Source organism: Limanda limanda, chromosome 9 (assembly GCF_963576545.1).
Source record: "Limanda limanda chromosome 9, fLimLim1.1, whole genome shotgun sequence".
Classification (NCBI taxonomy): Eukaryota; Metazoa; Chordata; class Actinopteri; order Pleuronectiformes; family Pleuronectidae; genus Limanda; species Limanda limanda.
In genome coordinates this window covers 13,856,770-13,958,270 of record NC_083644.1, presented here as the reverse complement: position 1 = coordinate 13,958,270, position 101,501 = coordinate 13,856,770, and the positions used below count along the sequence as shown (strand labels likewise).

Sequence of the window (101,501 nt, the reverse complement as noted above, 5' to 3'; positions counted from 1 at the left end):
CCATCGCAGCGGCTAAGCTAACGCAGCAGTGCAGGGTCATTCTGTTTCCTTCCAGCCCCTCCACGGGGTCTCACTCTGGGGGGCTTTTTATATCTATTTGTGCAGAAAGAGAAACGTCCTCATTCTCCACATGTTTAAGACCTTCCATGCTGTCACGTTTCCACGTCGGAGTTTTGACTGTGTAGCATTGACTGGCTCGTTTCCCCGGCTGCTCCTTCCACCTGCTTTATACAAGTGGCTAACCTGGTGTTAGCTTCAGGGTGCTAGCATTTATTACACAGCAATAGCACACGTTTCCACGCTGTGTCATGTTAAATCACCAGCGCGACAAGTTTTCCTCGAAACCAGTAATAGCTAATACACCCCAAATGCCAGATTTAAGAAATCCATTTAGCGCTAATCCCAAAACACCCAGTATCTGAAGGGGGGGGGGGATGGCCTTCAGTCCTCCCTGTGATCTGGAAGATACCATATTGACTGATTTTCATTGACTGGGTCCTCACAGTAGCATAGCTCTTTAGCAATCAGGGGTAGCTTTGCAAAAGAAAAACCTGCTCTGTATGCACATTGCAAGTCTGCTGCTGGTGTTTAGCTTTCGCCGTCTGGTGGATTGCATGATGGGATGTGGTGTTTGAAGAGTCATGTGATATATTCCTGTCTGTTCTTCAGTCCAACGTGCCCCTCTCACACCACAGCACCCTGTAGATGACCCATACTGACAGATTACATAATAATATCAACAGCGTAACCTCTGACATTCTGCCCCTGGTGATGAGGATGATGTATAGTCCTTTTATTATCATGTATCTTGGATTTTTAAAAATGTATAGGTTGTCAAATAATTTGTGATTTACACATCGTTTGATGCCTTACATTCTGCAAATGAGAAAGAAATAGGTTAAGATGTTTTAAGTGCTGTGCCATCCTGTCTCTGGCATTGGAATACATTGTCTTTAGGAAATAATAACAACCTTGACATGACTCCTAGTGACACAAACTTCTTATCTGTCCCCCCCGCCATGTGGTTTAACACTAAAATGTTTCTATTGTACTTTAAGCTTTTCAGTTAGACCAATAACCTTCTCTGTGTACAGGTCCATGTTACAACTAAGAAATTAGACACTGTGACCCTCTATCCAGAACACCAAATATTATATTATATTATATATAGTACAACACAAAAAAATATATTCTGTATGAGGATATAAATGATAAAGGATATGATTGAAAAGAGTTGACAGATGTGTCCATTGTACATGTGCTTGTATGTGTTGCACCTTGTTATGTCATATTATACAAAGTGTGATTCGTGAATATAGGCAATACATATACAATTTGATTGATTGATTGACAACACGCCTATGTGTACATTGACAGAATATATGGTCAGGCAAGGTTGTTGTGAATGTACATTTACATTTATACAACAGTGCTGAATTTTGCCTTGGCCCATTTTGCCTGCATCCCTGTAGATTTCTCTCTGATGTAAAGTTAGGATGAACGTTGGGCTGTTTGTTGGTGTATTTCAGTTCACTGTGGGCTGACAGCTCCCACACTTGTTCCTCCTCGTATCTGGAGAAAAAGGCATGAAGCCGGTGTTGGGTCACTGCTTCTAGCTAATTTTAGTTTCTCTGGCAATTCTGGACCAACTAGTTTCCTGTGAGAGCAGCTAAGATTTTTCCTGGAAGGACAATGCAGTGGTCGTGGCCAAATAGATAATGAAAAGTGGAAGCGTTTAAAAAAAGAAGAAGAAGGGAACTTGCAAGTTCACAGTAGCTTTTACAGATGGTCTTTTGTTCCTTATAAATGTGAGAAAACATGCAGGGAAAATGGTGTTTACTATTTGTATGACAGAAGCTCCATTTCCAGCAAAACATTCTTCTGTTTACATTTATTTTCAAGTTGAGGATGTGTAACAGTTCAACGTGTCTCCATTGTTAGCCAGGGTCTCTGCCCTTTAGAATGGTCATAGGGTCATACGTACCCCGAGGTCCCGGCCCTGCTATAATGACAAGATCGGGGGCACAGCACATGTACTGTAGAGAAAAGAGCTTGTGTCTGCAAACCCTGCTCTTCAACAAAAAGCTAAGTGGTGTTTCCCAGAGTGTCTCTATTGATTCAGTATTTGACGACTGCCTTTAAGATGTAGTTTCATGTAGGGCAGTGAGGACATAAAACAAACCCCTCGGGGGACGAACTGCTGCTCGTTGAAGGGACTTGTGTAATAGGTGTGACACCACTGAACCTGCTGCTTTGGTTCCTTTGGCTCACACTCATTGTAGTGCTGTTTACAGTGCTGTCTTTGCAGCTTTGCCTCTGATACAAAAGAGGATAGAGTATTTCTGAAGCACAATCATCTAATGACAGTGGTGATATTATGTGCGTAAAGATACATTTCTCTATGGCCTTTTTAAATTGAGCCACTTTTTAGTGAATGTGTGACAAAACAAATACACATTTCTGAAAGAGAACCACAAACACACATGTTACCAACTTGCACAGTGATGTGAGGGGAAGACTGAGCATAACAATGACCTGAAAGACAGACGTGTATTTGTTTTGCATTTAAGCCAGTGACAGAGAGTGCGTTAGATGAGCAGCATGTAGAGCTGACTCTCTGTAATAAAGCCTTTCTGTGTTGTGTTGTGTTGTGTTGTGTGTGTGTGTGTGTGTGTGTGTGTGTGTGTGTGTGTGTGTGTGTGTGTGTGTATAACATGCACGATGAGCTCAGCATCTATGGGAGCTCTGCCCATTCAGCTGTGCTCTTTTGTCTCTGGCGCACTCTGCTGGAGAAAAGGTGTCATTGCTCCGTTTCAGGATTAATGACATATACTGAGAGGAAGGGATTTGGTTAAGATTGTGTAGTTAATACTTTACTGAAGGATTAGATGTGATTATGTTTTCTTGTCTTTGCAGTGAAATGTAATCGTATATAAGTAAAAAAGAACTAAATGTTTTGAGGATGTTCTAATATTGATACTTAACATGATACAAACTGAATCAATCTATCCAAGGAAAGCATCTTAATGAAGCTTCAGCAAAGTGTAGTATTTTATATAAGACAGTGCAGTATGGTTTTGATTAGTGCTGAAACATTTCTCTTTCATTATAAAGGAATACCTTTACTAAGATTGGAAATATAGGAGAGGTTTTACAACGTAACATTTTTTTCTTGTCGTTTACCCAATTCCAGTGTTGAAGCGGGGTGTTTCTTAATCCATTAATAGAAATACAAATTTACAAAAAGGCAAACATGTCCTATTTACACATAAGCAGATGCCAATTTTAATTTAGTATGTCAAAAATAGAAAATATTATAAAGACAATGAGGATTGAACACAGACGATTAAATCAAACTAAATTAAATACAAATAAAAATAAATGTAAATCTCACATTTTTCCTCCTTAAAGAGGTAATGAAGTCTTTTTTTAAAATCAACAAACGTAAGATATGAATATGGTGATTGAGCTGAATTCTCTTGTCCGACAGTAAAATGTGGCCCTCTTGTGGTTGATAACCACCACTGCCACTAAGACAAATGATGAAAACACAGGAAAGTCTCTTGTTACTGGGTCATCCGTCAGTGTGTAACCAAAGGACCTCATCTCATGTTGATCTGTTGCCAGGCAAATGAAAAGCTGAGACGTTTTACTATTTACTTTATTAAACTGGGACAAATAATTAAGAGGTTATTTATTTGACTTTCATGGAATTGTTTTCACTTAAATACCTTACTTTACTTATTCTTTTATCTTTATCAACTCAACTTAGGGTTATATTATTTTCTTTTGATCATGTTTTCGCTTTTCCACTGGATTTGGTGTTTCCTCACTTGAAATTCATAAGATTGATTATTTCCTTTCCCAGTACCTGTTGAAATTGAGATTGATTGGTTGATTGATTGATAAAAGTATTGTTCCTTAAATGAATGTGATATTGTGCAGAACAAGTACATTTAACATCACCATCTAGTAAAGTTAATCATGTGCCCTCAACTTGTGTGTGTTTCTAGACGTTTAGTTGCATCATATGCGTCTTTCTGATCTGACCTCCTTGCTCAGAGGGTTTACATGACACGGAGGTCCGGTGAACTTACTGAGACAGTGTTCTCTGTTCCTCCTGTACAGCGACAGGAGGTGGGGGCAGGTTGTCAACAGCACAGCTTGCCTCTTTTTATCCCTTGGTCTCTTTGTTGTTGCTCTCCCCCTCTCTGTTGATCTCACGCCAGTCTCTGTCCTCACCAGGATCAATGTGCACAGACAGTAAAGACGACTGAGCCACCAAGAAACGAGATGGGATTGTTTCCCTGATCTGATTTGTTATTGGATATTAATCAAATCAACCTGGTTGCTTTTTAAGTCAGATTGTGTGCATATATTTTAATGTGTGTACATGTGTCATCTGACTCGTGTGTGGACAGAAAACATTGGTAGAGGAACAGGGCTTTTCACCACTAGAGGCTGCTGTTGATCTCTTTATGAAATACAAGAAGCACCATGTAACGGCACACTGTAGCCTTACTAGTTTATGTTACTTATGATTTATTGACATGGTCTTTATGTGTCAATATATCCCACTGACCAATTTCCTGAATCTGTTCAGCTTGACTTTTTGATGATTTACTGATGTTTTACCTATTTCCAAGCGATATCATAAGGAATCAAGCACGATTAACTCCCTTGAGTTTTAAAGACGTAACTATGACCATTAACCAGCAAGTTGGAAACTTAGAAAGCACAATATTTGTAAATAGGAAGTATTAAAACACACAAAGCAGTGGCCCCCAGTCATTTTGGCATGTGGCCCCCTGAAAAGGAGAAAAAGAGGCATTTTACAGGATGGATATGTTTATGGGTTTGGCCAGGTCAACCAAAGAGGGTTATATTTTCTCCCGTATTTTATTTAAGTGATATGACTTGAAGAGTTTTTACTATCCCATAATTCACAAGAAAAAAAGATTAGTGCTACTCTGATAAATATACTGTTCCTTCTGTGATTGGAAGAGGGAGGACAGCTTCTGACCCCTCAGTCCATTTGTAAGGATCATTGTGACTAAACATTTAGCACCATTTGATTTGTGGGGCTCATATAAGCGGCTGGAATCGCTCCAAGTGAGGTGGGGGAAACAATTTATGGTTTGCTAGAGTCTATCGCTGGATGGAGTCACACGTATTCACACCTGTGGTTGCTTAGAAGTCCTCGATCTACGTCAAGGCTGCTAGTTCTTTGAGAATGGGAGGAATGTAGAAACAAGAACCCACAGCGACAAAAAGAGGAACACATGAATCTAACAGAAAAAGACGGCAGGGCTTCAAATGGTCCCTTCTTGCTGTGAGGTAGCGCTTCTAGCCACTGAGTCACTGTGCTGTTCCAGCCAACACACATTGGATGTGAGAGTACATCTCAGCATTGGTTGATTACCTCCAAAAATGGTTTGATGACACACACACACACACACACAAGCAGACTGCAGCCAAACAATGACAGACTTTGGCTGGGGACTGGTGTTAATTTCGCACATTGTTCGTAGCCTGAAGCATCCTTTTAACAAACCACTGTAAAGATGCCATCTGTTTGAATGAAGTGACCTCCCAGCCATACAATGAAACCCAGCTGGCATAAGTATTAGACACAATGAGATGCTGCAAACTCTTTTTACTTGACAGCCACATTAATATTTCACAGTGGTTCCACGGAATACCAATTAGTCCAGCGGACATCCCACAGCTTTAGATTATTTCATCCGTACGGCTCTGCGGTGTCAGAGCTGCACGGATTCCTCCCTGAACTGCTATGATTAATGTCAGATTGACTGATGTAGACTGTGATAGGCCCGTGTGCTTTGAATCAAACGCATGTCCAACACACTCAGGTCCAGCTAATCCACACGTGTGCACCGCAGACTCCCTCTGAGCAGTCAGCCCATACTGCTGCTGTTCGGCAGCTGTAAAAGGTCTTTTTTCTTCTCCTCCACAGGCATTCCTATCTTTCCCTCGGTCCACCCCTCCCTCCCTTTCTCCTCTCGGGGTCTGTAAATAAGCTGGGGCCGTGTGGACCCTTGAGACTCCCTCCCCCTCCCGCTCTTCCCCCATCACCCCCTTCAAACTCCAGTGCCTGCTCAGATTCTGCTACTCTCGACGCTGCTGAGGGGCACTGGGGAGATGCTCAGATGATCCACAGGGCCGTCCCGGAACGCATCGTCCACACAGCCTAGAAGACTAACTGGAGCGAGTGGGAGAGAGAGCCCTTGGAGGGTGCAGTGAGTTCCCCTGCGCAGCCCGCCCACCGAGCCTGGCAGAAAGCTTGGCTTGCGCCTTCGCTCCTCCAGCCCCTGAGATGCCCTCCCCTCCCAATGATAGAGGTGAGTAAGAGAAGTCCAACTCTCAACTCTCCATGACCGACAGGGTTATTCTGAATGCATATTGTACAATGTGGAGCACACATAAGCCCGGACACCCGTCCATACCTCTACCTACCTGCCTTTTCATCTGTTCTATTCTCTCATGCTTAGAGCCACATACGCATACATGTATGAATAAAAGTACTCTTACACAACTCAACTAAAACCCCAGCAGATATTGGAGAATTATATTTGAAAACTCCAGTGACTTGTACCCCCCCCCCTGTAAGGAGCACAAGCTGTCTCTGTATCTAGTTTTGTTGTCTGCTGTCTCTTCCTCCAGAGGATCAAGGAGCGTCCCCCATGAAGAGGCCATCTGTGGGCTCCTACCAGAGCAGCGGCAGGAAGGCACACATGAAGAAGAAAAAAGGCCGGATCAACGCCAATGTTGCTGGCACCAAATATGAGATCGGTACGGTAACCCTGCCTCCTGTGATGTTAAAATGATTTTGAAATCGCAGTTATAACAGCAATACATAAACATGTTGAGTAAAGATTATTAGACTGGATTAAAGAAAGGTTTGAGAAGGCGCTCACTAAGACATGTACACTACAGAAACGTCAGTGTACAGAGTTGAAATACCTTTTGATCTCAGAGTTCATCTTGAATGAGAAACCACTGAAGGATGAAAGAGGCTTTCTGCGAGATGGCTGATGAAACCCTTTCATCGTTGTACATTATCCAAGTAAAGATGTTTTTTGTTTTGAAAACAAAACAAGTAGCCTGAAAAGGTTGAGAAGTGGTGTGAGTGGCTGTGGTTTCAGTTGCAGCATTAATCCTAGAAAGGCACTCCGCCAAGGCCCAGAGGTTCCTGTAAATTCAATCAAGCCCCACCAAATTGCACACACTCATATGTATTAGTCCCCTAAATATGCCTGAATCTTTTCATCAAGATACATGAATTATTCCCTCGTAAATCTGTGAAAATGTCAATAAAACTTCCACCAAGTTTCTTGTAAATCCTAAAAGTAGTTTTGGCACAAACCTGCTGACAAACAAATGCAGAGAGAGGTTATAAATTCAGTTTTTTTCAAGATACTACACTTAACATGTTAATATTAACAAACACACATTTAATATTAGTTGATTGATACGCTATTTAAATCAGACAGCTCGGCCACGGCCACACGTACATAAATCTCTATTGAGGTAATTTAACTTGGCGGTGATTTTTTTTCCTTTTTCTTTTTTTGAGATAGACCAAAAGAGCGCTGTAAGCAGTCCTCGCCTGCTCTGTATATTGTGTGGCAGCACAGCTCTCAGGGGTGAAGTACAACCCATGAAACTAAGGAGTCAGCAGCAGCACGTGGAAGTTAGGGGCGGGCGGGATTCTGCAGGAAGATGGGAGTCTAGCTGTGAGTCAGTTCGCTAGCTGTGACGAGACCCTCTCAGTGGTCATTCTGCGGGTAGTGCACAGCTATTTCGGAGGGAAATTAACACTAAGGGCCAGATGGATGGCTCATTTTTGCTGTTGCTTTTAATGCACCTGTCTTTTTTTGTTTTAGGATTTATAGTATCTCAGGTAAAGGTTAAAGGTCAGGGGAAATGGTGTTGGAAATTTGCTTCCCACCCACTGAGAAGGGACCGTAATCTCAGGGCCTAAAGATTTATATGTGTAGTTACATATTTAAGAAAGGATTGATTACAGGTTTGTACTGAAAGCCCCTGCCGGGAACTGTAGGCACAGGCCTGCTGTGATGTAAACTCATCCTGTTCCAGTTAGAAAAACACTGTTAGCCTCGACTAACTCAACCTGTACAGATGGATGAAGTCACATGGAAACCGTCCTTTTCCCATTCAAATGCCATCATGCAACATTAGGCGAGCCTTCTCCAGGTTTGTGAAGGCTTTCAAGAAAATTAATTAATACCGTTTCGTTAGGGCATATGAATTTTTCATTACTCACTGAATAATAAATAGTTGTTGGATTAATGTCAAAATGGGCTTGCCACCTATCTCTAATACTGTGGGGTTTCCTCTGGGATTTAAATGCATTATGGACAATTCATTTATCTTTTTTGAAGAGAGACATTACGATTGGCTGCTCTGCTACCATCCCATGAATGGTAAATACTGCTGTTAGCTTTTTGATCTATAATCTCCAGGACCCATTTCGCTCTTAATGTATGCAAAAACAGAATTGAAGCAAAGCAAACTGTTGGAGTGAAACACTGATCTATAGAGTAGACATATTTGATTTGTGGGTCTAAATATCATTTCCTCATTTGTGCTTCAATATCACTCGGTTGTCAACATGAAAGGAGCTCAGAGAATTTCCCTAAAGAAAGAATCTATAGTTTATCTAAATTTCTGTGTTGTTCATTCAATTAATAGAAAATAAAGTGTAATGAGTGTTTTTCCCCTCAGTTCGCATTGTCATCAATGAGATGGACTTCATCAAGACCCGGGATGAAGACGAGACGGCCAACCTCATCTGGAGTGACTCGGCCGTGCAGCACGAGAAAATCGCTGAGCTCAGGAATTATCAGGTACGCTGCGTGGCTGCCATGTCAACTCAGCACACCATGGTAACCCAGAGGCTTGAGAGGAGAGTTTATGACCCAAAGGGTGGCAGATTCAATTTCTTCACAGAATGGGGAAATGTCTGGATTTGAACTGTTACAGCGTGCTCCAATAAAACTGCTCAGTGGCAAACAGCCAAGGATTATGTTACTGATCAGCTCCCTCCTGTGAGCTCCCAGTGGAAATTGGAAAAAGTGGGAATTATAGATTTTGAGGAGCACGTCTGAAAAAGATCATATGTGGTCATCTGACTTAGAAAGCAAAATAACATGCCTCATAGTGCATCTGTAATAGATAAGGTGATGTATTCCCTAAGAGAAAAGGTGAAAAGGTGAAGAAAAACAAAACCCTTCTTTTCCTATTTTGGTTAAACATGAATTTCTTCAGATTCCTTGAGAACAAAGCATTCCTACACTGCATTCAATTGAACAAACCAAAACCACTCTGATGCAAAGCCTCATGCTTCAGTAAAGTATAAACAAGTCTGATCTGTAACAAAAGGTTTATTCTCACTTACAGTCAAAAAAGATTTAAACAGAAAACACCTTCAATTTATCCCTGTTGTCATTTTATTTAATGTACATGCCAACAAATAACATGTGAGGACAACAAAGCTTCACAAACAAATATTGCTGGTTAAACTCAGCAGTGAAGAATTGTCACATGCCTTCAAATAAATTGTTAAGAATAAAGAGAAACAGGAGTTTTATTGACACTTGTATGTGAACACATTTAAAAGTGATTGCACTTAAGCCGTTTATGCAACACCATGTAGAGGAACCTGAGGTCATTGCACTACAAACCCTTTAACCCTAAGCTGTATAAACACATGGGCACATCATATTATGTTTTATTTATGAATAAATCTATTTATAAAGATAGGAGGAGCGATAACGGTGAGTTGCAGTTACTTCATCAAGTAAAGCCAGTGTTATTATGTAGAAAAATCATGAATCTCAAAGGACTTTAAAAAAAATTAAATGAAAAGAAACATATAATCAACTAAATACAATGCAAAATACAATGTTGCATGTTTTCTTAAGGAGTACTTTAAAGTGATGTATCCCTTAAGACTAGGGAGGGTAATTTACATTATCCTTACTCAGTTAGTCTCGAGAAATGATCATATGTGCACACAGTTTATGTAAATTGAGAAGTTTTCATGAAAACCATGGGTCAGGTTTTTCAACATGATAAACCCGATCGTTTTCACCTTACCTGGGGCATATTGGGTGCCTTACCAACTTATATCTTTTACCTGTCCCAAGTGGAAGTAAAATAATAGAAAAATATAAGGAAAAAGTAATGAGTGCGGTTGAAAAGGAAATGGTTTATATAGGCATTTGGTGCAGATGAAATTGGGCAAAGCAAAGACCATTCAATTGAAATAGTAAACGTCAGAATAAAATAGAACAGGGGGAAAAAAACGTGAAGATGGACAGACTATGAATCTGTCCATCTGCTTTCCCTTAGACCCCGGGAGGTAAGAGGGTGAATAGCAAATAGGAGAGAGGGGCGGACAGAGTGAGCGGCAGAGGTAACAACAGAGCCTACACTGAGACAGATGGAAGACTGACAGTTAGACTGACAAGTTGTGAGCAGCAGGGGGTGGTGGGCCTGGTTTCAAATGTCACCAGTGATGTTGATAAGACAGGCCTAAACAACAAGGGTTGCTCTGAGTTGTGTGTGCTATTCCGAGAGTGATCCTACCTCTGTTTGACCTCCCTGTCCTGCTGCTTGATCTTGACTGCTCCCCCCTCTCTCCTTCCAGGGTTCGCCATCCGTTTTAACGAGTGCTTATTTGATTAGAGGGGGTACTAATGATCGATAAAATTTCAGAATGGTCAGAAAGATTATATCTTGTTAGGAAAGATAGGGGCAGCAAGAGTTCAGCTGAGCGGATTGAATATTACAAATACTGCAACAGCCTAACATGTTGCGGTGTGGCTAATGTTTCACACAGAGCTGGTGATTTGCTCTCGATTGTTTTCACTCGTTCCCTCGTGCTGCTGTGCTGTTTCATGAGATAATGTCTCAGATGAAAAGTAGGAGTCCCTCAACAATTGGTTTTGATTTCCCTGCACAAGCCATGTCGTCTCACAGCATTGGCATAATTGTGCAATTCTTACGAATCCCTAATTACGTCTGTCTCGTTTGGATAATAATCACAGATTCCTTTTACACTCTCCGTTCTTTCTCCCCCCCCACCCCCTCTCTCCCCTCGTTCTCTCTCTCCCTCTGCTAATTTTTCCCTTTTTAGTGATGTACTGTGAGAGTTTGCTGTCAAGTTTCAGTTCACACGAGCCTAATTAACGCCCCTGTTCAGGCTCATTTGGTCAAAGAATACAGAAAATCCAGAGTTTTTTCCTTTCCCCCCCGCCCCCCCCCTTTCGACGCACTCAAAGCAATTCATTCAACTGTCACTGCAGGAGCTTGTGATGCAGAACCAATTACCTCGGCCCCTCGGAGTTGAGATTGATCTTCTTTTTTTTTCTCTCGCCTCTTTCCTCCCCAACCTTTAAAGTATAAAAAAAACATGGTAAACTAAATAAGGGTTGAGAAAGGTCTCAGCGTCACCTTTTTGTTTTGAGTCCGTAATTGGGCATAAATGTCAGGACATTGTAAGCTCACTTCAGGTTGCTGCCTTTAATGTGCTCATTTTTATGAAGGGGCGGGGGTGGAATTAAGTGGCGTAATGGCCCTAACAGCATTATTATGTCTGCCTGTCCCTCTGCAGAGAATTAACCATTTCCCTGGCATGGGCGAAATCTGCCGGAAAGACTGCCTGGCAAGAAACATGTCCAAGTAAGTTTTCTGTCTCTCTTAACATGGAACATTAGATTTCTTTGGTTCAGTTGATGATGTGCAGAAGCAGGAGTATTTCAAAGCTCAGTGTTTAGCCAGCTCGCCTCCCAAGACATTACAGCTGGGGACTTGTAGCATTCCCCATTGACCAGCTGAAGCCAATAAAGAAGAAGACACTTATGTTAAAGAAGAGAATGTAGTTAGATGTCATTTAAACAAGAAAATGAAAATTATAATTTTAAAACATGTACATCTAAAAATATTTCTTGGTTATCCCACAGTCCAAATACATGCAGATTAGTGTAATTAAAGAGACTGTAGGTCTTTTCTACATCCATAATATTATGGATGTATTCATTTTTTGAAAATGCATCAACTCTGCTACTGACACTGGTGTTCAATCTACTCCGGAGTTTTAGATCCGCTAAAAGGAAAAAGTTTGGAAACGCTACTGGCCCAGACAAACCTAGACACACACATGTGGCCTTCGCTGATTCGTCAGGTTCCTATCACATGACCCCCTTCCAGAAGAAAACAACCGGTGGCAAAATATGTGTGAATAGAGATTGTTTTAGTTTTAAAAATGCTATAAATTTAGTAGTCGACCCTGTGACACGCTGGTGACCTGTCCAGGGTGTACCCCCCCCTCTCGCCCAATGTCAGCTGGGATTGGCTCCCACCTCCTCCTGTGACCCTCAACAGGGTAAATGGTGTACAGTAGATAATGGATGGAGGGATGAATGGAACGTCTTAAAATTAGGAAAGTAGATCATAATCATTTGAACAAAGAACCAAAATTTGCTTCCTCCCCGTCTCTCCAGAATGATCAAGATCCAGCCTCAAGAATACAGCTTCATACCCAAAACCTGGATCTTCCCAGCTGAGTACACTCAGTTCCAGAACTACGTCAAAGAGCTGCGCAGGAAACGCAAACAGAAGACCTTCATCGTCAAACCTGCCAACGGAGCCATGGGTCACGGGTAGGTCAGAGGGCGCCAAGTGCCCCAGAGCAATCTCATCACACCGATAGTATGACTCGAGAGCGAGAGAGTGACTGACGGAGGGGATAGAAAGCACGAGAGTGAGTCAAAGGAGGATGTTAGTGGTAGAACAAATAAAGGACAAGCACAACAAAACAAGACATTAAGAGGTTCTTGACCCTGACATGGACGTCTGTGGAAACATAATGCTGAGAGTGTAGGTGAATCTCATTGTTGGCCTCATTGTCCTTGATGGTCACAATCTCCATAAACAGAAGTTAGCACTGCTAGTGGAGGGAGAAAAACACATGCACACACACACACACACACACACACACACACACACACACACACACACACACACACACACACACACTTATGCATGATCCTTTCCAGCTACCGTAGTTCCTTCCCTGAAGGTCTCTGCATGTGATTATTGGATTCCTTTATGAGGCATCATCAGCTGTGGGTCCTGAATTCATATTTCAAAATTTAGAGTACCTCAGGACAGGATGTCACATTTCTGTCACATTTCTCAATCCTGACAGCTGGATTTGTGGAGTATTCAGATAATAATAAGAAGAACCCTTTGAGATAGTTTGGTCATCTAGTAAATAGGCTCCCTGACTTTTGGAGATGTTTCTGGTTCCAGTTACTGGGAGAAGACCTCAGATACAAGGCATTAAGGGTTACTTCTCCTTCCCACAAGGAGTTTATGTGAATTGAGAGCTCGCAGGTAAAATAGAATTTGGTATTCTCTGACCAGAATATGATATTTAAAAAATTATGCAAAAATGATTCAAAGAAGTGGTCAAGTGTAACTGATTTTTACTAAGAATTCTATTTCATTTTTCTGTTTCACACGACTTACATATAAAGTAAAAACAGGCAAAACTTTGAATGTTATGATCTTGCAAAAATACAGGGTTCTCTGAAATGTTAAAAAAAAGTTTTCTTTGCACAGTGGCTCTTGATCACTTTAGAGTTTGGTGAAACTCTTTAGATCGCAAAACATTGATTTAATATTCTTTTTGACTTATTTTTCTTTGAAAATGTGAACCCTGATGTGCACGTTCTGAAGAACTACTTTGGAGTGTATTCATCACTGGCACCAATAGGTGGGGATATTGAAGTACAAATGGCTCATTGTGCTTCACCTTTCCCTCTCATTCTCTTTGAATTTGTCCTTTCTGGTATAATGTGAGCATTACTTATAACTCCATGCAGCACTAAGCCCTTATTTATTAAAGAATAAAAGGCTGCAAAGGCTGAATTATTGCAATACATTAAGAATATGAAAGATGATGAGTTTAGCTGAACCACTCAATGGTGGGCAGCTCACATGATTAGATTTTTCTAAATTTTTTTTGCATGGTGTGACGCGGCAGGAAATTAAGTTATATCTACCCCCTGTAATTTATTTTTCTGTCGGCCAAACCAAATGAAGTTATTGTTGGTGTTTGAAGCGCTGCATGTTATAAGGGAAACTAAATAAAAGCGCGTGTGGGGCTTAAAAAGGCGAGATTCCCTCCGGTGCCAAATTAAATAGGCAGGGGAGAGTGGGCCGTGATTATCTGACACCCCGGCTCATCAATCATGTCGTCTTCTCCACAGCAACTCCTCCACGACTAACTAACACTGTTAACCCTGTCCTCATCATTCAGCGTGCTGTCTGCCAGTTAGGAGGGCCCCTCACATCATCGGTCAGGCTCCCATCAAGTTCTCCCTGTTCTTTTGTGTTCAAGAGCCGTGATAAGCAGGCGCTCTTCTTTAATACAGCTGTCTTTTAGCTGGTGGGTGAAAGTGGTGATTGATAAACCCAACACAACAACATCATTACACCAAGGCAGGTCTAAAAGATGGGAAGGTTTTGTCAGACCTCTGAAAAGAAGAGTTGCTGTAACAAGACTTTATTTCATCGACGATTATACCTGATCCAATCTAGATTCACACGCTCTGTTTTTTGGAAGATATCGCCTCTTTAACTGAGTTAACTGAGCAGGTGAATTCTTCCGTTACATAACAACAACACAGTCTGCGCTGTTCCCAGGATGCCATATGTTCTGGCTGTGATTACAGAAGCCACAGGAACAGAACAATGTTTGCTCTCTGGTGGCTTTGGGCCACAAAAATCTCAATACCTCAAAATGTACTTTTTTGAACAATGAGGTCTTTGCATCTTGGCCAAAATATTGTGTCCTGTGGTCTGCATGTGTACAGTGGAGCCTTCCAGGTTGTGCAGGAAACCAATTTAGCCCAAGTAGATCTTATTTGTGAGTGTCTGTGATATAGGTCAGCACCAGGACTTATACATAGTGGGAGATTGTTTAAGAACGACCCCTCACCCTCTCTGCACACACACAGTAACACACACAGTAGACACACATATGGATAGACACACACAGTTTAACACACAAAGTTTTGAAGATATTGCCCCTCACCCTCTGTTGCACAGCCACATGGATGCACACAAACTAACACAACTCAAACACAGTCCAGTACTGGTCTGCATACTTTAAGGCCTGAGTGTGAGTGACAGGAGACCAAAGCAAATGAATTAGAGTGGAGGTTAGAACGAAGCAAAGTGTCTGCTCCTATTAACCTGCACACGGCTAAAGGACCCTGCTCCAGCATTCGATGCACTGTGCAATTTAGACCGAGCGAAAAAAATAAATAAAATCCCAATGTTCTCCAGATGCTCGCAGAGAAATTGCCTCGGACAAACCAGCATTTGTTTTGTACCTGTCTGTTTTACGTACGTTTTATTTTTCAGCCGTTTTATTTAGAAGGCCAGAGGAACAAAATGTTTGGAACGCTCGATGCCCCACAGAGCCAAGCAGCTTGTCCTGCTCATGCTAGACCTCAGGCACGCTGAGCGCACTGATTTACATGTTTTCCGTGAACGCTCGGCAGCAGTGGTGGTCACATAAAAACCATCAGGGCACCCTGGCTCTGACCCTTTTTCTACCAAGGGCTAAATGTAATTAATGTAAATGTAAAAATGATTCCATGCAGTGTGTACACGTCTTCTCCTCAGATTGCATCTATTACTCCTGTAGATTATTACGCTTTATATTCATGATTTTAAAACAGGAGCAGGGGAAATTTAATCTGTGATGTGAAGATTGAACGTATCACCAGTGTAGCCAAATGCGACATCCCAGAAATACAGCTCGTCTTTTCTAGAGCTTTTCCAGATGACTGTGAAATTAAATATTGTGTTGAAACCCATACAACCTGTATACTGTTTGGCCCATTATTTTTTTGCCTCAGCATATATAAATAAAAGACAGTGCCAATGTCATCAGTCATGCTCATGGACCCCGCTATGCTCCCATCTATCATTTTTTAATTATCTTTTTTGTCTTTGCCATGCCATATTTTATTATGCTGCTGACGACACCCCAATTTCCCCCCCGAGGATTAATAAAGTTTCTGTCTATCCAGGATCTCGCTTATCCGTAACTGTGAGAAGTTGCCAGCCCAGGAACACTTTATCGTTCAGGAGTACCTGGACAAGCCCTTCCTGATGGAGGGTTACAAGTTTGACCTGCGCATCTACATCCTCGTCACGTCCTGCGACCCGCTTCGCATTTTCCTCTACAACGACGGCCTGGTTCGCATGGGCACAGAGAAGTACCATGCACCCAGTGAGGCCAACCTGGTGAGTCACAATCAGTGATACTGATCATAATAATGATAGTTATAATGGGCTTAAAGCTGCATTCACAGTCTTTGAAGCACTCATGGTTGTAGACATATACCTTTTTACTAATTACAATACATGCTTCTTTATCCACGTGGCATCTGTAAACCAGAGTGATGCAGGGGTCAAAGTTTTTTGGTGGTTATGTTTTCACCCCGACCTGTTTTACCCGATAACGTAAAACTCCTGGTTGGATTACTCCAAAATTTGGTAGAAGGATGTGAGGTAGGTCAGGGAAGAACTTTTATTTTGGTGTGAATCCAGTTAACACAATTCATGGACCTCGATGAAAAAAATCCTGGCATATTAAGAGGGCTGATAGCTCCGGGTGTTAGCAATTTGGTGAAGCTTGATTTAATTAAGGAGACTTTTGGGCCTTGGCCAAGGTATGCACTCTACTGAGGGCTATTCTAGTTATTATCTGCACCCACCCAAACCACTTGGAGAACCAACCTGCACCATCTGACCACCAAAATGATGCAACATTGTTATTGTTGGACTCCTGTTAATGAATAAGTTATGGTAGTAACATATAAACAAAAGCTATGGGTACCACTTTGGAAAATAATTCATAAGAGAACCACAGATTAGTATTGCAAGCATTACAGTATCTGTAAGTTATTAGTCAAAACCCTTGAAGCACAATTGTTCATGGATTTAAATTAGGGAGTACAATCAGTACCTAGTGTGCGCCCAATCAGGTGAGTCAGACATTGAGTAAAGAAGTAGATTCACAGAGAAATGTATTTGTCATACACTGCCATGAACTGGAGCCATGCTGCTCAACATAATTAAATTAGGCACACGAACAACACAGCGTGATTGCTTTATGAAAACAAAAAACATACTCACGTGATACACACACACACACACACACACACACACACACACACACACACACACACACACACACACACACACACACACACACACACACACACACACACAGGATACTGTATTTACACATGGCCCAGTATAATTGTCCACATGCAGATATCTCTAATATCAATCAACTTTTATTTGCCTTGAGGTTCTGCATCTGCCGAAGCACAGCCTGTTGCTGATAATGGGACTCACACACACTAACACACTCACACACCACACACACATGCACGAACACAAACACACACACAAACACACACAGGGATAATGAAGACATAGACATGTTGGACTGGATTGTCTTATTCAGTATGTGACACATGATGGAGTGATTCATGCCATGGAGATGGATGTTCAATCCCAGAGAGAGTGGCTCCCAGACAGCCATCAGCGGCTGGAGTGGCCTGCAGTCACAGTGTTATTACCTTGTAGGCTAAGGGCAAGGATGCATTGTCTTCAGCTGTGAGTGATAGTGTTTAAAGAGAGGGATACACCAGGGTTTTATACGATGGATGGTTATTATCAACCACTCAATAACACATGTTAGCACATGCTCAGCATCCAGAATCAGGCCAATTTCTCTCAGCTCCAAGTGGCTTTGCAAGAAATATCTCCTGAAGCTGTTGTACTTGCTTTCAAATTAAATACAACTAGAAATTGGTCAGAGACAGTTGCCATCATCTAGATACATATGTCCAGTGACTTGCATGCACAGTTGTATCCCAGTCATTAGCAGGTTTTTTGTGTTTATGAACAACGTGAACGACATATACCAATTTCAGTATCTATTCAGGATACTTGTATAAATCATGTATACACAGATATGAATAACCAGATTTCCATGTTCCATGTAAACTGAATCCTGAATATGATCAAAACCCCTCATAACCAAGATACAGGTGCACATGTAGACGTGGTTAATGATTTAAGACCCTCTTTACTCCATTGTGTCTCCACAGAGCCAGCTCTACATGCATCTGACCAACTACTCCGTCAACAAACACAATGAGAACTTTGAGCGGGACGAGACAGTGGACAAAGGAAGCAAGAGATCCATTAGCTGGTTCACTGAGTTCCTCCGCATCAACGGCTATGATGTGGCCAAGTTCTGGGGAGACGTCTCTGTACGTGGGTAGTCTACCCAAACAGACACAAACACAGATACACTACACTGTTGTATTCAGATGAATTGTGGCGGATGTGGACTTCTACACCACCAACGACGATAACAAAACACACCACAAATGCAAACAAGACGTGCATACATCCGTCGGTGTAATCTGTGTGTACACGCTTGTATACACACGCTGTTCTTACGGGCCGACACAAGTTGCACACAGCAGACGAATGGACACAGCACACAAGTGAAGCAGCAAATGGTTGATATGAGATGTTATGACAGTAATTCAGTGAGCGTCAGAGCTGTGTTTAACTCCAGGAAGAGCTCAGTGAAAACATCATTCCAGGAGGGTGAGCTCATCTCATCCAAACACCTTCACTTTGTTCATTTTCTTTCATCAGCCCTTCCTCTGTGTGTGTCCTTTGCTGCTTGCTATTCTTCTTGACCTTGACTCCTTGTCCCTCTGTCTGAAGTTGTTTCGGTGGTTGCAGTGGGTTTTTCTGTCCGCTCTCATGCTACCTTCATTCATCAGCCTCAGAAGTAAATCTCATTGGTTATCAACCTCTCCACAGGGTGATCTTTCATTTCCTCTCTTCATCAGCTTTTACTTTTCTTTGTGTTCATGTTGAGTGAAGTGGCTCTTGAAGGCTACTGTGGCCACTGGCCAGTGTGCGTTATTGTTGCTGTAACATTTCTTCTTCTTTTGCATCTTGTGTGATCTCTCTGTGTGCTTCATTTTATCAAGGCACTAAAGTTTCTTTTCATCTATTCCACTTTAGTTTTTTTCACCTTCCCATCTTCCGCTCTCATCTTTGTTTCGAGTGGAACACCAAAGCATCACCTTCTGACTCAGCCACACCGTTGTCCTCTCCTTTTGGTTTCTCACCACTTTTCTTCCTTCTATGCTTTTCTTCACCCCTTTGGTGTTAGTGCTGTCTGTTCGCAGTCACATGCTGTGCTTTTTTCAACTCTGTATTTAAGCTCCCTGTGCGCTGTCCTCTCCTCATCTCCCTCTTGGTTCTGTACGTTTTATTTCTGTACAGACCGAGCAGGCTGCCCTCACTCTTTTCACCAATGGTCACGGTCAGAGAGTCAGCGAGTTTGTTTTCCAGATGATTGTCTGTGGGGGTTAAGGATATCATGTATATATGTGTTTTTTTTTTCATGTGGCATCCGTGGCATCTCTTTCATATTGAGGTAATATTGATGTGCAGGATGAGGAAGAGTTTGACCAGCAGAGCCACAAGCTTTTTTACGTGGGTATTATATCCTGAGCAGAGTCTGACTACAAACTGGCCACTTATGGGTTTTATATAAACACACACATACTCTATTTCACTCCAGTGTGAAGACATGCCTAATCCTATTTACAATCATAATAAAAAAAAGTTTTCTTTGACAATTGGAAAGAGAACAGTTTTAGTAAGTTCCACAAAAAAATACACTTGGTCCACTTAGATGGGGTTAAAGTGATGATACTATAAAATATGAGCACTCCAGTTTGATTTGTCAAGTCTGGTGATATTTGGTGGGTACTATGTAACAAAGGTTACTTTTTTTAGGCCTCTTGAAAAACAATATTTAGTTGTCCGACAATGTCCTTCAGTGAGCAGAGAATGACAACATTTGAGGAAAGACAATTATGTGTTACATCTCTTCACCTGTCTCAACTTTGGTAAACTTCACTTTATCCTTCATGGAGTTCAAAAATCTTTTTCATAAAATCAGTTGAACCAAAAAAACATAGTTGGTAGAAGACCTCATTAACCACGGGCACATCCTAATTATCTAGGTCTTCTTCGGTATCTTCTGGTATCTCCAGTGCACTCATGTATCCAGAGAGGACACTCTATTAAAACATGTGTAAAAAATGAATAATGTATGCACAGAAAACAGCTAAAATAATACACAAGCATATGCTAATGAGATAAAAACATATTTTAAAACAATACAAGGTCAAAGCTAACAAAACACAAGCTTACGTCTAAAAACTTGCACAGTACTAGGCAGTGGCCTGTACTCAGTGCTCAGGATAAGGAGTGGGGGGGGGGGGGTGGATATACAACGCACACACTAGCCAATGCTGGGACTTGAGGCATAAATGGTGGTAGTGGGAGCAGGTGTTTGTGCTGGGCAGCCTGTGGGTCAGACGGTTGGATGGTTAGATGGATGGAGGTGTGTGAGCGACAGAGAGATAGAAAAGGAAGCGGGGGTGCAGCTTATCAGGCTAGGGCCAGACCACCGTGCCCCTCTCCTGCACCCAGCAGTCAGACTGGTAGTGGCAAACTGCAGGCCAGCAGCACTGCGTGGGGCCTGACTGGTGAGGGGGAGCTTTGTACTGTGTGTGTGTGCGCGTGTGTGTGTGTGTCACTAGAGAGAGCATGTTTACCCCACATACACAGTGGGAGTAGACAGGCAGGTAGCAGCCAGCAAGCATACGTGCAAGCACACACATGCACGCAGGTTGAGTTCTGCACAGATGAACCACCACCAGCAGCATGTGGCTGAAATTGTTGTGTGTATGTTTGTGTGTGTGTGTTTGTGGCTCAGTGCCGGTAACACTGTGTTTCTCCTCAGTTTCTTTATACAAGGGAGAATTAAACATTAAAGATAGATGGGAGCTTTACCTCTGTGGATCATGTCTGTAGCTTACAAGTCTAATATGTATCGTGGTTGCTCCATTGATTTTAATACTACATCTAAAGGTTTGAATATTTGTCTGCAGACCTCATAACTGCATACATTTCAGTTTTACCTTTAATCAGCTTCAAAATTGATGCTTTTTAAGGTAAATACATACAAAAATGGGATATTTATGATCTATTTGTCGGCCTGGCTTTGGTGACACTCACTCTCTTTGTGTGTTTATGTGTGTGTCCTGCCAGGAGCTGGTGGTTAAGACATTAATAGTGTCTGAACCCCACGTGCTGCACGCCTACCGCATGTGTCGCCCCGGCCAGCCACCAGGGAGCGACAGCGTCTGCTTTGAGGTCCTCGGCTTTGACATCATCCTGGACCGCAAACTCAAACCCTGGCTACTGGAGGTACGAGCACAAGCCTGCATGAATGTGTGTGTTGCGTGAAACGGTGGAAATGTTTTTCTCTTTCTTCTCCTGAAATTTAAATTGCATTTTTTTTTTCATATAAATTACTTTTGGGTATTAATTTCATTTATTTATTCAGAATTTTAATTTTTTTTATTTAATTGTCATTCTTTTTATGTATTACACCAATTCCAACTTAATGTTTTTAATTTTTAACACACAATGAAAAATAATTAAAATAGAGTACTAGTTTTATTCCTGTGATCATTTTATTCATGGGTCTGTATGACGGTGTTAGTCAGTCTGGAGAATAGAGCTGAAGTCTGTGGAATCTCACCCGTAAAGTGACAGCAGCGTCTAAACTGAAGTAATGTGGCATCAGCAGGAGGGAGGGAGTCATTGCCACACACTGACAGAAAGCATAAACACACACACACACTGACTTTGCTTACACACTGTTATCCCTGTTGCAGAGGAACACACACACGTACAAACACCCACACGGTCTCGAGTATGTATTTCTGCACCTCTGAACACGACCAGAGACACATTCCCATGTTAAATGAAAGGAAGGTACACAACCACAAACATGCATGCGTGTACATTCACACACTCAAACACCCACACACATACTTATGGAAATCCATGCATAGGCAGCAGCAGCAGATAAACCAAGACAAACACTCCTCCTCCTCATACAGACACATGCGCACTCTCACACATGCAAACACACATATACGTTCTTGGTATGAAAATATAGGTCAGGATGGAAGGTTGACTAACAAGACTCCCGCCCCTCATTCTTTTAGTGTCAGTCTCCCGAGTGTCAGTCATCCAGGGGGGGGGATTCGAGTTCCAAGTCCACTCCAGGTTTTCTGTCGCACCGCTGTGATGTCAGCCAGTCAGTTAAAGTGTGACCTAAATCTTTTAACCCAAAGTGGCTGTACACCCCCCCACAACCCCTCCGCCCCCTTCCCACAAATTGACTCAAGGATGGGAAATGCCTCCGGGATAATTGTTTGTTTTTCTGCCATCATGCCAACCCAAAATAAATCTTGCGATTTCCAAAAGTCTGTGATTTGACGGAGAGAAAAAAAGAAAGAAAGGAGTGACACGTGATAGTCTGTTGTTGTTTTCAGAAGAGTCACCATGGAATTAGGGTGATATAATTACTCTATTTGACTCCTTTTGTGTGGTTGAACAGTTGAAAGGATGTACAAGAGAGAGCAGAAGTGGTGTTCCTTTTGACTGCCGGTGCACTGTGCCAGTGTGTGTGCATTGTGTGTGTGTGTGTGTGTGTGTGTGTGTGTGTGTGTGTGTGTGTGTGTTTGTGTGTGTAAATGTGTATGAGACATGGCAAACAGCCGTGAATGCAGTTGTTCCACTTCACTGGTAATGATCCCCCCTGTGCTACTAGCAGCTCTCTATAACTCTCATCAATTAACATCCTACACACAGACGCACACACACACACACACACACACACACACACACACACACACACACACACACACACACACAGATCCCTGGTTCTCTTTCACGCAACATTTACAGCAGCAATCATTTATTTCCAAAATTCGACTGATTAGTCAGGGGATAGTTACAAGCAGAGAGACCCCTTCTCCAAACCCCGTTGTCAAGCCTGAAAATGACTTTATTACCACTTTTTAGCCCGACAACGTTCATTCCTATTCCGCCGGCATGCATCATGCAGGGCAGCCCGTGGCCTGGTTGCCACAAACGGCCCCCCATAGCAAGCCCTCCGGTCCAGATTTAATATTTCAGCAGATCCCGTTTCAACATTCTGTGGTAAATTGAATCTATTTCAACCCATTTCACCATTTTTTATTTCTGTCACCCACCCCCCCCCCCCCAAACCCTGAGTTTCCAAACAGTAAAGAATTGTGTCAGGAATTGAAACGCAGTCTTGGTTTTTACAGGTTTGTTTTGAATCTTGCGGACACCTCTCAGGTTTCCTTATTGGTGTCACTGTGAATTACGTGCGCCACGCCTCGTTGAGGCTTTAGCCAGACGGCTGTTCCGACAATGTCTTCCTCTTTCACTCTTTAAAACGTCAAAGCTGGTTGTCGGACATGCAAACTCGCAGCCAGGAAATGAAAGTTCAACCTGTGTAAACTCAAAGCCAGTTGGGTACCTGAAAGCTAGATGGTATCATATGTAAGAAACTGTCACTTGACATTAGTCCTGCCCTTTGTGTTTTTGTTTTTGCCTGTTGTTTTTCTGAGCGTGTGTGTGCAGCAGGCTGGGGAAGGAAAGGGAATATGATTGTCGGTCACGTCCTCCATTACACTTCCATAAAATAGCCACTATTTGTTACATTTTTTTATTTGGGATGAGGTATTCGAAATAGTTCAACTGAAAACTTCCGTGATTAGAGGACACGTTTGCGTCTGTGCAAGACACAATACAGTGGCTCTTTGTGAGCAAAGGAGCGCAAAAGGCGACACATCATTGAAAATAAACTGATAACAGATACAGATACTCAAGAGGAACAACCCACAGACAAGCCCGCACCTGCTTAATAGCTTGTTGCAGGGTTGGAAACAGAGAAGGCGAGAGAGGTACTTCTCAAACCAAGGCCAGACTTTAAACAGGCGCTTTGTGCTCCGAGCGGGTGAAGAAAGAGGAGAAGAGAAGAGGAGGGAGACAGGCCTTTGTGTTGATCCTTATCTTAATTCTGCAGGGTTTTCAACACAAGTTTTACCCCCTATTGACATTCAAAACATACAGTAGGCGCACACACACACACACACACACACACACACTCAAATGGCTCAAATGGCTCAAATGGCGTAACCGGAGACATTACTTTCATTAAACCGGCCCAGACAGCATCTGTGTCTTGTATAGGAAAGGCGTTACATTCAGCCGTGATCTTCACAGACACACACTCAAGTGCACACACATACACAAGTACACATTCATACAAACACACGCACACACAGTTTTCTTGTACTTCCAGACTGTGGTTTGAATTGTCAGTGCTAAGGATTTTTGCTTTGAGGGCTACATTGAGTGTTTTCTTTGTCTTTAAAAAAAACAAAATGAAACAGATGCAAAAGAAAAATCCAAAGGAAAATGTGATTTGTGCAGAAATGCACATATATTCCTTTTAGTTAAGGAACTGCCTCGTGACATTCTCATCAATTATGGCAAAATGTGGTGCTGTCTTAAAATTGTGGTGCTGGGGGTCAAAGAGAACAGCAGGCGTCTCCAAATCCAGTGTGAGTAGAGGAGTGTATTTACTCAATGGTGAAATATACAGTAGTAATGGGACAACATTAATACCCAAGCACCACCCTCCTCTGTGAGGTTTATCCACGGTCCGTGTGCTGTAAGCCAGCATGAACAATAACATCAAATGGATGGAGGAGAACTGAAAAAACGTTTGGTGTGTGATGGGCGATGACAAGAAAAACATATTTATAGCAAAAAGGTTTTCTTTAAAAGTTCCAGCCTTTACATCTAAAATCGAACAAATAGAACTGTTTTTCATGATGGAAAAGGATCAAGGATCCGGGCCCAGACTGATTATAATCTCTGACTCAATTCGTTTAAATTCCTTTATCTTTTCTTTTTTTTTACATTTGTTTCCTTACATGCAGCAGAAAAACGCCAACACACAAGTTATTGTAGCGAGCACAAATAATTAGAAACCTGCCTGGTCTGTGCAAAGTGCTTTCTGTAGTGCTGGACCCTGAGCAGCTCAGAGGCGGGTCGGTCGGCTCCTCTGTGCCACAGTTAGTGTGTGAGAGTCTGCAAATGAGTCTGAGCCTGAATCTTGATTTGATCTATGCTTATTTAGTGTGTGTGTGGCGCTGTATGTGTAACTTGCACTATTAACACACACATGCTCTATGATACCGTTCCTATGTTGTATGCATGTGTGTGTCTGTGTGTACTCATTTATGTTACCACTTTATAACCTTTTCATGCTAACACTGACCTTGTCAGGACCAGTGGACCTCATGGGGAATATTTCTGGTTCTAATGAGGCTAATTGTCATTTCTGAGGTCTTGGTTAAGGGTAAGATGGGAATTGTGGTTAGGTTAAGGATAGGCTTAGTCATGAGTTAGTCATGGTTAAGGTTAGGAATACAGTTCTGTCAATGAAAGGCCCTATAAAGGCTAATTGCGAAAAACTGTGTGTGTGTGTGTTTGGTGTGTGTGTGTGTGTGGGTGACCATTCCTACATGCCTACCATCAAACCCCAGCCCACAGCCCATGTTTTTATTCAGTCAAAGAAGGAGCGAGGAATAAAAGCAAGGGATGAAAACCACTTTTCAGAAAGATGCAGAAATCCCCCTGCCTCCTTCAGGACAGGTTGTGCAGAGTGATTGGCAGCTAATGAGGCGGGCATGGTTCGGTCAGCTGTGGCACAGGTTTGTTTGTGTCTCAGTGTGTGTGTGTGTTGGTGTTTGTGTGTGAATGGGCATTCCGACAACAGAGCTGCAGATGGACCGCTCCCCCCAAGGGCAGTGATTCTCCAGCCCTCCCCTCCCTCCTCTCACCCTTTCCTGCAACTTTCCTCTCTTCCAGCACTCTGTCCCCAATTGTTTCAAGATGAGTTTGGTTTGCCTGTCCATCCTTCAGAGCCAACATAATCCAGACTTCCTTTTCTTTTCAGTTCAAGCGTGTGCGTGCGTGTGTGTGTGTGTCTGCGCACATGTGTTTGTGTATGTGTGTTAGTGGGGAGTAATCTGCACTGGCAAGAGTAAACAGATGCCACGATACACACACATACGCAAAGAAACAAAACCAGGGATGTTTTTTTTCTTCCTCTCCCACATCCCCTGCATAGACAAACACACAGTGCAAATGAATTACAAATTCAGAAAGTACTGTTAATTTCCTGTGTGGAATAAATACCGGCTTGCCGTTATGTAACCTTTCTATTGAAATTCTATTTCATCTGTGCACAGTGAGATGAACATGTTAAGTCCTTAAAGCTAAATTTAAAGCATACCTGTTTTCCCTGGGAGTTTTTTGGAAGCTAGAGGTTACACTGCCTTTCAGATATTTCCTCAGGAAATCTGAGGAGAAGTGTTTTCTAACCTCAGCCGAGTCGAACATTATTGTGTATTCTGGGTGATTAAGGGGGAACTTACTTGCTACCTGTGCTCTCCAAATAATTTTCATCCCCTCATGATGGAATCTTCTTGGGTGACAAATGATAGGAGAAAACATACAGTTTGATTTACTCAATTATCTTCCAGAGTCTCTCTTGCCCTCTTCCACCTTTCATTCTCTTTTTTTTGCCTTTGATTAATCCTTTGTACTTAGTGGGATTCGTTCTTATTTAAATGTCTGTGGATCAGATCGTCCTTTAGCCCTGAGAGGGAGTTTTTTTTACTTTCCAAACCCTAGGTGGCAGTAGTTACCTGCAAGCCACTTTGGCTTATAAGAGGTTTATTAAAGAATAATTAGAATGATGTATGAGACTGTCTATCTCCATCCACATCCATTTTCCCGTAACATGACTATTTCATGGAATAAGTATCAAATTAGGAGTGCACAGGCCTCATATGTGGGCCAGTTGAAAACACACCCCAACATTTAGTCATTTATCATCAGGCAGGCATGGCAGACTGTGTGTGTGTGTGTGTGTGTGTGTGTGTGTGTGTGTGTGTGTGTGTGCACGCGTATGATTGAAAGGAATGATACATATTATATGTTTATGAGTGACATATGGAACTCCAGTGTGTAAGAGAAGATCATAAATATTCTTTCATATTTAGAACCGACCGTAGGTATATTTTATTCATTTATCTTGAATTTGTTTAAATACCACGGAGGGAATTACACTTAACGTTTTTGTGCACCTAAAATGCACCTTTTGCTTTTGTGGCTGTGTCTCATTATATCTTTGTGAGTCCTCGAAGAAAGAAAAAAAAGGAAACACAACACTCCCTGCACCCTGCCGGCCATTCAGTCAGGCAGGTCAGGTTGACTGGTGGCTGAGCTAAGCGCTGCCTTGCTCACTCCCAGGACCTCCACCAGGAGCTCAGCATGCCCAGCTAGAGTTTCCCCGTGTCCGACTGGACCACTAAAAACGCCACAAAAAGAACAAAACAGTGATTGATAAGACGGTTGAAACAAGAGAGCGACTTAACCGGGTGGCCAGCTGTCTGTCTTTCTCTCGCTCATGCTCTCCCTCGCTCCCTCTCCCTCTCCCATTCCGCCATTGTGCGGCAACAAACACTCCATTCTGACAGCGGTTGAACTGTGCCGATACCCTCGAGTGTGCAGGGCGGAATGGGAGGCTTGTCAAAGCAGTGGTTGTTTACACTCTGCCAGAAATAATAAGAAGGGGTCGTTTTTCTGAACCGATTAATCACAAGCTGCCCTTACGCTTGTTTGACGACTATTCCAGACACAGAATAGATGTCGATGGGGGGAAGCAATTTGTTGCGGAAAGAAACCAGCTGATTGGTCTTGATCCATCGCTGTTGCTATGTTATCAGAGTTGGTGTGACACCAACAGAGGCCACAGGCGCAAGCTGTTTGATGCCCACAACACTCTCAACCAATCATTGCAAGGAGATTTTCTTCACTGGGTTCATTCTTAATAGAAATGATAACAATGGATTGTTAGACGGAGTCGAAACAGAGTAACTGTCATTTCATGGTATCAAGTGACCCTGAGGAGAATTTCCCACTTGGAAAGAATAAATACATGGATAAATAGATTAAGTAATGAAAACAATAATAACTAGAACGGCACTCAGAAGAGCACATACCTCAGCCCTGTCCTCTTCGATTCTAACAGGCCTTACAGCCAGGGCTACATGACATTATCTCAGCTACACATCTGTGATAGAGGTTGTTAGTCCTTTGTGTTACAAGGCAATGGTTGAAAGAAGCCTATCCCAGCATGAAACAACATTTAAATCCAGATTTGTATTTGTATTCACACCAAATTGCAATCAATTTCTCAGATTTATAAAAGAATGATCTTTGAATTATGAAAATCTGGCAAAAAATGCCATATCTCACAATGTTTAAAATATGAATTATTGGATCAACCGATTTGTCTGGATCTCCACCAAAGTGTAAAGGGTTCTCTCTTGGCCCATGTTCCATCCTTCCACCAAGTTTAGAAAGCAATGTAAAATGTGCTCGTTAAACTTCTGGCCCTTTGTTCTTTTGGAGCTTCAGTAAAGATCAGCAAAAAGACAATCCTGACCAAATGTATGTATGATATCGCCCCATCACAAGCTGTATTTTACAAACAAAGGCAAGTTACTTATTCATTTCAGTCACACACGTCCAGGTGCAGACAATAAAAATGCATCATGTCTTGTACAGTATGTGAATGGTTTACAGTTCACCCTCTGATCTTTATAAGTTTAATGAGATGATGAGATGAGGATCAACTTATCCTGTGAAAAATTACACACTGATATGTTCTGTTCCTTTATGTTCAATCTGCTGTGTGAGCGACTGTGATTTGAGCTACATTAATGAGATGCTGATGCTGAACTGAAGCAAAGCACGAGTAAAAAGGAGTTTCTAATCTTTTCATCTGACGCTTTTATTGAATGCGTCTTGGCGCAACCAAGGGCTCCTTTAAGACCATGCCAGAGTCACTTAAGGAAATCAGAGCGGGGGATTTGGGAGCCTGCAGGGGTTCATTAGGACCATACTGGTCCAACTTCCTGCCAGGGAGTACACGGAGAACACAGACAACTCAGAAAGAGAAATGAATAAGAGAGGTAACAACCGAAGAATGACGGCCAGTAAGCGGAGGAGTGGGATGAGTGACCAGACAGAAAATGGGGTGAGAGACAGCAAGAAACAGAGTGGGAAGAGAAAGTAACCAGGAGGAGAGCTGAGGAAAGAGACGAAAGACTGAGGGAGAGCAGAGAGAGAGAGAGAGAGAGAGAGAGTGAGCAGCTTGACACCACAAATCAAAATAAGAAATGAAAACAAGTAATGAGACATCCTTCGCAAGGATCCCTGCCAGTCTGGCTGTTACCTATAGGCTGCAGCACTCTGAAGCCACACTCTCTTCATTGTGGCTGTCATATCAAGGAGTGCTCTAATTGAAAACAGACCTCTTTGCTCCTTCCTTTTGAAGTGTTTTTTATTCTTAGGTAGGGCACTGTTGGCCGAAGTGGAGCTCTGTCCTTCCCAGCACACAGAGGGACGTATTGTAGACTTCATTCTATTGAGTCAGAGACTTGGATAGGCTCTCTGTTCCTTTTTTCCCTCTTTGCGCTGGAAGACATTCATCACCTACCTCGTCCTTCTGATAAGTGGTTGCTGTGTAGAAAAAACGCACATGTGGGTGCAGGCACACACGCTCACAAAGGCACATCCGTAGATCTCATGCTGGTGTGGGTTGAGCAGCTCGGTATTTGTTGAGCTATCGCCTGAACTCGTAGAAAAAGGCTGCACAACAGGCCCAGAGAAAGTTATACTGATAGGACATTATCTACTGTACAGAGCTGCAGCTCAGGGTTAGTTTTCACAAGGTTGCTGCTTTTTTCACCTATGCCCTTCCTCGGATGGATACATGCATTTTTTTTAACTACTGCCTACTGTATAATCCAAATGAGCATTAGTTCATTATTAACTGTTCTTTATTATGGCTACCTGCCCCCCTGCTGACAACACAGTCAATGATCTGGTTCTCTTGGTTCCTGGGATCCTGGTTTTCATGTAAATATTATCATACAGCTCAAAACTCCCTCACTGTAGTTTGCACCTTAGTGTCAGGATCGGTTGTGTCTGGTTCAGAAGAAGAACGGCAGAGAAAGAGGGAAGGAGCTTCTAAGAGCTACCTCCCCCGCAAGAGAAGTTTCGGAAAAAAGGAGCTTTCGGATTTTGTCGCTCAATTTCATCCCCAAAAAATCTTTCGGTGATCCGATGTCACACACCAATCAGTTTTCTCGTTGGTCTCTCTCGGTATTCGGTATCCTCGTTCCTCATTGGCAGCTCCTACGATGCACACTCAAACCTCTGATTGGCTAAGTCCTGCTCTACTATCAAATTCACAATTTGTAATTGGTTGTGTGCTGCATTGATGCTCTCAACTGTATCCAACCGCTTTTTTTTCAGAAGGAAGATACGAACAAAACGAATGATGTTTCTGACACAAATACTCACTCTGACTGCAGATTAAGGCAACTGAGAGGAAGGAATTTGCAGCTACACTTCCAAAACTGTTACTGCAGCAGTGGTTTTCATCAATAAGTCAGTTTCTTTTTGGCATGTGGCTTTAGTCTGAGTTCACCAACAAATTAATGTAGAAACGTGTGAAATTAAATAAAGCCAACATTTGAATATGGTGACCTTCTGACCCCAAGAAAGCAAACTGCAATTACACTTCCTACAGATGGAGATATATAGGGTCATATTAAATTGCAAAAAAATGTGGCAGTTGTTAGTTCTGTCACGAAAATAATTTGAAAATGTGAGGATAAAACATTCAACAGTCTGACTAAAGCTGCTTTCAGACAGGATCACACATTTTCCTGGAGAGGCTGCATGTGAGAATGCACATTTTTCAGAACTTTGTGTGCCAGCCCACCTAGTAAAATGTCTGAGCGAGCTCCTGTAACAATAGAGTTGGAAAAAAAATCTAAAAACACACAGCGAGTGAGTGGGCTAGTAGATGATGTCTCTATCACGCAGTGGAGATGAAACTAGAAAAATTAAAATATCTCACACGTCAACTTGTATCAAAAATAAACATTACGAATGAGTTAGTATTTTCTTCTCATCTGAATTTTACTGGAATTAATGTCTGAAAACCACTTAAGTTAACAACTGCTTTTCAGGCCAATATAAATTTCTAAGCAAAAATCTCTTTGGTTATCTTAACCTTGATGCCCTTGTTCACCATTTTCATTAAATTCTTCTTCAGAGTACTTACAACAATAACTGCACGCGTTCAGATCATTTAAAATGAACATGCACAGCATCTCGGTGAAACAATCTGTTACCCAGTTCTTTGTTATGGCCCCAATGAGGTTTTCTGACCATTGCCTGAACCTTGCTCATGGGTTAGATTCAGTATAATGATTCAAAGAACTCGTTTCAAGTCAATGTACTCCTTCTTCCTTCATTCAGGATCCTCACATGTACTAACTTATGCTTACACAAATAACACACCATTATGAAAGCCATTACTATTAAAGCTAATACTAATCAAATGATTTTAAAACAAGCCACTGATACTGTTGTTCCACATAAAAAACGCTGGTTTGAGCGTTTGAACTATGTTAGGAGGAGACATGACTTGTCTCGACAATCAAGGTTTATCAACCCAAGCCAGCGTTTCGTTCGGCATCTGTTGCGTAGTCATTTTAAATTAACCCCATGGGAGGAGACCATTCCAATCACAGTTGCCGGTTCATTCTCCCTCCCGCTGCACTCCTCTCTCTTTTTCTGCTTCTTTTGTTGTCTCACATAATCTCTTTCTCACCTTGGGAGACAGACGGGGGGGAAAACGTAACAAAGAGTCAAGGGGAAGAATTGATTTATTGTGTCAGGTATAATAACTGACATCTGAATACCTCGCACTGGTGCTGGAAAGGGTTCAGTTAAGAAAAGGTAACCTGTTCTTGAATCTTTCCCCAGGGTGACACCGGCTTTTGTACCTCAAATCACAGGTTGCTTATTCTGTTCCTGATCGTATATGACGGCTCGGAGCTGAGTGGTGGTAATTTCCTGATGCGCACAAAGAGATTATCACTGGCACCGGCAGAGACGGGTGTTGCATTGTGTAGCTGTGGCGGGCAAACGTAGGTTACAGAGTCATGGACCGCTTGCTGTGGCTGGGTCGCTTCTCTGGTGACAGTGACCTACACAAGCTGTTCTTGTGTGCACATTCATACTCACATCATGGACTCCTCTTCACGCACATGCATTCACACATCAGTGTCAGACAGGATTTATGTCCAGGCAAAGGCTAACAGCTCCAAAACGTCCCTCAACGGGGAGAGAAAAAGCCTTTCCATCTTTCCAGCACCATCTCTCCCTTCTTGTGTGAACAGATCACTCTTTTACGAAGATGCCCTCGATTCACTCCTGTATTTGCATAGCATTTCTGTCTGCTGAGTTGAAAAAAAAAAGAACCATAAAGATGAAGTTGAACCCCTCCAAGAATATTCTTTGAATCTCTCTCTCCTCTCTGACAGATCAATCGAGCGCCGAGCTTCGGGACCGATCAGAAGATTGATTACGACGTGAAGAAAGGGGTTCTGCTCAATGCGCTCAAACTCCTCAACATTAGGTACTGTTCTCCGGGGTCTCACACACACTCACACACAGACAGACACACACACACACGGAGACGCAGACAGACACACACACACACACGTAGACGCAGACAGACACATGAATCGTATTAAGTTTCAAGCAGGCAACGCTCGCATCAAACTTTCTTTTATAAGGCTCTTGCTTTACTTGGAAACCTAAAACTTTATTAGGACTATATATTTTGTACACCACAGTTCAGTCTGTATCTTGTTTTAGTTTTAGATTGATGACACAATTTTGACATTAGCTTGAAACTAACAGGAGGTTTGAGCTTTAGACCACCTCCCCCCCAAAAACAAAACACGTCTGTCTGTCTGTACAACTGTCTGTCGGTGTGCAGTAGTGGATATGAAGACATATAATGGCCAAGGCAAAAAGCTGTGGCTCTACAGTGTGCTTTGTTCACCCTTCACTGAGATGCGCTGCGTGTGTGTGTGTGTGTGTGTGTGTGTGTGTGTGTGTGTGTTCTCTTTACGTCTGCTACCTTATGCTATCTGTGATTTTGAGTCAGCATTGTTTACACTGATCTGTATATTTGTATAAGCTTCCTGTGTTGGTCTTTTACTTTGCATTGTGGGCGATTTGTTTGTCTGTTTAGGTTACGCACACTGTCATTCTCGCCGTATATATCGTGTTCCTTGTCCATGTAGTGTGTGTTTGTGTGTGTTTTCGCTGGAATGCTTTTCTGTCCCCTGGCTACAGTGAGTCCGTCCGCTGATTGATCATCGTGCACCAGACCTCTGGATATCTGCTCTCTCTTTCTCGTTTTCTCTCCCTGTGCTTGTCCTCCTCTTACTGCTCTAAATATAGTCTCAACTCTTCTAGTCGCACACATACACCCCCCCCCCCCCCCCACAAACACTAATGGATCAATTACATGCAGCCCCATACGTCTAGCTTGGCCAAATGTGGTGCGTGGTGCAGCCATCCCACATAAAAACCTGCTCCATCCTCCTGCCCGGCTTCAGTCGGCACTAACAAATCTCTTATCAAAATGATTTGTTTGGTGGCTGATGTTTGCCGTGTTCCCACAGATTAAAAGGGGAGATTTGATTATTCCATGACAAATAAATCGTAGGAGGCCTTGAAAGGCGGCGGGGAGCTTTTTCCCACTGGACAAACTGCGTATGTTCACGCTGGAGTGAATGAAGGCTTTGTTCTACCTCACTCACTTCTTCCTTATATAGTAATGACTTTGCTTTCCAAACGGGAGGGGCAGGCAGTATGCAGAGGGAGGGGCCGCTCTCAACTCAGTTTGCAGTGCCGACTGTATCAACATGGGATCAATTCAGACCCGGCCGGGCATGGACATTGATAAACCTCAGACCCCCAACGGCACTCAATATCCAATTTAAAGGGCCAGCGATTGACTAAAATGAATTGGCCTTTCTCCAGACTGCAGTGGCCCACTTGTTCAGGATTAGCTGTCTGGTCCTGTTCATCCTGGGCTTGTAGGTTTTGTTTGTGCCCCTGCCCCTGCTCCATCTTTATCTTTGTACTGTTACATGTTATTTGCAGGGTTTTCTTTGTTCCACCACATTGTGATGATCTAAAGGCAAATTCAGGTCAGTCTATTTGTTAGGGACGAGACCTGCACACTGGCGAGCTTCTTCATACTGTAGTTTTGCAGAATTCTTAAAAATATTTTTCTGTGGCTAACGTTTGTTCTTTACTGAGCAGGGTTTAGTGCTTCGAGATCCTGCCAGACGTTCTGCATGCAGAATAATCTGACAGAAACAGAGCAGAAGATGTGAAGTTTTATTTTGGAAAAAGGGAAAAGTTGAAGAAGATCTGATGTAATAGTTTTTTGCTGTGATCCCAGACTGTGTGTCTTTTAACTATGCATTGTGTTGACTCTGCTTACTCTTTGTTTGTCAAGGGCCAGTGATAAGAAGCGTAACCTGGCCCAGCAAAAGGCAGAAGCTCAGAGACGGCTCTACGGACACGGCTCCATGAAGAAGCTCTCAGCTGCTTCTTCAGACTGGGAGAAACAACGTCACACACTTGAGAGAAGGAGAGAAGAACTGGTAATACACAAAGGAAATAATTGGTTTAAAAGTGATAATTCACTTCGGAAGTTAGTGAGCAGGATTCTGCTTCATGTGTATACTGTTACAGTTCATATATTCTCTCTGCTGGCTGCTGACCAACTGCAGTGGAGCATCTGTCATCTTAAGCACCACTGCAAGGTGTTTTAGTTATCATAATATTTCTAATAAAGCACATTAGAGAATGTTGCAGCCTGCTTTTAACACTTGACCAGCTGAAAATACCTACTCATTTGTACAGTTTCATGTGGAGAGCAATGCATGCTGATTTATTTCTCTGAGCTACCGGTAGCCAGTTCAGGTTACTCTCTTTTGTGCTGGTCCAAATCACTGAGCAATAATCTAACTGTGATAAAACTAAGAATTGCTCTAATCAGGTGTTTGAATAGCTAGACATTCTTTTTTTAGTTTTATAGAAGCCATGCCTCTGGTCATTTCCACCACCAATGTGACTCCTTCAAGGTATTTTACCATCAACAGTTACCCCTCATCACAACCCATTTTGTCCGTTACTTGTTCAATAGCTGTATGCCTTATAGCTGAGTTTTCCAATTTGAGACCTTTTTGTCTTTTCAACATTAAGAAGCGAATTTATTACCTGTTCTTTTATTAACGTTTATTCCTCATTTGAAATCCTGCTAAGTCTTCCAGGTGTGTGCGTGCTGATGCATACATTGTGGAATCATCCGCATCAGTCAGGCATAATTCAGAATAAGAGGTAAATCATCTTTAAATATGTAGAATAATAGCGTTCTAACAGGTCTCCCTGAAGCACTCCACAACCCACTGCTCTTAACCTCAGATTAACTTCGATTTAAATGTAGCACAAATTTAGCCATTATTGGCTCATCTACAGGATACATACACTTTTCTTAACTTAAATTATTAAGAAATAGCCACAAAAATAAAAATCTGCTACATTTTTCATACTGCTACAGACTTCAAAAACCACCCTGGTGACTGAAACAGTGGCTGTGCAGTCATGGTCCTCGACCCTGATTCATGAGATGCTGTTTCAGTAAAACTCCAACTACATGAGCACAAAAGATTGACTTCAGCGATTCAGGGGCAGGTGATCATCAGAGATGTGTTTAGAGATATTATACGAGACATTGATTTAACATATCAATCACTGTACCAAAAAACATCTAAGAGTTTAAAGTATTTCCTCAGAAGTGAAACAAGATGAGCTAGAGTGAGAAGAAAAGCCAGAGCAGAAAGTCGGTACTTCTCACTCCTACGTCAAAAGAGTCAGAGTCTATTTAAGACAAACATACCATTTAATTATTTTCTTTTTGAAATGAAGGACTTGGGGAGCTTTTCTCATCTGTATGGGGAAAAGTTGCAGCTACGAGTGCTTTACGTCTCCACCCTCTTTGATTAGCCTTTTGATCAGCCACAGAGGTAATCAGTGGGAATAAGGAAAGATGGCGCAGAGGCTGCATTTGAAAAAGGGCACTAGCTCATGTTCGAGTGCTGTTCTGGATGAAGTGCGAGACTCGGTTCAGGTCTATCGAATGACACTGAAGTGGCAGTGGTGGAGTTCTCCCCTCCTTTCTGCTTTCAGAGAAACTAGCCGGCTGAGCTCCATGATTATTCTTTTTTTTCTATGTATAACTGTAATAGCGTAGATCGCAAAATGCCTTTAAATGATAAGTCACACTGATGGGGTGTGGCTGCTTTTTCCTATCTTTCTCTCCTCTCACAGTGTTGCTTTTTTTGGCTGTATTCATGCGGATAAGGTAGGAGTGGCAGGGAACTTCACCTGAATGATTTTCCTTCCTATTTCTAGAAAGAGCGACTGGCACAGGTCCGCAAGCAGATCTCCAGGGAGGAGCATGAAAAGCAACATCTGGGGAACTACAGGTAAGGAGGCTGTGAGCCGAGGAGAGGAGGCTGTCCCTCCAGCAGCTCCACTCGCTGTGTGCGTGCCAGCGTCGCTTACATTTACGGGGGTCATCTGCGGAGTGCCAGGCTCTCGGGAGAATAAGTACTATTTCTGCAGACAACAAACAAAAGAAAACTGTGTTTTCAGGGCAGAATAATTAAGACGGAGAGAATATGTAAAATAGAGACAGAAAATTAGGGGTAGTGTGTAATGTCAAGGCTCAAATAGTTACTCCACGATGCAAGGTTACCTCTGCAGCATTTTAGAAATTCAAATTAGCATGTATACCTTGTTTGACAGCTTTTTTCCATCTCCTCTTTTCGCCCCACACCTCTTTTGTTTTCTCCTGAAACTCCAGCTTAAATTTAGGGCGACGTCGAATGTGTCAATGTTTAATCGTCACCTCACAGACAGAGCAGATCTACCTTAAAACATGACTCAGCAATATCGAGTCCTGGTTTGACGCTTGTTCTTTGTAAATTGTTAATGTTCCTTCTGTCCGTCAGTTTATTCTACCGCCTCTGTCTCTTCAACCAACACGCCCGCACGCAACCATACACACACACACACACACACACACACACACACACACACACACACACACACACACACAAACGCACACGTACACACATATTTCTAGGTCTTGACTTTCCTAGTCTTTTTCAAGCCCTTACAGATACACGAAAAACACACAATTACACAGACAGACGTTGTTGAAGTCTCCACATATCTAAGTGACTTCTTGACTCATCACTTGACTGCGTGGCTGAAGTCAGAATACTGATCCCAGGCTGCATGAAGTGCTGTCACCTCCTTCCTCTCTTCCGACAGGCAGCCAGACAGCCAATCAGACAGGCTGAGATCTGTCTGGAGCACCCCCTAATAAAGACCCCTTAGCATTCAGATGATGTTCCAGCGCCGCACTGGAGTCTGATTAACACACCGCTTCTCATTAGATGAGTTCAGGTAATGAACTAAGTTACATCAGATGAAACTTGCATCAGGTGCAGACAGACACGACCCCGTGGCAGCAGAGGGGAACCCTGCTGGTTTGATGCCACCATTGCTGCTCATTTTAACACCTTTTGGTCTGTTGGGATCAGGAGGCTTGAGAGACATTCGTTGAGCAAAATGAGGAAACTCTCGTGAATGGAATATGAATTTGAGTTTTGCCTCTTGACAAATAGGAAACATGTGGCAGAAAATACGCCTCAGCATGAACATTTTATTTGAGGTTGAGGGTCGCCCTCAATAAAATGTCCATATGTTCCGATAAGGCTGGTTCCAGAAAGAGGGATTAGTTAACACCCACTATTAAAGTGTTGATCTACTAGTTTTCAGTCAAGTGATTCATGCTGCACTTTGAGGACTAACTAGCGCTGTCTCTTTTCAAAATGTATCATTTCAATTCTGTTCATGCAGACGTTTTTAAGAGAGTACGTCAAGGAAAGAATGTGGTCAATGTAACTTAAAGGGGGACACAAAAACACCAGAGGTTATTCCCGCCTTTTAATTGCATCAAATCTGCTTTACCTGTGGCTTTACTCGTCTCTGTTATAACTTTTTGGGCAAATAAAGGAAAAACACACTTATGGTGAAGGCAGCATCTCCCATGATCCTACGCTGCTTCACAATGCCAACAGAATGTGTAGTGTATGTTCAAATGGCAGATGGGGTGTAGTTTAGGGGAAATTGGGCAATGTTAAACTCTACTTAGGATTGTAGGTGTCAACTATAGGCGTTTTATTTTTGTCTGTGTGTGTTTTTGCATCAGTGGCCTTTTTTGCTTCCTGTTAGTTCAAAACCTCTCCAAATATGTCAGAGTTGAAGCCATACCATTTCCCTGCTTTTACACTGACCAATGCTAAATTTGCTTATAACACTGTTGTTTTAATTTGAAGGCCGAAGCAATGATTTTAGGGGGCGTCTGGAGATGTATTATGAGGATAACCAGGTGGAGGTTTATACATTTCCCTAATCCCCTCGGACCTAAGATAAACACTGAGCACTGTGAGTTTAGTCTTGAGGCCACAAAACTATGTGGAAAGTGTGAACTTGAGGCACATTAGCAAAGACGGCGACAAACGGGAAGGTAAGTGCACGTCTCAGGGAGGATGTAATGTTCGAAAAAGCATGCATTAGTGCATTACTTTTGTACAGTTTTCTTAACTCAAGGTCTCTGTTAACAGCTACTTTTTTTCTGTGTTTTTTTTCTTTGCTCCCTCGTACTTTATTCTCCTCCCTTGGTCCCACCACTTAACTTTTCTCATGCGTCGGCGACAGCCACAGCCGGAGGCATTAGGTTCCTGGGTTGTCTGTCTGTCTGTCCGACACCTGGAGCTTTTCTTCAACTTTGTTAGAAATGTTCACTTTGAACCAAGACTTGGACGTATTTGGTCAAAAGTCAAAGTCAATGTGACTACAACACAAGACACGCACACTTTTGGCCATAACTAAAGAGTTTAATGCCAATTATGACAAAATTTAATATAAATGTCTGGTAGGATAAAATGATAAAGTGGTGACATTTCATAACCAAAAGGTCATAATGTTATGCAAACACTTCTCTGGCCAATATTCAAGTCCATAACTCAGGAACAGAACTTGAGAATGTGACCATATTTCCTGTAACTTGACTGGTTGGCGGCGGCACACAACCACAGGGCAGTAATTCTGCTTGTCTCTGCATCACTTCACACCTTCAGCTGAAATACTTATAATTCTCTCCGTCTGTGTTTCCCCTCCTGCTCGCTCCATCATTCTCACCTGCTGTGTTTTGACCTCTCTCCTTCCCCCCCTCCTTCCAGACCTCCTCCATCTTTCCTCAAACTCTGTCTCTTTCCATCTTTGCATTCACACTCATTCTTGCTCATTTTCTTCATCTCTTCCCTTGCCAACCTTCTCTCCCCCTTTTCTTATCCTCCCTTTTTTGTCTTTATCTGTCACTGCTCTCTGCCTCCCGATTCCGTCACCACTCCTCCTCTCATCTCGTATCCTCGCTGAACCCCAATCGCCCTCTTTCTATCTCTCCACTCTATCACTTCCACTCCTTTTTTCTATTTTGTCGTCTCTTGCCTTTCACTTTCCCTCCTCACATTTCCCTCATCTCCTTCCTCCCTGTATTGATGACCCTCATTCTTTGCCTTTTTCTTTTTCTCTCTTTCTCTACTCCTCCCTCACTCTCTTTGCTTTTCTTTTTGTGTCTCTGTGGCCTACAGACGTATTTACCCCCCAGACGACAAGCTGCTGTTGGAGAAGTATGAAGGCCTGCTCTCGGCCGCCTTTCAGACCTTCCTCGCTGGGCGAGCTGCCTCACTTCAAAAAGAAATGAATAATCCTCTGAAACGAATGAAGGCACGTACGTCAGTGGCAGACTGTCACACACACACACACACACACACGTGCACACTCAGACATCATAGAAGCCTGCAGAGACTCCCATACAAACACACACAATAAATATAAAGACACTTGTGGACAAGCACATGCCAAAGAGGGATGGATGTGGCATGTGCAAATAATACTGAAAGTTTGCGCAGTCCTTGTATTTGTTAGAACTTGTGACAGAATGTTCTCCTCTGTGTTGCGTTCTCACTGTCATTCACTCACTTTCTCCTCAGATACTTGTTGTGCCCCTTGTGTACATGAGCTTCTAAAAGCAAACCAGATCCCACACAGTTTCACTTTTGTTTCAGTGCAGCTCTTCAGCTTTTTGCTGCCCACACATTAGAATTTCTCTGCTTCAGGACAGGTAAATTATTTATTTATTGACACAGATTCAGGATACAGGTTTGAACAAATACAATGGAGTGTGTGAATGAGCACACACGTGAACTCATGAATGTTTGTTGCAATGCATTGAGCGATGTGTTTCCACAAAAGTAGAAATACAGTTATGATGAGGATGTTGAGAGGGGGGAAGAAATATCACAAGTCAAAAGATAATGTGGTTTTCGATACAGATAGTATTTTTGAGATGTTTGGTTCTTTTTTTAAAACATTTGAAGTTTTGCAACAAACTTAAATTACAAATGCACAACAAACAAGAGAAATAGGGAAACTTCTGTTTTCCAGTCTGGTGATGTGTTCAGAGAAAGTATTTGAAACAAACAGACACAGAGGAAGGCGTTGCTAGATTATTCAAACGTATCAAGGAAAGAAGTAATGATGCATTTGAAAGAATACATACAAAGAAACTAGAACATCAAGCCACACCAAATATTACACTCTCATATGCTCCCTAAAAATGTCTGATTTATATCATCAAAATACACAAATTATTTCTTGAGAAATTCACCAGAAATGTTAAAAAAATTGGACAAAAACAAAACCAGCTCCAAAAGTGAATGGGTTCTTCTGTCATAACTTCACCTTTCTATCAAGTTTTGTTTTGCAAAATCCTGCTAAAAGACAAATAGCAAAAAAACATCAATGGAAATATGAGGATGTCACTCAGTAGAGTGTTTACCTCCGCCAAGGACCAACTGTTGCTTGTCTGATTTTCATCAAGATTCATGAATTATTCTCTGAGAAATCAACAAAAATGTGACAAAACACCCATCTCACAATGTAAATGTTATAGAAAGTAAAAAAGTCCCGTATCCATACAAAAAAGGTATTGTTTTTTTCCTGAACAGTATCCCATCCTAACAATAAACTTATTCGATCAATAATTTTGCACAATCTTGCTTAGAAACCAAAAAAAAAAAGACAAAAACGTTTTGGCACTAATGTTTAATTTTGAATAAGAATGTTTAGACATTAATATAACTACACATATTCATATTAAAGCACTAGGGAGAGAAGTTATACAACTGGTGCAGGTTGTGTGGCATTGAACCTAACTCAACAGCCTCTCTGTTTCATAAAGTTGTGTCCTTTCATAAGTAGACTTTCTGCAGAGGTGTCAATCAAAGATCAGTGGGTGGATAAAGCAGGCTGAGGTGGGTTTAATTTATTCAAAACACAGAGATGTGGATCTCGTTCAAAGTAGGAAGGGAGAGAGATAATGGGGACAAAGGCGGCTGTAGAGTTTGTTATCTAACGACACCATCATGAGTGACAACTGGACCGTACGTTTATTTAGGGACATTAATGGAGCGTGAGATCTTAATCTCATGATAAAGAAGGATGCTGCTGAATTTGAATGTGCCATTGTGATATTCATCAAACCACAAATAATGCATTTTATGCAAATTATTTTTCTAACCGTTCTTGAACACTACTGATGGATTTTCAAGCCAATCTGTTGTCAGGGGCTTGATTTGTGTTACGATTCTCGAAGGACCTCATAAGCGTTTCTTTGTGCTCCTCAGCCTTGGTTCTGTTTAGTTGCTCCCATTGTTGCCGACAACACGCAGATGGATGGTTGAAACACACAATCCAGCTCATTTATACTCTGCATGATTTGCAGCGTGCGGTATTTGAATAGTGGAATTCATTTGAAGGCTGTTGTTGCCTCTTCAATGTGTTCAAGCTGCCTGCAGTAGAACCAGTAATGTTTTTACTCACAAAAATACTAAACACAGCTTCCTTTGTCTCGTCAGGCGATAAGTTAATGTTGGACGAGCTAACCACCAGTTATATTGTGTGTTTCTGGCAGGTTGCTGCATGAAAGTATAAACTTATCAAGATGTGTCTACTTGTAGCCATGTTGCTTGCAAACCAGGGGGCTTATTAGTTAGACAGTGCATAGGACCCATACTTAAAGTGTAAGTGCACACAAAAAATTGCCTGCAGCACAAAATAATCAGATTTTTAAAAGCCTGTACCCACACACCTTAAGGCAATGTTCCATTTATAAATCATAATCTCAGCCTCATATCCCGCCCACATTCAACCATAATTTATCAATGAAAAGCTCCTCATATAAACGTTGATGCATATATGAGCCTGTTGATCAGTGGTTTATAAATGTTGAATCATAAAACAGTCGAGAGGGAGACCGAGAAAAAGGATTTTCTTTTTTGACACATGAATCAAGGTTTCTGATTGTACAGGAGCTGTCACTGGTTTTATTTTCAGACTTTGCTAATTTACACTCTCCATATGTGCAGGAGGTGAAGGTGTGTCGGGCAAACTGTCAGGGAAAGGCAGAGGGTGTGTGTGTGTGTGTGTGTGTGTGTGTGTGTGCGTCTGTGCGTGTGTGTGTGTGCGTCAGCCACCTTGTGTCACCCAGTGCGCTCCGTGCTCCTGACAGCACAGCCGTGTTCACTGCAGCAATTTTACCAATGAAAAACTATGAAACTAAAATTGTACTTGTTGATTTATGCACAGTATTACAGGATATTTTGAAAACTATTCACATTATGTTCCAGAGGTTATTAATGCTGTTTGATGTTACTTTTGATTTCAAAAACTGATCATGATAATTTAATCAGTTCTACATGAGTTGAGGTGAAAAGTTCTCAACATTTTTTACATTTATATCAGGCAAAGGTAGAAGACAGAGTTTCCCGAATCCTGCCATCTGACACATCCTGGAATCCTCCTTCCATTTCCACACCTGTGGTGCTCTCCACAACTCCGCACAAGTGTCAGCACACGACCCTCTCCTCTGCGCTCAGGAGGGGGAAATGTGCTGGTGAGACAGTGCTGATGAAATATTGAGGGGAATCAGATTTGAGATTGGATTTGGTTTATGTCTTAGCCTACAATTGAAAGGTGCTTATGGAGGAGTTATGGCCCACCTAAACATAACGATGATCTTATAATAAACCAAAGCCTCTGGTTTTGTGCATCCGTCACCGTTATTTGGCTCATAACCCTGGTGGGAACCATAATGGATCATCTGACGGCCCTGTTGCTGCTTGGTTAGTCTTTCTTGTTGCAAAGGGGCCAGAGTTTATTTTCCAGCACACCATCAACATATCTGTTAAGCCTGACAGACATTGTACCCACAGGACTCATGTTCGCTGCCTTTGTGGACTTCTCAGGGCCATGAATTGAAAAATGTCATGGATTGTCACACTGTCAAAGAAAATAAAATGTATTTTGTAATCCTAGCAATAACATGCTGACGCACGTTGCCAGGGAGCACACAGAGCAGGCTTCCTGGCTTCAGCTGCTGTTCAACAGACGACACAGCTACAGGTGACACTGGAGTCTGCAGGGCCTGCACCCCCCCCTTCTCCTCATTTACATTAGAGTCAGGCTGACAGGTGTGCATCACACTGTCACCTCTGTTGTGGGCTATCTCTGTTTTCCTGCTTACTTATTTGATGCAGGGGCATTGCAGTGAAAGCACAGCAGGCATGCAGACATTGGCGTGGAGCTTCTGAGCAACGACAATTTCTTTCTTTGATCACCTCGGCACAGGAGCCTGGTAGAATGATCAGAAACGAGAAACGAGGCCCTATGTCTGCCAAAACCTTTGTTATGTTTGAGTTTGGTTGAAAACAATAATGCCAATCATGTATCTTGAAATGCTTTTGATTTGATTTCCACCCATTTCTCAATTTTTCCAAGGTGTTTTTGAGCAGTGTGAACCTCCCAGTCAGTGCAATTCAAATCAAAGTGCTTCCCATGTACATTAAGCAGACGAGTATTATGAATCAGTAAGGCTCCACAGTTTTTGCCATTTATAAATTGTCACATAAAACACAAGAGGAATATTCTGGTTAAAAAAATAATCAATAATATTAAATTGTATTTTTTCATTCTTACAAATCAAAAAATCCCCTCCCTTGCTGGACCAGGAGTCTCAGAGTTAACTTCAGGTGACTGAAAGTAAAGTAAGACATGAGGAGGAAACCCACTTTGCTACTGATGATGTTGTACAACAGGCATAATTAAAAATGAAGTAAAATTGATGCAAAGATCCCGAAACCAGGACAAGTCATCCATCAAGTGCAGAGTCGAGCTGTGGACTTCAGTTAAACTTTCACTGGTGAAAAGAGTGACCACATCAGCAGTTTAGAACTTCAGTTTTGCAGATGTGGACCATCTACAGGCAAATAAAAGAAAAGCGTCTGCAGGTGAACCCGTCCTGACCACATGGAATAAGCATAAAAAGGTTTTATAGCTAATGTTCATGTAAGATATTCTATTATAAATTGGAACATTCTGATGGACGGTGTCATTTCCTATCCACTTCCCACTAAGGCTATGGTTCTTGCTTTGAAGAAAGAAACAAGGAGATCCTGACCAGATTTTATTTGTCTAAAGGAATAAGCACGGCAGACAGTAATAAATTCCTAACCAGGGAAAGTGGAAAATGTCCTTTTGACTACATTACCTCAGAAATGCAAAAGACAGCATCATCTGTCAAACGGCCAAGAAAAGTGGAGTCACAGTGTGTCATGGTAGGAGCTGCCAACATTTTTTTTAAAAAGACGACAGAAGAGTTTGGGACATTGGATGCCAACAAATGACATGTTGTGACAATATACTTTCTGAGACCCGAGATCATCTGCAACAGAAGGAAGCAGTAAAAGGCAGCTTCATATCAAACAAACTGTTTCATTTGTATAGCAATGATTTAAAAAACATAATTTGAACAAGTAACTTATTTTTGACAGCCAGTGATTGCTAAATAAGAGCTTGCTAAAGTCTTTCTGCTGCATCATATGATCTACATAGAGTTTGGCTTGGGTCAACACTCTGTCTGAACCCAACTGAGCCCAAGAGAAAAGTTAACCGAACTCGACAGGCATCCTGCTTTGTAAGAAGAAATCAAGTCCGGCCGATGGCACCAAATCCAACCTGAACCAAAATGTATTTTTTGTTAGAACCAGACCTGAGTGGATGAGTCCCATTCTTAATGAATGACAGGAAACAATTAAATAGTTTTTCTTCTTCTCTTTTGGTCTTGTTTTGATCATTTTGATAAAGTAAAAACTTCCACTAGTGGTAAAAAAAGACTTACAGATTAGGCAATATGTCACTGTACACATATAGCAGGTGCACAAATGTTTCAGCACACACACATACCAACAAAGAGAGCCAGGAGCACACTGACCTGTTCATAGACCCTCCCCAAAAAGCAGCTGATGGCTAATCTGAGAGAAAACAACCACTTTTCCTCTGTATTTTGAGAGGCAAGTGGGAGCTTTTGTGTCCCAGCCGTGAAGCAACATTAATCACCTTTGCCTGCATTTCAGCCTCAGCCAAATGGCCAAGGCCCCAGCACATTGGCGATGACCGCCTTTTCCAAATTCAGCCTCTCTGAGCGCTGCCAAAGAGCAATGCATGTCCAGCCAGGGCCTTTTTTTTCTAACCCCTTGATAAGGCACAGCGGCCTGTGAAGTTGAACTTTTTCCTCCCTCCTCTTTCTTTGAAATGACTGAAGGTCTTTGGGTCATTCTCACATCTCATTTTGACTTTAAAGTCATTATTTTTAAAGATATTTTTGCCGTTATTAATAGGAAAGCATGAAATGGGGATAGAATTGAGGACATGCAGCTAAGGGCCGGGTTGGAACCGAATGTGCGCCTGCTGCAGGACGACATCAAAATATTAGAATTATTGTTTCCCCCCCCTGTCCGTTTCTTTGTTGGTTAGTTTGTTTGTAAGCAACTGAACAGCTTTCCACAAAATGAGTGGAAACAGTGGACATGTGTCCCAAGACAGAACCCGTTTAATTCTGGTGTGGATCCATATCCGAGGCAGATACAGGAATTTTTATTCACTTTCATTTACTTTGCAAGAGTGTGTTTTAAAACATTTCCATTGGTTTTTGAGAATAATTCATGGATCTTGATGAAAAATTCAGGTATATTTAGGGTAATGATATGTATGAGTGTGTGCAATTTTGTGCAGATCAATATAAAATCAGGATCCCGAGAATTCAAATGTGGTTTCACAAGGGAACTGTTGATTCTTGGCAGATATATGAACTCCGACTGCCAAGTATACTTTATATGTTGTAAACTGTATATTACTTATGTAACTAAAAACAGCAACTTTTGCACTTTGTTCTCATACACCTTGTTTTTTCTGTTTTTTGGCCGACAGGAGGAGGACATCTTGGATCTGCTGGAACAATGTGAACTGGATGACGAGAAGCTGATGGGCAAATCTTCCAGGCAGCGAGGACCTAAGGTACGTGAGAGAGTGAGAGGTAGGGACACAACTTAAGTGTGAGGAAGGGGAGTAGGGACCGTGCGTCTCATGGGACCTGAGCAAAAGTGCAGAGAGTGTTAGTGGGGAGGCAGGTACGTAGAGGCCTGGAGCTGACGTCCACAGAATGCACATAACGTCTGATTCAGAAAAAATATAAGCAGAGGGTTTTATAGGCGGGAAAAGAAAAGAATTCGAAAGAGGCCCAAAGAAAAGACCCAAGTCCCCTAGGGGACAGCTGTCAGGCTGTCTCTCTCTCCATGTGCTATCTTTCTTTCTGTCTGTCCCCCTCTCTTTCTCTCCCTCTCTCTCTCTGTCACATACACCAATACGCCCCCTCCATTTCCCACGACAGCACATTACTCCCTCCATCACCTTGCTCCACTCCCCTACCTTCACCTCTCCATCCACTTCTCTCCCCCCCCTAACACATCTACATCCATCCCTCACTCCAGGGTTAAATTGGCTGGAACACTCAAACAGTGTGTTAGGGACTCGACAGGGCAGTTCGACGCCGCATTAGAGAGGCCTTAGCTGCAATGAGGACTTGTTCAGACACAATCACTGTTGTCCAAATTAATTTGGGCCCCGTCACTTTCGATGATGCCGAGTGTACAGCGAGACACTTAGAGCAGAGTGGAGAAAAGAAAAGAGTTGTGACGGATGGATTCACTCCTCGGGGTACCGCGCTCACAAGCCATCTGGTGAAGCTGAACCCTCGAGTGCACGGAAGCTAGAAGAGAGGATCGAGGCGAAGGGATTTTGAGGGAAGGAAGGAGAGCGCCAGTTTGTTATCACTGAGGATGGAGAGAGAGAGGAAGTGAAATGGCGAAGGTGCCAAAGAGTGCAAGTTGGAAAGTCCCTGCAGGTTTTCTTTCTCTCTTTTACTCTTTATGCTTCACACCTCCTCACGTTTGATCCCTGTGGCAGTTCCCTCTTCCCACAACTTTCACCTTAGTTCACCCTTTACCTCGACTTTACCTAGTTACTCCTCTTGCCACGTCTCGGCAGACTCACACATGTTTCTCTCTCATCTCGTCTGTTCAGTGTTTAACCTCCTCTCTTTGTCTTCCTCTCCTCTGTTTATCCAGAGTCGGTTCCTGCCTGGTATTTTCAGCCCTTTCTTTTCAGCCCTTTTCTCTCCCTCTCTCTCTGTTCATTTCCGTTCCCTCTCCATGTATTCAATGCGTGCCCTCTGTTTCTCCCCACTCCCATTCTCAGTCTCACCTCCTCCTCTTTATTTCTCTCCCCATCAATCTCATGTTCCCATCTCCCCCCTTTATTCTCCTCTCTTGTATTTAATCTCTCTCTGTCTCCATCCCTCTCCATCATTCACCCACGCAGCTTTCCGGCGGTGACTGTGTAAGCCCTCTGATCACTTCCTGTCCATTAATTTGGGTGGCCTGACAGCGCTGCCCAAGCTAACCATTGAATAACAGATGTATAAATGTTTTATTAATGCTCTCAGCTTGTTCCCATCCAGGATGTGAAATAGACTGTCGACTTAATACTCATCAAACCCAAAATATGTTTTTATGATTAACTTAAATGAAACTTTAAAAAAAATTCATAACTTAAAAGCTTTTAAATATGTTAGTGTTTATTTAATTATATTTCCATTGCACTTAAAATATTTTGTTCCTTTTATAATAACAAACGTGTTGGCAGTATGCCTAGTTTGTAATGTCTCCACGTGTTCTTTCTCAACATAAATAAGAGCCCACTTTAATAAAACAACACAAAAAAACAACGTGGGACTGAGTCTATAAACTCCCATTTAAGAATTTATCACAGTACTCTCAGCTTGGCTGTGGAAAAGATTATGGAAATGGATGATATCTTTCATTCATATCTGTTGTACTGGTTATGGATTTTATTCTTCATTAATTATGGTCTTTGAAAGTCTTAAATGCAACTTGTTGAAACCAGCAGAAACTGGATTAAAGACAAACTGCAACCACAGATTCACAATTGAAACATCATACTGTACTTTCACCTACAATACGTGAGTATTTTCACGTCGTTCTAATTACTAGAAATGCAGTAGCAGGAAAGAAGGAACAACACTGAAGTCATCACATGTTCCAGCTGCCCTTGTAATTCTTTCATTTATACACACTGTCAGATATGTAAAACATTTGGTATTAAAGAGAAAATAAACATATGCTTTACTTTGAATTTAACCTTTACATATCCAATCAGGTCAAATTTGTTCAAGGTACGAAGGAGCTCGTGTTCCTATTTATAGTGACAGCCGGGGTTTATGAAGGAGCGCTGGTGTAACTGTGTCTCTGTGCATAATGAGCCTGCAAACAAACACATACATGTGGGGCCGTGGGCTTGGCCGTGTCACCGCCAGGTCTCCCAGTGACAGATGGTAGGAAGCTGAAGGTGAGGCGAGGCTGAGGGAGGTTGACAACGGCTCAACATCTTCATGCTCAAATGTGTGTGTGTGTGTGTGTGTTGATTGTAAGGAGGTAATTTTCTCAAAATTATGTCATTTTTAATGGTTTAGGGTACGAAAGAGAGCGTTAGAGGAAGGTCCCATGAGGATAAATATAGGAAGGGTGTGTGTGTGTGATGGTGCAGAAAAACCATGCGTATTATTGTGTCCGTTTCATCTGCATTAATTTACACAAAAGCATCTTTGTTCACCAATTCTGTTTTTATTTATACAATATATATGCATTTGCCATATTTCTCCTCACCAGCCCTTGACCGCTATGCCAGAATGCAGCCAGACACCGAGACGTCAACGACCCGACTACCTGGCTGACTTCACCAGCGGCGGCAGCAGCGATGAAAACTCCTGCTCCTCCTCGGATGAAGAGGAGGAGGAGAGGAGGAAAGCAGGAGGAGGAGGAAGAGGTGGAGAGAAGAAGGAGAAGAAAGTTTCCTACGACCTTGGGGGGAACAAGGAGAAGAACTTGGCTGAGCGCTCAGGTAAAGCGACAGGAGGCATAAATGTGAATGTCTTTATCTGGAAGCCAGAGTTTGATGAGTTCGACAGGGACCTGGTTTCCTGTGATCTCTCTTTCTTGTTTGTTTTTGTTTTTTGTGCTCGCTTGTTCTCTCCTCATTTGTATCGCTTTCTCCCTCCTGCCCTATCTGTTGATTTCTTTCTTTTTTAGCCAAAGCTTTTCATCTGATCACAGCAGTTACCTAAAACCGACTTCAAACAGGTTTCTGCATTAGGAGCATTTATTGACTAAGATGGAGAATAAAGCCGAGAAAGGAGAGAGACGTACATGTATGTAATGATGCAATAAGGAACTTTGAATTGATCCAGTGATGGTGCAAGCAGAGGACATCCACATCCAGCCTGGAGCTTTTCACATTACACCATGTGAAATATATATTCATAGTTGAGCTGAACACATTTATATAGTGTAAATGTGCACATTCGCACACACAATGCTGAGGGTTTTGCTTTGATCAGTGGCTGCGGTGCATGCGCCCCCAGCACACACTCTGCAGAAGCAGGGCAGGGTTTCATGGTACGAGCCAGCAGAGGCTACATTACAGATGTTCATCAGCCCAGCTGATTGATGTGTGAAAATGGGACCAGATCCTTGGATTTTAATTAAAGTGCAAGCAGAGTCATCATAGCCTGTGACTCATGGGACGTGGCTCTTTGTTGCCAAGAATCTTCCCATCTTCAACAGCTGTAGACCCAAACACTCACAGCATGTTTGAAAAGCACTTGAGTATAGCAAAAAGCATCTTGTATAAGTGAACAGCTTCGGTAAATGGAAGGTGAAGGAAGAGGCAGAGATAAAGAGAAGAGTGAACTTGATTGGAAGAAAAGATCCTGTTTGTTGTTTACCTTGAGAACACCTTGTGTTAAATGTTTTATAGCAATGTGTTTTCAAATATTACCACAAACTCTCATAAGTCGCACACATCAACACACTCTCTGCTCTCTGATGTGAAACAGAGGACATCGCACACAGTCATCTTGTGTTCTGACCTTGGGAAGGAAAAAGAAATCTCTTCAGCAATCGGTTTCACTCCTCAATAGGGAGGAGTCTCGAATTAGCTAATTCTCTTTGTCACAAAATAAGAAAATAATCTGTGAAAGAGCCCAACTTTTGGATTAAGTATCAATGAGTGTGTGTGTATGTATCAGTATGTGTGTGTGTGTGCGCCGAGCCACACAGCAATACTCTGCCAAGCCATAATTCATACCAAGCCACCAAAGGGCTGCTAGGACTAAGCCCCATAATGCTCTCATTTGGCAATGGCCAAATCTCGAAAGGTTCAGCAGCCACACACGCACACACACACACACACATTGTATAATCACTTGTGTGCACAGTTAATGTCAGACAGACATACCGCACAAATAAAAAACACATGCTAATACACTGGCTGGTAGACAAGCTGGAGGAGTTTCAAAGGTGTGGAGAGTGTCAGTGTGAGTTTTGTAGCTTCATTTTCTGTTTGCCTATGTTTGACTTGTGTGGGTGTGTGTGTGCATGTGTGTATATCAAAAGTATTTATATTTCTATATATATATATGTGTGTGTGTGTGTGTGTGTGTGTGTGTGTGTGTGTGTGTGTGTGTTCCAGAGACAGACAGAGAGAGAGCTGCTCTTTAATCCATTCTGAAACCAGACAGGATCACTTTTTAGTTTCTGGTTTTGCCTACATATGCTGCGGTCGTTAATAACACGCACACACACACATACACACACACACACACACACACACACAAACACACACACACACACACACACACACACACACACACACACACACACACACACACACATACACACACACACACACACACACACACACACACACACACACACACACACACACACACACACACACACTGAGCTACTGGGCCAGTGTGCTGGAGTGCGGCTACAGGAGTTTTTAATGCCACACTTCATCTCCAAAGCCACCCGGCAATGGATGGAAAGCAGAGAGGAGAGCTTGACATTGAATGGGGGAGGCGGGGAGGGGGGGGGGCTGGGACAGGATCAGGGGTAAAAAAAAAAAATCAAAGTGTCACAGTGAGTCAGTGTTCCTCCCCCTCAACCCCCACCCCTCCATCTCTCTGTTTTCTTACAGGTCGCATGCACTGGAAACCTCCCGTCAAGCCGCTGAAAACCAGCCCCGCCCCCTCCGCATCTCCGACCCTCTCCGGTCCAATCAGGCGCTCCATCTCCTGTCCGCGCTCCATCGCCTCCCTCTCGTCACCCAGTGAGGTGCGAGGGCTGTCTACCAAGCCATCGCCCACAGTCCCCGTGGCCACGCCCCTCGTCAGGCCGACCTCCGCCACGCTGCGCTCTCAATCGCTGAGCCGCAGCGGCTCCACCCACCGCGTGCCTCACAGCAACAGCCTGGGAACCATCCACTCCAACATAGTAAGATCAATAAAACCCCCCCACACACAAGGGGTCGTGTTCACCTCTTTACTCTTCACAATGAGTGAGACGAGTGTCAGTCACGAAATTCATTCTCACACTGTCAAGCTGTCATTTTCCTCAATGAGAAAATCCTCTGTTGCTTTACTCCTAAAATAGGAAAATTCAAGAATTACTTTCAAATTCTGTTTCACCAAACACTGACTTGCAACTTAACCAGTTCTGTCACCACCACTTTTCCCCCTTTAGCTGCTCCTCTCCTCCTCTGACATTTACTGTCTCCTGTCCCACAAAGAATCTCTTAAGTATCTGCATGATACTGTAAAGAGCCTCTGCAGCCCATGACAATAATCCTCTATTCTGTCGCCATCTGTTGCTTTCCGCCTGCCTCCTCCATTCCCTGTCCTTCATTACGAGTGCTCTGGCAACCTTTGAATACACTTGGACAAAATAAAATGAGACAGGATACTTTTTTTTAACACTGATTAAAATAAACAAGTGGAAAACTTCACACTGGGAAAAGGCCATAGCGTGCACTGGGTGTTCGTTCGCTTCTCTCCTGACATGCATGTATATATTTCTCTATTTTATTCTCTGGTTTCTCGCATTCTTGAGTTCCCCATGGGAATCACACATGGGGGAATAACTACATGCTTGAACAGGATTTATGCAGCATGTTGTATGTTGTGGATGCTGCACTGAGCTAACGGTGTACATAAATAATGATCTGTTACTATAACAAATGATACTGAAACAGCATCATACATTACTGAGCTCTCAGGGCATAACAAACAGAAGATTAAATGTCTTGGAATAAGAAATATTAATGACTAATATATAAAAATACAGTATTCGATTGAGATTTATAAAATGTGCGCTGACATGAAAAAGTAGTTAATAAAATAACAGCAATTGCAGCCATTTAAATGGTGAAATTTATTCAACGTATCAAAAGTTAAATCAAATCAAATGAATTCCTTTTCCATGTGTGTTAGTAGCAGGTTCTATTTGAACCTGGTGTAGACGTGAGATGACGTGAATCATTCAGTTTAATAATGGATGTTTCTTGTATTGGTAAAGTGTCCTTGGGAGTCTTGAAAGGTGCTTATAAATAAATGTATCATGGTGTGTATCTGTACACAGAATGGTTTTCTTGAGCTTTGTGCTCGACTTGTTTGTGTTTTTAGAGCGATCCGCTAATAAACCTGAGGAGTAAAGAGCAGGAGGCGGAGCTGGTGCGTCAGACCCTGGCCGCGCTCACCGCCATGAGGATCAGGTTCCCCGGCAAAACCGAGGAAGAGGCCGAGGCTGTGCTGGATGAGGTGGGTGCATGGTTTATCCAGTGGGTGTTTTTAATGTGTATTGAAATGATTCAGATTCTGAGGCAGAAACAAATAGTCACCAAATATTGTTAGAAAAAGACTGAAATAAACACAGTTAAGAAAGTAGGAATGAACATGGAGTACAGGTGGAGCAGAAATCCTGTACTATTCCCAGAGCCCCCCTCTGTGGCCAGGTGCAGACACTCTGCAGTCTAACTAAGAGTGACCTCCTCTCCTCCCTCCACAATAGCCCATCCTCATTGGCCTGGCTCCCATTGTCTTTCAAATGACCCCCGTGACAACCTGTCGCTCAGTTTGCTGCCCCGACTCATTCCCCACTGCTCCTTAGTTTTAATCACTGTCTCCTCTATTTTTGGTCGGATCACCGTGCCCTCTCGTTTGCTCTGTGCACATTCGTTTGCATCTGTATGTTTGTGTTATTGTGTTACTGATCTCCATTTTAGTTCTAGTGATGAGCCATAGCTAATGACTCACAATTATGCACTACTGCAGAAACAACAGTTTTTAATATGCATTTTCCAAATGACTTGAATAAATAAAACAATCATATTCGGGAAAATGCTTGAAAAACCAAAGAAAAAGACAATCCTTTACAAAAAAACTCCACAAAGAGGCCGAGGCACCTTGAATTCACTCCAGAAGCAGAAGTTAGACGAAAGCATCAGACTGTCCCGTCTCCACTGACTCTGACCTCTGCTGCTTCCTCTGCTGTCCTCACCACCAGCTGTCTGTTCAGCACCATTGCTCTCACAGTGCTGAAGGGACAGCAGCCACACAGTGTTTCTTCACCAGGTCAACTGATACCACCAACATCTCCAATTCACAAAATCAGATTTTAGTCAGCAACATGTGAAGGAGACAGAAAGAGGTGTACCAGAGTATTTTTATGTCACATTCGTGCAAAGGTCAACAATCCAAAAGTGTAGACAACAGAATGACTGGTGACCAGTGGTGTACTGGTGCCTAGAGAAGTGGGTACACTCTTATTTGTTTGTCAGCCCATCCAAAAAAGGATAAAAGCTGTGTGTCAGATGCAGACTTGTATCAATACTGGCCCACAGACGTCAGGGTGATGGCAACTACATGATTTTGAGTCAACCTAGTTGTCTATGGGCCTGTCGTTTCTTTTGTAAACTCTCATATTGAAGAGTTGATTAGCAACAGACAGTTTAGGTCAGAGTGTGCCACCATTATAAAATGTAATTATTTTTGTCAGGGGTCAGTTTGGAAATATTACTATATAAATAACTTCACCGCATGTTTTACCTACGTATAGCCTGCACTACACTACTGGCTGGGACTCTGTATTGAAGCTCAGTGAAGGCACCATCCTACAACTATTCAAGACAAACATAACATTCCTAATGATGATCTAATAAAGAAAAAATACATCTTAATAGATAAGTAGTGGTTACAAGTAAGGTTAGCTTAGGGCAAGTCAACCATGTAATTAACACATGCCCATGCAATTTTTTCCCAAGAACAATGAAAAGAAAATGTGTGTGTACGTGTGACATGTGTGTATCGGGGGGGAGACAATTACCACCACACCTGTGCTGTTAACAATCCCTAATGAGAGCGCTGTGAAAATGCAGACAAACGACTGCACCTGTATCGTTCACTCTTCGCCTCGGGAGACAAGGAGCGTTGACTTTATTTTTTTATTTTATGATTTAAAGTTTGAGGTCTAATTGGGCTAATGATGTGTTTGCATCGGAGAAATTGCCTCCGTTATCTTTCACTCAAACCCGTGTTTTTTTGTGGTATTTGGAACCACGAAAGGTGAAAAGTATCGAGTGTGTTTTTTTTGTGTTTTAATTGAGGGTAATTTGTGTACGTACGAAACAAATGTGACAAATGAGCTCGCTGCCTACCAGACAAGGTTCATGAGGATCTTATTTAGAGAAGAAGCTGAACAAGTAAAATATAGAAAATACAGCCGCAAGCAGCAGCTCCTGGTTCAAGCTTCCTCAACAAGAGGAAGCACAAATTAAAGCTGCACGTCACAATGAGTGGGGGTCTATGAGAGATAATAGACACCAAATATTCTCAAATTAGTTTTTCTTGATCTACAAATACAAAACAAGATTTACCAATCAGTAAAATTTGCGCGTCATTTTGTGGTTTCACATAAATATCCATCAATTTGAACACAAATAGACAAATGTTCATATTTATCCAGAAATCCATCATGTGTTTATGCGCTGATGGAAAATTCCCACTTCCGAGCTTTTGATGAAATCATGTTTAGTTTCAAAGTGAGAATAAATAAAAAATATATGATCCATTAAATGTGTGTAAATGGTTTAAGAATATGGTTTGAATAAGCTATGGAGTTATGTTATTATTAATTAACCCCATGTCTTGTGAAGCTTATTGGTCAATATCTAAAAATACATTAGGTAATATTCACTCAACAAGCTTTTGCTAAACTGTGTCCGATGATGGCCTAGGACATTTGGTAAAAATTTGACCTACACTTCAGGAGATGTGAAAAACCTGAAATGTTAGACTTTTAAATACTGTTAGTAGAGCAAATACAGCTGGACTTTGATAATTTATTACAAAGCCACAGATTGGTCGCCAAGGTTTTGCAAATTCAGCTTTTTTGAGCAAAATAATAATAATAATAATGATATTAATCAACTGATAAAAAAAATAACGCATCTTCGAGGCTTAAACCACAATAAGTAACTTTCTGGAAACCGTAGCTCTGTATCTGTTAATCCTTGGGGATTTTTTATCATTTTTTATGTGTGTGTCTGTTTGTGTGTGTGAATACACATAAAGTTTACACTGGAGATTCCCCCTGGGAGCACTGTTTGCAGGGGATCTAGAATGCTACATGTGAGGTTTATACCAGTGGGAGATGTAGACTAAGTCAACAGAACAACAGTAACAGTGGCTGTACGTACACGGTGGTGCTGGCACTAGGAGCAGGTGCATGGGGGATATCCAGCGCAGCTTTTGAACATAACAACCCATGCCCCAAGGATTTATCCCACACCGGTAGAACATAGGGTTCCTCTGAGGAACAATAAGATCGTAAATCAGTTGTGTCGCAATTCACCAATAACACAGAGAAGCCTATTTTGGACAACATGTAATTTTTCAGCCAGTTTTCTAAGTTTGAAAATGAACTTGAGGCACTTTTCCATAAAAAGCACCAACTAAGAGCTGATTGACATGGAAAATACCCCAAAAAGCACATTATTTAAACCATTCATGAGAAATTAAGAATTGATGCTTTAAATTATCTGCCTGGATCATGCAGACCCTCATTCAAGGGTGTTTGAAATTTCAAGAGAGTTTTGAGTTCGTGTAAGATAAAAGTCTACACTAGTTTTGTAAAACTGGCAGGAAATTGGTGTGATGCCAAAAGTTCAAGCTACTCTCCCTGCACACTGAAGACAGAATAACAAGCAGTTTAGTGTTGTGCTGCAGTAAACACTCATGAGCCAGATGCCAAATATCACACAATACCAAACCTTTTCTTCAAAAGAGAAGTCATGCCATGTATAAACATGGGACATTTCCACAGTATGTATGAGACACAAAGATCCAGCACATTGAGTGGTATAATTAAAAACATGTCACATTGTTCTATGCAGTGACTGAACTGTAGATCATTGTAAGAGTGGTGTGGTAACCTTGGGTATTTAACAAAAGATTCAATGAAGTCACAGAAGACTAGTTTTCTGTTGTTATTATCACTAGGAGTTTCTATATTTTTTCACATTGTAATTCAACTTATTAAAGAATGGCAGTCTGTAATAAGGAAAGTCTTCTTTTTGCATGTTTATGCAACTGTTTTTCACCCTGTCTATTCCTCACTTAGATCCTTGACAACTGGAAATACCATAAACCAAAGGTTGCCTCCTATTGGCTGGTGAAGCTGGACTCGACCAAACAACGGAAGGTGAGTTTTTATGCTGGTGTCAGACCTGAAGATATCTGGGTCAATTAACTTGTCCCATTAGAGAACTGGACAGTCGATTGGCTCCACATCCTTAGTAGCTACCAGATTTTGTAAGAGTATGTTTGCAAAGTTTGAATTACTTTCAGGGCAACCCACTGCATTTCAAGCCTGTTTAATATTTGACTAAATATATTTTGACTAAAAGCCACTTTTCAAAGTGATGAAAACCCTAAACGCTGAAACACAACAAGAGACAGTTTAACATAGAACAGAAATAAAGGAGAGGACCTCTGAGACAGAAGAGTTGTTGCAGTTTATTGGTTTGTGAGATCGCTGTAGGGGAAGCACTGGTTGAGATGTGGCCTCGTACAACAGAGGCTCACATTTAAACTGTGCTGATAGAAAAGAGTTACAGGATTCTGGCGGCTATCTGTGTAAATTGCACTGCACATGGAAACACAATTTCCTGGAATTTTATAAGCAACATTTGAACCAATTACAGGTCTAGAGGAAAGTTGAGGGATATACAGCAAAATGCCAAGAGTTTATTTCCATGTGCTAAATTGTGAGCGTGTGTCAGGTGACTGGTCTCATTAATAATACTTACTTAATCTCTATAAACAGATTCTACATGAGAATATGCAGAATCTTGGGGTCCAGAAACCGTCTTGTTTCTAGTATGACCAATTACATCAGTCACCTTTAAAGAAGGCTTTGGTTTCCCATAGGTCACAACACATTGACCAAGAAGCATTGCCTATTGGGCTTTTTATTGCATATGAATGCAGATAGCAGCCAAAATGTCATTTGGACCTATTGAACTGTGTGGATCATGTGGACTTGTTGGACTGTGACAGTGAACAATCAGTCGGAGATGAGACTATTGGCCTGGATATTCACTCTCTAAACCAGACGACCACAAATATTGGCTGTTGCCCCCAGAGGCTAATTCGTCATCGATAGATTCTTACTGAACTTAATTGTAATTAATAACAGCGGAGTTCTCCATCATTATCATCATGTATCTTCATTTCTGAATACATTTACTCTTAAAATCTTAAAAATGGGCTACAATTATCATTTGACATCTGTTTAAATAACCTCCTCTGGTCGTTAATGCTGCTACATGATCGAATCCATCCCCCTGTGTAAAGTGGACAATTTAAAAGCAGCTATGTCCCCACTCTTGTTTATTCCTTTCAAAGTCTTTAAACAACTTTTAAAAGTAGAACTGAAATCCCCAAAATCAATTAATAGAGGGGGAAGAAGACATGTACGGAGATCATTACCCTGGCAGACAGTGAGATGTAGAGAGACCAAAGAGGTTGTAAACAAAACAGAAGAGGGGACAAGACGTGAAATGGCATCCAGTAGGTGTGTCAGTAATGATGCCATGTCTCAGCCGCTGATTTCGGCACAACAGTGCGTCGCTGTGTTGTGGGCTGTGGCGGTGCGAGCTGATGTTTTATTTGGAGTGGAGCAGCCTAATGAGCAGCAGGCAGAGGTCAGGAATGTAGCGCCCACCGCTCTGCCATCTGATTACCATACCAAAACATATCTGTGTGTGTGTGTGAGTGAGTGTGTGTGTGTGTGTGTGTGTGTGTGTGTGTGTTTGCTCATCTATCAGTTGGAGTGTGTAAGCGTGTCTCGCTCGCCTCATATTGCTGTAGGGAAATCTTGCCTCTTCGCATCGCAAAACACACATGCACGCTCGCACAGAGTTAGACGGGCACGTCAGTAATGAGGAGCGAGGAATCAAAGTCAAAAGAGCCACAGCGCTGCACTCTGAGCGGGGTGAAAAGGGAAGGAAAAAGGGTGGAAGAGAAGGCAGTGAAGTGGGGAGGGACGGAAAGAGGGAAGATGGAAGGATGGCGCAGGTGTTCTCAGAGTGCCCAGGAACTTCTGACACCTTCTCTGCGAGACTGACGTTAGTGCAGCAATTAGTCCTCTCCCATGCTCTCTCCTGCCTGCCCCAGTACTTTCTGTCCTGCCTCTACCAAGCCTCTCTCTCTCTCTCTCTCTCTCTCTCTCTCTCTCTCTCTCTCTCTCTCTCTCTCTCTCTCTCTCTCTCTCTCTCTCTCTCTCTCTCACTCTCTCTCAACACACACTCTGGCTGTATGCACACTTTAACACGGACGCAGAGATCAACCTGCTCAAAATCTAAATATATACGTGTGTAGAGTCTGATTAAAGTAGTTTTCAGTATGTGTTAATGTGCTTTGCGTGCTGCCTGTATTTATACATACATGCCAGCTTGCCCTCAGTTATTGAGTGAATCCATTATCTTCTGATTGCTAATTTTAAGGTAAGATAGAAAGATCAGTATTTTTTGCCAACAGTTGCCAACAGATGCATATCAATTAAAAAAGCTGTCTAGCAGCACTAATCTCCCTCATTATCACATGCTTGATTTACACCTCTTCTTCTTCTGTCACTCAGGTGTTGGACATCGTTCGCACCAACGTACGCTCGGCACTGCAGCGGATCTGGAGAGAACCAGATGTGGAGAGCCTCCACCTCTATCGGCTCTTTAACCGAGTCTTCAACCGGCTGCTCTGGAGTCACGGGCAGGGCCTGTGGAACTGCTTCTCCAACACCGGGTAGGACAGTTTGTGTAGCTAACCTGCCCACTGTCATCTGCACACGCCTGCACACTGTATGTGAGCTGGGAGTGAATGTGTTGTGTAATTTTCAAACTTGGTCTTTGTCAGAATATTTACATTTGATCTTCGAAGTTAAGATGTAAGTAGGACATACATGCATCCTGTTGTCATTACCTGTGGGCTGAGTCTACCTACTTTTCATTGGTTGGTTTGTAGACTGATGCATCTGACGTTGCTGTGTTGTCATGTCAGCGGTTAGTAGTCTTTGTGTTTGAATGGAGAACATGAATGAACCAGTACATTTCATTAATTTCATTGCCATTGTAATATCATTATGGTATCACTACCAGCATCACCTGGTTCAGACCATGGTCCCCAGCACCTTTCACTCCTGTTCTTTTGGGTGGGGATTCAAACTAAACCGAAAAATCCAAATGTCCGCGGCAAACAAGGTAGATGTGGAAACGCCTTTTTGATGGTTCTATGTACATAACATAGGACCATCAAATCCAGGAAATTTGCAAAAACATACAATCAGCAAAAAGACCCTAAAAAATTGAAAGATTGTAAAATGTAAGACTTGAATTTTAAGCCAGATTTTAACTGCAATTATAAAAAAGAAACAAATTGTCCTCAGTATTACTATGAACTTCCCTGAGCGAGCATCAGTTGCTGAAAAACCAATACTTCAGAATCAAAACAAGTGATGACACTGACTGCAGGGTAATTACCACTGCATCCATTCAATAATGCCACTCTTCAATCTCCATAACCACAAGTAGACACACACACACACACTCGGTGCAATCTCCCCATGTCCTTAAGCCCAGTGTTCCTCTCTCTGTCAGCGTCAGTGACAGCGGGGACGTTCTCCAAGGTTTTATTTAGTTTGACTGAGGAAGCGACGGCAGCTGAATGACAGAGAGTGAGTGACAGAGCGACCAGACCCCGCTGCTCTCTCCTGAAAGCATGAATGAGACGCGATGCTCTGCAGAGACAGGGTGCAAATTAAGGTCACAAATCGGGGCTGTTAATCAGGGCTTCTTCACAGGTGAGAGCAAAGAGACGAGCGGGGGGGTGAGGCAGCAGGAAGAAGCTGAAAGGAGACCTCTGAGTTCTTTTACTTCAGTTTGTTTTCCGATGCTTTAAAGTTTTCATGCGGTTTCTTTAGTTATTTATTTTTTTCATGCTTTCTTTTTGGTGGCTTCCTAAAAGATGAGTAGCTGCAGTGACAGCCCACTTGATCATGTCCCTAGAGAAAGCCCAAAACAGACACACACACACACACGACTGGACTGTTTCCCATCAGTGCTTCATATGGGATTTCTTAACCACAAGAAGTATATTTTGTTTCTCTCAAAGCCAGACACATACACACACACATGGCGTTAGATGCATCTAGATTGTTTCCACACATTTATTCCCTTAAAGACTTAAGCACGCCTCAAAAAAAACCTCCACACATACATACAGGCCTGACATGCAGACAGCTGCTGTGCTGGCGGCTTTATCGTCTGTGATAAAGGTCTGACCTTCTCACGTCTCCTCCTCTCCATATTCTTTACAGTTCTGCTGCTCGCCGGCCGTGTTTCCCCCGACACAGAGGGCTCAGAGTGTGTAACTGAAGTCGCTGCCCAACGCTCTCCATTCTCCTCCTCCCTTCTTTCTTGGCAGGGGTAATTGAGGGAGGGCGAGGGAAGGGAGTGAGTCAGTGATAGAGATGGAGGGGATCATAACCGGAAGGAGAAAGAAAGGGATAGGGACACTGTGGCAGAGGGAAAGTGGAGAGGAGAGGGATTGAAAATGAGACATTAATGAAAAAAAAAAAAAAAGGAAAGAAAAGACACGGTTGAAGGGTAAAGGCCCAGGAGGATTAGCTTAGCCTAGCCTCAGCTAACCCCGGCTCGATGCACCCCATGCAGCTTTTGTCTGATCGCAGTCTGCCCTGGATGATCGAGCCGGCTCACTAACCTATGGTTCCGCCCCCCCCCCTTACAGCAGGCCACGGCCCCAGCATGGGGGAGCCCAGCAGGGGGCCACGGTGTCGTGCAGCGACGGCAAAGCAGAGCACCTCGAAAAATCACGCTCCAAATCCGACCGCGGCTGCCCCCCCACCCTGCTCCTCTCTGGCTCTTGTTTGATATTTTATCTAAGGGACTTAACAACAATCAAACAGCCAAGCAGCTATTGTGGGCGATGAACTCAACAGGCTTTGAAAGCGACTTAGAGGAGGAGAATGGAAACACACACACAGTTCCGAACCCTTTCAGAGGAAGCACCCTCTGCCTTCGCAGAAGTGAAAGGGGGGTAGACATCAAACGTACCCCCCAGGGTTGCGTGTCTCAGTTGTTGAAGCTCACTCACAGTCGGGGGTATGTCCGGGAATGTAAAGGGGGTTAACTGTACGTGGATTTGTTTCATCCTTCCTTCCTGTATGTCTGTGTGGGAGAGCGTGTGCATCCCAGTGTACAGTGCTTCACATCTTCAGTGAGAGGCCACACACATTAAGCTGTCCGCAACTTTGTGGGCGTACATAATGCACAACTGCTGACTTAATTTGACTCTTGTGTGTGCGCATGTGTGTTCTTCCTGCTCTCCAGCTCATCGTGGGAGACCATCTTCAGTAAGAGCAGCGAGGTGGTGTCACCGCAGGAGCTGCAGTGCTGCCGCCGGCTGGTCCAGCTGTGCCGGGACTGCCTCCTGGTCGTCTTCAAGTTTGTCTCCGAGTCCCGCGGCTCTTTGACCGGACTCAGCCCCGAGTGGGATGACACCAGGTGAGAAGGGCACCCGACCCTCTGAGGTCCTCCCACTGACTTCTTTATTTGCAAAAGATTCTTGTAGCATTCCTGCTGCAATAGATAGCACATCATACAGGAGGGTGGCTGGATAAGAGTCGAGGAAAGGACGGGAGTCAAGAGTCAGAAGGTTTGAGGTTCTAAGCTGCTCAGTCAGTGTCCTTGAGCAAGATGTGGAGCTCTTGTTCTGCAAAGAGAATCAATGTTAATGCCTGAAAAGCAGACTTAAAGTTCGATAAAGAAAATTAGATAGTAAGAGGAGTAGATTTTGAGCTGAAGAAGTCTTTTGACCCCCAAGTAAAAGCTTTGTTGACAGTGAATTACAGATTAAAGAAGTGCACCATGTATGTGGTAAAAATAGTATCAAAACACTAAGAAAATGAAGTAGAAAATACTGAAAAGGAGAAGAAAATAAAGTCAACTGGGACACACTGATCCTAAATCAAGATCAGAAGGAGAAACACTTGATGAGCATTGAGAGATGCTCCAATACCATCTTTTACTTCCTGATATCAATACCAGTAAGTATTGGGTTACAATCCAGTCCGGTGCATTTAAAAAAACTATTATTTTCTGCCTTATTAGAGACAATTCTGATCGGTATTGGAACATCTCTAGTATTTTTACATCCACCTCTGATGTTCAGCTCCAGATAGAACCTGATAAAAGCGTCTCTTCAAGCAGCATTAACCTCAATTGTTTTCAACTCTGTTAAAACTCCCTTTAGAAAGCATTGAAAAAACCCCAGATTTAATTGACGCACTTCCACATACAGACGCGAAAACTTTGATTTGAATTTTCAACAGCGATCATCATTAAAGGTCACTCTCCTCCACGTAGACGCCCTCATCACACAACCTCGATAAAAACGAACAAACGAAATCAGCCTCTTTCTATTTTTAAGGCTCTTCCCTGTGGGAGGCTCGGAGTGAGTGAACTTTTAAAGCACATATATGCTTTGGGTAGGCAGAGAGAGAGAGGGCGGAGGATGAGGAGAGGGAGAGAGGGAGTGTACTGTTAACAGGAAATAATGGCCCACAGATTAGTGTTCAGGTTAGCCCGGGGCCCCGCGAGGCCTGCTTAATTCAATTAGAGCCCAGATGAGCCTGTGCAGCAAATGACCTTACGCACGCGCTGGAGAGAGAGAGAGAGAGAGAGAGCTCCTTTTTTCCTGGGGCCTCGCTTTACATGATTCATAACTCTCACGCATATTTTAACAGGCTATCACTTTGCACCTACAGGATAAAAAACCTCAGCTGTTGTGACTGATCTGACCGTGTTACTCTGCATTATGTTTTCTTCTGCCACTTTGTTCTGAGGATAGATCCAAGCATAAACAAAATATCAAAGCTAGAAGAGTAGATTGAATAAGTCGAGCATGCACAAAATGATATTCACTGTTTCTGCAGTAGGTGTCCTTGAGAGTCCATTAAAGCATGCATTGGTCTGTCTCTCCTTATTTCTTCTGTGTCTATATATGTCTGTGTAAAAAAGCTTGGCATTTGCTGCCGGACCAGCCTCTACCCATGGCTCCACCCCTGCTGCTGTCGCTGCCGCTTCTTCTTCCTCCTCTTCCTCCGTCTCTTCGCCCCTCAACGCAGGTCTCAGCTTGGTTTAGTTCTGCTAAGCCCCCCCCCCCCCTCCCCATCTTCCAGCACCTTCCCTTATCCACCGCTTTCAGCTGCTGCTCCTCCACCTCACAGCTGTAACAAAGGCCTGGTCCCACCTGCCCAGCGATGGTTGCTTACAAACAGTCTAGCATGACCTCCTCTCCTTTCCCCCACTAGCATTCCAATAAGTACTATTTGGCTTGAGAACATATATATGTATATATTAGGGCTGGGCAAGTTAACTCGTTTTAATCGAGTTAACTCAAGTGATGAGTTAACTCGATTAATTATTTTATCTCGCATTAACTCAGGTTTGATTATTTATTGTTTTATTGTGAAAGTCAGGCTTTTATTTTGTGAAAGTCTGTTGCTGACTGCTGCAGAACAGGAAAAAAGAAAATAATTGGCGGATAAACAATCGAGTTAACTCATCACTTGAGTTAACTCGATTAAAACGAGTTAACTTGCCCAGCCCTAATATATATATACTTCAAATTATAGTAATTATTTGTCGCCCAAATCTATAAAAGGTGCATCTGAAAGGAAAGAGACAGGAGACGGAAGCATGTTGAGACTGTTTGGATCACTGTTTGTCGGCACTGCAACCATCCGGCCAGCTTGCTGCACATCACCACCGCTGCCACACGCTAATCTGCACCTTTCACCCGCTGCTTCTATCCAGAGAATCTCACCCCCGGCTGCATTTTCACGACGAATGTCCTCGCTCGAAACGTTAGCGTCTCACCTGCACGGCGTCACCAGTGCCACGATCGACCCAAACACGGCTCTCTTCTTGTCCCGAGAAGAGAGAAAGTGGCTCGGCTTGCATCGTGTCGTTTGCAGCTTCACAACACAAAGCCGATCCCATCGCTCCATCAGGCATGCACGGAGCAGTCGCGACCCGCCGCCACTCCAGATAGCTCAGAAGCAATTAGGATTATTTTTCTCATCGATGCATAAGCTTAATGTAAGAGAGCCAAGTGTGCAAGTGCGACTGTGTGTGCGTGCTTGCATGTGACTGTTACACAACGATCATTCGTCTCTCCTCAGTGACTCAAACTTGACCCACCTCAAACTATTTTTTCCGGAGCTGTGTTCAAACGTCAAACTCGCATGTCCAATTAAAGTCCACTTTTGTTTTCCAGTTGTCCAAAGTGGTTGTGAAAGAGATCCTGACTCTTTCAAAGTAAAAGATGGAATACAAACAAATTCCTTATTCCTTAAAAAAGAAAGTCTTCCCTCCTCTAGGGGAATTGTTCTAACAGCACTGGAACCTCTGTGACATCATAACACATCTTGACCGAGTTAAATGAAAGTCAGAGAAATATCAGGAATTGACCGACCACCATGCCTGACACCAGGGTTTGCGCTGGGACTCCGATATCGATGAACATTTTCTTATAGGCTATTAGTACTTTTGCAGAAAATAAGGAGATTTAGGATTTTTTTAATCAAATTTCCCCATTTCCATTAAGCTTCTGCAATTCAATACAAGATAATGCACCAAAAAATGCTTGGATGGAAGCCAGTTTTTTTCCCCTCCACTGTGGTCTGACTAAACCATATCTCACATTGAAATCATAGATCATATATTCAGGTAAATGTCTCTTGTCTCTCCTGCATGAACGCACATACAAACCACACACACACACACACACTCACACTCACTCACACAGCTCTTGTCAGCCCCTTGCACACATCAAAGTGGGTCTGTTAGCGAAGGTCTTCGGGGGTCTCCCATTGTTGACCACACCTGCCCGCTCTCGTTGGAGCCTCCTTCCTGTGTGAAGTGGCCTGATCAGGTGTGTCAACAGCCTCGTGGGTCCCGGCCAGGTCCTTCAGTCTGTGTGGGCAGATGAGAGGAAGAAGCCAAATCGCTCCGCTAATGACTTTCCTGTTAAGCCTCGAATTACTGTCACTACCCAAATACAATTTCCCCACGATGACAAAAGTTTCAGATTTTATTAACTTTCATCTGGTTGAAAAGTGTGACGGTAATTAGGGTTAATTGGGGTGTTGAGCCGAATGTGGGCTGCAGATAACCTCCAAGCCTCCTTGTACCTCTTGGCCTGTGATTGCCTCAGCTACCATGTCTCCTCTCCATCCTCAGTCATGGTGTTTCATCCCGTCTGCCCTCGTCTTAATTCGCTGTGGCAGTTTGCATCTCAGCGGAGGACTTAGCGGTGGCGTGCGAGGCCTGTCAGTGCTTCGGTCGTGGCGTTGCATGTACAGACCGAGAGCAGTGGTGTATCACTTCTGTCTTCCTGTCAACTGACGGATTTTGAGCAAAGCACAGAGTGCATGAACAAGCCCCCCCCCCCAGTGGCTTCCAAGCATGCACCTTTTTGCCAAGACACTTCTTTATGATCAAAAGGAGGACGAACCTGGAAGATGCAGAATGAGGCTCCAATTAAATATAGCCTGCAGAGTAAGCGGCCGCATGGACATGAGAAGCCCCCACAAAGTGAATAGCAGAGGAGCTCACAAGAACACACACCCGCCCCCTCCCCCCATGAATGGTCAATATTTGATTTTTCTTATGGGTTGTTTTTTTTGGACTATTATTTCCATGCTTGGGCTCGAGGTGTTGCAGTGCAAACCTTCTGGGAATCGGAGGAGAGAAAGCAGAGATACCACAGACCCGGGGACAGGATCCCTACAGACACAGTGACTCTCACAGCGGGGGGGGGGGGGGGGGGGGGCGGCGATGGAGCAAGCGGTGCCGAGCGGGCGGACGAGGAACATTAAGAAATGAAGTGTGACAGAAAATAATGGCACAAAATCACTAAGTGTCTCTTTTAGAAGTGCACTTTGAGCCTCCTGACAGAAGCAGATCTGAAAAAGCTGAAAGCAAAAAAACAGATCCTGTCCACCTCTCTCTCTGGGGTTTGAATGGAGGAGTTTTAGAAGAAGTGCTGGACTGAGCTCTCGCTCCCACACGTCCGGTGTCTCAGATGCAGAAGATGTGCTGGAGGGCTACCTGTGGCCCACTTGAAGCCGTCTCAAGGACACTCTCGTCGGACTAAATGAATTTAATTTGAATCTCCAGTCACTCTCTCGGGGTCTGGGACTGTGTTGAAGTGGAGGCCCCTCAGCGACACCCCCCTCCCCCCACCCCCACCCCCTTCCGGTCGACTTTAGAAGAAGAAGAAGCCGCTCGGCTAATTTGTCCAAGAGCTATTCCACACACAAAAAAAAGAGAGAGCTGTCAGAGTAAAAGCAGCAGCTTTAAAGACGCTATTATTTCTTCACCCAGTAATCCTCTGCCCCAGTGACTCTCTTTTGATTAGATTGTCAGATCTTAAGGACTTCCACAGGGACTATTTCTTGTGACCACTGTACTTGTTTAACTAAACGAGTATTAAATGTAGTTTTTATTAGTCAAAGATCCTCACTGCAGATGTGCCATTAAGGTCACGCTATGTCTAATACCACAATATGACACGTGTGCTGCGAAAGCCCAAAGGAATGGGAGTTATTCTTCCAACTGGCCAGTGGGGAAGAATTCAAACTGCCCCCCTCCCGTCTCATTGTCTTCTGAACAGTCGTCCCAAACCGTTTGCATAACCTCCCCCAGGATTTGATCATCTCATCTGACATTGCTCTGACAAACCATATCTGACTCATTTCCAGTAAGCATGGACGATGGGATCAGGGCTCCACCCGTCCTGACTCTTCTCTCATCCTGACGCTGGTCTCATTCTCAGGTACTGGAACGCTGTTAGCAGGAGCTGCCTCACTGCTCTGTCTCGGTGGAAGGTGTCATAGAAAAGTCTTAGAAAGGTTCTGACGTCTTTGCCGCGGAATGATGGGTGAGGATTTTCTGTTCCTGATACCAACAATTTAGTAGAGAATTCCAAGAATGAATGAGTGAAACTGGTTTAGTCAGCACGAGGCCCACAATTTGAGCCGATACATGAAGACTGCAGACAACCTATTTAAACACTGTAGGTGGATGTCTATGCATATCGCATTTGATGAATTGGTACATTGCATTTCAATAATCATACATTGCAAATATCTGCTCTTTCTAGCACTTTAAATATAAAGGTTTGATGCTTTCTGTCAAACATGATTCTACACTCAATATATTTGGGTTTTTTATCTGTTGTTCTGACAAGGTGAAGATTCCCCTCTGGTCTTTTCCATCAGATAACTGTCTTCGTTAACACCGCAGATCATATGGCTCTCACAGTTTAAGCCTCATCTTTACATTTTTCTTCTTTTTCCCTCTTTTTCTCATTGGCAGAGGAAAGGTTAGCTCGTAATATCTTGACATCATCAGGTCTTTATTGAAGTTGAAATGTGCAAATGGAGAAGTCCATAAATGGCAGAGTCAATATATGAGGAATATTTGGTCCCAGTCCCGAGCACTAATGCGCCCTGACCTCTAAATTTTAACCTTTGCATATCTAATCCTCTCATTATGTTCATCCTTCCCTCTAATCCCTGCGTCCCTCGCTCTGGCCCGTCTGCCTGTCTGTCTGCCTGTCTGTCTGCCTGTCCAGGTACGTGCTGCCAGTGACCTCCCAGTTCATCATGAAGTGGCCTTCGTCCAGCTTTGGCCGCCTCTCCTCGGCCGTGCCGCGCTCCCGCAGCCTCTTCGCCGCCAGGATGGGCCACTTCTGAGGTCACCGTGGCAACCCTGGCTACTGACACCTCGCCTTTTTGACTTCAACCCTCCCCTCCCCTCCCCCCTTCCCCTGACTCTCACCCAGCCAAACTCCGATCTCAGCGATCCTGGCATGGAGCTGGATCTTTGGGCAGCTCTGGACACCGGACGGGAGCCTCACCCTTCAGCCACGCCCCCTGGTGGGAGATCACCCAAGGAAAGGCTGAATGACTGAGGTTTTCTTAAGGGGCCTTGTTCAGTTTAGTTTAGTTTGGCCCTGCTCAGACCAGCAGACCACCGGTACCCTCTGACCCCTCCCTTTAGCCCTCATTGTAACGGCTGTAATATACCTATTCACTGTACAGTTACAAGTCATGGTACTGTAAAAGTCGAGAATAACACAGATACTAAACAATGCAAGGATTATTTATTTATGTACTTATTTATTTTCTAAGGTATTCCATGAATGCAGTGAATGCTGATGCAGAATGCAAAAAATGGAATGATTCAACACAAGCTATCCCTTGTTTGGGAAGTGGATTTAAAAAGAAAAACAATAACAAAAACCTTATTTTTGCTGGCTAAAGTCATTTCTCTTATTTCTGTGGTAAGAATTTAATTTATTTCATAACCTATATCAGCGACTCTCTGTTTAGAAATGTTATAACAGTCACTTTATGTCCATGTTTTTGTTTTTTCAGAGTAACAATAGAGAGGTGGTGCCCGGATATTTCAAACTGTTTCACTTTTGAATGATTATGCCTCATGTTTTACACGTGCGATCGTAGGTGCAGATTTGTTATTAAGCAACAAAATGCTCAGAATGTGGACGTAGAAGAGCCACGCCTCTTTGCCTCTCAGAGAACGAGCCGACTTTGACGCCACAGCATCAGGAGCCAAACCGAAGCGCCAGCGAGCGTCCGGTTCCTAACCCAGTTAATGCACTTTTCTAGTTTGTCACAGAAAGAGAAAGTGGGTGCACATCTTAGTCGTGTTTGCATGCCTAGATTTTAGTCCCTCACGTGGGCGTAGAGGTGAAACAGGAGGAGCTGCGTTCGGAACATTCTTGAAGTCGTGTGTTTGTCATGAATCATCGTGTCTTTGTATCGGCTGCTCTCAGAAGAAGACACTTCACCTATAGATTTCTTGTCTCGATTATGGATGTGTTAAGGATAATAGAGATGTGTTGCATCAGTTAGAGATGGTGCAGCACGTGGAACGCCTCGGGTCATCGGCTGAGACGCAGCGTGTTGCGCTGGCGGTGATTTATTCTCCTGGGACGAGCAGCTGCAGCCTTTTTTCTCCATCGCACCGTCGGTACAAGTACCAGGGAAACTCATTGGATGTGCCAATAATAAGCACATCTGCTTCACGTGTTCAGTTTTATTTATTTAAGGTTAATATATCATGATACTACTGTAGGACCTCAGTTTAATACAGTGTTAAATGTTGATAGGGAGAAGCGTTGTATGTTTAGCAGTTTACTTGGTTCAGTGTGACGACCCCATCAGATGATCGCTGACTCAACTTTTCAATGTGGTAGTTTGGACTGTACCAAACAGTACAGTGCACGTTTTATAACATCTGTTTTGCTAGATCTACTCAAATTGAATTTTCACTTCACAATGCCAAATATTTTTTTATTTTTTGCCTGATTTTGCATTTGTGTTATTTAAGAGTAGAACCTTTTTTTCATTGGAGGAATGAGATTTTTAATTTTACATAGCAATAAAAATGTTTAAACAAACACATGGTCATCTTCCTGTTGTCTTGTTTTCTTGCATAAATCAGTGGAGCCCAGTTTTTACACTGTGGACTGTTTTCAAATCTGCACTTTTGTCGCAGATTGCTCTTTACTGATCTTCTGAACACAGACAGCCCTAATGCAGAGTTAAGAAAACCCAAGAAGAGAGAGAGGAAAGAGTGCATTAAAGAGAGGGCTAGTCAGAGTGGAGCTGATACTGTACGAGGGCAGAGAAGGTGCGGATATGACAATCGTAAATAAATGTCCCTGATTGGATATACAGTATTTATCTCAACCATTCAGCGACCAGAACTCAAGAAAACTAAAATGGGACCACACCTCCGCCGAGGCCCGACAGTCACCACAGAGAGCCAATCACTGATCTTGATGATAAAGAAATCAGGCACATTTAGGAATCTGATATCTATTAGTGTTTGCAATTGGGAGCAGCTTGATTGAATTTAAGGGGACTTCGCAGAACCAAATGTTTGTGTGAAGATAAGAGATAAGAAAAAAAAATCTAGGAAATTGATTTTGCAATGCTAAAATAAATTAAAGAAAAATTGGGGATCGTTGCCTTTGTCCAGGTCTTTTATATTTAATGGGTCATTTCTTGTTCTATCACCCACGGCTCCACCAAGTATCATGGAAATTTGTCTAGGAAGTATTTTCACAATCCCAAACTTTACCTACTTTGTGGCATAACGACCTGATTTTATCAATAATCACTGTTGGACTGTTGGTGTGACTAGAAAAACATTAGAGAAATACGCATCGTCAAGATAATTACTGCAGAAACTAAGATTATTATCAGACAATTATTATAACTTTGACTAGATGCAGCAGTTTCCTTGTAGCCCTTTTAAAACCAAACATTCTCATTTTGAAGAGATGCAGAAACGCAAATATTCATATTGTGATCCAACAAGCAGCTTTTCAATGGACTGAACTTCAACATGTCGGAGCACGACTCTGTAAACAATGAATTTAGTTTGAGTAGAGGTTGGAGCTTTTGAACAAATACAATCAAGCAGAACTAATTATAAGAACTGACTATAAGGGCCGACAACTCTAATGGGATTTAAAACTTCCTGTCCACTTGACATCCATTACTCGAGCAGCTCCAAAGCTATCTGGGTCGCCCTCGGAGTGATATCACATTTCACAGCCGAGGCCTCTGTAGACAGGTGACACCTCTGACCTGTCACTGGCCTCAGAGAGGACGGTGTTTACCCAGCAGCCCTTCTTCCTCCATCTTGACCTGCGGGTAAAATCCGGAAGAATGGCCTAAGGAGTTTTCCCCGAGTTTACCTTTCACACATAAACAACACAGCGGGAGCTTCTCTGCACAGACACGTTTACAACAGCATCAAATCCTTTATTTATTCAGGTGAGGGAGGGGGGGAGCAGCCGGGTACAGCAGACAGAAGCAGGAAGCGACGTATTAACTCCGCTGCAGAGATCACACAGACACCGGCGTCGGCTCTTATCACCACAAACTCTCTCTGCGTCTCCGTCAGTATCCTCTACGTGTGTTTACTTTTTCTTTTTGTTAGTAGCATCATTAACACACCCACTCTGCTGCTGTGGTCTCACAACGATTTAAATAGACATTATAAAAGTCTGCAGGAGCTGTGGAGCGTCTCACTCGGACATCTGCATTCACACACTGCACCTCCTCCTGGGAAACTACAGAGGAACTGCAGAGTGCATGTCTGAAAAGCAGCTAAAGTCAGCCAGTTTTATTTAGTCTTGTAAGAGTAGCATTGTGTGCAGGTCCCTTTGACCTCTCCACCCTGTCTTCCTCCATCCGTCCCTCTCTCAGTCCCTCGGTCTGTCAGCAGAGGAGGTGCAGGGCGTGACCTTGAGGCTCTCCAGCCTCCTCCATGGCCCTTTGCAAACAGACCAGAGCAGAGGCTGACAGTCTGGCGCTGCGACCCCGGCGTGCTGTCCAAAAATATCTCCCCCAGCAACGGGGGTGCACTGTTCTGTCCCGACCTTTCCAATCGTCCCTCCCCTCGTCCCCAAACCCACAGATTGCTCCGTGTCTTTATCCTCCACCTGTACGTGATCCAGGCGGCTTTGCAGCCAGATCCCGGACCCTTTTCTCCCCCTTTAACCAACACCCAGATGACCCAGTTTCAGGCCCTAAGCCGACCTCTCTGGATTGGAGAGTAAAAAACCAACCGGGAGCTGTGTGAGAGGTGGATGGTTCAGATGAGATAAGGAAGCACGAGCACACACAGACACAGACACAGACACACACACACACACACACACACAGATGGCTGGGCTTCAGAATTCGGCTCTTTTTGTGGCACTTAATCCACTATTTGAAATGAAATGGAGGGAAAAGAGCAGTGTGATTTGTTCTGTAATTATGACGGCCTGAGCGGGTGTCCAGAGGCACGGCTGTTCTCCTTCTCCTTTCTACTGAGGCTTTACAAGTGAAGCCTGCACTGGTTTATGTGCTTTCAAATGACAAAAGTGACCTTTCTTATCAGATAAATATTGCTTGTGTACAGCCCGTGTATGAAAAGGTGTGTGTGTGTGTGTGGATTACGTATCTCTACCTGCCCCGGCTGTGTGTGTGTGTGTGTGTTTGTGTGTGTTTGTGTGTAATGTCAGCATGCACTGCACTGTATGTGTATAGCATGTTCACATATGTTCACTGCTGTGTTTTATTAGTTTTGCAGGCCTCCCACCTGCCTCTGCGTCCTGACATGTGGGTGTTTGTTTGTTGTTGGGTATTCTCAAAGGGACACAGCCAATGACACCTGCTGCAAACAATAATCTGTGGCACATCGTTTACACCATGTTTGGTCTCAGCAGGGGTCCCGGGATGGTCGTCATGCACCTCCTCTCACGGGCTCAGGTTATTTATATATATATTTATATAACATGTCTTTCTGTTTATCTGCAATACATCTGCATTTTCAGAGTCTTTAATGTCATATGTTTCACTAAGATGTGACTTAGTTGAAATATCCCGACGACAAATTCGATTTGTATTCGACACATAAGATAGTAAAATCTCTCCCTAAAGAAACAGGTTGACAGTCTCTGTTGACTTTTCCTTCATTCAACCTCTGCTCTGATTTATGAACTGTAAGTGACGTCAGTGTGATGTGATCCATCAATGAACGGCTCCTGCTAAGCTGCTTCAGACACTTGCTGACACATCTCATCAGTGTCCTCACTAAATTAGGATCCAAACAGTGGGCGTGTTCTTTAAATAACTGACCTCTGCACCGGCTAATCTTCCCTAAGGTTTATAATGCATGAATGAAAAGTAAATTGTTGTTCTATCGTGAGTGGAGGTTTTATTTATATCAGCCGCTATAATAAGCTGTGGGAAGCATCAGTGATGTTACAAGGGGACAGAGGTTTAGTAAAATCATTTTCTTTAGTGGACTAGTGCTAAAACTGATGCTTGATTAGTAAATGTGCATATAAATAAATTATTTTACATATAATTAATGATACATCAAGTACTTAACAGTTCTTTATCACTGTAATGTACAGTATGTTCTATCGCCCCATACCCGAACCTGTGCAGATCTGTAGTGTGAATGTATGCTCGATGAAAACAAGTACACACACACTCACACACACACACACACACACACAAACACACACACACACACACAGTGTATCAAACAGTCCTTATACCCTGGTTTGTCCTGTTTGAAATGTAATGGTAGTCCTGTGTTGCTTCGGCGTCTCTGCCTCGGAGCGACTCCTCCAGTGTTCTCTCTTGTGATCCTCCCATCAGCTCTCTTAGTTTTTCCCTTTTCCTCTATTTATCAGGGGAACGAGGTTGTGCTGAGCTTTTCCGGCTCTCCTCTCTTTCACATCCACATATTAACACACTTTTGCACCTGGGGCACCATGCAGGGACCAGTGGCGGCTGCTGGCCTCAGATTGGCCACATGACATCTCACAGCGGCCGGCCACTTCCTGGTTCTGCTCCTCCGACAGATTTCACACGCACTCGTCTCACGCGTAGACATTTGAGGCAGAGGCCTTCTACCTACAGACCCACTTCAGTAACCTTTATGGACACGTCGACTCGGTTCTTCTACCATGAGCAGCTGAATCAAACTGCACTGCACCACTTCCAAATGTTAACCTTGGTTTCAACACTCAAGGAGCCGACTGTACTTTGTTCCAGCCACAGGGGGGTTATAGATGAGCACAGTTCTGCATACGGCCATCATTCACAGCCCGGGGCTCCCCCTGAGTGTGTGTCTTGAGTGTGTATAACAAATGGAGCCGAGCAGTAAAGGTATTAGTGTGAGGGAACGAGCCCTGTGGTGGAGCTACAGCAGGAAGTCACTTTCTCTCCCATCTGGCCCCCCCTAACAAGATGGAGAGGAGACGGCAGGTGTGAGCGCTGGTCTGCACCTCCGCCGGCTGGATTAGCACTTCTGATGGGAGAGAAGAGCGGAGGACGATCTTCGGCGCAGGCTGCCAATCTCTCTCCTCTCTCTTTTTCCTCTCCCCCATCTCTCTCCATCTTCTCCCTCGTACGTCTCCTCTGTGATCATTGCTCTCTGCCCCTCGTTCTGCAGCGAGTTCAGGAGGGGCGACTCCAAATTAGAATAAATGAGGTGCAGGGAAGGCGTTCAGCCAGTGTGTCGGTTTGTGTGTCCGTGCATGCGTGTACCTGTCTTACTACTGTGGTGGTGTGTTCGGAGCGCTTCCTCGGCTGCAGTGTCTAGCTGTGGAGCCAAAAGACCGTCCGGGGACTCTTCATCCACTCGCTGCCGAGCGCCCCGGGGGACGGATTGAGCTTCGCAGGCTGGGATATTATCAATACAGCCCCTCCAGGCAGCCTGGGAGACAGGAGACGGAGCCACTGACTCACTCTGCCTATTAGTCTACTGCTGAGCGTCAGTGCTCGGGGAAACAGCTGGTTTGACGGGAGCCTCTGCCAAACCACTCCTCATCCGTAAAGTCTTCCTCAAAGTCCTTCTCAAAGTCTGCCTCAGTCTTTTGTTTCACTTTGTTTGTCCCTCTCTTCTTCCGCCTCCATCATTCACTTAGCGTCCCCTCTCTCCTCGGCCTCGCTCCGTCTCTCGCAGATCTCTTCATAATCTTGACAACATCATCCTCCTCTTCCCTCGCTCATTCCCCGGCCTTTGACGATGCCAAGTTACGCCTACGCTCTCGACGTGCTGCCCACTCCTGTAATTACACATGCCCTGCTCTTTTTTTGGAGATTTGTTTTGTGGGGGAAGGCTTTTTTTTTTTCCGCGGCTCAGTCTCATCTCAGTGTCACTCCTCTGTATTTTCCATCTCCATTTTGTGTCAGGTGTTTGATTTTCCATTTGTGTAATGAGGATAGTGACCTTGTATTTGCATTTCAGAAAATTGCAAATCGTAGAAACCGACCACGGACGACAAAGAACTCAATGTCAGTATTTTGTGTAGTATAGTTTGCTGTGATTTTTGTCTCTTTCACTCACTCAATCCACCGTCTGTTCCCAAATCTCCCACCGTTTCTCTGCTGCTGTGAGAAAAGAGAGATGAAGAGTATTTCAGATGTCAACAGATGACCATAACATAGAGCATTCCAGCAGGCGATGATATATAAAATATGAACCCAATAAAGATCTTTCAGGTATATAATATACCAATCAGTCGCTGAGATGTGGTCCAATGTTCAACCTCTGGTCATTTCCCTCTCGTGGCTGCCAACTACTGAAATGACAAATCATTCCCAATCTGCACCTTAACCTTGATGGTTCCCAGGGACGGAGCTCAGGCCGATCTGTCCCCAGCTCAGGAAGCTGTGGAACTCTCGATGGAAACCACAGCTCGGTCTCTGGAGCCAGCAGCCATTTTGAAAACCCCTCTCAGATGGTTTAAACAGCCGTAGCCGTGACCTCATCTTTTTCAAAATAAGAGGAATTTTAAAAAAACTGTGACCCTGAGAACCTCCTGAAGCTGCAACCCCCCCCCCCCCACACACACACACACATGTCTGCAATCGCTTTTATCTTTTTTGACTCCACTTCACATTTCTGTCTGTCTCTGTTATAGCTCCCCAGTTCCATTTTGTTCCGGCCATTATCCTGCGACAATAAGCCGGACACAGGTCACTGGTGTTAATGACCTCTCCGGTGATCCTTCGGGTGTCCAGGTCCTCTCTGGTGCAGTGAAGACAAATAGGTCTGGTCTGGTAAATACACCGGAGTGTCTCACAGAAAGTTTTCCCTCCCACAGCTCACGACCGGCAGAGTTCAATCCAAAATGTCTCAAGGTCAACACTCAAGGTTTTCCGAAAGTTCTGTTTCCCCTCAAAACAGAAAACATGAACAATCGTGTCGCTGCTGATCAACATACCAGTGATGTTGAGGTTGTGCGTCAAAGCAGCTTGTGTAAACGGATGACTGAAATAACAAATGTTCTTTCAAATGTGAGGCTGACGTTAATTAGCCCAGGTACTCAATGGGAGCAAATGGTTCTGGAGTATCTGCAGCTTTTCAGCGACTGAACAAGCTCGGTTTTCAATAATTAGCCGAGCATTCTCACAGACTCTAAACCTGGAAAATAATTGGCTCCTCCAACTACTGGTGTGACTGCCTCTCACAGCTTGTACGACTTCATCCTGATGCCTTGTTTAAGCGATGTCACACTGCCGCTGACATTACCACCGTGAACCAGCATGCACACCGAAGACTTAAATACAATGGCGAAAAAAACCCTCGGAGAAATCCTCCATGTGAAGCAGCCGAGTGTCAATCAAAAGCAAAGAATTCTATTTCAGATTGGACTCTGTAGATTTACTTAAAATACAATTACAGTATTTCTCCTTCATTAGACTTTAACTTCTTCTTGTCCTCCACACCTCTGTCAGAAATATTGTACTTTTAATTTGATATCAATAATAACGAGATACTTTTTATTTTAAACATTTAAACATAATACATATGATCAATTCATAAAATATGCTGCATTGCTATAGACCAAAATTTCTAGAATATTATACAATAATATAAGGATAAGCTCCGCAAAGGTGAAGCCAAACTGTCCCACCTCCTCCATGTAAGTTGATAGGACATTGACCGACTAAATAGTCAAAATTTATGTAAATAACATTTCACAAAGATGGTTTCCATTATTTTAGGTAGCTCTTATCACAATGATGCATGTTTTACAGTTTTTCTATTAAGTAACATGAGCCCACTTCGGATTATATTTTTAATTCATGACTAGTTTCTATAGTGTGTCACTGATACAGTTAAATACATTAAATCATCCGGATGTTTCTCCAAACACTGTTTACACCCATGCTGCAATTTAAAAAGTGTGGCTGGACCACACACACACATATACAGACATTCATCAAATGAAAAAGCTGTTTATAATAAGAAGTCTTTAATGGCGTCCTGCTAAAGCATTAATTAAACTGTATTTTCATACAATTTTATCTCCACTTTCAAGGACGCTCAGTACACCTATCAGTTTAATTACATTTGAGCCGCTCTTTTAAATAACATCAACAGCCAGCAACAATGGAGCGGAGTGGTCTGTTAATTACAGCTGTAATGGACACACGGTATCTTTCAGCCTTTAAATGAACAGTCATACAAACTCCAACTTGTAATTAAGCTCAAAATGACCGTTTGGTACAAGACTGAATATTTTATACTCGCACAACCCTGCTACTGCCCTTGTGACACGTTAACATCAGATAATATTTCATGTTATTCTAATACAGTTTATTTTTTGACTCAATCCCATATACATTGTCCTGCCCTTCTCTACTGCTGCCTGCATGTTAACTAGACGTTTTGATATCCTCTTGGACTCACTGAATCCAACAATGTGTCATGTAAAGTAGTTTAAAACCGATGGTCGATCACTGAGCAGTAAACATGAACACCATCGTACATTGTGCTCATGCAGATTGAAAAAAAAACTGCAGACAGAGAGGAGTAAGAGAACAGTTTGATGTGAAAACAAAATGTCTGATCAAAATAAATGAAGAGAAAGACTCAGATGCGGTTCAACTGAAGGCAGTGGCGAACAGAAATGCCTTGATTGAAAAGAACTGAGAGTTGTAGCAGACACTAAATATGTTCCATTTATAAATGTGGAATAAAACACTCAGAATAATATTTTCTGCCCGACTGCCCGACGGTGATATGATGTTTTACTCCTGCAACAACAATGGAGTACTTACCGGTGCAGAGAGAACAACTCGAGTGGTGTCCGAATATAGAGCTCTGTGCATTATCTATACTTTATCTATATATCTATATCTATATATCCATATATACATTTTTACATGTCCATTTTCTAGTAAATTGGTTTTAATGAGTTAATAAGGATTAGATGCTAAAAAAAAAACTGAAATGTCACGACTGACAGCTGAGACTGAGGATTGGTCGGATGTGTTGGCGGGAGCTTGATACCATTGCTCCACACAACAATCCCTCTAAATTATGTCAAAAGTGCAACATGGCAGCACCCGTATCCAAAATATTTTGGCTACATCTTTGCCAAATAGCACTGTCAACGACTTCTGACTATAAAAAGCATTTCGCCAGTGGCCAGCTGGAGAATTCCTCAAAACAAACCCAGAACTTTGCAAGAGGTTTTGACCGATGACTCACCGTATGGCACAGAATCACAAGGTTGGATGGAGATAACGGCTGCCATTGAAAGTTACATCTGCAAAGACATGGCCCACATTTACCCGTTGGGAAACAAGTAATGGCTAATGAATAATGATATGCATCTCTATCTGGGTGTGTGATAACTCCATCTGGAGTCTTTGGTCACATCGCACAGCTCCAGTCGCTGTCTGCAGAAGAGGCTGCATCAGAAGCTCTAAACCACAAATGGCCACATCTCCACTGCACAGCAGAACTTCAAATGCAGATGCGTATGAGGGAGGAAAAAAGTGAGCAAAGGGAAAAAATGTTCGGCTTGATTTTAAAATGAGCATTCCTTTGCATTGCTGTATTTTCAAAGTGCACACGCAGATTTAAATGTTACAGATCATCTGAGATTTTCAGGGGCTTGAAACTCCAGTGATGGTGGAAGCCAAAAAAAGAAAAAAGCTGCCTTGAACCCTGAACCGCGCTCTTCATATCTATGCACCGATGGATAATGAATTCCAATCCTCCTCTTTCTTTTTATCCTCACCGATGATCAAATGAACTCAGCAGTTCCCGCTGTTTGAGAAAGAAAAGAAAAAAGACTCAGAGAAAACCACAGACACAAATAGTTGGCTTTATCTGACAGACAGCCTGAGAGACAGATGGGGAGCAAAAGATTGTTGGGGGGAAAGTAAACCTGCCAATACACAAGTAATAAGCACAACTCGTACCCTGATGAAGATGCCAGCACCAGACTCTGAGCGTATAAAACCCACTTTGGTCTGTGATGTTTAAGATTCTGGTTGTCAGTCACACGCCTGCGTATATTTCATCTGTGAGTTCAGATCACCTAGATCCCGAGACGGATCACTCTAAGCCGGGCACCAGGAAACTTCTGACAACCTAACAAAGCTCCGACAGGCCAAATGTTAGCTGCTGCCATGGCAACGCACCGTCGCACTGCTTTCCCCTCGAGGTGACGGGATCGTGATTCTCCACCAGCTGGAAGAGCACGTGCCATATTGTGTATGTGAGTGTGTTTGTGTGTGTGTGTTGACATGTAGCATCGTGTACTGAGCATGTTGCTGACCTTCCACGGTGTCAAGCTGGGAAACACGAGGGGAGTGGGAGGAACAGACAGAAAAAGCTGGAAAGCTGAAGTCAGAGTCGTTAGAGGTCATTGAGAAGCTACACCAAGACGTTTATTACATCCATGACAAACTTGAGTCTAAAATAAAATCTTGATCTTTTTTTAGTCTGATGTGTTTTTTGTATCCTACATCTGTCTCTTATTGTGCCGTCAGACATATTTACTGTGTGTTGTTACTGAGCCGCTGGCTCCAGACTTACAGTCATAATCCTGCGGTAAATTCCCATGCCAAACCTTTCCTTTTAAAAATATCTTACTCAATTTCTCAACATACAATAGAGACAAAATATCCTGCGGTAGAATTCAATACCAAGTTTATGTTCTGATGATCAGTTTCCATTATTCTAATGTCTGAGAAGTTGAGTTTCTGCAGGAGTCAGGAGTTTGCTGTGGCCTGAGAGCCGGCTGTAGTGACGCCTTCCAACACCTCAAACTAATCTGAAGCCAGTGGGAGGAGCTCTACATCAGGGACAGGTTTGTGTATCGTGAGCCTCCATCTGAAACTTTGGCCGTCTGTGATTGTGTAGATGTACGAGGATTGGGGATTTTATGGATCCTTGACTTTTTTGGGGTCATTGAACCTTTAATTATTAGACTCATTTTAAGCGTGAAAGGGAAAGAGAGGGAGTGGAAGACCAGCAGCAAAGGGTCGGAACTGAACGTGAAAAAACCAAGCCCCCGAAACAAGGGCCCCCCCGCTCAACCAGGTGTAAAATCAGTCTTTTGATGACACCTCTGCATATGAAGATGTTTTAAAGCACAAAATATTGGAAATAAGCTACTAGATCTGTCTGTAGTTGGAGGTATTTGGGCATTGCACACATTAATGAGATGGATGGCATTACAGTAATGATGGGGAAGGACGTGCAACAAGGATCCTGAACCAGATGTGAAAGAGGAACATTTTGGTGCAAGGTTGCCGCCTTGAATCTATGTGGCACATTTACTACTTCATCACCTAACTGAATCAACAGAGGAACAACACTTTGACTTTCAAAACCTTGAACAGACGCCAGATATAATCACATCTGCTCTGTAAGAGAAACATAAAATATTTCTGAATCTAAATCTAAATGCCATATATCACACTTATGATTGATATTTTCAGATACCATTTCTCCCTTCCCTATACCTGGACTTGGGGTATATGCCAATACTGAGTACTGATCTGATCCCAGTGCATTAAAAAATAACAACTTATATAATGTACATCAACAGCTGTATGCTACTTACAGTCAATAGTGACATGATTGATAGTGACAATTGCTCTCATTATTGTATAACATATTACTGGTGTTGTAATTGGCAACACTAGTCCCACCACTCAAAATGAAAGGCTTGCACATGGGAAAAGAATATTGCATTTTTATTTGGATGAAAAATTATACTTTGAAGACATGGTATCAGATTGGCACATAGATTCCTGTACTTGCAGATGCCTAAACCTGCATTTTTGGCAGAACTGGAGACATTTCCTCTGCTGTTATCAGTATCGGAACATCTCTAATTTGCATTAAATTTTGTGAAAATCCAACAGTTTCACGAAGGTTGTAGAATTTGTTGTAAAGTTAAATCCAGCGTTGCTCATCAGGCAGAAGTGAAACCCTCCCCCACACAAACCTCCAGGCACTCCGACACGGTGAGAGCATGTGTCTACCGTCTTTCCTGTGGCTTCATATCGTATGTAAATGTGCGTCTCCATGCGATTGTGGGTGTGGGTACTAAATTGGCACGTGCATGAGTGTGTGCGCTGTGACACTGTATTTCTCTGTCTGTTTCAGTTAGAATAACATGCCCTCACAGAACAACTCAAAGTGGATGAGCCCGAGGGGCCCGTAGGGGTTGGTAAAAATAGCCCCAAGGCTGATTAGGAGTGAGTCGATGGGGGGATTTTAAAAACCTGCTCATTACCGTACCTGTAAGGCCTCTTTAAGTAGCCATTCTGCAGATCCCAGCTGCTCACATCTGCCAAGAGCTGTTCGCCATGCCTGTAAACTCATCTCAAGCATTCCTCCAGGGGCGGGACATCACCATGCAAGATGACGACAATGGCGGCAAAAAACTATGGCCTCAATACATCCCCAAACACGTGGAAGTTACTTAATCTATGCAAAAGTGCAGAGCTGCTTGATGTTCTTCTCCATATTAACATTTTTCATATGGATCAGGAACATTTTCCATTTAACCTTCATACTGAAATCAAGCTTGATCAGATTCGGAGCCCAAGTTTCTCCACATCCCTCATGTGGACGCCATAAATGTTGTGAAGCTGAAGAAAGTTTTATGGCCAACTGCCTTTCCCCACACATCCAAATGAAAAACTGACAGTCAGAGGAAAAAAGAAATGACTTACTACTCTTTCAAAACAATAACACAAACAGCTCAACCATGGTTGATTAAAGTTGTCCTCTATAAAGGGTATACCAACTCCCCGAGAGCGGTGCTTGGCGCGTTATTGAAACGGCAATCTGTGGGGTCTGAAGAGGCTACGCCCCTCTGTCAAACTACTGCTATGCAGCCTGAGCCTGCCTTGACCCCGGTTGACTCCCATCAGCCCTCCTGCTGGGACAGTAAAACAAACTAACCCCCCACAGACAGGCTGTTTAGAAGTGTGCTGCACTGAAGCTTGTCCCTGGATGCCTCTTGTAGGTAGAAACAGAGGAAAAGACAGATACAGTGAGAGAATAGACACTGTGATAACTGTGAGTAAGCGAGGAACCGTTTTTTATCAGCGCTCACAAATGTGATGTCAAGTTAAATATCGGAAATGTTTTCATAAAACAGTAATATGTTGCCAGGAGAGAGAAAAAGAGCGGTGTGTTCCCTCAGTTTGTAGCAGAAAATCTGCAGAGGTTTAGATTTTGACATCGGTTGATTTCGGCTCTCTGAGTGAAATCGTTGGATATTTGGTTCCTGGCATGAGTTTTGGCAAACAGCTGGGCTTTGATTGGGTTCAGGATGTGGTGGTCGATGTGACGCTGCTGCCATGATTTCTACAGTCATTGTAAATGTTCTTGTAATTGTTCCAACCCATGTGCAAACTGCATGTAGATACACACCCTCAGGCTCAAGTGGTACTTTCAGTTTGCAGCCCACAGTTGTCAAAATAATGCATTTTGACAAAATTCGTCATATATCACGAGTTTGATTTGTATCAAAATTCGGACTGTTGTGACAGGTCGGCTCATTTGTGTGGTTTAAAACAATTCTTATTTAGTTAAAGTGTCAAAATAAAGAGGGGGAATATGGTCTGTAATGTCGGTTCTGTGAAGGTTATGGGAGACGTGTTGGAAAGCAAAGAACCGTATTGTATTGTATTGTATGTGTGTGGATTTGGAAATCAACATATATTCACATTTTCCCAGTGAAGGTCATCTGTGCCTGGCAGCACAACATCCAGATTTACATTCACACACTTCCACAAATTCACGACTGAAACCTGCCCGGTACAATTACAGTCATCATGTGTTCGCCAACGACTAACCTTCATACGTACACTCACACACATTTGAGGCTACGCACATTCGCGTGCGCCTCCTTGCATACAAATGTCAAACACAATCTTTTCACCCTTCAATCTGCTACCCATCCTTTAATCTTTTGTATCCTCTCACTCTCTCTCCTCTCACACACACACACACGCGGCCACAGCTGTAGGTTTTCACCTAATCCCGCTGTCCTCTCATGTTATAACAGCTCTGAACCCGAGCCCTGAGAAAGAGGGGGCTCGCCCACACCGTGTTTTCACAGACCGCAGCATCTGGACCAGGAGACGTCACTCCTCCACTGTCCTGTTTGGGATCAAGGACACAGGAGGATCAAAACGGAGTGGCCATAAATCATTTGTTAAATATATTTTTAAAGAAGCGGTTGAGTGAGTGATAATGCAACAAGACGTGAAGATCGGTACAATGGCGCTCCGAGACGGCGCCATGATTTATTTTCTCTAGAGTTGTTGAAATCACATCTTTGTTTTTGTATCTGAACATTAGTTTGTTTTACAAGTGTGTGTAAAAACCAGGAAGTGCATGTGGCAGACATCGCTCCTATCGTACTCCCCCTGCTCTTCCTTTCTCTTCCACAGTTTATTTTTCCTGTTTTATCTCTTTATTTCATGGCCTCTTCCATCGCTCTCTCTTCCCTCCTGGATCACAGCTCTCCTGACCTGCTTTGTCCAGAGCACACAAACATATTTTTCCTGTGATGTCTGCCAGCTGCCCGGTCTAGCTTGGCTAACCCCGGTTCAGCCAAGGCTCCGGTTATTCTGTCGACCATCGCTGGACCGCCCAGCCCCCGCCGAAGCAATCAGATGCTCCCCAGCCTTTTCCAGGCATGTCCTGGGTCACCTGAGCAGCGAGCCGCTCATCCCCCCCCCCACTACATCCTCCCGCTCCCTGGCCCTCGCCGGCTCTTCCTGCCTAGTTTGGAAGGTCCTGAGAGGGGTCAGAGTGGCCCGGTGCGCAAGTGGGAGCCATACTGTGGATATTTATTATTTCATTTAAGTCCTCCCTTTGCTCTGGAGAGTAGAGGGACCAATGATGTCTCACAGAGGTTGAAGGATAGTTCACAAGGTGACCATGTGAACTGTTGAACCCTAAAGCCGGGCTGGGTGTGTGGGGTTTTTATGTTTTTGTGAGCATTTGTGTGTATGTGTCTGTGAGAGTGCTCTTAAAAAGGCCCCCAGAAGAGTTCAGCAACTATCAGTTTATGTGACATGATAAATTCAGAGGAGACGCTGTGAACGAGCGGCCACAAACAAACACACACAGACACACACACAGGGTCACTGCTGTGTGATTTGGGAGAGGGATGTGTAGTAGCTTTTAAGTAATTGCATCATTTATTTTATGTTGTTTGGCAACAGTTCCACAATGAAACACCTTTGTCCCTTTTGTCCCCACAAACTCCACAATGTTATTGGAAATTGAAGTTTCATACAAGCAGCGTCTTGTTTCTTCGACCATCATTCCTATCAGTGTTAATATGTTTGTACTTAACAAGTTAACTGCAGGGAACATTGTTAAAAAGACAAAGGCAAAACTCTGAGTTATAAGCTGGAGATGAAGTCGTCCCAGAGGTGTGCAGAGAAGCTAATGCACACAATCGCAACAACTTGTGTACTTGCACACAGTGTTACTTTGTATTAATTTGCAATCAGAGATTATTACAGTATTCTTACTTTTGCTGGTGGTTTTATCTGCATATAAAATGGTTTTTATGACTCTTATTTATAACATCTAGAAAGAACAATCACAGCAATGAAAAATAACACGTGTCATATTTCCTCCCCTTTTAGTCTGAGCTCATGTTGAAAACTCTTCAACCAGCAGCAGTCTGCCACTGGACCAGTCTTTACAAACCACACAAATCAAAGTGTCCTGAGACACGAAACATATATTGGTTTAATTGTGCAGTGTTAAAAAAAACATGAGAAAAAAGAAAAGAAAAAGAAATAAGCAAGAAGAAAATGTGCTTGCCGCAGTTTTACTCCTTTTAGATACAAAATCTCGGTTCTTGAGAAGCTATTGAACCACTTTGAACAACTTGTAGAAAGAACAAAAGCCCTGCAGACAGTCTCCTCCCAGTCCATGTGATTCTTTCTTCAGTAGAGACGGTCTTTTTGCACAATTATGATAATACAGATGAGCCAATATAAACCGTCTCTTGTTGTTCGTGAAATCTGTAATACAATATAACTACTCTACATTCTTCATTTTAACCCAGGACCTCTCTACCATGACACATTTAAATTCTTCATTTTTGTTAAAAGTAAAACTTTATTCTCATAATTGTTTTTCCCCTCAAAATTCCCTATAAGCACAAGGTCCTGTATGTAAAGAATATATCATTGAGAAATGTCTGGGTGAAGAAAAGTGTATTTCTTGTGCACCCCATTGTGTTCATGTGTGTGTGGGTGCATGCTTATTTTCATTATGTGTGTGTGTGTATGTGTGTGTGTGTGTGTGTGTGTGTGTGTGTGTGTGTGTGTGTGTGTTTCTAGACAAAGAGTAGGTTTAACCTGTTAGGGGAAACTTCAGCGTAGTCTGGCCAATATCAGCCCCTTCCCCAAAGCCAAATGGAGGGAGGCTGGGGAGAGCTGGTGCACCACAAACTGAAGCAGCCCTGAGTCCTAACATCATTATCGGGCTGAGAGAGGCAATAACGCCAAAGTCTTGTGAGATTACCTTTGCTGCAGCCGGTGTACAAACCCACTCCTTCCTGTTGTGTACGTGTGTGAACTTTCTGTCCAGTCTTGTACGACAACACTATAGATGAATCAGTCTTAAGGCTACACACCAACTCCTGCTTTTTATCACCCGGAGAACTCATTGATACATTTATGTCACAGCTTATAGTCAGTATGCTAAACTCTCAGGACAAAAGAAAGTTTTTACCAACGTGACAACAGACTTGAATCTCACATTTCGGTGCGGATGTGATCTGCCTCCGAACGAGACGGGGACGGATCCCATCTGCAGCCAGTTGCTCCTGGAGAGGATCAAGATAAATGATTTTACAAACATGATGAATGGCTGAGATCACTGCTGACAGGCTCTGAGTGACAGGTTACAGGTGTAGACCCTCCCAATCCCCAAAACTCTTAAAGTCAAACTCCGCAGCCACTCTTCTTTCTTCTTCTGAGGAAACAAGTGCGACAGCCGCTCTCGTCTGCCTCCATCTTTCCCACTCGGCTAGCCGCGGCGGCGTGCCCCGGCTGAGGTTATTAGGCGATGCGTGACCTCTGACCCCGTGTAATAAACACGATTAGCTGAGTCTAAGAAGTCTGGCTGTTGGTAGTCACCAGCTGAATCCCTTGGACTTTGCTGCTTGTTTGCCGGGCACGGTTTGGAGCGAGCGGAGAAACGGTTAAGCTGTCACACATCAGAGAGGACAAGTAGCAGCCTTTTGTGCAACACAGTACCAGTTGGCCTGATTGTTGAGAAGAAAAGGAGAAATCAAAGGGCTGTGAAAACAGCTGCAGATGGGGTTAGAGTTACAAAATAAAGATGATGAGGAGCAGGCCAGACTGTGGTCATTTGGGGGAGACTGACTGTCGAAGTCTAAAAGCCATTACAGAGCGGCTGCTATTCAACTTCTGACAAGACGTCACCTTTCACTAAGTTCTGCCATCGACGCCACTTCTGATCTGGAGTGGCATCAAACCTGAAGCGATGACTGAGAACACGCTGAAACGTTCCTAATGCACCCTGTCATTTCGGTTAATGCAAACATTCCTACTGTTTTGAGTTCCTCTCTGGCATCGAGTATCACCATTTCAATTCAGTCTGACCTGAAGATTAAACTAACTGATATATTGCATGGTTTATTCATTCATGCAGAAAACTATTTTACTTAAGAGATGACGTTTAATATCACCTAACACTGAAAAAATATTTAAATCCATATTATCAGAGTGGTCAACTATTTGCAGAATCAATTTAGCCTCAATTTTATTGTTATTCATATTAAATATATTTACAATAATTTCAGATTATGTATCACTTGCTTGGTAATCTGGGATAAGTGCATAAATACATTTTAAACTTTTATGTTTAAATCATATACTATAATAATACTTAAAGCATAGAACTTAGTTTTATAATTTAAAGCAAAACCTTTTTGCCTGTGTACAAGGAAAAAATATTATAACTACATGTGTAAGATAGTAATACTATACATATCAAATTGTATGACAAATAATGAAGATCCATCCGATATCACGTTGAGGTGTACAATAAAAAATGAACCAATTCCTTAAAACTTCAGTATTGAGTTACTGATTATTATATTGATCGATCGATGAGAAACACTTGGCTCTGGACTGTGTGGAGGTGAACATGTGGTACATAGGCCTCCTCATATCCACTTGTATGGAGTCGGGAGGCGACAGGGTTTCAAAAGCGCAGAGAAAAGTCTGGGGACTCAGCTGGACAGATGAAGGGATCCCGTAAAAGTGTAAAAGCTTTTCTTCTCTGTGCGTTGCCCTACAGTGGCCCTCTGCACATGCTGCACTTTTCCCTCTGAGACTAAATAAAAGGCAGCAGCAGGGAGTTCACAGACCTGAATCTCGCCACTCTGTAAACGGAGCTGACTACCTCCGATATCGCATCCTCTTTGTCCTCTTTCCCCGGAAGGTCCTCGCTTTCTACCTGCTCGCTCGCCCCCTCTCCCGCTGTTCTCCTGTCGGAGGCCCTGCAGCGAGCGGAGGCTGCTCAGTCCCAACTCTTTCTGTCCAGCAACCACAAATGCAAAAGTGATTAACCACACACCAACAATCACCAGGACCGAACTGACAAAACTAAAAGGTAAAAAGCCACAATCTCTCCAAACGGCCCAAGACTGCGAGAAACATGCAAACACCATTTTAGCAATTAGCCTGTCTTCACTTATCGCTTCTTACTTTGTCTCCCCTTACTTTCCCTTTTCTGCATATGTAATGGACGGTGAGTAATATGGCAGGGAATTACACAGACATGTCCATTGCTCATACGTGAGAGGATAAACTCGTGGAAAGTAGGACAGAAGTGATCGTAAATGCCCTCGTCCACTCTGAGAAAGAAAGAAAGAAAGAAAGAAAGAAAGAGACAGAAGGTAGGGAGAAAACACGGCAGCGGTCACCTTGGATACAGCGATTCTTACCCTCCAATTTTCTTTTAGCGATCACAAACACGTAATCAGATGTACTTTGCCATCTCTCTGCTGCAGACACACACACACACACAAAAACGCACACGCACACACACGCACACACACACACTAACACGCACAGGGAGCCTGTAGGGGCCCACCTGGATGTCCGAACCTTGCAGTTGCGCAGAGCTCGTGAAATCTGTCTGTCATGCGTCTGCTTGACAAGTATCCTTGACAAAGCAAATCCCAATCTATATGCAGCCAGGCCGGCGCAGACCTTGTCAAATACTAATGCCAGGGACACTGCAGAGGTTGTTGCCCTCTGTGGCTATTTTTACAAACAGCACATTCTCCCCTGGTATTCCTGCCCGTGGAGCAGTACTGGAGCGGGCCAGCTGGTGGCGGTGTCTGCACTCGCTTCATCAATCACTCCCTTTTTTTCCCGCTTCCTCTCCCTCTGCCCTCTCTTCTTGTTATTCATTAAAGCGCCTCGGAATAATAAGTCCCCAAGAAACTGGGAACATGTGATGAAGTCGTAGTTAATAATGTATACGCCAACCCTCTCCCTCCCTCCCATCTTTTTCCTCCCCATCTCTCCCCCCCTGCCTCCCTCACTGAGTCCTCCCCCTCCCGCTCAGCCCCCTTCGCCATCGCACACAACTGCCCGCCCCGGCCGCACTCGTGCCCCCGTGCCCTTGCGGTGAATGGGGGGTAAACACGCATTAACATATTTATATCTGTAGCCCACCGAAAAAAAAGTGTAACAACAGTGCAGATGTAAATGGCCTCATTTGAAAGGCTTGAGAACACAACTCCTTTCACACTTCAGTGCCACTCTTAAATGATGCCGTCCTAATGTGTCGGTGAACCCGAACGTGCCCTCAGTCTGCTCCTGGAAGAGCCACTTGGATGTTTTGGCTGATGTGGACGTCACGGAGAAGGGTCGCACACCGAAAAAGAGCTCTCACACTCACTGTAGCACGGACTCTCGTAGTGTGTGTGTGTGTGTGTGTGTGTGTTTGTGTGTGGAGAGATGGCCCTGCCGCACCTCTCTGGGATGCTCTCAGCAGAGGTGTCAAGTAACGAAGTACAAATACTTTGTTACCTTACTTAAGTAGAAATGTTGGGTATCTATACTTTACTGGAGTATTTATTTTTCAGACGACTTTTTACTTCTACTTCTTACATTTTCACGCAAATATCTGTACTTTCTACTCCTTACATTTAAAAAATAGCCTCGTTACTCCTATTTAATTTTGGCTTGTTTTCATTCCGGTTTGTCATCGTTCAAAAACACACACAAAAAAAGGCAACACGACCTTGCTAGATAGTCAAGTTTGATTATTGGTAGTGTTGAGTCCAAAGGTCTCTTCCAACAATATATGTATTTGCATTGTAATAAAATTTTATAATTTTCAATGGGCATATTTGCAGTTCAAACGGGTAGCCTAGTGCATCCCGCATTTTTCAACATAACATTTTAATATAACATTATAGTCATAGTTAAGAGTTTGTCCTTAATGGAATTTTTTTTCCCCTTACATTACTTTTACTTTTATACTTTAAGTAGTTTTGAAACCAGTACTTTTACACTTTTACTTAAGTAAAAAGCTTGAGTTGATACTTCAACTTCTACAAAAGTATTTTTAAACCCTAGTATCTATACTTCTACTTGAGTAATGAATGTGAATACTTTTGACACCTCTGGCTCTCAGTGACGTAGCGTGCTCCATCTCAAGCTGAACATTACAACACGTTCGAGCCTCATGCAGATCACACCCCGGCACCACCAGCAACTTCAAACAGAACAGACACCAAATCTGTTGAAGCCATCAAGGGGATTTTTGTCATTCTCCTCCCCTTTCTCTTTTCTCCGTTTTCTCCTGAATATATATATCCAGGTTTTAATCAGCATTTAGTTCCCGTGGTTTGTGGGTCACATTGTGTTGATCCCAGCGCACATGTCACTTGTTGGCTCTTTTCCTCCCCAGGCCGTGATTGTTTTCCCCTCCGTCTCCAAACCTTCAGGGAGATGTTCTCTCAACGAAACACAAATGGGAACAATGGGACGTCATTGTTCTGCATTGGCGGCTCAATTATTGAAGCGCAAGAATCAATACCATAGCTCTGGAGTTTTTTTTTTCTATTTTTTACAAGGAGCTGAGTAATGCATACCGCTCATGACACTGTCACAGGAAATGGAGGATAATACTGTGTACACTGTGGAAAACTCAGGCTCAAGAGAATCCAAATCGATTTAATTCAATTTGGGTCAGCCTGTCTTATTTCAAGGTGGGCTTTTTTCACTTACGGCCAAGAAAAAAAAATAAGAATCTGGACAAAGTCTCTCTCACTCTCCCGCCTGCTCCCCCCGTCCTCCTCTTTACTCCCCTTTCTTCCTTTATTTGTCCCGGATAGAAATTACTTGGGTTACGGGATAAATTATTTATTTCCAAAATTGACTGTATCCTTCATGCTTCTCTCTCCGTCTTTCTCCCACTCATAAGCTCCAGATGCAAATGTGACTGTGTCTCTTCCCCTATAAATAGCAGTCGCCAGAGGGTTTCTTCCAGGAGTCAGCCACAGCTTCTCTGCCGAACCAAGAGAACCAGGGGAGGGGAGAGTGCGTGAGAAACACTGTGGCAACAACGCCATTCTCACATTCAGTCAGAATACTCTATCAGCATAGAGATGAGTGTGGAGAGGAGAATGAAGAGAGAGAGAGAGAGAGAGAGAGAGAGAGAGAGAGAGAGAGAGAGAGAGAGAGAGGGAAAGAGAGAGAGAAAAAAAAACGAAAAAAAAACTTTTGAGTGATTCGTCAGCATGACCTGAAGCAGGCTCCTGATTGGACGCCTGCCCGACGGTGCTGCGTCCTGATTGGCTGTTGCAACGTGCCCCAGTTCGGTGCGTATCGCTCCTTCACGGTTGGAGACTTGAGTTTAATGAATCTCACAACTGTTCTTGGTGTTGATAATAAGAACTTCACAATTAGCTTCTAAATGATGGTCTTGTGTATTCAAGTGTCATAAATACTGTGCGGTTATTGGCCTCTGGATGACGAAAAGAGATGCAAATTTAGAAAGTAGAGTTTTTCTTCCAGTTGCGATTTCGCTGTAGTTTTTTTTTACTGTATTTTAGTAAGAATGTGTGTCCATCATTGCTTCGGTGCTTTGTATCCGCTGAGCTCTTCTGTCATGCCTCGGCTGCTGTATTATCGAATCTGTTTCATCGGGGTTTAAGGTAAACGGAGCAGGTCGAGCTGCTAATGTTCCAGCAACAACATGGCTGAATACTTGATGTCAGGGTGTCATGATTCGGATGATGAACCACCAGCAGTGACTGCCTCGGTGCGGCCGACACAGAAGCACAGGTTTATTTCTTCTCACTACATTTCTGTTTCTCTCAAAGGAGGTGAATTTAAAGCGAGATCAGGACCTAACGTTATCAGTATTTTCACAGTTTTATTAACACCACATGGGTTAAAGAGGATTGTGCTCTCATGCATCACATCTTTGTCAGATTTAGTGACATAGATCAAATCAGCCGGTGTAAAAGTCATGGAAACCAAGATGACGCTAAGGCGCCAGTAAAAATAATGTAAAGAGTAAATCTCATCGGATTGCGCTCAATAAAATATAGCGAAAATTTGATAAAACAATTTAATTTAGGAGGCTTCAATTAATGTAGCTATCACTTTCTTTGTAAAATATTTTTTTCCTGAATTGTGCATCATCGCCAATACTATAACAAAATATAATTTCCCCAACAAAATGACAGACAGCAGCGCATTTACAATTCATTTATTTTTATAATATTCTTTAAATTTGCTTTACAAATATGTACTAATCGTTCTCCAACATTTATTAAAAAATTGAAATGCAATTGTTACTATCCAAAAAAGCATTATTAGTATTAATATACTAAATTGTGTGTTCTTAACAATTTCAAAAGAAGACCAGTAAAGTCCAACACACTGTTTCCGCCGTTTTTCCTCCACAGCATCTGTATCCATCTCCGGTGTTTCCAAACAGTTGAGTTTTCCATGTGAATAAATACTCGCCCAGAAGGACGTGACTTCCACTGTCTTAGATGTTCACAATAATTACACTTCTAATCATAGATGAGACTTGAAAAATTAAACTCAACAGCACTCGAGTGAGAATTTAAAAAGAGCTTCATGTGGTTCTGTGCGTGGAGGTCGGAGGGACGGGGGGGGGGGGGGGGGGGGCGACGCTGACTTTTTGATGTGAAAACTCCGACGGATGCTCGGAGGATCTGAGCGGATGTGACACACTCGATGCATTCTCCCTTCTTCTGATCCCATTCACTTTCATTTTAGTGTCACAACACGAGCAAATTCGCACACAGAAACACCATGCAGGTACACAGATGCACACACAGACACACACACACACACAGACACACACACACACACACACACACAGAAGAACACACGGCCCCTGCCTCGATTCCTCATTAGGGAGGCTGTTTTGTCTCACAGCTGATTGTGAGGACTGCACAAAGTGATCCTGATGAAGTCTTTATTTTTCATCCCAGCTCACTAATCAATTTCATATTCTCTTTCCCCCGCGCCCCCAATCACACACGCCCTTCCCCCCACGTCTCTTTCTCCTTGTCTCTCTTCCTAAAAGCCTAACACACATCCAGGAGTGAGACAAACACCCATGGAAATCATTTCAATAAAGACCGCCATCATAACGCCGTGATAGCAGGATTCATAGCAATTTAATTAGCTCAAAGAAAGAGGGTGATGGAAATGTCCCTGCCTGATAATATATGTGTATAGCCTTTACTCGCAGATATTTGTGTTGAAAACTCAGATGAAAAATGTGTGAGAAAACCCTGTTTTCCCAATGAAACACAAGTTTATTTATGAAAATATTCATGTGCTTCTAGTTTTGGGGATCTCACAGGCATGTGATTGCATGACTTTATTCATACATTCAAATCTGAGTCCCAGAAAAAAAAACAAGGAGAGAGGGTCACTTACATAGAATACAATTGAATGAATGAGGAGGAAAAAGTGTGAAAAAATAAATCAAACGCACACAAGCAATTTTACTTGTAAACCACAGAGCAGCCATGCACAACCTAAACATTGATTATACAGCACAATCTAAATAAATGTCTGGCCCTTGTTACTTAATGTATTCATCCTAAGCAACCTGAATTGCATTCCCTGTGAATGATATCACTGTTGATGAAAATGCATGAACACTTGGTCACAGGCCCAACCTTTCAGTGGCTCTTCCCTGAGGAGACTGTACTCTTGAATTCTTTAAACCTCCCTCCCTCCCTCCGCCTGTGGACTATTCCCACAACAGGACACAGGCATGAGACCCGTGTCGCAGACGAGTCAAGCCGCCTGAGTCCTGAGACAAGGGCCTCTAATCCAGTGGTGTTTTCAAAGCAAGATGAAGGGGCAATGGGGTGCACACAAGTGCAGATTTTAGTGGAGCAGCTAAGCTATGCTAAAATATTTGGAGCCAGTGGAGCACAGACTTCGCAGCAGCACGCACCACTCCACCAGACGCCATTTTCAGGGTGTGTGTGTGAATATATGGATGACTTTTGTCAAATTGAGTCTGTGCTCCTTTCAAATATTTTGCCTGTTAGGGGGAATGTATGGAAAATTCACGAGATTCTGTTTGTCCCCTGAAAGAACTAAAATATGTATACACCAAGAACAAGACCGTTGGGTTTTATTAATAACAGGAATATATACATTTAATGAATAAAATAAAAAAGGATACACTGTCAATGCAACAGTAGTGCTGTAGTACTTCCAACACTGTTTATCTTAATCTTAAAACAACTTTTCCTGTAGCCACATGTTACGTGTGGCCAGGAGGTGGGGCTCTGTGTGAGAATGTGTGTGTGTGTTTGTGCCTCTCTCCACCTTTCTCTCTCTCTCCACGCAGCCAGTCCTCAGGTGAGACTCATCACCTCGTCAGCTGGAGCTGACTTAAGGAGGCTGTGAATTTCTTTCTCTCTCTCTCTTCTTCCATGCAGGTGAACGGGTGAGGAGACCGAGGCTCCGTTTTCCCCCATGCCAGAAGTCCTTTTGATACTTTTGTTATGTTGGTAGTTGGTCCGGGGGTTCCCGGTAGTCCTGTTTTCGGATAACCTTTTTCTTTCATTTAGGTAGTGGGCTATTTAGGCAGACTTAGTTCCCGGACGAGCCCCCAAATATGTTACGGACCTATAAGAAATGGCTCGTGAGGCCCGGAACACATCAAATAAACGAATCAGAAACAACTGTTGCCACTAAATAATAACAAATGTTTATTGGTTGAAACAAATATTTAGAAAGGCAACAAACCAAAAGGGTTGGAGGTTCCCGGCCAAAACAAACAAAAGAGAGGGGAACACTGAGCCAGCCATCGGCCGTCGAAGTCAGTGTTCACCCCCGAACTAAGTCTGCCTAAATAGCCCACTACCTAAATGAAAGAAAAAGGTTATCCGAAAACAGGACTACCGGGAACCCCCGGACCAACTACCAACATAACAAAAGTATCAAAAGGACTTCTGGCATGGGGGAAAACGGAGCCTCGGTCTCCTCACCCGTTCACCTGCATGGAAGAAGAGAGAGAGAGAAAGAAATTCACAGCCTCCTTAAGTCAGCTCCAGCTGACGAGGTGATGAGTCTCACCTGAGGACTGGCTGCGTGGAGAGAGAGAGAAAGGTGGAGAGAGGCACAAACACACACACACATTCTCACACAGAGCCCCACCTCCTGGCCACACGTAACACCCCCACCCAGAGCTTGTGAATAGCCGGGGGCAAACGTGAAGACCAGGGAGGAAGGAAAAAAAAACAACACATTCACAAGACCTAACACCGTGACAACGTGTCGGCCAGGACGTTGTCCCGCCCCTTCACATGCCGAATGACCACGTTAAAGGACTGCAGGAAGAGCGCCCAGCGCATTAACCTCTGGTTAGTGTTCCGCATCTGATTCACAAAAACTAAAGGATTGTGGTCCGTATACACAACAGTTGGCGAACTCGCGGAACCCACATAAACTTCAAAGTGGCTCAGCGCCAGGACCAAGGCCAACGCCTCCTTCTCAATAGTAGAGTACACGCGCTGGTGTTTGTTGAACTTCTTGGAGAAGTAAGAGACGGGATGTTCAACCCCGTCCCCCCCCCTCCTGAAGCAGAACAGCACCAGCACCCGCATCACTGGCATCAACAGACAGTTTAAATGGACGATCAAACACAGGGGCACACAGGACTGGGGCCGTAGTCAACAAAGCCTTAATACAGTCAAAAGCACGCTGACAGCCCTCAGTCCAGCGAAAACACACCTTCGGGCTCAACAGGTCAGTGAGGGAAGCAGCTACCGCAGAAAAGTTCTTACAAAAACTACGGTAGTAGCCCGCCATCCCCAGAAACCGGCGCAATTCCCGCCGTGAACGAGGGACAGGGAAAGAAAGAATAGCCTCCACCTTGGAGTGCACCGGCCTGACTTGGCCCCGACCAACCACTTTGCCCAAATAGGTCACTGTCGCCTGGCCAAACTCGCACTTAACAAGGTTTAAAGTAAGATTGGCGTCACGCAAACGCCCAAACACAGAATACAGCTGCCGAATGTGCTCGTCCCAGGACCCAGAATACACAACAATGTCGTCCAAATATGCCTCACAACCAGAAAGACCAGACAACACAACATTCACCAGCCGCTGAAAAGTTGCTGGCGCATTACGCATGCCAAACGGCATCACAGTGTACTGAAGGAAAGCGTCTGGAGTCACAAAAGCAGAAATTTCTTTCGCCCGAGGAGTCAGTGGCACCTGCCAATATCCCTTTAACAGGTCAAGTTTGGTTACATACTTGGCACCGCCAACATTATCCACACAATCCTCAACTCGGGGAAGAGGATAACAATCAGGCCTAGTGACTCCATTCACTTTCCTATAGTCTGTACAGAACCGGTCTGAACCATCAGATTTCATAGCCAGCAGACAGGGAGAACTCCAGGGACTACAGCTGGGTTCAGCAATACCGTGGCCCAACATGTAGTCCACCTGCTTCTGCAAGCGTGCACGTTTTTCTGGATTAACTCTGTAGGCATGTTGTTTAATCGGAAACGAATCTCCTACTTCAACATCATGTTGCAGCACCTGGGTCTGAGAGGGCACATCAGAGAACAGTGACATATGTGAACCAATCAAACGGACCACATCCTCACCCTGAGACGGAGGCAGATGCGAAACACAACCATCAAGATTAACCAGCAGTTCAGAGTTCTTCAAACGCCCATGAACAACAGCACTGGACAAGGCAACGACATCACCATCAAAATCCAACTCCTCAGACTCCGGCAAATCGGCACCGGACAGCGCCACAGCCGCCTCACCCTGATCAATCACTTCAGCACCGGACAGCGCCACAACAGATTTCAATACAACAGGGGAGGGTGAAACAGACCCTCGCTCCAGATAGGGCTTCAACATGTTGACATGACAAAGCCGACTTCGCCTCCTGCGGTCCGGGGTCGCGACCACATAGTCACGAGCGCCAACCTTCTCCCGGACAACATATGGCCCACTGTAACGTGCCTGTAACGATGAGCCAGGAATGGGCAACAGCACCAACACTTTGTCCCCTGGGCTGAAGCTACGGCTCTGCGCATCTTTGTCGAACCAACGCTTCATCTTGCCCTGGGCAACAACCATGCTCTGTTTAGCCAGCTCACAAGCACGATGAAGTTTTGAACGAAAATCACACACATAGTCCAGCAGATTCTGTGGTTCTGCACTACCAACCCATTTTTCATGTAGCAACTTAAGCGGACCCCGCACCGTATGGGCAAACACAAGCTCAGCAGGACTGAAACCCAGCGACTCCTGTACCACCTCACGCACAGCAAAGAGAAGCAGGTGGACACCCCCATCCCAATCCTTACCATACTCGAGGCAGTAAGTGCGCAGCATAGATTTTAGGGTCTGGTGAAACCGCTCAAGCGCACCCTGACTCTCTGGATGGTACGCGCTGGAATGACAATGAGAAATGTCAAGCTGCTTCACCACCTGTGCAAAAACCTTAGACATAAAATTAGACCCCTGGTCCGTCTGCACCACCCGTGGCAAACCAAACAAGGAAAAAAACTTAGTCAACGCTTTAATGACTGCAGGGGCGGTGATCCTCCGCAGAGGAATAGCCTCAGGAAAACGAGTGTTAACGCACATAATGGTCAGGAGAAACTGATGACCCGCCTTTGTACGGGGAAGAGGCCCTACACAGTCTACGATAACACGTTCGAAAGGCTCCCCTACAACAGGAATCGGATAGAGTGGAAACGGGGGAATGGTTTGATTGGGCTTACCAGAGAGTTGACAGACATGGCAGGTCCTACAGTGCTGACGCACATCGGCTTTAAGACCCGGCCAAAAAAAACAACGCAACACTCTATCATATGTCTTATTTACCCCAAGATGGCCAGCCAGAGGATTATCATGGGCCAGCTTCAAAACTTCTGGTCGAAACAGCTGTGGAACTACAACTTGCTTCACAACCCCCCAATCCTCTTGAAAACCCAAACGTGGTGGCAGCCACGCACGCATCAGCACCCCGTCCTTCAAGAAATACCTGGGAGACCCACCCCCATCATCATCATTCAAACCCACAGCCGCAAAAAGAGAAACCAGCGTGGGATCACGCTGCTGTTCGATAATAAGCTGTTCACGTGACATGGACAATTTAACATCTGAACTGTCCAATATAGAAAGGGGAGATGGCGGGGGAAAAGAAACCGGGCCTGGGGAGGGAAGAGAAACCGGGTCTGGGGAAGGAAGAGAAACCGGGTCTGGGGAAGGAAGGGCTGGTAACACTGACGAACCGTCCCCAGCCATAAAACTGTCACTCAATTCTACTTCCTCATCACCGGACTCAGGCTGCAGCTGACGTTGCTTTGCTGCCATGGCACGGGTAATGGCGCAGACAGAAAACACCCCTGGGAACTTTCTCACCAACTCATCTGAACACCCAGACCGGGGAACAGCTGTTACTTCAGGATTAAGCAGGACCTTCCCCCCCGCTAAATCGTTCCCCAGGATGAAAGACACCCCCCCGACAGGAAACTCATCACTGACACCGACAATAACAGGCCCCGTAACCAACTCCGAGTCCAGGTGAATGGTGTGCAAAGGAATCCCCACAAACTGCATCCCAAACCCACGGACTAACGCAGCCGAGTCGGTTGAAGATTTCTCAGACAGAGGCAACACTCCACTCAAAATGACCGACTGAGAGGCTGCACTGTCCCTCAGAATAACGACAGGGACTTTCGGGCCTCCCGCAGTCAGCGAGACCGCCCCCTTCATGACGAAAGGCAAAAACACACCATCAAGCTCCGGAGACTGCCCAGGATGAGAGCGTGAGAGAGATGAACTGGGAGCACTAGGAGACTGACTCAATGAGCTTTCGGTTTTTAACAAATTAACAGCTTTAGGAGGCTTGTCCCTTTTGTTCAAAGCAAAACAGTAATTAACTGTATGGCCACGCTTCTTGCAAAAGGAACAAACCCTGTCACTCTCCTTACCCCCTCCACTCTCCCTACGCGTCACAGGGGGCCTGGGCGCAGAGAAGCTGCGACCCAGGGAGGACTGTGGCTTATCATAACTGTCCCTATGAGTCAAAACGTATTCATCAGCAAGTACCGCAGCCCTAGAAATTTCTAGCACGTTACGGTCGTTAATGTGTGTCACAATTCGTTCAGGCAAACAATTCTTAAAGTCTTCCAGCAACATCAACTCACGCAAGCCAGCGAAATCAGAAACCTTCATAGAGCGACACCAACGATCAAATAACACTCCCTTCTCATGACCAAACTCCACGTATGTCTTCTCATACGACTTCTTGAGACGACGGTACCTCTGGCGATATGCCTCGGGCACTAACTCGTAGGCCCTCAGCACCGCCTCTTTGACATGATCATAATTCAGGCTCAAACCAGACTCCAAAGACGCGTAGGCATCCTGGGCCTTTCCCGTGAACACACATTGTAAAAGCAACGGCCAAAACTGCCTAGGCCACTCCAGGGTCTCAGCTACACGTTCAAACAGGGTGAAATATTTGTCAACATCTTTATCATTAAAAGACGGAACGAAACGGATGCATCTACCTATATCAAAACTACTGGCGGCAGGAGGGGGAGGAGAAGGAGGTGCATACTGTAACTCCAGCTCCTTCAGATGCACCTGCCTCTTTGTCTCTTCCTCCAGCTTCCGCACCTCCAGTTCACCCAACAGCTCCTTCTCCCTCAGATCCAGACGGCGCAACTCAATCTGCAGCTCCAATCCCCTGAGACGAGCCGCTTCATCCACATCTGACCGTGACTCCACCCCCTTCATGACCGCTTCACTCAAAAGACCCTCTTTATATAACACAGACAGCAGCTCAGTTCTTATAGCCTGCTTCTTCATCTGCTTAGTCACCGTAACTTTAAGAAAACTGGCCAGAGAAATTAACTGCTCTTTAGTGCAAGAACAGAACTGCTCCATCGTCGGATGAGCAACAAACTCCTCAGCACTAAACGCCATGACGAGACTGGCCACACTGATCAGACCAGGGCGAGAGGAAAAAAAACAAAAAAAACAGACCGCTCACCAACCTACTCCCTCAAAAATACTACCCAAGAGGGCAAAACACAGCAGCACCAAAAAGAACCATGGTGCACAAACGTGCCGGCCGAAAAAACACTGGCAACCACACTAGGAAGTCCAAGCCAACAAACTCTGTCAGTGACGACCAAGTCACACCACAAAATCAACTAGACACGGCCTATCACAATAGACACGGCACTCACAGTTGGAATCAACAGAAACACTGAAGACCCAACATGTGATCCCGGACGAGCCCCCAAATATGTTACGGACCTATAAGAAATGGCTCGTGAGGCCCGGAACACATCAAATAAACGAATCAGAAACAACTGTTGCCACTAAATAATAACAAATGTTTATTGGTTGAAACAAATATTTAGAAAGGCAACAAACCAAAAGGGTTGGAGGTTCCCGGCCAAAACAAACAAAAGAGAGGGGAACACTGAGCCAGCCATCGGCCGTCGAAGTCAGTGTTCACCCCCGAACTAAGTCTGCCTAAATAGCCCACTACCTAAATGAAAGAAAAAGGTTATCCGAAAACAGGACTACCGGGAACCCCCGGACCAACTACCAACATAACAAAAGTATCAAAAGGACTTCTGGCATGGGGGAAAACGGAGCCTCGGTCTCCTCACCCGTTCACCTGCATGGAAGAAGAGAGAGAGAGAAAGAAATTCACAGCCTCCTTAAGTCAGCTCCAGCTGACGAGGTGATGAGTCTCACCTGAGG

General features: G+C 43.5%; 1 protein-coding gene across 1 annotated transcript; it reads left to right on the top strand.

Annotated features, from left to right (window-relative positions):
- The first annotated feature begins 6,337 nt into the window (after positions 1-6,337).
- On the top strand, positions 6,338-69,020 carry ttll7 (tubulin tyrosine ligase-like family, member 7). The gene is made up of 22 exons (XM_061078623.1): positions 6,338-6,362; positions 6,685-6,813; positions 8,770-8,891; positions 11,663-11,730; positions 12,552-12,710; positions 16,158-16,374; positions 18,255-18,419; positions 21,301-21,459; positions 32,628-32,722; positions 34,628-34,775; positions 36,589-36,662; positions 39,903-40,038; positions 46,639-46,725; positions 49,455-49,686; positions 51,826-52,121; positions 53,309-53,443; positions 57,303-57,383; positions 59,823-59,983; positions 62,587-62,760; positions 64,276-64,382; positions 68,099-68,174; positions 68,900-69,020. Exons 1-22 carry the CDS (start codon positions 6,338-6,340, stop codon positions 69,018-69,020), a joined length of 2,967 nt encoding a protein of 988 aa, XP_060934606.1.
- The last annotated feature ends 32,481 nt before the right edge of the window (positions 69,021-101,501 follow it).

What these genes read in the sequence shown, in the direction of transcription:
- ttll7 (XM_061078623.1), top strand. Translation starts at nt 6,338, where the DNA reads ATGCCCTCCCCTCCCAATGATAGAG. An exon ending in TCAAACCCTGGCTACTGGAG is followed by an intron (nt 21,460 to 32,627) that starts GTACGAGCACAA and finishes CCTCTCTGACAG; the next exon opens with ATCAATCGAGCGCCGAGCTT. An exon ending in AACTGCTTCTCCAACACCGG is followed by an intron (nt 59,984 to 62,586) that starts GTAGGACAGTTT and finishes CCTGCTCTCCAG; the next exon opens with CTCATCGTGGGAGACCATCT.